The sequence below is a fragment of the Xyrauchen texanus genome, chromosome 11 (genome assembly GCF_025860055.1).
Source record: "Xyrauchen texanus isolate HMW12.3.18 chromosome 11, RBS_HiC_50CHRs, whole genome shotgun sequence".
Taxonomy (NCBI): domain Eukaryota; kingdom Metazoa; phylum Chordata; class Actinopteri; order Cypriniformes; family Catostomidae; genus Xyrauchen; species Xyrauchen texanus.
In genome coordinates, this window is record NC_068286.1 from 34,168,442 (window position 1) to 34,279,121 (window position 110,680).

The 110,680-nt window shown below is 39.9% G+C and overlaps 2 protein-coding genes across 5 annotated transcripts in view; both read right to left on the reverse strand.

Moving 5' to 3' along the window:
- The window catches only part of LOC127651714 (monocyte to macrophage differentiation factor 2-like), a 9,302-nt gene extending 7,368 nt beyond the window's left edge, over positions 1 to 1,934 (reverse strand). The window contains exon 1 of one of the 2 annotated variants that reach the window (XM_052137678.1): positions 1,814 to 1,934. Coding sequence is in view for 1 of the 2 variants with exons in the window: in XM_052137677.1 (XP_051993637.1) it covers positions 1,814 to 1,827 (14 nt within the window). In the remaining variant the exon portion in view is untranslated. The remainder of the gene's footprint in view (positions 1 to 1,813) is intronic. The other variant, XM_052137677.1, reaches the window with a different exon arrangement.
- A 15,374-nt stretch (positions 1,935 to 17,308) lies between these two features.
- Positions 17,309 to 105,592, reverse strand: LOC127652199 (caskin-1-like). 3 transcript variants are annotated; one of them, XM_052138275.1, is made up of 22 exons: positions 105,078 to 105,592; positions 72,464 to 72,515; positions 65,466 to 65,563; positions 65,043 to 65,188; positions 64,852 to 64,947; positions 57,896 to 58,017; positions 47,624 to 47,732; positions 46,548 to 46,656; positions 46,331 to 46,425; positions 45,692 to 45,806; positions 41,608 to 41,847; positions 40,485 to 40,586; positions 40,044 to 40,240; positions 39,855 to 39,936; positions 38,368 to 38,477; positions 37,275 to 37,385; positions 36,290 to 36,391; positions 36,050 to 36,188; positions 34,615 to 35,555; positions 30,880 to 31,438; positions 20,673 to 21,489; positions 17,309 to 19,180 (listed from the first exon to the last, which is right to left on the reverse strand). In XM_052138275.1, the coding sequence occupies exons 1-22, from the start codon at positions 105,169 to 105,171 to the stop codon at positions 19,084 to 19,086; spliced, it is 4,533 nt and encodes a 1,510-aa protein (XP_051994235.1). In that variant the 5' UTR covers positions 105,172 to 105,592; the 3' UTR covers positions 17,309 to 19,083. The 3 variants fall into 3 exon arrangements, with proteins under 3 accessions (XP_051994235.1, XP_051994233.1, XP_051994236.1); XM_052138273.1 differs by having other exon boundaries at positions 40,044 to 40,243; XM_052138276.1 differs by lacking the exon at positions 41,608 to 41,847 and having other exon boundaries at positions 40,044 to 40,243.
- Positions 105,593 to 110,680: the final 5,088 nt, after the last annotated feature.

Here is a 110,680-nt window from a genome sequence, read left to right on the forward strand (position 1 = left end):
GCAGGAGAACCGCTGCCAGGGGCGGGGGAGACCCCTTCTGTTCCCCAAGAACACAACGGGGCGTTGCCTCCGATCTGCCCGGAGAGGCGCGGATGTCGTCCATTAGAGGGTGGAGGAGTGGCCGAGAAACAAGCTACGGCGTATCGGAGAACTGGTAAGTGTTTTTTTTTTTTTTTCCATCTCTCTCTCCTCTCTCTCTCACTGCCGCTCCGCATTGGCCTTTTCCCTCTCGTTTCAATTTTACAGTCTTTTTTGGGGGGGTACTACACTGTTACAGGAAGTACCCCCCCATTTTTATTATTTTTGTTTCCCTCCCCTTCCTCATCCAGGTGGACAGGGATGACCTGCCTGCAGATGGGGCTTCGGGCACACCCTCCCCCAGGGAAAGGGTGGGGGGGGGGGGGTGTACGTCATGCCAGGGGCTACCCTGCCTGAGAGAACGAGGGAGGAATGTGGCAGGGTGGAGGGCGGGGCCGGGTCGTGATTCTTATCAGGCCAATTTAGCCTCCGAGAAGGATAAAGATCGACTGAGGAGGATTGTGCGGGAGAGAGAGATCGTTTACGGACATGTTCATCATGTGTGTTTTTGTCTTTTAAGTTTCTCATTAAAATATTATTTATATCGTCAAGCCGGTTCTCGCCTCCTCCTTTCCATCTAAATTATGTTACATTGTAGCTTTGCAATAGAGGAACTAAAGACGAATAAACCACCTAGTGATTCAGAAAATTATTACTACTTTAGTGAATACGTTTCCAACTGTTAACTATAAATAAGAAAATGGTGTCCAAATAATTATGCATAATGTTAGTCAAATTTAAAACCATGACAGTGTTAGCAACATTCAATCAGTGCTCAGAAAAAACAGCATCTAGGTCAAACAAAATCGATTTTACTTTTTGATGTGCTTTTTATTGATCACATCCAGTTATAACCTGCATTTGTCTTAATTTCTACTGTTAGTAACCCAGATGAAATGGCCTATATTTGATGTAGTGCTGATCAAAATGATCACTGACTCAACCAACACACAATAGCTAAAACTCACACAATCAGAAACAAATTAATAATCCTGTTTACTTTGATGTTCCACAAATTCTTTACAAATTTAAGGTCATAATCATGAAATAAAAAATATTCTGACATTTGCCAAATAGTTTCACATTTATTGTTTATCACATTAAAATCACATTGTGTCTATAAAATATAAAAAATATAAATAAAACAAAAAAGGTCGGTACAGCATCACTCAAATGAGTACGTTATAGTTGCATCCACCATGCACATCCTCACGATGCCATAAAAGACGGACGTGATCCAGATGTTAACTTGCATCATAAAACGGCTTGCCATACTCGTTCACTGCAACCCATGCGTTTTAAACCCTCAGATTGGTTTTAAATTGTCCGAGTTTACGTTTACAACTGAATACAAACACCGTGACTATTCTCCGACACTAAGAGTAAAAAAACACCACCCCTTTCTACCACCACTCCCATGCGCATCAGTCAATGCTTACGCAAACCTGTTCAGTGCACATCTTGTTTTGATTAAACAATAGTAATATAATAAAACACGCGTTTGCAGCAACGGTCTTAATTTGAAACATTAAACGCGCCATTCATGAGTCGATATTGTTACATCCATGACACACGACAGCGTTCGGATTTTCTTTTGTGGTGTGACACCCACGCAACAAAGCTAGATTTTAGACGAATAAAATAAACGAGTTTTGAATGCTACAATATACAAAACTATGATAGCGACTTTAGTTCTCAATTCTTTTGACTGTCCAAGTGAGGCACATTTACTCACCTTACAAGTTTCATTTAAAACGCGTCAAATCCAACAATAGCGCGCTTTACGTAAGAAATGTTGTTTTCAAACCAAAGCGTACGTACAGCTCGCCTTCCCCGAAACAAGCATCGATAAAAACACACCCTCTGAACGAAAAATTTGAGAGGGGAAAAATAGGACGCTTCACTCAAGGCGGGCAATAATCCGGAAGTACAGAGCGTGTAACGGTCTCAGAGGAACCGAGACATATCCAGCTGCAGACCCGCAGCACCACCAGTTTCAGAACCCCAGCGCCAGAACCTGAAGTGAGGGGCGGAGTTATTGACAATGAGACAAGCATGGAGGAGAGCATGGTGAGTTGTGTAACGTTTTTGACATCATTTTGTGAAAAATTATCGCATATATTAAGTTGTAAACGAGCCTTGCGGTGACGTTTTGAAGACATCTTGTGAAGGTGTTAAAGTGTTTGTTCCACGTTCCTCTGTTATATGCATTGTTTGTGAGTTAATGTTACCTTATAGTTGAGTTTTTTTTACGTTGAGATTATTGTGTGGCGCTTTCATCTCTTATAGAGACATTTCGAATGAATGAAGACCACAAGGAAAAGGCCCGCAACAATCTCCTGGAACAGTCAGAAGCTTCCAGAGAGCCCTTTCTATTTCATTTTGTGTTCAGGGATGACATGGAGTTATTTTAGCAAGAATGTAAGGACAAAATGGGCCTGAGAGTGAATTCCTCATTTGATACATTTTAAGTTTAATTTATACAGGATTGTCATGATAAAATGGGCCTAGGGGTGAATTGGTCATTTGTTGTATATATTTGTATTGTTTCTTTTAAAATTATGCTGAACTTTCTCTCTTTTTTAGTTTTTTGACATGTTTTATTTTACATAAAGAAAAATGCATGCTGCACATGTTCTTGTGAAATAAAGTATATTTTATATAAAATGCCCATAAGTTTGAAGCATTTTTTTTCACCATCATGATCAGGAAGTAACTCTCATAATACAATGTAACGGATAACTATATACAATGATATTACACAAGATCAATGTTTTAAAATGCTTATTGTACTGTACCTTAAAGAATCATTATAACATATGTATAAAGTATGATGTTTTGTTTGTAATAAAAGCAAAGTACTCTCCAAAACGTTTGGTGGCGCTACTCGGTTTCGAACGTAAGCTCCGCCCCTCACTTCAGGTTCTGGCGCTGGGGTTCTGAAACTGGTGGTGTAGCCTACTCTCCAAAACGTTAGGTGGCGCTACTCGGTTTAGAATGTAAGCTCCGCCCCTCAATTCAGGTTCTGGCGCTGGGGTTCTGAAACTGGTGGTGCTGCGGGTCTGCAGCTGGATACTATTGGAGGAACCCGGTCTTCCTGCGTTAGACGCGGCCAGAGCGGATCATTTGAGATGCACGCGCAATTGCATGGTCATTTCTTGACTAGGCAGCCCTCACTCAAATGTTAGTCACACAAAAGTACATTTATGCTTTGGTTTTGTGTGACAGGAAGGTTTGTATATAGACAGCTTTAAATTAGAACATGATATATTGATGGTACAGTCCGATTGGTTTAAAAGAGCTATAGGTGCAGGTTTCATTGAAGATGTTTTAAGCAAGCTTATTCCTGCAAACAAATTAAAGTATGCTAGAACCCTTTACTGCATTGTTACTAGCTCCATGACCTGATAATAATTTTCAGAAACATGCGTCCATTGTAATAAGACTGCATCACTTCAAATCCACAGGGCATTAAATGACACAGAAAACAGCGTATATACACATTTTATTGGAACGGCACAAGACATTCAAACAGACCATTTTCATTAGAAGTGTATACATAACTTGGTAACAGCAGTCATGGTTGCATTAAATTGCAGCATATTAAAATGGAAAATTGGCTACATATACGCATAAAAAACCCCTCTACAAAACAAAAAGTAATGAGGCTCAGACGTAATTTTATAATGAGCTGCTGCAAGGCAGCGTTCATTGGACAAGCCAATATTATTTGTATAGTGCCTTTCACAACACACATCGTTTCAAAGCAGCTTTACAGAAGATCAGGCATTAACAGAAAATAAAACTAATGTCTATAATGTCGATGAATCATCATTGCGTAATTAGATAAAATGAGATTGTTTATCGTGTTTGAAAATAAGTATTTAAATAGTAATTGTATTAATAACCCCAGTGAGCAAGCTGAAAGCAACTGTTGCAAGGAACACAAAACTCCATAAGTTGTTGATTAATGGAGAAAAATAACCTTGGGAGAAACCAGACTCACTGTGGGGGCCAGTTCCCCTCTGGTTAACATCATGAATATAATGTAAATATTACTTATTTATAGTTAAAGTCATGGTTTAAAATTATTAAACTAAGTAAGTGTTAATGTAAATCATCGATTTTGTTTGAACTGTAAGATTCAAACAAATCTTGTAAGATGTCAGAAAAGTATTTATTGGAAATCATCTGCAGCTGAATGGGAGGCTAATCACTATTAAAGTGTGACAAGACTCACGCTGCATTTACAAGCCATTCGCGCATCACAAGCCGATCAACTATTTAGCCCTTTTCAGTAAATTGCACCTGCAAAATCCTAAAACTTTATTTCCAGGTTTAATTTATATTTTGAATAGATTTTATCAGATTATCTCCATCCGTCCATCTTCAACCACTTATCCGATGTCGGGTCGCGGGGGTAGCAGCTCCAGCAGGGGGCCACAAACTTCCCTATCCCGAGCCACATTAACCAGCTCTGACTGGGGGACCCCGAGGCGTTCCCAGGCCAGTGTGGAGATGTAATCTCTTCACCTAGTCCTGGATCTTCCCCGAGGCCTCCTCCCTGCTGGATGTGCCTGAAACCCACTCCCTAGGGAGGCAGCCAGGGGGCATCCTTACCAGATGCCCAAACCACCTCAACAGACTCCTTTCAAGACAAAGAAGCAGCGGCTCTACTCCAAGCTCCTCACGGATGACTGAGCTCCTCATCCTATCTCTAAGGGAGAAGCCCGCCACCCTTCTGAGGAAGCCCATTTCGGCCGCTTGTACTCACGACCTAGTTCTTTCGGTCATGACTCAGCCTTCATGACCATAGGTGAGGGTAGGAACAAAAATTGACCGGTAGATCGAGAGCTTTGCCTTCCGGCTCAGCTCTCTTTTCGTGACAACGGTGCGATAGAGCGGGTGCAAATACCACCCCCGCTGCCCCAATTCTCCGGCCAACCTCCCGCTCCATTGTCCCCTCACTCGTGAACAAGACCCCGAGGTACTTGAACTCCTTCACTTGGGGCAATACCTCCTTCCCTTCAGATTATGTTTTCTCTTTTAATCTTTTAATGTAATTTTGAGTGTGACCATGGTTGAAGGAGGGTGTACCTGTATGCTGGGTTGGAAATCTCAAGGATTAATAGTGCGATTAAACGAAAGTGAAGCGCTGCTGGCTCATGATGCATGAATAGCATTCACGTGCTGCACGAGTCACATTTTCACTTTTTGTTTAGCCTCCCATTCAGCACATGAAACCACGCTGCGTGATCATGAAGTAGATACCAGTAGGTGGCAGTAGTACCAGAATACCAGTAGGTGGCAGTAGTCTCGTTACTCAAAATGGGAAACCGGAAGAACTAGTGACTGCTGGGATACAAAACATAAAGAAAGCAGTGCTTGCTTACCATTTTCGTACAAATCTTGCTCACCACAGACGGATTCGGGATCTATCGGAAATGTCTGATTAGTTGCAAATGGCACTGCCGTTGTCAGCCCTTTGTCTTTTGATTGTGGAAGAAGAAAGGAAGAAGCGGTGATGTGAAAAATATGGAGAAACTGCAGTAAATGGGTGACAAAGTCAAACTCCATGCATCTTCAATGAGCTCCTCCAGTGCCTCTATCAAACTCTCTGCAGTATGATCAGTGTTTAGCCTAGCACAGCTTAAGCACCAGGCTTGCATATCACATGAATCCGCGATAAACTGAAGAGTTACAGCCATAAATATGTCTGCTGCTCTGCTGGTCCATAGATCTGTTGTGCATGAATAAAATGTTTTTTCTGCCATTTGCTGACTTGATACATGTCTTGTCTCTCTATACAATTTAGGGATTTCAGTGTACATGAAATCATTTCGACTTGGAAGCTCATATTTACAGTTAAACTGCTCAAGCAGTTGCCTGAAACCATGCTTTTCAACTGTATATACAGGGACCTGTTCCATACAGATGAACTCTGCCACTGCCCTGTTCAATCTCTTTGCCTCATTTGAAGTGCTTTCATATTTTCTTTGCTGCTCAAAAACTGCTGCTATGGTAGGTTGTCTCCCTCTCAGCTGGTTGCTGATGCTATGAGAGAACAAATCCATAATGGGGTTTTATGGTGGAAAATTTGAACGAAATAATACTATAAACTGCACCAATACTAGAGAACAACATTGTAACATACACATTAGCTCTAAGTTAGCTAGCTCGTTCTCTTAATTTCACTTTAATACGTATGTTTTATTGAGGAATTGTACTGTACTTATACGCAAGACATTCATTAAATAACCTACGCTGTTGCAAACCTGTCAGAATTCTTTGAAGAGGTCTTGGTGTCTGTCAGACAAATGCTTCCCTACATTTGAGGTGTTTCCTCTTTTGCTTTGTACTGTCTATAAGCACCGTTTGCAAATGGGCTTGTTTGTATCTTTGGCTTTGCCCTGCTCATTCGTTTCATAAGCTAAGTATTTCCATACTGCACTCCTGCTGTTCTCTTTTCCTAACAGCGCAGGACTCTGAGCTTGTGTGCCTTCCATTGTAACCACTGCTGTCTGAATCCCGGCCTTCTCGTTGTTTCCAACTAGAGTGTATAGTTGGAAACTCACTTTTCACACTTTTTTTATGCAAAAATACACAATTTTTATTATAGAGTACAGAGTGCTCAGATATTGCAGTTTTTCTGTATTACCGAATGCTAACTTAATTAAGCTCAGAACCATTTTTGAAATTTGGTATCACGGTAGTATCAAAGTATCTGTATTTTTGACAACCCTTGTACAGAGTGCTGTGAACTTTATACATGGTGGGAATCGACCAGGAAGGACCAGATCCCGACATTGTCCCAGGAAGATGGAGACAAGACCCTGACCTACAGCAGGCCTCCCTGCCACACACAACCAACAGTACAACACAAGCCAAACAGCTCAGGGATAAACTATGCCAGTACTTTAATTCAGACAATGGTGCAGTGCCCTTTCAGTGGGGCAAAATATATGTGTATGCAAAGTATAGGAAAAGTGTGAATATAATACACTGACAAACTTGTTTGTTTCCAGTACTTGGCCTTGGTTTCAGCTTAATGACAATGGTCTTAAGTTGCAAAATAAAGTTTTTAATTTTCCATCATACTATTTTGTGATCCTTTTTGAAAAAGAAATGTGAGTGCAAGTATCTTTTACACAAAGTCAAAGCGTTTTATTTTCCAATGTGCAGAAAAATGGGCAATACAATTTGTATAAGGCAAATATATATATATATATATATATATATATATATATATATACTAAAATACAAAAATATAATTGTGCAGGAAATAATATATAAATAATATATTTTAATAATATAAAATAAAAGTGGTCATGAAATATTTACAATACAATTTACAATATACACATTGGTTTACTTTTGTTTTGCCATAAAACATTACTGGTGTGTAAACTGTCTGTCAGAGGCTTCTAATGCATGGTTCTGGCCCTATGAATACTTGAAAATGATGTTGTCAACCTCATGCTGGAAATGTGGCAGTAAATGTGGAGGCAACTTCCGCATTCTGTGCTTAAGGTTTTTGCAATAGGCAGAGATGGCATCATTGGTGGATCATCAATCATTGGGGCATCAACATTCACTTTATTTAGTTGACCAGCAACTGGAAGAATGCTTCTAAAACACCTTGGCCAATTTAACTGTTACACTTCTGTAAAATCACCATGAAACAACTGCTTTATGCAGTACAATGAGCTAGTAGCTAACAGCTAGCGGTTGTGTTATTGTTTTGGTCAGTTTGATGTCACGGCAGTAGAGGCGGCACAACTATCATCCTATAATCCCACCCACGTTGAGGGGCACTAAACTGCAGTGGAAAAGCAAGCTCAGAAAAGTAAAGCGAGTAGAGTTGAGGAGAGTCGAACCATAACGTGCAGTGGAAAAGTGCCATTAGGTGTGTGAGAAGTGCCCGACAAGACAGCCACATCTATGGCAAGTGCTACAGGAAGTGTGGGGGGAAATGTCACCTGAATCTCTGGACAGCTAGAATGCCAAGGATCTGCAAAGCTGTCATTGCTGCACATGGAAGATTTATTGAAGAGAACTCTTTTTTCAAATTGTAATAGTAATTTTTCACATTATTAATGTCCTGAATATACATTGTGATCAGTTGAATGCCATTTTGAAGAATAAAAGTACCAATTTCTTTCTATAAGAGTAACATCTGTACATTATTCCAAACTTTTGGCTGCCCGTGTGTGTGTGTGTGTGTGTGTGTGTGTGTGTGTATATATATATATATATATATATATATATATATATATATATATATATATATATATATATATATATATATATATATATATAAAAGATTTGGCTTTGGACAATATTTTTTAAGCCATGATGTGTCAGCTCTTTTTAAATTTTGTTTTGGGGCCAGTGAAAATTTTGGCAGGGCCAGTAAAAGTCTGAAGCACTGGCCTGACCGGGCTAGTAGACAAAATCCTTTTTTTTTTTTATCTCTCTCACTTGGATTAGAGGGGCTCAGAGCTGCACGGTATAAATGGGTAGTGGCGTTTCATCATACTTATTGAGTGTTTGGTGTTTTCCATTCACAGCAATGAATGGAAAACACCAAAGTACTGCTAATAAATAAGAGTGGGGCAACTGACCTGCCCAATGCTTGACCGGCCGACTGGGAAAATGCTGGGGGCAATATCAGCAAATGTTGCAGAGTTAAGGAGTCAAAAAAAATCTATACATTTCAAGTCACTAAATCTCTGTCATCTGACAGGTGATTGCATCCATAATTTCACAGAACATTGATCGGTAAGAGTCAATGATGCTTGGATCTTTGCCATGCTCACTGTTGTATAGCTTCCAAATCTGTACTATCTTACAGTGTTTCGGTCAATGAACTTCTTCAGGCAGTCTATCAATTTCTTTGGAGATTTTTCCTCCATTAGTCCTGATATACCTGCAACAGAACATAAACTAGCATGGCTGCGGTTTCAGAAAGTCTCATTGGACCCAAGAAATGAAGGAAAATATAGTGGAACATTGGCAGGAGCACCAGTGCCTATTTGATGTTTCATCTGAACTGTACCACAACCGTGTGGAGAAAGAGAATAGTTGGAGAGAAATTGCCAATTCTCTTGGTAAGCAAATAGGTAGATTTTTCTGTAGGAGGCACTTTTTCATATTGTAACCAATAAAAGATATGATGCCTTTAGGCTATTAAAAACATGCACATCATATTCCGAAATGCAAAACATATGATCATGCATTTGTTTTCATATCTCGTATCACTTCTTGTGTGTAGTCTGTTGTGAAACACTGGGGATTCGTCAATAGTGAAATGTCTGTGTGTAATGTGTTCACCCCTGACGCTGATTCCTCATGTAATTTGAAAACGCTACAACTTCCATGAAAAGTCAGACAGTTGTGCAATATGAATGGTACCACGATCCGACGTCTAACGATCTGAGGCATAAGTTCCTAATTTTCTTTTTAAAACGAGCATGCAAGTTTTTTCTAAATCAATATTTTACAATTTTGCAAAAAACAAAGTATTTCTGTTCGCATAGATGTTCACAATTACTAGAGAGTCTGAAGCCTTCCTTTTATGGCATTTTCATGGCCATGGAATGGATTATAATAATTTGGGATAATGGGTTAAAGGGTTCAAAACAGTGTTACTATGAATGCAAACTTTAATACAGTGAAAAAAACACTCTATTAGCATAACATATGCACTCGCCTAAAGGATTATTAGGAACACCATACTAATACTGTGTTTGACCCCCTTTCGCCTTCAGAACTGCCTTAATTCTACGTGGCATTGATTCAACAAGGTGCTGAAAGCATTCTTTAGAAATGTTGGCCCATATTGATAGGATAGCATCTTGCAGTTGATGGAGATTTGTGGGATGCACATCCAGGGCACGAAGCTCCCGTTCCACCACATCCCAAAGATGCTCTATTGGGTTGAGATCTGGTGACTGTGGGGGACATTTTAGTACAGTGAACTCATTGTCATGTTCAAGAAACCAATTTGAAATGATTCGAGCTTTGTGACATGGTGCATTATCCTGCTGGAAGTAGCCATCAGAGGATGGTTACATGGTGGCAATAAAGGGATGGACATGGTCAGAAACAATGCTCAGGTAGGCCGTGGCATTTAAACGCTGCCCAATTGGCACTAAGGGGCCTAAAGTGTGCCAAGAAAACATCCCCCACACCATTACACCACCACCACCAGCCTGCACAGTGGTAACAAGGCATGATGCATCCATGTTCTCATTCTGTTTACACCAAATTATGACTGTACCATCTGAATATCTCAACAGAAATCGAGACTCATCAGACCAGGCAACATTTTTCCAGTCTTCAACTGTCCAATTTTGGTGAGCTCTTGCAAATTGTAGCCTCTTTTTCCTATTTGTAGTGGAGATGAGTGGTACCCGGTGGGGTCTTCTGCTGTTGTAGCCCATCCGCCTCAAGGTTGTGCGTGTTGTGGCTTCACAAATGCTTTGCTGCATACCTCGGTTGTGACGAGTGGTTATTTCAGGCAAAGTTGCTCTTCTATCAGCTTGAATCAGTCGGCCCATTCTTCTCTGACCTCTAGCATCAACAAGGCATTTTCGCCCACAGGACTGCCGCATACTGGATGTTTTTCCCTTTTCACACCATTCTTTGTAAACCCTAGAAATGGTTGTGCGTGAAAATCCCAGTAACTGAGCAGATTGTGAAATACTCAGACTGGCCTGTCTGGCACCAACAACCATGCCACGCTCAAAATTGCTTAAATCACCTTTCTTTCCCATTCTGACATTCAGTTTGGAGTTCAGGAGATTGTCTTGACCAGGACCACACCCCTAAATGCATTGAAGCAACTGCCATGTGATTGGTTGATTAGATAATTGCATTAATGAGAAATTGAATAGGTGTTCCTAATAATCCTTTAGGTGAGTGTATATAAATATAGTTTGTGTTCAGCTGATGAAAGAGAGTCTTACACATCTGGGATGGTGAGTAAAAGAGAATTTTCATTTTTGGGTGAACTTTAAGCATGCTTAGCAGGAAACAATAGATGAGCATCCCTCCTCAGCTCCTTTTATCCTTCTTCACTTTCTGTTTGTTTGCCTTGGTCAAAAAGTCCCAAATGACTTGTGTCCTTGATTAGTGCCCCAATATTCTGTTATTTTAGCCTTATAAGAGTTTTCCGTTTCATCCTCTGCATCCTGCGCTTCTTCGTATCCTGGTTTTCAGGTTGACTTGATGTATGATAGTATTTCATTACTCACAACCACAATGTCCACTCTCTTAATCTCTTACACAGGTTACTTTCAAGCGTACACCTAAACACTTTTTAACACATCTGCTATCTCAAACATTATACACCTAACCCACAACTCTTCTATTTGTCTCTGTACTGCATAATGTCATTATGTCAAGCATCCTGCTCTAATGCATCCAAGTCGCCTAGTCTAATACATGGTTAGAATATATGTATTTCAAATCTTACATTTTCAAAGCTTAGCTGTAAATTTAAACAGGATATTGGCATATAAAACAGGATAATGGCATATAAAAGTATTCTTCATGTCATGTTTGAAACATGGGACTTTTGTTTGGACTTTTATTTTGAAGTAGGCCTATAGTTTTAGTTTCTTGTCTTGTCTCTGTGCTCCCCATGATCATTTCCATGTGTTTCTTGTTAATAAAGGCCCAAACATACTCTACGCAAGTATGTGAACACAGACACACCTTGCTATTCAAGCTCTTTTTCATGCGTCTTTACGTTGTGAAATGTGTCAGCGCTCAATTCATAACCCATCGCAAGTGTGCGATGCATTCTCAGTGTTGCCGCAAGGGGTGCTAGAGAGGATTTTTTCAATTTGAAATTAATCTTTTCAAAAAATATATACAACTTTTTGTCTCAAGTCCATTCAAACAAACTTGTTTTTTCTCTGTCTCACCCCACTCCTCAACTATGTACTCATCTACCACATCCTGAAAACGTAGGCAGCTGATTTCCTTCCAAATCAGTTAATGTCATATCTGACAACTGTTTTGAATGAATGGAAATCTTAAGGAAACTGGTCTCTGAACAGTTTCAAAAGCACCTTATTTTCATTCTGCCTCTGTATACAGCCATCGAAGGCAGCATTTTCCTGGTTTCAGATGCAGCACCGGTTTCGTGGGCCCGTCTAAAAAAAATCTATTTCCCTCTTGTGGTCTGAGGTTTGTAACCACCAGAGCAATTCAAGAATGCAAGTAATGTATGTGCAACAGCACCACATGTTGGCCATGCATTGGCCAAGCTCTCGCATCTTGTTTGTGTGAAGTATGTTTCGGCCTTTAGTCTTGTTAACCTCATCTGTTTTTGTTTTGTGTGTTCTCATGACTTGGTTCTTGTTTTACTTTTTCATTAAAAGTAGCTGCGTTTACATCCTGCTCTCTTGCCTTATCTCTCCTCCAACATAACAATTATAATATTTAATCAGCTCTGTACAGTAAGTTTCATGTTTTTGGTTACATTTGTATATTCCACAATCTATTGTTGTCTTTTTGGCAACAATTTTTTTCTCTCTTGTTACAATGCTTTGTATTTAGTCACTTTAGGGCCAAGTTGTAGCACTCTGCTTTATAATGGTAATATTCTGCCCAAATTTAGACCTAATTAATAGACCATTTGATACCTCATGCTGGCATGCAGCTCTATAACCCTGGCCCGAATCCTCAAAGATGACCGTTTGGTCTCTTATATTTTTCAGAGTGTTGCGACTTCCGTCTCATTAAGGACCTTGTCCGTTGTCTTCTTGTGCAGTTTTGGGCTCTTGCTTATCATCATCTTCACCAGCTCTGCGGTCTTTGAGGTAAAATGTGTTATTATCCTTCAACACCCACTCAACACTTCAACTAATAATTTCGGCAACACCTCTACCATTCAAAGTTGGCATCCTTTTCACAACAATTTATGTGCATCTAAATCCATGTGCTTTTCCCTGACTTTTCGATGGAGTGTAATCTAATAATTGAGTATAATCTTCATCAACACTTTTGTGAATACAACCACAAATTTTAAGAGCCCTATTTTAAGAGCTCTAGGGCTAAGTGCAGCACTATGCCATAAGTCATAAGCACAAAGTCAATGGGCATGTCCATGAAATTTTGGTATTTTCTTGCATCAGTACGCACATAGTCTTCGCACAAGTGGGTTTGGGGTAAAAGTTTGTGCGCAAATCACTAATGGGTTGAGTCAAGTGCAATTTAATTCAGAGGTTTTTCTCTGTTTAGTGCTGCATCTGCATCCTCTTATATAGTCCACTCCCTGTCAAGCACCAGCAATATAAACAGAGACTGCACATTCATAATGTAACGTGGCGGAATCATCATGAGATTGTGAATCCATATGCAGAGGTTTATTAACAGAACTAGTAAAATAAGCAAATTCAGTCCTAATACAGAAATCAGAGTCAAAGTCCAGGCAATATTCAGATATACTTTGAAGGCAATAGATCAGGCAGGGAAAACAAATACAATGCAAACTGTAGTAGAAATGAACAGTAAGGCAGCAAGGGTAGACTGGCAATACTTCGCAAAGTTTCAATGACCAAACACCACTTATATACGTGGTACAGGAAGTAGAGACCATTCAGTATTTGGGAGATGGCTCCCTTTGGCAGCTGGGAATAGGGTTATTAGACAGAGATGCAACACATAAGAAGTTGGTAGCGTAAATGGACTGTGTGCAATGAATTAAAAAAATAGAAATATGGACTTAGATGCTTCTGTGCATTAACTGCATCCTTTTTAAATGTCAGGCATATTCCTATGACAGTGACACGTTCCTTTTATTCCCATGGTAAATGTGGTTCAGAATTTGGATATAGGCTCTGTAAAATTAAAGATAATGTAAATCTTTTCAATAATTTTCATCTACTGACACACAAATCATGGCTAGTATTAACAGTGATTTTATTTGTACGCACTTCACTTCTACCAGTCGATTTTGAAAAATTACACAATAAATTTAAACCAAAAATATTTTCACATTCAAATCATACTTAAAACAAAACAAACATTTTACTCTCTCCAACTTCTTCCACCAGCCCCTTTTGCAGTGACTTAAAAATCACTCTATGACAGCAGGTGGTAAAATACCAAAACAAATTAGATCATAAATATAATTGTAAATACTGTTTAAACACAGTGATGGGCATTAGCTTCGCTACAAATAGCGAAGCTATTTGCTTAACTACATTTCTGAGTAGCGAGGTGGTAGCTTCGCTAATGGTAAGTCGTTTTTCAGTAGCAAAGCTATATTTTTGACTAGGTAGTGGCATAGCGTTGAGAAAAGTTACACCGCTACATCATGCCTTGTACCAGGTGTTTACTATCGCCAGTTTTGAATCAAAACTAAAGATGTTCGATCACAAATTAATTGCTCATCTGAGTTGGTTCTTTAAAATGAATTTGTCACATATTCTAGGAAAGCAGTCTGAATCGGTTCCCGAATCATTCTGAATGCCTCAGAAAGCTTGCATGTGCTCTGCCGAATCATTTGTCAATAAGCTCACAGAGTATTTTATAAAACGTAAAATAAAAATAATGCTGGTTGCCGTGGATCTACAATCAATGGAAATTAAGCCTGCAAATGTGTCCTATCGTTTGCCAGTGATGAAGAAAGTCTTTATTAAGTTCAACACATTTGCAGCTTGTAAACTACTTCTGCAGGTAAATATATTTTCCAACCAAAAGAGTATTAAATCATGTATTAGCCTACACGAAAACACATTATAAAGTATCACCATGTTTTTTGGACATGTACCATTACCTGGACGCACTGTTAATACAGTGGTAGGCGGGGGTGGAATAGCTCAGTGAGTATTGATGCTGACTACCACCCCTGGAGTCACAAGTTAGAATCCAGGGCATGCTGTGTGACTCCAGCCAGGTCTCCTAGGCAACCAAATTGGCCTGGTTGCTAGGGAGGGTAGAGTCACATGGGGAAACCTCCTCGTGGTCACAATTGGGGATTTTCACTCTCAATGGGGTGCATGGTAAGTTGTGCGTGGATGGTGGAGAGTAGCATGAGCCTCCACATGCAGGGATTGTCTGCGGTGTCATGCATGACGAGCCACGTAAGAAGATGCATAGATTGATGGTCTCTGAAGAGGAGGCAACTGGGACTTTCCACCACCAAGATTGAGGTGAGTAACTGCACCACCACGGGGACCCACTAAGTAGTGGGAATTGGGCATTCCAAATAGCGAAAAAGGGGATAAAATAAAATACAGTGGTAGGCTATATGAATATGGTAATCATATAGCGAAGTACCATGGTATTTTTTTAATTGCCTTGAAGCACCTTGTAAATACAATCAGAGGCGCAAAACCCAATTATGCAAGGTATGCAATGCATAGGGGCACCATGTAAAGGGGTGCACCAGCAGCTCACTAAAGGTGGTGCAATCGGTCTCCTCATCTCCAACATCAACTCCATCCCCCCTCGCTTGATAGATACGTGGGGCACAAAATTTAGTTTTGCATACCCACTCGGAAATGTGTAGTTGCACCCCAGAATACAAAAGTATATGAATATGGTAATGATATATCAATTTACCATGTTAGTACCATGGTATTCTTTGAAGTACTTTGAAGCACCATGCAAATACAGAATGGTACATCAATATGGTAATTGTATATCAAATTACCTTGGTATTACCAACTGATACCATCAGTAATCGCATCGTTATTGCACAGATTCGCTCTCTCTCTCTCTCTCTCTCTCTCTCTCTCTCTCTCTCTGTCTCTCTCTCACACACACACACACACATACAATTTAGCCTCTGATGATATATCCTGTAATTCTATGTCTAGCTGCTGTATTTCGGTATTGTATAGATAAATATATAGATTAATAGATGAATCATGGAGCACATAGCTGGTAATCAGAAGGTTGCTGGTTCAATCCCCACAGCCACCACAATTGTGTCCTTGAGCAAGGCACTTAACTCAAGGCTGCTCCAGGGGGATTGTCCCTGTAATAAGTGCTTTTAAGTCACTTTGGATAAAAGCATCTGCCAAATGCATAAATGTAAATGAAAAGTATACTGTATGTACACAGATATTTATACAGTATATACAATGTGCAAATTAAATTGTTTAAATGGCTATTGGTTTGTAGAGGTAGTAGTCTAAATCTAAAACATTTAATGTAAAAATAGTGATTTTTCATGTTGAACATGTTTGTAGAAGTAGTAGTATAAATATGAAAAATAAAATGTAAAAATAGTGACTATAAATGTTGAACACATGGGTTTGTAGAAGTAACATGTCTGAATTCACATGTTTTTAGTCATTTCAACAGAACTATTATATGGTTTTCTATTGTATGCTAACGAGAGAAAAAAAAAATTAAAACCTGTTTGAAATGTTACATTTTAGCCCACTACATTTTACATTAGTGGAAACAGCAATTTACTCAAATAACTTAATATACAGTATGTAGCCTATCCAGTAGTGGTGTTGATTTTGTTTCATCTCAGTGACTCGAATCTTCTGAATCTGTTCACCAAAAAGATTAGTTCATTGACCATTTCTGCAAATTACACTTTTGCGCTAGTAGGTTTTGCCAAATTATGTTTTTTTAATACTTTGAGTAAATTGCACAGCTATTCATGATTTCAACAAGTCTAAGAGCCCTTTTATTAAAAAGTGTGTCACAACAAATTCCACCAGGAGACTTCTACACTGCAGAATGCTTAAGCGTCATAAGCGTTTCCCCACATATGACAACAAAGCATATCTATCATATCATATTGCGCAACCTCTTCTGAGCATGACTTTTTATCAAGCTATTAAAACAACAACAACAATAATACTATCCAAAAAAAAACAATTATGAGTTTCTGTATGTCATTGTAAAAAATTGCCTGGGTTAGTGTCTTTAACTTTCTTTCTTGACCAATAGGTTAAGACATTTCTACCTAAGTGATTTTCCTCTCATACTGAATTGTGGTACTTTTATCAACCTGTGTATTTTAAAATATACCTGTATAGCATTTTAAAAAAAATTTAATGAACCAGAGCAAATAAGAAAACAATGCCACTAGGGTGACACCAGACTTTTTGCATATGATCAGATAAATGTATTGTATTCATATATGCAAATAAAGCAGACCAATAAAGATTATTTCTTAAACAATTCCTTCAAATGAGTAAAGAAAAAAGTGCTTGAAAAAACTCTCAACTGCCACTGAGATTGTATTCATAACAATTTATTTATATTAATTCCACATTTCTCAATGCATTTTACATGGAAGAGGTCTTTGATGATATCACCAGGGTCAGACATTAGCCAGCTGATGGTTCACACAAACTAACAACTGGATTATTACAGTTTTTTGATTGTTTTTTACATTGTAAAAGAGTTTATACTCCAAAACGTATTCCATTGACTGTGCATGGTCAGAATCAAAGACAACATTGTCATGATTGTTGGAAATGTTCTCTTCTGCTGTATTCCAGATGGCTGGTTTTAAAGTAACACTTATTAAGCTAAATAAATAACATGATGCATGGATCTTGCTATGACATAATCTTAAATGATCAAATTATAGCCACTTACAGAAAATGCAACTTCTGTAAGTAGTCTTTTTTGTTTGCAATTACCTGAATAATTGTACTGTCCAATAGGTCAACACACACTCAGCCCTTACAAAATGTATTGTGGTAGTACCATGGTTATCTTTGATATAAAACATGGTACTGTTTGATTGCCATGGAATTTTCATGGTACTCTACGCTATAAAAACCATGATATTACCACGGTACCATGTTCATAAAAACGGTAATGGTACTAACATGGTACATTTTTGTAAGAGAAAACAAACATACTGACTCCAGAACAGAACACACACACACACACACACACACACACACACACACACACACACACACACACACACACACACACACACACACACACAATTACTATTAGAGCACATTGTTTGGTAATGAGCAAGTGTCTGAAGCATTCCATACTCTACCAATACTCTATCAATGATAACTATAACCTACTGTATATGTCATATACACTAATCTTTCCAGCATCTTAAAACTACACTACACAGTCAAACATCCTCTCTCTCTCTCTCTCTCTCTCTCTCTCTCTCTCTCTCTCTCTCTCTCTCTCTCTCTCACACACACACACACACACACACAACAACAACAACAACAGTAATAACATAAAAAAAAGATTACAATATACCTCTTTAAGTTCAAAGCTTTTCTTCATTATATTTCAAGGGTCCAAAAAGGTGAGAATATTTTCAGGGTCATACTGTAAATGGGGTTTGCTCTAGATTTATTCAGTCCAAAATAACACGTTTTTCAGTAACTTGGTCAGCAGAAGACCATGAGATAAAATGTAAAGTCCCCTTTTACATTTAGACTCCAGTTCCAAAAATAATAAAAACATCTTTAAGCTTCTTAACATCATAAACGGACACATGATGTGCTTTTCGGTGCTTTTAGCAGAACCATCAAAAGTAATATTTATCATATCAATATTCAACTCTCAAACCACATTTGGTACATACATATACACACATTCACACATATTTATCTTCTTAAATTACATTTAGAAAGTTTGTCTTACAGGCTCCCTTTAAATTGTGCTTATTTTTGGAAGCAGCATGGTAGCAGTCTGTATCTGCAGGTTTGATATATACCAGCAAAATATACCTGCAGTACCTATTCTAAAATGGAAGGCTGGTGAAGAATGAAGGGGGTTCCAGTACTATGAGTGATTTTCGTTCAAATTTAGATCTCTGGCTTTAGGACATCCGAATTTAGATATCCATGCTTTAATTCGATTTTTTTTATGTTGTTAAGGTTCCATTGACTGCATTCAAACCACACTTTAGTTCTTGCCGAGGTGGCATAATCATCCAGTTAAGTAGTTTGTACTGATCCTCGCTGAGAAACTTGAAGCTTTAATTCTTTCCAATCCCCATGGAATTTCTGATGTATCATGTGATTTTTAATCTAACATGGCCTCTAACTGGTCAGCAAGATCATCGAACATGCTTCCAATGTCATCCAGGATACTGACTGTGCTCTTTTTGTCCACAGCAGAGCTAAAGAGAGAGAAAATAGAGTAGACATAAAGGGAGAGGTTAAAGGAATCAGTTCTTTAATTAATTATTGCATTATTAAAATAATGAAAATCCTGTCATTATTGTATTACCCTAATATCCATCCAAACCATACTTTCTTTTTTTTTCACATTTAACAATGTAATTAATATATTTTAATAATTGGCAATATTTTTAGGAATATATTTCTTTCATATCGCCCAGGCCTACTGCGCACTTGTAGCCTGACTGAAAATATGCAGCATGCAATTTGTGACTGCCAAGTAAACATACTAGAACTATTTAAATCATCCATTGGAGGGAGGAAGAAGAGGTGGAAGAGGGAGAATTAATCACTCATTACACACTCTCACCCTCCTTTGTTAACCATATTTTAATTATTTATTTTGGCCTATTTAAGTTTTAAAGTGCACACTACTCACTTATGTTTTCTAAGCAAATCTGTTAAATAAGAACCTATCTTTCTGTTGCCATTACAATTATGCTTCTCAAAGAAGCCCAATAAAATGTTATACTGTGTTATGTGTCATGTAAATTTAGATCTGTGTTTAGACCTAATTTACACCTACCGATCACATTGCATGCAGAGACTGTGGAGACTGGCTATTGATTTCAATGCAATTTTTTTCAACACTTTTTTTATCCTCTAAAACCATGTGCAGAATGATCAAAATATAATATACTTTATTAATGTCCCTTTGTATCTTATAATCTGTAAAAGATGCAAGAACAATACATGTAGTTGCACTTAATGGGTTTAAGAGCAGTTCTTAGCTCTAGTTAGCATTTTTACCTGCTACTTAGATAATGATGCTTTTGGGAAACTTGCTGTGCAAGTACAATTTAAGTGCTACTAATGTTTAACTTAGAGCTTCGGGAAACACAGACCAAGCATCACCCACGTTGAGTGGGACTGCGCGAGCGTCTGTCTGGTTCTTTCTCCAGAATAAATTACATTCATAACCGCTGCAGTGTCCGGATCCCAATAATAACTTTGTGCTGATTTACCAAAATATTTCTTTGATGCTAAATACTAAAGTATGATTTAACTAAATCATCTACATCCATTTCTTGCACTGATGAAGCTGCTGGCTCTCTGTTCTATTGTTATGATAATGATGCACCGTTTCTGGTGCTTTCGACTTTCTCAAAATATTCTGACTGAATATTTTCAACTGATAGTATGTTGCACTTTTGATGCAAAGGACCAGGGTCCTGAAGAGCACACAAGTTGACATAGAAGCACCACAAAATTATGTCGTTATTTCAGCATTTCCTCTCATGTTTGCTCTATGACACTATTGGTCAGGTTTAGGTAGAAGGTTTAGTGTAGGTTGGTTTTGTTGACCACATACAAGCCACATACTGTAAATTTGCTAAAATAATGCCTTTGTCACATAATTTTCTTGAGATCAGGCTAGTTTAGTACTAAGGAGGAAGAATGGCATTAGTCTTTAAACATCTACACATGTACCTGTCCTCCTTTTTAATCTTCTCTTCCACTACTTCCAGAGCAGCAGCTAGGGAGGCGCTGGTCTCCTCCAGTCTGAGCTGTGCTACTTCCCCTGAAGCACTGCCTCCTGTTTCAGCAATCTTCAATAACCCTTGGCTTTCCAACTCTGTCTTTTCTTCTCCATCTTGTGGCTCTCCCTCTACTTGTGTTTGCCTGGCCACACCTACCTTCCTCCTCCTCATATCTATAGGCCCCACCCCGTCCCCTATCTCTGTGACATGACTTCCTCGTGAGAACCCTGAAATCACATCTTGTTCTCCTTCAAATGCTGGATCCACCTGAATCAGACCCTTCTTGTCCATCTTGTCTTGATTCCTCATTTCCTCTTCCTCTCTCTGCTTCTCTACTTCTTTCAGTCTCTTTTGCACAACCTCCACTCCAGGAAGCTCGAATTCAAGAGGACCCGGGATGTCCACTGAAAGACCAGCCATGGATGATCTTGGGGGCTTCACTGGAGCTGAACCTGACCCTGGCGTAGAGGGTGTTTGTGGGGTCTGGGGCGTCTGAGGGCTCTGGGCTGGAGAAGTTGCTGCTCGCAGGGCAAGTGTGTTCCCTTCTTGTGGTTTTGGGGTAACTGGACTCAAAGTCGGTGGTGGATACTCCACTTGGAGTTCAGTTCGAGCAGGGCTGAAGGAGGCACTGGATGGGCTGAGCGCATCTGCTTGAGGGGAGCTGGGAGTTCCGATGGTAAGGATCGGCTTGATTTTTACTGGTTTAGGCATTGTGGGAGGCGGACTTGGCTTGGGAGATACTGGAGGAGGGATTTTTTTAAACTCCACTATTAAAAGAAAAAGAAAGCCATGTAATGTACGACTTGCTGAAAATCTCAATTTATCAACCAGGAAATACAACCAAGTCATATTGGAGAATCATAAAAATATGATAAGACATATTACTGTATATCTTACAGTGAATTACCATTGTCAAAATATACAAGGCAAGGCATGACAAGTTTATTTATATAGCACATTTCATCCACAGTGGTCAAAGTTTACATTAAGAAAATACATGATACATGAAAATTAATTTTAAAACCAATTAAGAAAAAGAAATGAGAATAAAAAGTTATAATAAAATAAATTAAAATAAATATTTTAATTATTTAAATGAAGTTTAACATAATTTAATAATAATCACAAAATAATTTTAAATAAATGGTAAATGGTCTGCACTTATATTTGCCTTTTTAACCTTAACGGTATTCAAAGCACTTTACACTGTGACTCGTTCACCCATTCACACACCCATTCACACACCAATGACGGCAGAGCTGCCATGCAAGGCGCTAGCCTGCAATTGGGAATAACTTGGGGTTCAGTGTCTTGCCCAAGGACACTTCGGCATGTGGAGTCGTGTGGGCCAGGAATCAAACCACCAACCATGCGATTAGTGGCTTTAGAAGTTAATACATTTGGATTTATTCCCATTTCATGGAGCATAGGCCTATCATTGGCCTACTGTCCACAGCAATCCATTTTGCAATTTAGTTTGTCAATCTGCCTTGTTCTCACAGGAGCCGGGCTTGTGTTCTGTCTGCACTTTAATTTTCGTGCATATACATCAGCTTATTTTAGACACTTTTTCAGAATCTCACTGGTTTTCGGCATCATAAACATCATGTTTTTAAGACACTAAATGAAGTTAAACGTAGTTGAAACTGTGAATATAGTGTCTCGTGATCCCTGCATTCTGTTTTGCTTCACCGAGCTGTCAAGAATATGAGCTGAGTGAACGACACAGTTACTGTTGTAACCTCCATTCCCTGAAGGAGGGAACAAGACGTTGTGTCGAATTAAGTGACACAAGGGGTCTTCCTTGGGAGCCTCGCGTACCTCTGAACTTGAGAAAAGGCCAATGAGAAATTGGCAGACAGAATTTGCATGTACCGCCTCCGGACATACGGGTATAAAGGGAAGTGGGCATGTGTCTGTCAGTCAGGTTTTTGCACTGAGGAGCCGATAATAAGGAACGGCCGTTTACAATGGTAGGTCTAGTGTTGCAACGGTTACAACAGTAACAGTGACATTCCCCTTCTGTCACTCACTCGATGTTGTGTCGAATGAAGTGACACAAGGGGTCCCTTTCAAAAGCTCAATGCACTAGACCGTGTTACGTGAACTGCTGACACAGGTGCAAGCAGGCTGCTGCGTGCTAGAAGCAACTGTATCGGCTGTACGTAACCCTCCCCAACGCCCCCAGAAAAGGTGTCATATACAGAACTTAGGTTCCCAGTACCCCTGAGGGGGGAACAGGTGCTACATGACTAGCATGGGAGCAAGCCCGGCAGCCGCAGCCTTTTCTCTCTATGTCTCCCTTAACGCTATGAAATGCGTCGGGGAAGGCGGCCTTTCCCGATCCTATTCTTTTAGTTGTAAAAGACCCTGTGGAGACCACATCCTGCCCAGACATCCGGCAAATACACCACATAGGTTGTGAAGCCGCACGTGGGAATGGCTGCCTGATGAGGGAGGAGCTCTACAAACATGGCAATCAGGGGCAGTGGGACTGTGGCTCATAGTGGGTCTGGTTGCAAATTACTCCACTGAATTCACAGGCCAGAAGCCTAGGGAGGAAGAACATCCAGGAAGCGACACTTGGTGGCTAACCTGGGAGAGAAAGCGCACTGGATCAACTTGGTGAAGGGCGCTGGGTGCAAGCGGAACACCCGGTCGGTTGTTCTGCATTATCAAGTTCTACCTGCTCGGACCTGACAAAACACAGGACGAGACCGATTCAACCCTGAGATTGTAAAATCTTGCAAAGGTATTGGGTGTTGCCCAGCCCGCTGCTCTGCAGATTTCTGCTAGGGAGGGGCCGTTGGCCAGTGCCCACGAGGATGCCACACTGCTCGTCGAGTGTGCTCGAACTCGCAAGGGGGCGAGCATGGCCTGAGTTTGGAGACGGCATTCCCATCTCTGCGGGTCTTCAGCTTGGGAAGAACACCAATTCGCGAACAAACGCCACTTCAGGCTGTAAAGTTGCCTTGTGGAGGGAGCTCTGGCTTGGTTGATCGTGTCTAAGACTGCAAGTGGTAGGTCATTCAGATCTTCCGCTTCCCATCCAGGGGCCAGACGTGGAGGTTCCAGAGGTCTGGGCACGGATGCAGATCCTTTTGCGAGGTCACAAGTAGCGTGAGATCCGAGAACCAAGTCCGGGTGGGCCAATAAGGAGTCACCAAGTTGACGTGTTCCTCGTCCTCCCTGATCTTGCACAGCACAAGTGGAAGAAGGCTCAATGGGGGAAATGCGTACTTGCGCAGCACCCGGGGCCAGTTGTGTGCCAATGCATCTGTCCCAAGAGGGGCTTCTGTAAGGAAGTACCAGAGCGGGCAGTGAGTGTTGTCCTGGGAGAAAAAGTGATCTACCTGTGCCATGCCAAATCGACCCCAAATCAGCTGGACCTGCTAGGGGTGGAGCCTCCACTCTCTGCTAAGCGAAACCTGTGACAGCGCGTCGGCTGTCGTGTTGCGGTTGCCAGGTATATGAGCGGCGCGCATCGACCTGAGTCACTGCTGACTCCAAAGGAGGAGATGAGTTGTGCGGGCGAGTTGTGACAAGACGATAGCGCATGCAGCCTTGGTCATTTATGTACGCAGTGCTGTCTGTTGTCTGAACGGATCAAGATGTGCTTTCCCCGAATCAGCGGGAGAAACCTCCACAGGGCAAGGAATACTGCCAGCATCTCTAGGCAGTTGATGTGCCAACGCAGCCGGGGCCCTATATAGGAGCCAGGGGCAGCGTGCCCGTTGCACACGGCACCCCGACCCTGTTGAGAGGCATCTGTGGTGACCACAACACATCTGGACACGTGCTGTAGGGGGACTCCGGTCCGCAGAAAACAGAGGTCTGTCCAAGGGTTGAAAGTCTGACGGCAGGAGGGGGTGATTACGTCACCCCCTACGTCAAATGCGTCGGGGAAGGCGGCCTTTCCCGATCCTATTCTTTTAGTTGTAAAAGACCCTGTGGAGACCACATCCTGCCCAGACATCCGGCAAATACACCACATAGGTTGTGAAGCCGCACGTGGGAATGGCTGCCTGATGAGGGAGGAGCTCTACAAACATGGCAATCAGGGGCAGTGGGACTGTGGCTCATAGTGGGTCTGGTTGCAAATTACTCCACTGAATTCACAGGCCAGAAGCCTAGGGAGGAAGAACATCCAGGAAGCGACACTTGGTGGCTAACCTGGGAGAGAAAGCGCACTGGATCAACTTGGTGAAGGGCGCTGGGTGCAAGCGGAACACCGGTCGGTTGTTCTGCATTATCAAGTTCTACCTGCTCGGACCTGACAAAACACAGGACGAGACCGATTCAACCCTGAGATTGTAAAATCTTGCAAAGGTATTGGGTGTTGCCCAGCCCGCTGCTCTGCAGATTTCTGCTAGGGAGGGGCCGTTGGCCAGTGCCCACGAGGATGCCACACTGCTCGTCGAGTGTGCTCGAACTCGCAAGGGGGCGAGCATGGCCTGAGTTTGGAGACGGCATTCCCATCTCTGCGGGTCTTCAGCTTGGGAAGAACACCAATTCGCGAACAAGCGCCACTTCAGGCTGTAAAGTTGCCTTGTGGAGGGAGCTCTGGCTTGGTTGATCGTGTCTAAGACTGCAAGTGGTAGGTCATTCAGATCTTCCGCTTCCCATCCAGGGGCCAGACGTGGAGGTTCCAGAGGTCTGGGCACGGATGCAGATCCTTTTGCGAGATCACAAGTAGCGTGAGATCCGAGAACCAAGTCCGGGTGGGCCAATAAGGAGTCACCAAGTTGACGTGTTCCTCGTCCTCCCTGATCTTGCACAGCACAAGTGGAAGAAGGCTCAATGGGGGAAATGCGTACTTGCGCAGCACCCGGGGCCAGTTGTGTGCCAATGCATCTGTCCCAAGAGGGGCTTCTGTAAGGAAGTACCAGAGCGGGCAGTGAGTGTTGTCCTGGGAGAAAAAGTGATCTACCTGTGCCATGCCAAATCGACCCCAAATCAGCTGGACCTGCTAGGGGTGGAGCCTCCACTCTCTGCTAAGCGAAACCTGTGACAGCGCGTCGGCCGTCGTGTTGCGGTTGCCAGGTATATGAGCGGCGCGCATCGACCTGAGTCACTGCTGACTCCAAAGGAGGAGATGAGTTGTGCGGGCGAGTTGTGACAAGACGATAGCGCATGCAGCCTTGGTCATTTATGTACGCAGTGCTGTCTGTTGTCTGAACGGATCCAGATGTGCTTTCCCCGAATCAGCGGGAGAAACCTCCACAGGGCAAGGAATACTGCCAGCAACTCTAGGCAGTTGATGTGCCAATGCAGCCGGGGCCCTATATAGGAGCCAGGGGCAGCGTGCCCGTTGCACACGGCACCCCGACCCTGTTGAGAGGCATCTGTGGTGACCACAACACATCTGGACACGTGCTGTAGGGGGACTCCGGTCCGCAGAAAACAGAGGTCTGTCCAAGGGTTGAAAGTCTGACGGCAGGAGGGGGTGATTACGACACGGTATGTGCCGCGGCGCCATGCCCATCTCGGGACTTGAGTCTGAAGCCAGTGCTGAAGCTGTCTCATTTGCATCAACCCAAGTACAATGAAGTAAGGGCTGTAGAAACCCTGCTTCATCTTGGCTGGAGGGAAGGGATCTATCGCATCCTTGAGAGAAGCAGAGTCGTGATCTCTGCCCGTAAAGCGCTGGCTTTTTTCACCGCGTACAGAGGTGTGAGAAAATACCACTGAAACGAGATGGGAGCCGAGCAAATTTAATCGTGAAGCTGAGTTGGATGGTCCTGGTCAACCAACGCAACGGGAGCAGGTAATAGCGAGTCGGTGTGCAAAAACGCGTCCTGAGGCGCTTGGGTGCTGAGAAAAGATTCTGCGCACCCGGCAGGGGACGGGATAGAGACTGAGGAAGAGGTCCTAGGAAGGCATCTTCAGAACTTATCAGCACTGGAGCTGAGTAGTTGTGAGTCCGGAGGCGAGGTGACTGCGTCCGGGGAGCCGGGACTGTAGGATTTTGGAGCCGGGGCACCGTGAGAACAGCACGCACCGGCTGGATGACCCAGGAAGTGGGAAAATCAGTTTTTTATTAACAGTGTGGAAAACAAGGATTTTCCTGCCGGCCCTCCACCGGGGAACGGAGTGGTCTTGGTACCAGCTACAGAGCGAAAGTCTGACTTCCTTGGTCTTCCGTCTCAGGAGTGCTTAGGAGCCTTCTTGGTCCTAGAGGAATTCCTGGAAATGGAGGGAATGCGCCGCCTGCGAGGTTGACACTGGGGCTGAGAGCTGGGCCCGGGTTGAGTGGAGCTGCCTGTTGCTTGGACGCAGGGGGATGCCCTTGGCGGGCAGAGGCGTGGCGGCTGCGGCGGCACTGTGGCATGATGTGTGAGATCATTTCCGTCTGCCTCCTTACTGCTGAAGACTGCTGGGCAGATTCGTTGATGGAGTCACCGAAGAGGCCAAGCTGGGAGATGGGTGCGTTGGGAAAACAAGCCTTGTCAACGTCATGCATCTCTACCACATTCAGCCGTAGGTGACGTTCCTGGACCACGAGGGTGGCCATCACCTGCCCGTGTGCCAGCTGTGACCTTCATGGACGATACCACCAGGTGGCGGCATTCTCGGGGAGCAGGTGGAACGCAACCGCCCTATCCACCTGGGGAACCTCCGTGTACCCGCCCCACCATCAAGGGTAGCGAGAGCGGATTAGTGAGGAGGTCGGATCTGGGTAGTAAAATGTGCCCTCCACGACCTCGTCAGCACGTCATGCACTTCCGGGAAGAAAAAAACTGGGGGGGGGGGAGCAGAGCCCTGATCCCAGGAACCGATCGACTGGCTGTGAGGGGGGATAGAAGTTTCCAGTCCAGCCTCGTGCTCACGCCGGCCCGGGAAAGCATAGCGGACATCCGCGTATCAGCCTCAGACTGGGCGAGCAGGCCTGAAGGTGGCAGCCCAGACGAGTCATCAGCATCAGATGCCACTGTGATGCTCTCTGATGCAGCGGCTCAAGGGAGAATGCCGGCTGGCCATGAGACTGCCAATTTCTCACTGGACTTTTCTCAAGTTCAGAGGTACGCGAGGCTCCAAAGGAAGACCACTTGTGTCACTTAATTCGACACAACGAGTGAGTGACAGAAGGGGAACAGCCCTTATTCTGTGGTTGCACTGATTGTGACACAAGCAGACAGCCCCCTGCTGATGTGGTTTATATATGTACATGCAAAGTAACATGTACTTCAAGCTTGAAATGCTCCAATGGTAAAAACAAAATGCATACTTCCATACTTTGTATGGAAGAATGTACTGTACGAGTTTGAAGGCAAGATTTCTTGCGTTGTTTTTAATGCATTATTTTTGCAATAATTAATCACACTAAATGAACGCGTTAAATTGACACCCCAAAACTGTGTGCATTTGTGAGTGATTTACACACATTGTAGAGGGTTGCGTAAAGTGAATGAGCGATTTTGGGATTATAAGAATCGTTATTGGGATCATTCAAAAGAAAATCTATATCTTTACCCAGCAATAACAGTGAACCTGCAATCCTTCAGAAACATATTGAACATATTCATTTAATTATTACTTAATCTTTAAGGCCGAAACATACACTACACATGTGAGTGCAGACACGTCTAGCTACACAAGCTAGATTTTGTTTCTGTAGTATTATACATGCAGAAGAATTGCAGCCACATGATTTGAATCTAGGAAAACCTAACCTTTGCAATCCTGGAATTATTCAACGTTATAAATTAAATGCCCAGGCATCAACAGTCCGAGCAAGGCCCCCTCAGCATGACCTTCTGAACTTCCACGCAGAGTTAAAGCAGACTTTTCTTTTAAATGTTTCCAAAAGACCATAAGATTTGCACGAATCGAATACTAAAACATTTAATCTGTATCGAGGAACATTCTACACAAAGTCACAGCACTTTACCGATTTAACCTTCTAAAATGAACAGAATGCATTTAAATCCTCTATTTATACAATACCTAGTCTTGCTAGCTAATTCTGGCAATTTCTTTGAACTGTGCTCTTGTATAACTGACAAATTAATGATTATAGCCTTGATGTACCTCTTTAAATGTGTGTAATGTTTTATCCATGTTGTATAACCAAGGAATTAACCAATATGATTTGTAACCAGGGATTTTCACGTTTTGTTACCTACACATAATAATATTCATGTCAAGTTTAGTATGCAAATGCTCACTTGGTTACATAGAGGAAGCTGATAACAGCGAATATCATGTCTCTTGTACCATTCTCAAGATATAAACGTTCATGATTAAATATGCACTATTTTTGAGCAGGAGATTTGTAAGAATACGAAACGAACAACCATAAAATCAACTGACGGAAAAGACAGTCCAGTTGACCACGTGACTCTGAAAAGTCACTTCTGATTGGAGCAGGATGCGGCCAATTTCAGTTCAAATTTTTCCAAACAGGAAGAACACGCTCTCTTCTCGTCTCTTCTTCTTCTGCTGTTCTGACTGCTCAGACTTCACTCTGACTCTTCCGTCGTGGTCTTCTCTGGATCTCGTCGGAAACAGATCCATGCCATGTGAGGTCCAAAGAAGCTTGGGACTCAATATCCCGAGGAAGCTTCTCACTCTCTAAGGTTCACACATCCATGAGAAGGCCTCGCTTCAAAGCCAACATCATCATTCATCCAGACAATAACTATCTGATCTTACAGAGGTCCAAAACATCGATGGAACAAACTTTCGACCAAGAGCCAAGAACCAAGCAACACAAAGAATACAAGGAAACACCCTACAATACGCAAGTACATCTCCGATATTGTGCTTAAAGTGCTGGTGTATTAGTTAAATACTTTTGGTAATCCGATAGCAAATCGATGTAGACTCAAATAAGGATAAATGGTTCTTAAGGCATTGTCAATAGACTCCATAAAGTTCATTTTCACTGTATTGATCATTTATTTCACATTCTGTCACATTCTTTTACCAACCTGTCTCGTGTTAGATTAGATTTATGTTTAGAATAGCAGTAATGTTTGTCTGTATTCAAAGATGATTTGACTGGTATATTTTGATAGATAATCTCACCCCTGTTTCTAAAAGATTTTGCTTCAAAGGTGTAACTAAATACGTGTGATATTATTTTCAATATTATAATATTACTCCAATAAGAGAATTAATCATAATTAAATTATTAAAGCAAATTCCTTATAGTAGAAATTGTGAGTGGATACAATGAGATTTTAATGATGGAGAATTTTATTCAGAAAAATAATCTAGTTATTTGTCATTTATCTCATTTATAATAGTTGTCGAACATGACTAATTCCATTATATATTTCATTACATAATAATGTAGAATAAGGACAGTTTAATTTAGTTCTTAGCACATTTTGAGACCTTAAATTCCCTTACATATAATGGTGTGAAAATGAGGGCACTTTAACGGTTCCCTTGTTAATTTAGCATACCAAATAACCCTACATTTCAAACTATCAAACCATAATCCATAACACAAAGCAAGTATGCACTGCATTCTCAACACTGCCGCAAGCGGTGCTATAGTGGACATTAGGCCAGAAACTTACTTTACAGGGTAAAAACTTCTATGGTATTTTTTCTCAACTATTGTCATGGAGCAACAGTTTGAAGAGATTCTGCTGACAAGTAAGATAATGTATATACATTTTAATGTAGTTTAATGGCACTGACTTTTGAGGGCAAGTATATTGCCCGTTGAGAACTGAGGTTTGTTGCCACAGCAGTATCGTGAGAATGCACATTAAGCATGTTAAACCAAACCATGCGTTTGCCATGCATTCAAATCTGCATAGGTGTAGTTGGGTAATGTTTCCGGCCTTACTATATTTTTACTGGCTTCTTTAAGTAATAGCCTAAGACAACCTTTTAGACATTAAGTTTTACTGTAAATACAGCACATAATCATTAACCCAGCTGAAAAGGCCAACTTAGACTAGCATGAATTTCCATGCTTGTCCAGGCTGGTTTTGTGCTGTTCTAGCAGATGGACCAGTATGGCAATGCAAAACTTTACTTATACAACTTGTCGACCAGCATGGTCTTTCTTGAGAAGCGGTTTGAACAAGGATTTCTGGCTAGTTAAGAAACCTGTTGGGGACATCAGCATTTAAAATCCAACAACATGCTAGTGTTTTCATTGAATTGCTCTTTGAATTGCAAGGAAAAGGTGTTACCTGGGCTATGTTGACCTTCTGGTCCTGGTAAGGGAACCCTCCTTGTAGGAGTTGGGGGGTCTGGTTTTCGAAGGGCCATTGCTGGTTTGGGTGAAACTGGGGGTTTCAGTATTTGTCTGGGAAAAGTGCCAAAACCATCAGGTTGTTCTCTACCACCATCACCAACACAAGCTTCTGAGACAGGCCTTCTCCGAGCATTCTCTGTCCCACCTCCATCTGTTCCATTACTCTGCGGTGGAGCTAATGCTTTGGGCCTTCGCTTTATCGTACCGCTTTCTGTCAGGTTAAAATTTTCACTGTCAGAGTGATGTGATGGCCGTGGTCTTCTCAAAGTTGCTGTGGCATCCATCCGGGACCACTCCACCTGCGGCAGAGAAGTAATGCCCCCATTGAGATGACTGATCATGGAACGTGGCCGTGGCTCAGGGGCCTGTATAATTGAGGGCGTTTCACAAGGTGCTGTCCCATGATGCGGTGGAATCTCAGCATCTTCAGAAAATCCTGATACTGGTCCACTGATTGTACAGCGACGATTGACCTCATCTGAACTTTGGTTCGCCTGTAGAACATCAAAATGCACTAATTGGTCACCCAAATCACAAGACAGACTTTTTTTTGATTGTCCAGCCAAATGTGGATTAGAAATAATTCCCACATTTTCTCAGTTCTGTCCTTTGACAGAGGGGTTTAGCTCATATATGCTCGGATTCAAAGTCTGAGACCCCTTTTTCGGTTATAACTCGATGTTGGAGTGATGGCTGCTGGAAATGGGGCCTGTCTAGGTTTGATCATAAATTACTTTTCAAATAGTGATGGGGCTGTTTTTTTACATCAGTAATGTCCTGACTATACTTTGTTATCAGTTGAATAACACTTTGGAGAATTAAAGTACCAATTTCCTTCCGAAAAAGCTAAACATTATTCCAAACTTTTGGCTGCCAGTGTAATAAAAGTAGTTTTTTTTTTAGCTCCATTGTGTTATTGTTGGATAAATTGTTAAGTGTGCCTATTATAATATACTTTTAAAATAAAATTCTGTGCAATTATTGATGCTAATACAAGGTTATGACTACAGAATCTTTTTCATGTCTGTTTTATATTGGGATGTTGTCATTCAAAAAATATTTGTCTATTTTTTTTTATTTAAACATTTAACTTGTAGCACAAATTTCCACAAAATTAATTGAGTAATACACTGCCTGGCCAAAAAAAAAGTTGAGGTTTGGATTTAAATAAGCAGATACTTAAGAGCCAATGATTTTAATCATTATTGCAGTGATTAATATGTTTCAGCTAGTAATAATTCTTTTAACCGTATCTGATGCAGTGTGTAGCTTCTCATTTCTTAAAGGGCACCTATTATGGAATTTTGAAAATTACCTTTCATGTAGTGTGTAACATAGATTTAAGTGAACAAAAACATCCTGCAAAGTTTTATATATGAAAGTTCACCGTAAAAAAAGTTATTGTCTCTCAAAAGTAGGAGTCGACTCTGAGTCAATTTAATGAATCGTTTTTCCAATGAGTCATTTTCCTTTTCGTTGTGACATCAAGACGAAAAATTATCAAATTGGCCGCACCCTCTCATTGCGCGCGCAGACATCAGGGAAAACTTGAAAACATCATGTCGACAACAAGACGCTGTGTTCTGAAGTGCATATCAAAAGCGACCTTTTTTTCACTGCCCAGGGACGAGCATGTGAAGAATCAGTGGCTAGAGTTTACATTTACAACTATACCACACAAGTATAGCCCGAACCTTGTGCTGTGTTCGCATCATTTTAATGACTATTGCTTTACGAACATGAATGCTTTCAAGTGTGGATTCAGTGAGCGGTTGATACTGAAGGAAGGTTCAGTACCAAGTTTATTTGGATCAGCTTCCTCCTCCGAATCACAACCTGTAAGTATTATTAATAATTGTTGCTTTTATGTGTTTTTTAGCATGCCTAATAAGTATTTGTGTGTGTTGTGTAAGTTACACTCAGCGCAGCTTCTAGGTCTCCAATGTCAAATTTTTTGAAATATGTGAAATGTTTGTCGATGTTATTGGAGTTGTCATAAAGAATAGAGCAATAACTTGTAGTAATGCAGTGCTTTACCAATATGTTTATGCGTTGGGCTAACGCAAACAATAACTGATTGGGTGTTTACCACCGAACTTTGGGCTATGATCGCTAACATAAATCAACTCAAATTCCTTCTCTGATTTTGATTTTTTTTACTACAAAGCGGTGATGGGCGTTCCGGTTCTGACAATCACTGCACAGAGTATACCAATCACAACTGACTGGGTCATCTGACCAATCACCGCAGATTAGCGTCACGCAAAGGAGGGGTTTGGAAAAATGAGTAGTTGAACGAATAATTTGGGAGTCAGTGAGCAAATCAGGTAAACATAAATGCATATTATAAGACAACAAAAGTGTTTTTTGTCATTGCATGCATGTAAAACTGTTGTTGGGGACTCCCAAAACAATATTAGGAACATTTTAAATGCCATAATAGGTGCCCTTTAAACGACCATGTCGAAAGATGTATCTCGTGGTCATGGAAAAGATGCTACTGTGTTTCAGAAGGGGCAAATTATTGGCCTGCATCAATCAAAGAAAACATCTAAGAGGATTGCTGAAATCACTGGAATTGGGTTAAGAACTGTCCAAAGCATTATTAAAACCTGGAAGGATAGTGGTGAACCATCAGCTTTGCAGAAGAAATGTGATTGAATGATCATGATCAGAGATCACTAAAACGCTTGAAGTCACATTGTAAAAAATCGACAGCAGAACTCATGGCTATGTTTAATAGTGAAAGTAAGAGCATTTCCACATGCACAATGTAATGAGAACTTACAGCATTGGGACTAAACAGCTGTGTGGCCACAAGAAAGCCACTTGTTAGTGAGGCTAATCGGTAAAAAACTACTTAAATTTGCTAGGGAACATTAAGATTGAACTGTGGAGCAATGGATAAATGTCATGTGGTCTGATGAGTCCAGATTTACCCTACACTAAAGTGATGGGCGCATCAGGGTAAGAAGGGAAGCACATGAAGCGACGCACCCGCCATGCATAGTGTCCACTGGTCAATTGGTCAGGTCTAGGCTCAGCAATGTTATGCAGGAATAAAAATGAAGTCAGCTGACTACCTGAATGTACTGAATGACCAGGTTATCCCATCAATGGATTTTTTTCTTCCCCGACGGCATGGGCATATTCCAGAACGACAATGCCAAGATTTATCGGGCTCAAATTGTGAAAGAGTTGTTCAGGATGCACAAGGAATCATTTTCACACATGAATTAGCCACCACAGAGTCCTGACCTTAATGCCATTGAAAGTCTTTTGGATGTGCTGGAGAAGACTTTACTGAGTGGTTCGACTCTCCCCTAGTCAATACAAGTTCTCGGCCGAAAATGAATGCAACTCTGGACAGAAATAAATGTTGTGATGTTGCATAAGGTTGCTGAAACAATGCCATGATGAATGCGTGCCGTAATCAAAGCTAAAGGCAGTCCAACATAATATTAGTGTATGTGACTTTTTTTGGGGCCAGGCAGTGTATTTAGCAAAATGTTTTTATTAAACTTAAATTCACATTTATGCATGATGTATAATAATGTAGATTAGTTAAAGATTCAGTTTTGTAGAAATGTGCTACACAATTAAAATACTTAAAAATAAAAATAGAATAAAATAATTTTTGAGAGCATTTTTCAGCATTCTGCTGAATTACCTGCAAATAACCACTGCCACTTCCTTTACCACTGCTCCCAAGATTGGACATTTCAAGCATGGCTGCAATGTCTCTAACGCTGCCTCCCGATGAGGTTTTTTCAGAGGCAATGCCACAGTCGCTTCGCCTTCGCTCCCTGTATGTCACATTGAGTAGCAAACTGTTAACCCTGTTTTCACTTGAACCTAAATCATCTGCTGCAGCCTCGTCAGCCAGGTTATCCGTGGATATGGAAGAGCAGGAACGTTTGGGCGGAGTTGGTGGACGAGTCCTCCTACGAGGCCGAGCTGTAGCAAAGGACTGATTGCGATTGACACTGTTGATGTCAAGGTTTTCGCCAGTGGTTTTTGCAGAGCAACTGGGAGTAACTCTATGTCCACCTAGTGTGGCGTATTTCACAGAGGAATCTGGCAAGGGTGACTCGTGATCAGCATCGATGGGCTGTCCATGCCTTGGCTGTGTCAAAGTTCGGCCGTTGCTATTTTCGGTTTCTCCTTCAGGTGGTAGACAAAGTAATGGGACGGAACGGGCGTGAGAGTGTGAGTTGCAAGGCCCTCTGGCCCTGCTCTGTGTTTTCAGTTGGGAGGAAGGGGTGTGTGAAGGAGAACTTGAAGCAGAAGAGGAGATTCTGCCTTTTGTAGGGGTATGAGGAGGTGTTTGGGTGGGGCTGTCAATTGAGCTTGGCTTTTTCAGAGGGGGAGGGGCATTGGCTCTTTGTATGCCATGCCCATGGGCGCTGTGCCGGGGTGAGCCACGCCGGGGGGGACAGAGTTTGACAGAGGGGACAGAGTTTGCATCTGGTTCTGTGCAGGTCACATTAGTTGCTAATGATTGTTTTGAGTCTGTGCCCTCTTCAAATTTTCTCTCCTTGCTTAGAATTTCTGCTTCTGGTGGAAGTTCACTCAGTCGTCTGACAGCTAACATTAACTTTTTCAGGTGTCCTGAAAAAGAGGTGAACAGTTACTTGATTTTGAGGTTTTACCAAACAGAAATCTTATGTACAGTATGGCCATAATTGTAAAACTGAAATATAATATGTATGTTAATACAGTATATCATTTTTAGTGATATAAAAAATTATATCTTTGTACTTATGCAACATATGCTGTATTCAGTTTGGGTGTAATCTGATTAAAAAGTAATAAAGTACTGTAGTATAATTACTTTTTAGTCAAAGTAGTGTGAGGGATTACATTTAAAACACTTGCAATCAGATTACAGTTACTGGACTGCTCAGGACAGCTTAGGACAGCAATGTTGTTCATCAGCAAAAATGGGGCCGCATTGTCTTTTTGGAGAAGCTAGTTGACTAGGGAAGTCTTGTTAAGCTTGGTAGTGACACCAGCAGCCAGAATATGTAGTGACATGCTGGTCTTTATTAATCATGAAAAAACATGTTTTTAAATATTCTGTGTTGTAAGTGTAATATACATGCCTAGTTTAGTGATTCCAATCTCCTTTAGGTCCTCCAGGGTAATATCACTAATAAAGTCCATATTATCGTAGCCGTTCTGAACCAGAGTCTGGTAGTATTGATTCAGACCAATCGCAGACAGCCACTCTGCCAAACTGGCCTATCAGGTTACAAAGATATTAAGTAACCGAATTGAGTAATGTGGTTGCAATGGTATTGTGGTAGTTATAATGTTATTGTGTATGTACATCTTTCTCTTACAGGTTTCTCTTGAGGGATCCATTCTGGGATGTTCATTTTGCTGATTTCTGATAACATTTTCTTCCGGTGCCCTGGTTTTATCACTCCAATTGCAGTGAGGTCCTGTAGATTACACACAAATAGCTCAAGAGTTTCCTAGCTGATATAACAATTTGGTCAAATTAGAGTAATTAGAATGTTAGAATGAGCTGACAAAAAAACAATTACAAGAGCATTAGAATTTTAGACTGTGTTGACTATCACCACATTGTACAGTGCCCCCCAAACCAATCAGGACACTTAATCCACACTTTGATATTTTATCTAATGCAATGACATTTAAACCTTTTAAACCAAATGGTATCTGCAAACAATAGTTGCTAGACCTCTTCTCAGAACTAACTTCACTTTTCTAAGCCATTTTATAGTTACTTTACATCAAAATGTTCCACTAAGTTGAACAACCAGAATTTATTTTTTTAATTTTATGCTTGAAATGCGTGCTTGTGTATTACTTTCAAATAAATGTCACCTGATTTTATATTTTGTATCTATTGCAAAAAACATTCAGAAATGTTAAGTGTAGCTTAAGTATACACAATATAATGGACCAAATAAAATAAACTATATAAAGAAATATAGAACAAAAATATTAAAACCTATCATAAAAAAATTTCAGGATAGATTTATAAGATTTATGCAAGCATAAATAAACGAGCAACCGTATTTACTGATAGAAACATTTAATTTTATATATATATATATAAAGTGTATTTAGTTATTTGTTTAATTATTTTTTCCCATTGTATCCATAGCTGTTTTTTGGTAATTTAATAAGTATAACATTTTTTGAAAATACTGCATATTTTAATAAAAACAAGACCACGCAAACAATAGCAAACAAACTGAATTACTTTGATACCTCAAGACATTTTGTTGGCATATGTTCACCTGGAAATTTTTGACAAATGATGTTCAACAATGTTTACATTTTTGTGTATGTTACCTCTGGTGTTATTCTACTTATGGTTTGTAGGTCATAACCAGCAGTGAGAAAGTTTGTTGAGTAGAACTGCAGCTGAGCACTAGTGAGCCATTCAACAACAGCCTCTGAGGTCTACAACACACAACACACATACAGTAAGACAGAGAAAGAGAGGAATACATATGTAATTCAGACCTTCCTTTGACATAGTCATGATTCCCTGTCCTGGTACGGTATGAAAGTGTGTCAGTCATATACACTTCAGCCACTGTGTGGCAGCAAATGACATTCTTGCTTAAAAATACACAAAGGAAACATACTTTTCTAACAAAAATGTACCATTACCATGTGTTTTGGACATGTACTGTACCAATGGTTTTGCCATGCTATAGATACGTTGAAGTACCATGTAAACACCATGATAACTTAATATAGTAATAATAATGTACCATGATGTATATCAAAGTACCATGTGATACTATGGCTACTATGGTAGTACCAGTGTTTTTATTTCTCAACAAACACTAATAGACAAATATATACATGTATTTTATACTATTTGTTATATATATATATTTTTTATTGCATGTTACATGTAAAATAAACCTAGAAACATGCAATAAATCATAGGCTTTGAATATTGTAAAACAAAAACATTCTCATTCTAAAAAAGATCTACTGACCAACCTTAAGGCTGTTCAAGCAACAAATATAGACACATGGATGCATTATGATTCACATACACAAATCTGGGCCACCAGACACACACACACACACACACACACACACACACACACACACACACACACGTTGGTGCAGCTATCATTATGAGGACTCGCCAAAGACATAATAATTTCTATACTGTACAAACTATAGATTCTATCCCCTAAACCTAACCCTCACAAAAAAAATTCTTAATTTTTACATTTTCAATAAAACATAGTTTAGTATGTTTTTAAGTGATTTAAATTATGAGAACACTAGAAATGTCCTCATAAATCCCATTTATAGCATAATACCCTTGAAATTACCAGTTTTTAACCTAAATAAAAAGTCCTCGTAAACCACTTTAACCTGCCCACATACACACAAACAAACAAAAACACACACTTGCCTTGGTTTCAGCTGAAGCTTCATCTTTCCTCTGTAGCAAAGGATCCACAAAGGGCTTTTTCCTCTGCTGATGTGGGACAAAAGATTCACTCTGAGTGTGCTGAGAAGAGCCTAAGGCAAAAAAAAACAATACAAAAAAAGGTCAAAATTTCAAAACGGAACAAAACTTTACTATTTTTACATATGAGGACTTATAGTGCAGGTATAAGCTATTAAAGTGGGTCATATCTTAAGGAATCATTTTTTTATTGATCTTTTGAGATAAAACAAACTGTAACTTTTTCAGAGCTCTTAAAAAACGAACCGGCCACATTTTCATGTAAACAACGCTCATTCCATATACATAACTTAGTTCGCTCATTGACTGTGAAATAATGAAGATAAAGTAGGATAGATTCTATTCTTCCCAAACACCAGAAGAACTTACAAGAGTTAAAAGTGTAGAAAGTGAACTAAACTCGTGTGCTGTTCCTGGCTGTGTGGTGTAACACCAGCCATTCTGCATATATTTCTTACTCATTTCATGAGCAAATAGGGATTTTCTGCACAAGCAAAAAACAGCCTATTTAATTCAACTGTGACTGGAAAGCCTGATCTCCTGAAAATTACTTGTGGCAACATTTTTGCTAAATTATACTATGAGCTTCAAGGTAAAATGTCCACTGTGGTGCTAAATGCGAATAAAATGTTCCAAATAAAGGTGCATTTTTACACCAACAAAGTGTTTTAAATCAACAAAACCTACCTCCCTACCCTAAACCTAACTGATAGTGTCATAAAAAGCAAATGTAACACACACAAAAAATATTTTGATGCTTCTATGACACTTTCGGCTCAGATGAGCTACTGCGAACAAGCCAATATATGTAGTTGGTTATATAATGCAAACGTTAATGTATCACCTTACAAGAGATGCATTATAGTAAAAGTGTTTAGATGTCATAAGGCAGCAATGTGTTAGGAGGAACAGGGCGAAAAGTACGTGTTTATGAACTGATAATATGAAGTTTACTCGTGATTTGTGTGAAAGTGAATGTCGTTGTTGTAGCGCCTCTAGTGTTCATTTCACAAGGAGCCACGTAAAAATTATGATATAATGTATGTCATTCTGTAAGACCAGGTTGGTTTTGGCTTTATTTACCTCAAGGAGGAAAAAATTATAATATCAAATGACCACTTTATAATATCTGGAGGCATAGCAACATTGACATATGAGACATACAAATGAGACATATGAGACAAACCAATTAATTTGCCATTTTTGTAAAGCTATTTGGTTGTTTTCTAACATCAGTGTAAGAATAAGGGCTTTGATGCATTACAGGAAAATATATATCATTTTAATTTCAAGCAACATAAAGTAAATTTCACTGCAGAGACTGTCCTGGGAGGGTATAGCACATGTTCAGTTAGAATAATGTTTTATTTAATATCTTTTAAGAGTGAAAAATACCAATTAAATAATGGGTATACAGTATATTGAAGTACCTGAAATAGGATCTAAAGATTGTAATTGGTCCATAAGATGTTCTTTTGCTTTGGCTGATTGGGACAGCACTGTAGCCAACAGCTAAAAACACATACAATCAATATGAAAAAATGTGAGAAAGACAGACAAAGGAAATAAGACAGAATTTATTTGTCCTTATGTATGAGTGTGAATGGGTTATGTCCCACCTTCACGCCCTCGGCCTGTGCGTGCAGTCCCGGTACATTGAGGCTTTGTGCGTTAATACAAGGTGAGTGTGTCAGGGTGGTCGGCACAGGCATGGGTAAGTTGGTGAGGTGAGCATTGGCATTACTGCTTTGAATGCTAGTAGAAGAACGTCCACTGTTTAGACTGCCTGTGCTGCCCATGCTGCCGACACTGCCCCCTGCTGATGGACAAAAAGAATAAATAAATAAATAACATTAAAAAGAAAAATAAGATCATGTTGAGTCAGTTTGTGTGCATCAATTGATTAACTGATCAGATAAAAGGAAAAACTGAACTTACATAAGAGATACATTTTGAGTAGTTCCATGTGTGTATTTGGGTTGTTGACAAAAAACATGAATGTGTTTTTTTGTTTTTTTTGAAAATCAAGATTTTTAGCTTCTGAGATGTATGTACTGTACCTGCTAAAGGTTTCCTCAGCACCCAAATCTCCTCGTTAGCACCGCTCTGCTGGCCGCTAAGGGTCGGAGAATCAAGAGGGCTGGAAACCGATCCTCTTGAGCCTGAAATATATCATACAGTGCATGTGCACAAAAAAGGGAGAGAAAAAAATAACTTTGTACACTCCTAATTGGCAACCATAGATGCACACCAAAGGGAGCAGATAGCAAAGGAGTTATTTGGGGCAGTTCAAATGGACTGTAGCAAATTTGGCAGTCATCTGGGAGCCTTGCTGATGAAAATGTACTGTATGTTTGAAAATGTATGAAATTACACTTATTATTATTATTATTATTACATTGTAACATTGTCATGACAATTACTTTTTTTTTTAAATTTGTGTTATATATTGTTTGTTACATTCTTTTTAAATACAGTACAATATATCAAAAATGCATTTTTGGATATAAGAATTGGGGTGGGGGCTTAATCATCATGAAAATAATGTCATAATGCAATTAAATAGGCTTAATTATTTAAAGCATAATATAATTTTTGTTTCTTTAGATTTTTCAGAGTGAACTATTACTTTTTCCATTTTTTGCTTCTTAAAGTAATAGTTCACCCAAAAATGTAAATTCAGTCATAATTTACTAAGTCTCATGTTGCCATTCACATGTTCAAGTAAGAACTTGCAGTATATTTGTTTTTAGCGCTAAACACTTCAAATTCTCGCATAAACATGCATGCCACTGTGAACAAGCTTCAACATTTTCACTGACAAACATTACTTAAATTCAGGTTTTTTCTACTGTATGCTTTGAGAAGATGTAATATGAGGCACAAGTCGCATAGACTACTTTTAAGATACTTTGTGGGTCCTTTTTTTAAGTGGAAATAAGGGAATCGCAACATTCACAACATTCTTTAAAATATCACTTTCTGTGTTCTGCAAAAGAAAGAAAGTCAAACAGGATTGTAACAACATGAGGTTAAGTCCTGAAAGAAATTACATTTTTGGGTGAGCTATACCTTTAACTGTGGTCAAGAAGTTAAAAAAGGCAGTTATACATATGATATGATATGATACGTTTATGATGGGTGAACGTGTGTGATTCTGACTGTGTACGTGTGTGTTTATACCTGTCTCGTTTTGCGGCTCCTCTATGCGGGAGGAGGCTGGTTCATACCCAAATGTGCTGCAGGTAGGCATATTATAGCCAAATGAGGTGAAGAGGGGCTGATGGGAAAGGGGCTGGGTAGGAGGGTGAGGGGGGGTGAGGGGGAGAGAAAAAATGTGGGAGGAGTCACCGTTCACCATGACAACTGAACCAATTGCTGGCTGACGGATCTGTATCTTAAGATACTGTTGGGTTGAGGGACCTGGGCACAATAGAACGGCAACACCCAAAACACAAACAACAACAACGGAAAAAAAAACAGGAAAGGAAACACAAAACAAAACATGTTCAAGCAAAAATATCTAACACTATCTTAGAGCTTTACTTTACAGAACGCTGTAAGTTAACATGCAGGGTGAAAATGAACATAAGTATATTTGAATTTAGGACAACTAAATTAAAAGGTTATCGTCATGCATGCTATTCCACAAACATATACTTGCAAAGCATTGCCAAAAACACCAAATGTATAAACAATCTATGTGCTATGCATGCAGACTATGAAAAGGGAGATTAAGGGGTTTTGTAGTGTGTTGGAGTGTTATTTACAGTCGTGGCCAAAGCTATTGGCAGTGACATAAATTTTGTGTTTTGCAAAGTTTGCTGCTTCAGTATTTTTAGATTATTTTTTCAAATGTTTCTAATGTATACTGGAAAACAATGATAAACATTTCATAAGTTTGAACGGCTTTTATTGGCAAAAAAACATTCAATATATGCAGAGTGTCAATATTTACGGTGTTGACCCTTGTTCTTCATAACCTCTGCAATTCGCTCTGGCATGCTGGATATCAGCTTCTGGGCCAAATCCTGACTGATGGTGAACCATTCTTGCCTTATTAGTGCTCGGAGTTGATCACAATTTGTGGGCTTCTACTTGTCCACTCGCCTTTTGAGGATTGACCACAGGTTCCCAATGGGATTAAGATCTAGGGATTTGCCTGGCCACGGACCCAAAATTTCAAATGTAATGATCTCCAAGCCACTTCATTATTACTCTTGCCTTGTGACATGGTGCTCCATCATGCTGGAAAATACACGGATCATCACCAAATTGTTCCTGGATCATTGCTCTTGCAGGACGTTTTGATACCATTCTTTATTCATGGCAGAATTGTGAGGGAGCCCAGTCCCTTGGATGAAAAGAAACCCCACTCCTGGTCTTTGGATGCTTCACTCTTGGCACGACACAGGACTCATGGTAGCGTTCACCTTTTCTTCTCCAAACTATCGATTTTCCAGATTTCCCAAACAGTTGGAAGGGAGCTTCATCAGAGAAAATAACTTTGCACCAGTCTTCTGCTGTCCAATCCTTGTACTTCCTGCAGATTTTCAAGTCAAGTGGTTTTTATTGTTGTTTTAACCATATACAGTTAGTACAGTACACAGCTAAACGAGACAACGTTCCTCCAGGACCATGGTGCTACATAAAAACAACATAGGACAAACACAGGACCACATGAGACTACACAACTAAATAAAATACCTATATAAAATACATATATACCTATATAAAGTGCACGTGCAAACATGTGCAAAAAGTACGGGACAGTACAAGACATTTCTGACAATGAACAGGACAAGCGCAGTGAGAGACAGTGCAGCGCCGACCAGTACACAGTAGTGCAAAAAGATGACAGTTTCTAAAAACGTAAACATAACATACTATGAGATAGTGTTCTATGCAAATAGCAGTTATTGAGGTAGCAGATAGTTATAAAGTGACAGTAATTAAAGTGCAACTCAGGACAAGTGTGTGTGTGTGTGTCAAACCAGTCTAATGGCTTGGGGGAAGAAGCGGTTACACAGTCTGGCCGTGAGGGCCGGAATGCGTCGGTACCTCTTGCCAGACGGCAGGAGGGTAAAGAGTTTGTGTGAGGGGTGTGTGGGGTCATGCACAATGCTGGTTGCTTTGCGGATACAGTGTTTTTGTAAATGTCTTTGATGGAGGGAAGAGAGACCCTGATGATCTTCTCAGCTGTCCTCACTATCCTCTGCAGGGCTTTGCGGTCTGAAACGGTGCAAGGCCCAAACCAGGCAGTGATGCAGCTGCTCAGGATGTCTCAATAGTCCCTCTATAGAATGTAGTGAGTATGGGGGGTGGGAGACCCATTAAGGACAACATTAAGGACAGATTTTCAGTCTGTCCTTAATGTTTTTCATGGAGAGACGTGGCTTCTTTGCTGCCCTTCTTGACACCAGGCCATTGTCCAAAAGTCTTTGCCTCACTGTGCATACATGTGCACTCACACCAACCTGCTGCCAATATTGAGCAAGCTCTGCACTGGTGGTGACACGATTCTGTAATTGACTCCTCAGGAGGAGACGGTCCTGGCACTTGCTGGACACTCTGGGATGTCCTGAATCCTCCTTCACTGCAGTTGAACCTCTCTCCTTGAAGTTCTTGATAATCCGGTAAATGTTTTTTTCAGGTGCAATATTCTTTGCAGCATTTTCCTTGCATGTGAGGCCATTTTGATGCAAATTGATGATGGCTGCACGTCTTTCTATAGAGGTAACCATTGATTGGAAGCACTCATTTTATAGCAATCAGTCTGCTCTTATAATCCAATCAGAATGATAGAGTGATTTCACCTGACTAGTACTCATTCACACTTTCCCAGGTGCTGCTGATATGATTAGTGAAATTATGTTAGCTGGTAATTTTGTGCCATGGCCAAAAAAACAGTGAAATTTGGTTTTTGTGATCAAGTTAATTTATTTGGCCAATGAAGCTTTTTGCAATTATTTAAAATACATCTGATCACTCCGGACAATAATCTAGAAACAATGTGAATCAACACCACAACAACTGAAGCACAACACTTAAGTCACTAAAAATATTATGTCACTGCCAATACTTTTGGCCACGGCTGTATGTCGATAAATAATCTATATATATTATCATTATTTTGCAATTAAAAAGTGACATCTGTGCTTCAACATTCTAGAGAAGCACCAGTCGCCACTGATTTGCATGTACTGAAGATGTGTGTAAGCATTTCTCACTAGAAGTGAGAATTCACTGATGTGAAAATAAAAAGTGCATGGAAACAAATGCACAGGTCGAAGGAGAGATGACTGAACAGTGACAGATAGATGCACCACTCTCATCTGTCCTATTTTTTGCTCTATTCATCTTTCACTCCCTCACTTTCTTCCCTTCAAGCTGACGGCTCTAATTAAAATCACTTGACTGGTGATAAAGGGCAGGACAGTTGGATGTAGAGCGAATGAACAACCACCCATGCTTCCACACACACACACTGGAACTGAAGTGATTCATGTAAAGAACCACCTAATATAATTTTGCAAAACTGTCATCAAAATGTTTATGAGATCAGGCTGTCAACTTCACAACCAATCGAATTCCATTAGAATTCCAGCAACAACAAACAACCATAAAGTGCCCTTATTTTTTATTTTGTGATTGATAATGTTGTGGAGTAACTAACTAAAAGAAGTGATGCTCCTAAACTCATTGTTTAAGAAGTGTGCTAGTTACAGTTCAGCTACTGGCAAAACAGAGTATCTTTTCCAGAAACACTTTCTCTCTCTTATGTGAAGCATTTAAGGCATCCGATTCATTTTAGTGAATCGTTTTGGATGGTTCATAAGTCAGAACTCAGAAAACAGGGGTTTTGAAATGGGTTAGTAAAAGTAAAATTATATTTAACTTGACACATAAAGTAATCTTAAAAGGTGACACTCATAACGTGAGACACTGAAAAACAGCTAGACGAAAATCAGTGGCCAAACAAGTCCATCTGATACACAGGTAGATAGACCAACAATTTACAATAGTGCATATGTATATCCTTCTGAGTATTTGGCTTATTTGTATCTGTACAAGAGCACACAAAATTACTATTCCGCACGCACACACGCGCGCGCGCACACACACACACACACACACACACACACACACACAAAATGCATTACTCTAGATGACTTTAAGATTGACCTTGAAATACATTGTGTTAAAATATACTGAAAATGGGTCACATGACACCATAGATGGCTCTTGTGTTGATGCAATGGCACACCTGCCCTTTTAATGACTTCTACCATGTTGGACGGAAAATACCCAACACGGTCATTTCCTGTATGGTTTTCATGGATACAGCCCTTCCATCGGCCATCAGAATGCTGCTCCAAGACCTGAGGACCAAAAATACATTTTGTAATTGTTTTGTGTAGTTTTTTTTTAAGTTATGAAGTCTGTAATGTAACGTGTCCTAACTAGGCACAACCTGACAGGTCTCCAGCATCAAGTAATTTTGTACCCTGGGAAATGCTGTGCAATAATAACAAGCTCTTTTTTTTTTTTTAAATGGAAAGTTCCATCTGATTGGCTGGATTTCCTTAGATATTGCAAGACAGGGTTTGCAAGTTTCTATCAGTTCTCTGGGAAACAAAGTTGTGTTCAGGGCCATTTCTAGGCATAGACGCACTAGGTGGTCACATAGGGTGCAACCAGCTAGGATGACCCACACCCCACCCCACCTTGATAGCGGCGCAAATCGGCAACTCACCAAAGATGGAGGGGTGGTGGTGCACCAATGAGGAGGTCACTGCCATGCACATTATAAATCCAATTGAGCTTCAGAATTAAATTGATCTTCTTCTTTCTACACATTGCTATGTTGTCAGAAATATTGTAACGGAAATAATTTTTTATTTACCGTGATGATATCACCTGCTTTAATGTTGAGGCTTGTAAGGTCATAATTGTTGCAATAATCCTTAAGAGCCCTCACTTGCATGGCAGCCGATGCATCTGTATGCAGACCAACACACAGAGAAACCAAAAAAAAAGAGTTCAAGAAGCCTTTGACCACATTTCTATGTGAGTTTGAGTTAAAAGTTTTGTGTTTTCAAATACTTTCTCTCCCATTGTACCTCTCAGCATCTGTTTTATTTCTTTGCTTGCTTGGGTCGTGGTGAACTGATTCACAATGTCCAGTGCTGTCTGACAGAATGTGTTCCTCACCCCTGCACTGATACCACTCTGAAGAGAGAAACCAAAAATGTACTGTATATTAATATTTATTAATTTAGCAGATGCTTTTATCCAAAGCGACTTACAAAATGAGGAAGGATAGAACATAAGCAATTCATCTTAAAGAGACAGTAACATGAAATGTGCTGCATTATAAAGTTTCAATTGCATTGGAAAGTACTAGAGTTGACAGAAATTAGAGTGCAATGGGGTTTTTTTTTACTCTTGACTGGTACACAGATTAAACAATGTTTGGGTCACATTTAACCCCAAAATCAACAGAAAATACCACAAATTAAATACATAAAGAAATCAAAGCTTATTTTAAAATCACTAGGATTTTTCTTTCCATTGTGACATTATTCTCATGACAATTAAGCAGTAAAAATAACATAATTATTGTAAAATGTATTATTATTTGTGACAGGGTGGAGGGCGAGGCCGGGTTGTGATTATTCACACCCGACCCCTTGTCAGGCTAATTAAGCATCCAAGAGGGATAAAGGCTGACTGCGGAAGGTGGTGCGATGAAAGAGAGATTGTTTACAGTCAGCTGACCATCATGTGTGTGTTTCTGTCTTTTGTTTAAGTTTCACATTAAAGTATTATTTATATTGCCAAGTCGGTCCTCGCCTCCTCCTTGCCCGTTTATATCCGTTTACATTATTATTTAAATTATCTTTTTTTGCAACACAGTAATTAATTGTATTTAAAAGTTAAATGATCTTCTTGCATTACAGTCCTGAGGATTTTGGGAGAAAATGTCCTTGATTGTCATTAAAATAATGTCACAATGCGAAACAATCAAAATAATCTTAAGAAAATTTGTATTTTATTTTAATCTTTCTGTGAAATATGTCCCGGACATGTTTTGACAAGTTTTGTGAGATTTACAGTGTGTATTACACTGTATACCTGTCAACATAATGCAGCTTCATACACACAAGTTCAGTAGATGGTAAAACAGAATACTCACATCCAGCAGCAGTCGCACTGCCTCTGTTTTCCCACAGAGAGCAGCTTCATGCAGCGCTGTGCCCGATTTAGTCTGTCTGTTTATATCTATACCAGCCTGGATCAGAAACCTGAATACACACACATCAAACACTTTTTTAACAAATTCAAAGAAAACTTTATAAACATATCTATATATCTAAACATGGTAAAACACTATATTTCACAATCCTATATGGAACAGAACAAAGTCTGAAGTGTCAGTCTGAAAACATACAGTAAACAAGCAAGGTTCATATCACAAAAGGTATACTAGTTGGAATGTAAATGGATATTTATTTATTTTTCTATTCACAAAAACTGTCAAGAATTGCAATTTTTAACCCCAAAATGAAAAGAAATGACATGTTAGCTACAGGAAATGTAAGCATTCAATGCCATATGTGTTTTTACACTGAATCATATTTTTCATGACAGTTACTGCTCAAAAGCGATATCAATGGCATATATTGAGTAATCTTTAAAAAGTGTACATAATATAAGTTCAAAATGAATGGGAAATATTTAATTCAAATTCTTTAGGAGTATAAATTTAACAATAGAGTTTGCAAGGTTAAAGGAATAGTTCACCCCAAACTGAACTGTTTATGTACTTTTTCAAGCTTTACATTTATAGACTTGTATTGATTTTGCATTCAGTAGTTTGCAAATTAATGTAATCCTGCTTGGAGGATAGTCTAAACATGGATAGATAGGAAAATAGATAGAAAGGGGAGGTGGAAGGATGCCGGAAGCCTCAACGGCATGTAGAGGTAAGTGGCTGTTTATATACGGTTACTCTGGTGATGTGATTGGTCCGAATAAATGACCTTGCTCCTCCCGAACCTAGTTTATAAAACTCCATTTCAGTAGTTTGCAAGTTAATGTAATCCTGCTTAGAGGATAGTGTAAATGTGTGCAGCTTGCTGTCCTGGGCAAAGGGCTCGAGGCTTGACCTGAGCTCGAATACCCCCCAAAAGATATCAGCGAAACGGGACAGCAAGCTGTTGTCTACGCATCCTTGTGTTTGAGATTAAATTAAATATGCAAAGTCTCTTGTGCCCCCCCAAATGAATGTAAAAAAACACCCAGATTGACCTTAAGTCTCCCAGAAAGGTTGTTTGATGGGTGGGCTCATGCAGCGAACGGTGCAAGCCCCTTAGGAGAAGCACTGGTGGAGTCAGGCCCGCCCAAGCGGAGGCGTGAATCCTTGCCACTAGGGAAGGTGCTCAGGACAACCTAAGCCTCTCCTCCTGGCAATGGGGGGCCCTCACGGCATTCTAACGGGGAAGTAATTGCTGCGCTATGAATGGGGGAACCCATGAAACAAATAAACTTTGTTTATATAAAATAAAATTAGCTTGCACGGTATTCGAGCAGGAGAACCCCCACAGCCATTCAAATGGGAGAGCCCCTGAGTGCTTTAGGTGGGGCAGGGGGCTTCCGAACTGGCCGGGGTAGACCCCTGCTGCATCCGAACAGTGGAGCCAGCCTGGGGGGTCTGACAAGGATAAGGCATGTGTCACCCTGACCCTGATCATGAATTATTTGTGGTTAGCTAATGAGGACTTTTTGAGCATGTTCGAATGGATTTGATTGATGCGGAGACGCAGGCTTATGGTGAACTGTTTAGGGAAGACCTGAAACAGCCTGAATGTTGTCAGTTGCTAGGTGGGTGATGGTTCATTTCGTAAGGGTGGGATAATATGGGATACAGAGCCATAGAGGCTGAGACGAATGGTCTGAATGACGTGACGCGGTTGTGGCATGTGAATGTTAACGGCGCATGGACGGCACGTTTGCGCTATTTGCCATGTAGTGGGAGCTTGTTGTATGGCCCTGAATACGCTGTGGTTGAGGCATTTGAACAGCGTATTTGCAATGTTTGCAGTACAGTAGGAGGATTGGTTGAACAGCTGGAAAATAACCGCAGTTGCAGCACCTGGACAGCACGTTTGTGCTACTTAGGGATGTGTTGAGCTAATAAGAAACATGGTAACATGGTAAACGTAGTGTCTGCGGACATAATAGTTTACTAGGTTAAATGTCGGGAACATATGTGAAACGATGTCAGGAAACATGCTTTCATGTGTATACGGACGACGTCATATAAAGTTGGTTTGTCTTCAAATTAGAAGGCACCTGAAACTGAGTGCCCAGGTGAATACCTCAGATTGATGTTTATTAACTTAAGCATATGGATTAGAGCTTTGTAGATTTTTTTTCCAACGTAATGCAAGTCATTTCATAAGACTATATTATTGGCACAGGGTGACTCGTCTTGTGTTGATGAGGACGTATGAAATCGTAGGAATGTGCTTGGGAGTTGGATTTAATAGATACTATAAGAGTATCGTTTGCAGTATTATGGTGAATACAACGAATTGTTTGCATTGATGACTTCTACAGAAAAACTGAAATATTGGAGTATCAAGCAAGCTATCAAGCTGAATCTTTTGGCGACGATTTAAACCTTACTTTATACTTGGGTGGAGCGTAAAATTATGACAGATAGTTGAATGCTTTTTTCAATCATGCAGCCATTAAAGTTGTATGGTAAAGCTTGTAATCCCATGATTTAGGCAAAAGTAGAGAAGACTGTTTGTAAAATAATATAATAGATTGATTTGAGCTGCGTGAAGTGTTTGTCCTGACGGGAGGAGGGAAAATTATGTTATAGTGTAGAGATGAGGGTAAGTTTGTAGCAGCGCTTGCTTCACGTTATCAGGGCTGCACGCCGAAGCAAGCTCGAATGTTGAGAGGAGGCGAGTTTGCAGAATGATGATGAATGAGTCGGGATGCAGCAAGTGATCCACCTCTTGCAGAGCCAAATTCGGCTCGTATCTGCTTGGACAGAGACTGTGTATAACTGCAGTGTGCTGTGGAATGTCAGAGTGATTGATTGTGATGTGATTGGTCAGATTAAATGACCTTGCTCCTCTCAAACCTAGTTTATAAAACTACATTTGTATGAATATAAACACGTCATATCTTCTTCCAAAAAAAAAAAATATACAAATTTGTATTCTGCAGAAGAAAGAATATACTTGAGATGGCATAAGAGTGAGTAAATGATAAAACAATTATAATTTTTGGGTGAACTATTCACTTAAGAAAATTTTAATAAATCTAATTAATATAATTTGTTTGCATCATTGCACCCCGTGGTTAAATGTCTAGCTCAAGAGTACAATGGTTGATAGTTCCAGGATCGATCCATGTTGGATTTGAACCTAAAACCTTTTGGTTACCAGCTCAAAGCTTTAGCTTTAAGTCCAGGTGGGTTGATATTACTGTGGGGCATTTGAGAAGGTGTCTTTCACAACTGTCCACCCAAAAACACACATTCATACTCATTAACAACCTAAAAATGTGCTATGAGTGATGACACCACTAATTAACTTAGTGGTTCTCAAAGTGAGGGGCCCGCGGAAGACTTCACGTTACACATTCAACCAAAAAATTGTAAAAAATACACATAAGAACCATTAAGCGCAATTTATTTTCCTCTGCCTTTTCTCCTGACTTGTTTAAACGTTCGCCTGGCACCGCAGTGCGTCCTGCTTGCGCAGCTCTTGACAGCCCACAGCGTTGATGTCAGGTGCGCTCATGTAAACAAGGTCATTCTTGTATGCACGCCAGTTTCAAATGAGTGATGAGGTGAATTAACACTTACATTTCGGTCTGTTCCTCACACTACACTATCATATGGCTTCAGAAGAATTGAAATCTAAGGCAGTGTTATGGATTACTTTAATGGTGCTTTTATGTGTGTTTTCGGAGTTTGGACAGCTACAAACACGATCCTCTAGTCATTCTTGTGTTTCACGGATGAATACTGATTTTGAACGATGAGGGTGAGTAAATGATGGCGGAAAGGTCCGTTTTTATTAAAGTTGATCAGTATCATTAATCAGGTGCAATTGATTGTCCAGAGGTCCTGGCCGCTATCCGAATCAGCGCGTAGACGGTGCTGTCACGTGATACTTATTACTATTTTCAGCGCTGGCAAGGATGCGACAATCACAGTTATTATTACTTGATCAGGATTTTAAGCTTATTTCCATTCATAGATATGAATCCTTGCAATTATCAGTTTTTTTATTATTAAAAAACTGTTCTCCAAGTACTTTCTGATAGTTAAATGAATGGAGGATTCGGTTTTCTGAGCCAAGCGCCCCCCTGGAGTGAAGTGTAACTTTTCGTTAGTTTACATTGCATTTCAAATAAAACCTTTTTTGTCAAATTAAGATGAAATAAAATGTAGTTTAATCATTTAAAAGCATTTTTTTTTTCTTCAGTAAAAACACAAATATTTCTGATTAGATTTTAGGGGGGCGTGTCCCCAAAAATTGAGAACCACTGAATTAACGATTTGCATCAGTGGGCACGGCAGTGACAGCACCATCCATCAAAGGGTAGAAATGAGAGCAATTTGAATATGTGCATGTGAATCTAATGAAAGGAGCCTCCAGGGACTGATCAGACTGCCCACATAGTGCCTTTCGTTTTCCATGGGACAATTTCTCCCATCATGCCTGATCCCTGTGCTCCAGACCTGTCTCATTACATCAGTCATGCAAGGGAGACAGTTTTATGTCAGTGAGCTAAATGCTGTATCAGGATTTTGTGCTGTCAGTGTCTGCCTACTTGTAAAGAATTTATCACAGCTAAATGAAAGCAATAATAAAACAAGTAAAATGCCTTGTAAACAATTTTATAACATTCTAACATAACCTCTGCTAGAGCAGATATTTCCTCAAAGATATTTTATTTAGCAAGTTATGTGATTTAAAATTTAAATAGATGAATCTCACTAAACCTGTCAGTATATCACCCCAAAATAAAAAGAAAGGGGAAAAAGAGAAACTGGGCTCTGTTTTTGTGAGTGAGCATGGTGCAGCGCTACGTGCAACGTCTTATCCAATTTTCATGAGTGCGATAATTCTAAGTGCAATTTTCATGCCAGCACAAAATGCAAGAAGGCATGGGTGGGAGTGTTTGTGCTATTGTGTGTGTATACAGGCAAACTGTGTATTGTATGCTAAAGAAGTGCCGTAAAATGCAATTTAATATTTTCCTGAGAAATAGGTCGCAGTACTAAGACGTTTGAAAACCACCAGTTCCTAAATTTGCAGTTCGGAGATTCCACCAGTAGGTGGAAATAAAGTTTATATCCAAACTTTGAAAATATAGTGGAACATCAAATGATGTCCCTGACGATCAGCGTTGTATAGCCGTCTTATGAAAAGAAAATGTGTTAGATTAAAGTTAAACTATCTATAGGTCATGGTTTATTTTCAATTATTATTATTAGATTCCTCCGGTAGGAGGAAATATTTTGTTATTATTAGATTCCTATAGTAGGAGGAAATCTACTGTTATTGACGGTTTTATTATTATTATTATAAAAAAAAAATTTATTCCTCTTCTCCTTGCGCTCCAATATCTCAAAAAGAGTCCATGTTTTTATTCTTCTAATTTATTGTATAGAGTCCATTTACACTACCAACTTCTTATAAATGTGCAGTCTTTGTTTATATTGCTGGTGCTTGACAGGAAATGGACTCCAATAGGACGCAGATGCTGCAATAACCAGAGAAAGACCTCTGAATTAAATTGCACTAGACCCAGCCCATCAGAGCGTTGCACTGGCAAGTTCGCCATACCCACTTTTGACTAGAATTAGCACGTTTGCATGAAAATACCAAAACTTTATGGCCATGCTCATTGACTATATGCTTATGACTTATGGCAAAGTGCTGCGCTTAGCGCTGGTGCTCTTAAAACAGGGTAAATGAAGAATTTTCATACATTGTGACATTATTTATTATTAAAGTAGGGCCTGGGTAGCTCAGTGAGTATCGACACTGACTAACACCCCTGGAGTCGTGAGTTCAAATCCAGGGCATGCTGATTGACTCGACTCCTAAGCAACCAAATTGGCCCGGTTACTAGGGAGGGTAGAGTCACGTGGGGTAACCTCCTTGTAGTCGCGATTAAGGGTTCTTGCTCTCAATGGGGCACGTGGTAAGTTGTGCGTGGATCGTGGAGAGTAGCATGAGCCTTCACATGCTGGGAGTCTCTGTGGTGTCATGCACAATGAGCCACGTGATAAGATGCACGGACTGACAGTCTCAGAAGCGGAGGCAACTGAGACTTGTCCTCTGCCACCCAGATTGATGTGAGTAACTGCACCACCACAAGGACCTACTAAGTAGTAGGAACTGGGCATTCCAAATTGGAAGAAAAAAGGGGATAAAAAAAGTAAACCATCTGTACGTATGTTGGTAATGGGAACTTTGAACTGTTTGCTAGTAATGCAAAAACACAATGCAACAAAAACTTAATGGAACAAAAATAGGCTTCATTTTCTTTTCATTTCTGGGTTTAGGAAGAGCCATTATTTTTTAGCTGAAATTCAGGGGCAAAGTCTTATTTTGGCTAATATTTATGCACCTAATGTTGATGATCAGAGCTTTTTTAGAGATCTTGAAGGGATGCTGCACCAAGAGCGAGAACCACACATTATAGAGACTACGAGGAGGTCACCCCATGCAACTCAACCCTCCTTAGCAACCGGGCCAATTTGGTTGCTAAGGAGACCTGGCTGGAATCACTCAACACGCCCTGGATTCGAACTCGTGACTCCAGGGGTGGTAGTCAGCGTCAATACTCTGTGAGCTACCCAGGCCCGTGGGATGAGACTTTTCTCTTTTGATGGATTCAGTCCTGGATCATAGTGAAGCAAATGTGTGCATACCCCCTAGAGCAACTTTGACGCTTCACAGGATGTGTAAAAATCTTGGTCTTACAATATTTGGAGACTTTTGACCCCATCTGGGAGGGACTATACATTTTTTTCATCAGTCCAGAATAGATTTTTTGAAATATATATCCCTCATTCCATCTGTTGTTGATTGCTCAATTGGAAATCATTTAGATGGCACTTTAATGTATCCCTTTTGCAAAATCCAGAATTCCAACAAATACTAAAGGCTGAAATCAATGTCTGAATGGAGACCAACTGGTCCTCATTATACTCTGTGAGTGTGGCTTGGGAGGCACTTCGTCTACTGAAGAGGATATTAGAAAATTTGAGGAACCATCAGAACTTCCTAAACTGTCAGCTGAGCAAAAGAATTCTCTTGATTCTGAGATAACCTTGGAGGTGCTTGGCGAGGTAATTAAGTGAATTACAGGCAAGGTTCCGGGGCCAGACAGCTGTGCTGCTGAATTTTTTAGATCTTATGCTACAGATCTGGCTCCACTTTTGCTAGAAGTTTATACAGAATCATTAAAGAATGGAAAGCTTCCACCAACCATGACACAAGCCCGGATGAGTCTGATACTTAAAACTGACAAAGATCCAATTGAGTGTAAGCTCGATTTCCCTGAACCAGCTAGATGTTAATATATTGTCAAAAACTGATTGATTGAAATTATGACATCTCTTATACATATAGATCAGGTGGGGTTTATTCGGGGCCGTAATTCTTCTGATAACATTAGGCTTTTCATTAATGTCATGTGGACAGTGGCGAACAATCAGGCTTCGGTCGTTGCCATCTCGCTTGTTGCCGAAAACACATTTGAAACACATAGAATGGGATTAACTTTTTAAACTTTTGGAAAAATACAGAATTAGGAATACTTTTATTGTGTAGATTATTTTACTTTATAGACACCCGGTAGCAGTGGTACAAACAAATTGATTAATTTTTTATTATATTACTCTGGATAGGGGCACCCGGCAGGGTTTCCCCATTATTGGTCTGTCTTGCCCTGGAACCATTAGCAGCCACGATAAGAAAGGAGGATGATTTTCCAGGGGTGATGGCGCGAGGTGTGGTGCATAAGCTTTTTCTTTACGCAGTTTATATTATATTATTTGTCTCCGACCCAACTAGATCTATTCCTTGCCTCCACAGAATTATGAACTCCTTTTATAAGTTCTCAGGATACAGAGTTAACTGGTCTAAATCCGAAGCTTTGGCTCTGACAGCATACTGCCCAGTAACAGCTTTTCAGCTGGGTGCCTTCCTGTGGCCCAAACAGGGCATTAAGTATTTGGGTATTTTATTCCCAGCAAATTTTTGGTTAATTTTGAAATTTTTAATAAAAAGGTTTTCAAGCGATGTGGGCAAGTGGGCTACATTAAATGTATCTATGATTGGGAAAGTTCATGTTATTAAAATGAATTGTATTCCAAAATTAATCTACCTGCTACAATCTCTCCCTATAGATGTCCCCCACTCTTATTTCAAGCAATTTGATAGCATAGCGAAGTCCTTAATTTGGAATGGTAAATGTCCCATATTACATTTTAGTAAGTTGCATAGGCCGATTGACAAAGTTGGGCTAGGCCTACCCAAGAATTTGTTTTATTATTATGCATTCTGTCTCAGACATTTGGCTCATTGGTCACTTCCACCTGAGAGAGCCCCTTCCATATGGCTGAACCCAATTGTATGTATTAATAAGTCCCCTTTCTGCTGGACAGAGTGGATTGTGAGGGGGGTTAATACACTCGGTGACCTATATGAGAGCGGAATGTTGAGATCCTTTGAAAATATGGTTCAAAATTTTGGGATTCCCACATCTCAATTATTTTGGTATTTACAACTGTGCCACCTGCTTTGTACTATTTTTGTAGCGTACACCCCACTAAAGCGGCAGATCCTCTTAAAGTGGTGATTCCTGCTTTTGGAAAAGGACATGATGCATCAGTGTATTACTCCCTGCTAATTCGGAGTGTGGGGGATGGAGCTTCAACTTCTCTCAAGAAATTAAGGGAGAAAGATTCAAACTTGGTATTGGAGGAGGGAGTGTGGGCTAGGATTCTAAAAAACATTAAGTCTACATCTAGAGATGCAAGTGTGCGCCTTATGCAATTTAAAATTTTACATCGATTCTGTTGGACCCCCTCTAGATTGTATAGGCTTGGACTTAAAGACACACTGCTGGCGATTACAATCAGAAGATGGGGGACACAAACCATTTTTAAAGCCAAATTTTAATTCTCTCATTATTTACTCACCCTCATGCCAGATGACTTTCATCTGTTGGACACAAATTAAGATTTTTAGAAGACTTTCTCAGCTCTTTTGGTCAATACAATGTAAGTAAATGGGTGCCAACATTTTAAAGGTAAAAAAAAAAGGGAGTAAGACACCATAAAAGTAATCCATAAGACCATAAGATCAATATCTTCAGAAGCAATGTGATAGGTGTGGATGAGAACAGATCATTTTCACATTCTTCTTCTAATGTTTTTAGTGATTCACATTCTTCTCTGCATATTGCCCCCTGCTGGGTAAGGAGGAGAATTTTTAGCAAGAAATTACTTAAATATTGATCTGTTTCTCACCCACACCTATCATATCACTTCTGAAGATATGGATTTAACTACTGGAGTCATATAGATTACTTTTATGATTCCATTATTTGCTTTTTGGGGCATCAAAATGTTGGCACCCATTCACTTGCATTGTACTGACCTACAGAGTTGAAATATTCCTCTAAATATCATAGTTTGCATTCTGCAGAAGAAAAGAAGTCATACACATATGGAATGGCGTGAGGGTGAGAGAATTTTCACTTTTGGGTGAACTATTCCATTAAAGTGATAGCTCAGCCACAATTTAATATTCTGTCATTTCCCAACCCTCATTCCCCCCTTGCTCCAAACCTGTGTGACCTTCAATATTCTGTGGAACACAAAAGGTGTTAGACAGAATGTTAGGGACTGACATTCTCGGCCACCATTCACTTAAAAAATTTGAAAATTTGAAAAAAAAACATTTACTGAAAGTAAATGGTGACTCAGGCTAACATTCTGTCTAAAATATCCTTATTGTGTTGCATGGAAGAAAGTCATACGGGTTTAGAACAACATGATGGTGAATGATGACATAATTTCCATTAATAATTATTATTTTGTAATACATGTTAAATGTGTATTATGCAATGGAATAAAGGGGTGTTAACGTCCATTATGTCATTTGTGAAAGTAATGACTTACTCACTACTTGAGTACTATATTATTTGGATACTTTCTTACTCAAGTAATTATTCATGTTATTACTTTTACTTCTACTTGAGTAATTACTTTTTTAAATAATTGTACTTTTACTTGAGTACAGTTTTACTTGATCTACTGAGAAGTATTGAGCTTTTTTGTTATATTTTGAAATAAAGTCACAAGATACAAGTTATCATGGTTGCATTGCCAAGAAAGCATGTGAGCACTTACTTAATGATCTCGATATGTCCATTTTTGGCAGCTAAGTGGAGTGGGCTGATGCCATTAGGATCAGAGGGTTTTGGTTCTAACATAGCAGAACACATGTTACTGCTGAGGAGCAACTGCACCACCTGTGGAACACACACACATAAAATAGTCATTCATACACACTTACATATGTGAGTAGGTTCGTAATTTCAGCTGTTTTAAATTAATGTCCGAGAACAAAAGGCAAATTAATGAAAAAGAAGGAATGTAGTAGTTTTAACCATTAGTCTTCCTAACAAAGTAACTTTGGCTGTGTGTAATGTAACTTTGGTACATTTATGGTGTTAGATTGATATCTTTATACTGTATATGCATTTTTATTATATTTTTGTATGAATGATACCCACATTCACATATCATGGTATTTACATGGTACTCTGAGGTACTTCAAAGAATATTATGGTATATGGTATATGTTAGAAGAAAAAGAACATGGTATTACCACAATACCATGTCCAAGATTGTGTCAAATTGAAGGAAATTATAAAGGTTTTGACCTAAACTACTGTGCAGGAAAAGGTAGGATTTGATTAAATGTAGGCACTGCAGCTCTGGCCACAAAACCAAACCTGTAAATCACTCAGAATGCAACTATAAATTTCTGCAGAACCATAGGTTTAGAGTTACCTTAAATATAAAAAATGGTATAGATTAAGATTCTAAACATATGTAATATCCTAAAATTAACACACAAAAGTAATCAATTAATTTTAAGCCTACACACACACACATATATATATATATGTTATGAATTGTGGAAGTAGGAGAAGGCAGACGGGAGTGTGGATCCAAATGCAGGCTTTATTGAAACAAAAGAACAGAATAAACAAAACACAGGAACAAAAGAAAGTCCTCGATGGGAAAAAGGCAAACTAAATACAAGAGGAAACGGAGGGCGGAGAACGACAGGGTAACCTTGGACGGACAGATATAGGGGTTAACCATGAACGGGCTGACAGACAGGCAGGGAACACGAAGAGAGAGTCAAACAATACATAAGCGGAGACATGGAACATCACCGAACGACAACGGGAAGGGGAGAAAGCAGGGTTTAAATAAACAGACAAGGTAATGACAAAATAACAGACAGGTGCAGACAATAACACAGAGATCAGAGCTGGGAGCGTGATCCGGGAATTGTGGGAAGTGCAGTTTCACACACGGACAATTAGACTCAGGGCGGACAACAGGGAAAACGTGACATGGAACGGGATCGGTGACGGGTGAAAAGGAAAACACGGAGCGGACAACAAGGAAACGTGACATAAACGTGATTAGTGAAACAGAGAACATAGGGCAGACAACACAGGAATGTGACATAGTCCCCCTCAAAAGGACCGGATTCCAGACGGTCCTAAAAAGAATAGAAAAAATAAGCAAATGTTCAAGGAGAGAGGGGCTAGAAAAGGGGGAAAACAGACAGACCAAAGGGGCCACAAGGGACACAAAGACAGACTAAGGAGGCACAAGGGACACAAAGACAGACTAAGGAGGCACAAGGGACACAGAGACAGACCAAGGAGGCACAAGGGACAATTAGGCAATCCATGGGGGCAATTAGGCAGTCCACGGGGGCACAAGGGGCAGTTAGGCAGTCCACGGGGGCATACAGGGCAGACAGGAAGTCTGGGGGGCACAGAGGGCAAGAGGGTAGTCCAAGGGGTAGGGACAGGTTCAGGAGGCCTGGGAGGCGGCCACAAGACAGGGACAGGTCTAGGAGGCCTGGGAGGCGGCCACAAGACAGGGACGGGTCTAGGAGGTCTGGGAGGCGGCCACCGGACAGGGACGGGTCTAGGAGGTCTGGGAGGCGGCCACCGGACAGGGATAGGTCCAGGAGGCGGAGCTGAGAGGGCCTCTGGAAACGAAGCTGAGGGAGGCTCTGAAGGCTCAGGAGGCGGAGCTGAGGGGGGCTCTGGAGGCTCCGGAGGCGGAGCTGAGGAAGGCGGAGCCGAGGATGGCTCGGGAGGCCCAGGAGGCGGAGCCGAGAGAGACCCAGGAGGCGGAGCCAAGGGAGGCGGAACCATGGAAAGCTCTGGGGGCTCAGGAGGCGGAGTGGAGGGAGGCTCAGGAGGTGGAGCCGAGGGAGGCTCAAGAGACGGAGCCGAGGGAGGCACCGGAGGCCGGGCCGAGGCAGGCTCAGGAGGCGGAGCCGAGGAAGGCTCAGGAGGTGGAGCTGAGGAAGGCTCAAGCGGCGGAGCCGAGGAAGGTGGCGCCGTAGGAGGCTCTAGAGCAGGGGTCACCAACCTTTTTGATACTGAGAGCTACTTCATGGGTACTGAGTCATACGAAGGGCTACCAGTTTGATACACTCTTCTGAAATAACAAATTTGCTTAGTTTGCCTTATACATTATTAATAATGTGAAGACTCTGATCACGTTAATGATTTCTCACAATAATTACCAACAATGACAAGGTGGGAAACAGATATCAATATTCAGCACTTTATTTCTATTTATCTCAGTAATTGTTAAATTTTCAGATGATCACTTACATTACATTTCTTAGGAAAAATGTCCCATTTTCACTAGCCACTGACAAACCTTTTAAAAAAATCATGAACTATGTTGCACCATGTTCAAAAAGTTATCAATTATGTACATTGTAATGTCTGTAATGTAGTGAAAAAATATTTTTAAATAAATCTTGTCACATTTTGAACTAATGACCAAATCTGCTGTTTTTTTTAATAAAATAATAAGTTATATGTCATGAACACACATTTTAAATTGAACAATTCTTCAATATTTTAATTAAACTTTGCCATGGCACTGACATGTTGCCACTGACATCTGGTATAATTTTCTTTGTTAGTGGGAAGACTGGCATTGCATGCTGTTTACCATTGTATTGTAATCTGGTGTTTAACTTGACACTGCAACTGTGAGTAACTCATGTGCATCAGTGAAGCGTGTTCTGTGTTTGTTCTTGATGAAGTTCATGTCAGAAAATGCTGATTCACATAGATAGGTAGAACCAAACAGGCTGGCAACCTTCATAGCTGCTGTACACACACCACTGTACTTCTCTGTGTCAACAAGGCACCAAAAGTTTGGTGCAGCCTGGTAGGCTTTGAGGTGGAGGTCATTTTGCATTGTTATGATTTCAATCTCCACCTGTCCAGCATCCAAGTTGAACATTGTACTTAGTTGCTCAGCAAAGCTTGTTGTGTCCACATTCATGAAAGGATTGGAAATGAATGATACACATGGCTCAAGCTTCTCCGACTGAAAATGCCTTCTTCTTCTTGATCAGGAAATGCGTAGCTCTAAAAGAGGCTTCGATTGCTTTTTGTGACTTTTTCGCCGGCCTTGTGAAAAAAGCTTGTTGTTTACCCAAAGCTGTCTTTAGCTCAAGGGCTTTTTCTGCCCGTAGTGCGCTTCCCGGTGGGTAGTTATTGTAGTTTTTGTGATTCGGGTATAAAGTGTCTCTCCACATTGTGCCGCTTTGCCGTTGCCACAGTCGCTCCGCATATAAGACACACGCAGGTTTCTTTCAGCCGTAAAAAAGAATTCCGACTCCCATTCGTTGTGAAAGTGATACGTTTTCTTTTTTCTGCCATGTTTTTGGGGTAAGAAACTGTGTTCAGCGCCAATCTTCGCTGCGCCCGCTAGCTTACTCTCCACGAGCACTGTATTGTCACACGCACAATACTGACCTTCGAACTGGAGTACGTCAGAGTTCACCTAAACTTATCTAAACTTCATGTATAAGAAACATTTTTAAGATATTGTCATTTTTTAAATCTATATAAATGCAAGTGTGATTAAAAAAAGAATAGCAACAGAATAAAATTCAATTTTATACGCAGCTGTGTTGTGCTATTTTTAGAACAGGCCTGCGGGCGACTCATGTGGTCTTTGGGGGCGACCTGGTGCCCGCGGGCACCGTGTTGGTGACCCCTGCTCTAGAGGCTGAGACCTGGAAGGTTCTGGAGGTGGAGCCGAGGGAGGCTCAGGGGACGGAGCCGAGGGAGGCCCTGGAAGCTGGGCCGTGGCAGGCCCAGGAGGCGGAGCCGAGGAAGGCTCAGAAGGTCGAGCCGAGGAAGTCTCAGGAGGCAGAGCCGAGGAAGGTGGCGCCATAGGAGGCTTTAGAGGCGGAGCTCTAGAAGGCTCTAGAGTCTCTGGGAGCAGAGCCGTAGGAGGCTCTGGGGGCGGAGCCGAAGGAGGCTCGGGAGGCAGAGCCGTAGGAGGCTTGGGAGGCGGAGCCGAAGGAAGCTCTGGAGTCTCTAGGGGCAGAGCCGTAGGAGGCTCGGTAGGTGGAGCCGTGGAATGCTCTAGAGGAGGAGCCCTAGAAGGCTCTGGGGTCTCTGGGAGCAGAGCCGTAGGAGGCTCTGGGGGCGGAGCCGAAGGAGGCTCGGGAGGCAGAGCCGTAGGAGGCTCGGGAGGTGGAGCCGTAGGACGCTCTAGAGGCAGAGCCCTAGAAGGTACTGGGGTCTCTGAGAGCAGAGCCGTAGGTGGCTCTGGAGACGGAGACGTAGGAGGCTCGGGGGCGGAGCCCTGGGCGGCTCGAGAGGCAGAGTCCTGGAAGGCTCGAGAGGCTGAGCCCTGGGTGGCTCAAGAGGCCTGGGAGGCGGAGCCCAGGAAGGCTTGAGAGGCTTGAGAGGCGGAGCCCTGGAAGGCTCGAGAGGCTTGAGAGGCGGGGCCCTGGAAGGCTCGAGAGACTTGAGGGGCAGAGCCCTGAGAGGCTCGGGAGGAGGAGCCCTGGAAGACTCAAGAGACTGGAGAGGCGGAGTCCTAGGAGGCTCGGGAGGAGGAGCCCTGGAAGACTCAAGAGACTGGAGAGGTGGAGCCCTAGGAGGCTCGGGAGGAGGAGCCCTGGAAGACTCGAGAGACTTGAGAGGCGGAGCCCTAGGAGGCTCGAGAGACTTGAGAGACGGAGCCCTGGAAGGCTCGGGAGGAGGAGCCCTGGAAGACTCGAGAGACTTGAGAGGCGGAGCCCTGGGAGGCTCGAGAGGAGGAGCCCTGGAAGGCTCCAGAGACTTGAGAGGCGGAGCCCTGGAAGACTCGGGAGGAGGAGCCCTGGAAGACTCGAGAGACTTGAGAGGCAGAGCCCTGGGAGGCTCGAGAGGATGGTCATGGCTACTGGCGCTGGCTCTTGGACGGTCATGGCTACTGGCGCTGGCTCTTGGACGGTCATGGCTACAGGCGCTGGCTCAGGGACGGTCGAGGCTACAGGCGCTGGCTCAGGGACGGTCGAGGCTACAGGCGCTGGCTCACTGACATCGGGGGCTAAGGGCTCTGGCTGGTTGACCGTGGCTGACGAGGGCTCAGGCTCGCTGACCATGGCTGACAAGGGCTCAGGCTCGCAGACCGGAGCTGGCGTGGGCTCTGGCTCGCAGACCGAGGCTGGCGTGGGCTCTGGCTCGCAGACCGGGGCTGGCGTGGGCTCTGGCTTGCAGACCGGGGCTGGCGTGGGCTCTGGCTCGCAGACCGGGACAGGCGTGGACCGGGAGGCGGAAGCCCGTCTTCTCTTCCTCCTCCGGGCAGACGAAGTGGACCGTGCAGGCTCAAGGGAATCGACTGGCGTGGGGGTTTGTTCGCTGACTGGTGGGGCAGGCGTGATGGGAAGAGCTATGGGCGTGTGGAAGGTCGCCACCGCGGGGGGTGAGGTAGGGTCCTCCTCTGCCACGGCCACAGTGAGTGGTTAGCTGCTGACCAACAGAGTCTCTTCCACAATCTCCTGCAACGTCCAGCCGTGCGTCGCTGGTGGCAACCGCTCCCTCAGTGACGCGTCCAAATTGCCCCTGAAGAAAACCACCAGGACAGACTCCGGGAAGTCCGAAATGTGAGCCAGCTCCAGGAAGTCCCGGATGTGGTCTTCAACTGGTCGATCCCCTTGCTTTAGACCAAGCAGCTGGTAGTTGGCCTGCTGGACCGCTGGATCCATTGTTTTTGGTCGTTCGTTCTGTTATGAATTGTGGAAGTAGGAGAAGGCAGACGGGAGTGTGGATCCAAATGTGGGCTTTATTGAAACAAAAGAACAGAATAAACAAAACACAGGAACAAAAGAAAGTCCTCGATGGGAAAAAGGCAAACTAAATACCAGAGGAAACGGAGGGCGGAGAACGACAGGGTAACCTTGGACGGACAGATAATGGGGTAACCATGAACGGGCTGACAGACAGGCAGGGAACACGAAGAGAGAGTCAAACAATACATAAGCGGGGACATGGAACATCAACGAACGACAACGGGAAGGGGAGAAAGCGGGGTTTAAAAAAACAGACAAGGTAATGACAAAATAACAGACAGGTGCGGACAATAACACAGTGATCATTGTGGGAAGTGCAGTTTCACACACGGACAGTGAAACTCAGGGCGGACAACAGGGAAAACGTGACATGGAATGGGATCGGTGACGGGTGAAACGGAAAACACGGAGCGGACAACAAGGAAACGTGACATAAACGTGATTAGTGAAACAGAGAACATAGGGCAGACAACACAGGAACGTGACAATATATATATATAATAAATTAGCTTGGCTTGAGCCATGGGTCGTAAGTGATTTTATCACACTAAAATCATGTACAACAGAGATTTTATCACCCCAAAAAATCATGTTAACATGTTTAATATTTACGTCTTGTGGCTATACTTTTGAAACAATGCATATTTCAATGATAATTGACTGGCTCTATTCACTTCAATTGTAAGCGAATTACAGTAACCATGATTTAACCATAATCATGCTACAAATGTTAATGATTTAGCTTAACTTGTTTTTAAACTGGAACATTACTTTAAGCTCATTTGGAAGCAGAGGAAACCAGAGTGTGAGTGCATATGGGAACTTCCAGTATTGTGTGAAGAGGTGTAGATTCCCACAAACCCACAGGAGAGCATCACCTCACATCCATCTATCTTAAACACCCGCATACACACAGACAGACAAACACAGACACAGCGTAACTGACCGTGACACGTCCAAATTCACAGGCCAAGTCTAGAGGGGTTTTCCAAGCATTGTCTCTGAGGCATGGGTTTGACTGATGTTGGAGCAGCATCTCACTCTACAAACAGACATACAGTACAGTAGATTGAGTCTAAGTGTGTGTGTACAGTATGGATGCACATGCATCTAAGTCTGATTGTTTTGTGTACTCACTCCTTCATAATGGCCGTGTTGTGACGAGAGGTGTAAAGGGATCTTTCCCTCATCTGATTGGCTGTTGACTGATGATCCCGACTTAAGCAGCATTTTCATTGGCTCACACTTGCCCTGCCAAGCAGCATAGTGTAATGGCCGCATCCCTAGAAAAGACAGGTGGAAAAAACGAATCAAAAAGAAGAAAAGTTTGAGAAATATAGTCCAAGGTGTAGAGCAGAGACAATTTCATGGTTGTTGCATTTAGTTTCAAAACATACTTTGTCACGCAATGCAATGTGTACGCATTGCATTCTCAGTGTTGCGACAAGGGGGCTAGCAGGAAACAGTGTAAACTTCATGAAAACTTCAAAATGTTCATAGTGAAGGAACAGGATCTGTTAGTGCATATGCATGTGTAAATGGGACTGTGTGTGCTTGCACCTTTCAGGTCTTTGATGTCAACAACGGCTTGCGACTCCAGCAACAGTGTGATGAGCTCAACGTTTCCATTAAGAGCAGCATGATGCAGGGCAGATAACCTATAAAACACAACAACCAAACAAAAAATGTGTTAATTATTTCTAAGGCAGTGGATGTGACAGGTATTATAATTCTGCAGAAATTCTCAGGCTATTAATTTCTAAATATCTTATTCATAATAGCCTATACACACACACACACACACACACACACACACACACACACACACACACACACACACACACACACACACACACACACACACACACACTCATTTCAAATCAGATGACTGCAACACTCCAAAATAGTTGGGAATCTCAAATGTTTAACCACTCACGATTTCTTCTAATAAAACTTATTAAGCATTTGGGCACTGAAGACACAAGTTTGTAAAGTTTAACAAGCAGAATTTTCCCCCATTCATCCATTGTGCAGGTCTTCATCTGCACAATTGTACGGGGCCTTCAATGCCATATTGTGTGCTTCAAAATGTGCCACATTCTCAACTGTAGACAGGCAAATCTAGCACCTGCACTCTCTGCTTATGGAGCCATGCACTTGTAGTATGTGGTTGTCCTGCTATAAAATGCAGGGATGTCCCTGGAAACAATGGTACTAGATGGCAGCGTATGTTGCTCTAAAGTGTGTTTATATATTTCTGCATTTATGGTGCCCATAAAGTTACCCATGCCATGGGTATTGACACACCCCCATACCAGGACAGACACTGGCTTTTGGAACTGATACGACAGCTTGAAAGGTCCTTTTCTTCTTTGGCTCGGAAAACACAATAGCCGTTTTTTTTTTCTTTCCAAAAACGATTTAAAATGTGGACTCGTCAGATCACAAAAACACAATTCCACTGTTCTACTTTCCATCTCGGATGAGACCGAGCCCAGAGAAGACGGTGTCGCTTCTGGACAGTGTTGATGTAGGGCTTCTGCTTTTCATAGTAAAGCCTTAACTTGCATCTGTTGATACAGCGGCGAATGGTGTTGACTGACAAAAGTTTAACAAAGTATTCCAGAGCCCATGTCATGATATCCATTACAGACAAATTACATTTTTTAAGACTGTGACATCTGTGGGATTGACGATTATGCAAATTCAGAAGAGGTTTTCCAAGCAGGACAACGTCAAACCACATACTGCCCTGGATACAAGTGCATGGCTGTGTAAGCAGAGAAAGCGGGTGCTAGATTGGCCTGACTGCAGTCCTGACCTGTCTCCAATTGAGAATGTTTGGCACATTTTGAATATGACAATGAAGGCCCCCTACAATTGCACAGTTGAACACCTGCATTATGGATGAATGGGGGAAAGTTCTGCTTGCTAAACGTAATAATCTTGTGTCTTCAGTGCCCAAATGCTTCATAAGTGTAATTTAAATGGATGGTGATTTTACAGAGTGGTAAACACTAGACTGTCCCAACATTTTGGAGCATGTTGCAATTATCTGATTTGAAATGAGTGTCTTTTAAAAAAATATCTATTCAATTCACAAGGTAAAACATCAAATAATGTGTTGTTCCCTTTACAAAAAGCTTCACTATGTTACTGCGCTGCTAAGCGCTACGGGGAACAACCCTAGTTGTGACCGAGCTGAATAATGTGTGCAACACGTCAATGAACATTGACCAGAATTTATAGCCTCGGCTGATGTAATCATTAGATGCACCTGCGGCCAGGCTATAAATGGATACGTCACCAGGTGTCGTCAGAAACTCTTTTTTCAGAGCGATTCTGTTTTACAAACCCTGTCAAAACTTTCTTTCCTCTGTTAGGAGTTAGAATTGGTTAGACAGTGCGCAGTGAATATTTTCCTCTTTTCTCTTCTGTTTAGAAAATATAATATATATATGCATAGGGCAAGACTGAAAGCCGCAAACACTGCATACGTTTTTGCTGTTTGTTTGGGGGTAAGAGCACGCTGCTCTCGTGTTGCAGCAGGGTGGGTGTGAGCACTACGATTTGCTTTAACAGGCAAAGTGCTTCGTGCTCCCCTCGCTTGCTTCCGGGAGTCAGCACTCACGAAAAAAAAAAAAAAAAAGATTGTTCCTGGGGCTCTTGCATGGATTTGGCTGAGGAGCAAGAGACTCCTCAAACCCAGCTGGTCCTTCACAAGATCTCGAAGCGCGTTCCGACGCTTCTTCGGATCATGAGGAGGATCGCGATTCTCTTCCCGCCTCCGAGCTTTCCGTCCGCGATAAAAAAATCTACGGAGGAATTGCTCGATGTTGTTACTCGTGCGGTTGCCAGATTGGACTGGCCATGCGAAAAAGAGACCCCCAAACGCTCCAAATTAGGGGATAGATTTTATCTTCCAGAACGCCTCATGGGTCCCTTCCCTTCTTTGATAACCTCCATGAAGAGCTTTTTCGCTCATGGAGAACCCCTAAAAAATGTTAAAAAAAAATAATATATATATTTTCTTCCCGTGTTCACATACCCTCAACGTCATTATATTCAACTATCGTGGGTGCTGAGGCACGGGGGTATTCAGTGAAGCCGCCGGTCGAAGAGACGCTTGCGAGCTATCTCTCGCCGGGCTCGGCATAATCACTTAAGAAGCCCTCTCTCCCCTCAAAGCCTTGTAGGACAACCTCCACTTTAGTGGGAAGGGCTTATCAAGCAGCAGGTCAGGCTGGTGCTGCTCTGCACACTATGCTGTTTTACAGGCGTACCAGGCTGACCTCCTGGACGACCTGAGTGTGGGTTCTGAGCTTGACGAACAAGCCTCAGACCCGCCTCGGTCCTGACTGAAGGGAGGCTCAAAAGCAAAGCATGGCGAGTCGTGCTCCTCCTCCCAGGGATTGGGGACAGTCTCGCCGCCCTCGCCAGCCCCCGAAGCAAGACCTCAGGACTATAAATTCTAGTAAGAGAAAACCCTGATTGTCTTGCGCCTAGATTAGGGGGTAGCTCCCCTCGGGACGGGGCCCATGCTTCACTTCACCCCTCCCGGTACCCCCTTCGAAGTCCCTCCATTCCCGCCACCTCTTGGTGTATCAGGTTGCAGAGGCTTCCGTCAAAATTGGGTGTTTTCGCTGTTCCTGTATTTTATGCAGGACGCAAAACACTCGACAACCCCTCAACAGGACGTGTTAAAATATAATACCCATCTCAGAGATCCTGGCAGCATGGAAACTTCTGCCAGATATATTCTTTTCTGTGGGTCTTATAAGGGCGTCAGGATTTAATTCACTCGCCGCTTTTCCGTGTTTCAACGGCGTGTTCTCACTACCGTAAACCGGATTTCTTTTTATGTAAAAACAAAAAACTCAATCTCCTGGTTAAAGGGGCCATGGTATGTGTTCCCCTTCCAGAGAGAGAGTTAGGTTATTAAACTAAATACTTCCCGTTTCCCATGGAGGGTGAGGGGTGGCGTCTGGCTTAGATCTTAAAGCTTGAACTACCCGTGGGTGTCTCAAGCCCTACAACTCGTTTGGCTGGTCACCATCGATCTTATGATGCACTTCTATACTTCATTTAGAAGTTCTGCCACAACATGGAAAGTTCCTGAGGTTCGCTTCCGGGGGCGAAGTCTTCCAGGGTCAGGTTCTTTCACTCAGCCTAGCCCTTTTTACCCACACAATCACAATGCATGATGTAGCGCTGGCACCTTGCGACTCCGGGGCATCTGCATTCTGAATTATGTAGACGACTGGCTGATCCTAGCGCAGTTCGAGGAACTGGCAGTTCAGCACAGGGACATCGTCTTAGCTCATCTGTTTCTCTGGGGTTGAGGCTCAGCGCCAACAAAAGTGTCCTCTCTCCCACTCAGAACACTGTCTATCGGGGCATCATATGGAGTTCAATCACAGTGTGGGCACAACTGTCTCCCACTAGGATTGAGTCCATTCAGATCACACTGAGCAAAGTCAGGCTAGGTCAAGGTTGCACTGTTATCAGTATCAACGATTTCCAGGTCTCAGGGCGACAGCTCGGTTGTCACAGTCACTGTCTCGGGTTGATGGCTGTATTTCTGGCCCTGAAATACCTCCTCCTGAGGCTGCCATGTCTTGGTGCGGGTGGACAATACAGCGGTAGCCTCTTACATAAATCATCAAGGAGACCCACATTCTTGTCAGCTGTATTTCTGACACGTCAGGTTCTCCTTAGGGCCCAGGGCAAGCTCCTGTCACTCAGGTCAGTTATATCCCTGGATGCCCGTATATGGGAGCAGATTTACGGTCCAGACAGAAAATACCAACGGGGGAGTTAAGAACTCCACCCTAAGGTAGTAGTTGCCCAGAGTTCGCCAGCAAGGGTTTTTGCCTCTTACTGATAGCACCGTGCTGACAGAACAGGGCTTGGTTCTCGGAGCTAATCTCTTCCCTTGACGGCTCGCCTTGGGCGATTCCGAACAGGAAGGATCTTCTATCTCAGGCACAGGGCAATATTTCATATTTTCACATCTTTCATGTTTGGCCCCTAAGGGTACCAACTGAGGGACACAGGGCTCTCTCCTGAGGTTATAGAGACCTTTTTAGAAGCCGGGCTTTTTCCACTTGGAACAAGTTTGGGTGAGATCTTAGGGCAGAAGAGGACCTCTTCACCTCTATGAATAGCGCAATTTCTCCTCTACTTCTCCCTGAAATCACCCAGCCCCCTTGGGTCTGGACATTCGCCTTGGGCGACCCAGAATGCATCTGTATGCGTTTCTTTCCCCGGTTTCTCTGCTCCCGGGAGTCTTGGCAATGTTCACCAGCAAGGGTCTTGCCTCCTATTAATGGCGCTGCCCTGGCCGAACAGGATATGTTTCTCGGAGTTAATTCCTCTCCTCGACGGCTCGCCTTGGGCGATTCTCATCCTTGGCCCGAATTGTGAAACCTTTCATGTCTGGCCCCTAAGGGTACCAAATGAGGTTCACAGGGTTTTCTCTTGAGGTTATCGAGACCATTTCAAGTGCTAGGGCTCCCTCCACTTGGAACTGATCTGGGTAGATTTTACAGGGCAGAAGAGGACCTCTTCGCTTCTGTTGACAGCGCAATGTCTCCTTACTTCTCCCTGAGTCGCCCAGTAACCCCCCACCTTCGGGAGGTGCTGATCATAGTAACGCATTCATATCACATATGCACCTGCATGCATTTCCTTCTACTGGTCCTCAGGCTGGTCCTCTCCGCTCACATTCATCAGTTTTTATGACAAGTTTGTGTTGTGATAGGGTTCTCTTCGCACACATTCATCGAACTTTATGGGTTAGATGCTTTGCTACTCCGGGCTCTTATGCCCTTGAGTTGACATCTCAGCCCATGCCTAAAAAAGTTTGTGATGCGGCAGGCTGGTCCTCTCCGCACACATTCATCAAAATGTAACGGTTTAGATGTTTATGCTACTCCGGGCTCTTATGCCCTTGAGTCGACATCTCAAGCTCATGTCTGAGACCTCTCGCGTTTTTGTGAGTACACTGCACAACTGTAGGGGTCCGGACAGCCCCAAGTGCGGCGGCGTGGGTATTGCGTTCCCCGTAGCGCTTAGCAGCGCAACATCATAGTGAAGCTTTTTGTAAAGGGAACGTCTCGGGTTACATGTGTAACCCTTGTTCCCTGAAAAAAGCGGAACGAGATGCTGCACTGCTTTGCCGCACTGGGACGTCCCAGGACTGCTCTTCAAAAAGAAGTATCTGACAACACCTGGTGACGTATCCATTTATAGCCTGGTCGCAGGTGCATCTAATGATTACATCAGCCGAGGCTATAAATTCTGGTCAATGTTCATTGACATGTTGCACACATTATTCAGCTCGGTCACAACTAGGGTTGTTCCCCGTAGCGCTTATCAGCGCAGCATCTCGTTACGCTTTTTTCAGGGAACAAGGGTTACACATGTAACCCGAGACGTTATGGTGCATTTAATATAGCACAGGTTCACTCTTTTTTGTTTGTATTACCATTTTACATATACTGTCCAATCTTTTCAGAATTGGGCTTGTATTTCTTCACAATAATAACCCTAAAAAATTATATATTGTTGCTTAGTTCCAGCCCCAGTGCTTAAAGCCTTATTTGTACCTTTTTAGAAAGTCCCTATTTGGACCTCATTTCAGCTCAACTCTGCCTCTTCATTCCGATCCCTAACTGTCTAAATGAGCAGGAGGCTATGACCTACTTCCATGAGTAAGAGCTTTTTCTCTGTCAGAGCCCTAAACTACATGCACATGCACATGCACACGCACACACACACACACACACACACACACACACACACACACACACACACACACACACACACACACACACACATCTCTCTCTCTCTCTCTCTCTCTCTCTCTCTCTCTCTCTCTCTCTCTCTCTCTCTCACTCTATTGCTCCACACTCATTCTCTGGTACACTGCAGCATTCTAACAACTACACACGTATGCCTTAGCAGTATATTTGGTGACACTATATCAAAACATATTATATTCTTAACTAGAAATCAACATTATAACTGACTGGCCAGTATATCTTTTAATTCTGGGTGTATGTGCTTATAAATTCTATTGCTTAATGTATATATTGTATAAATGTACTAAATAGACATGAAAGCATCATTTAAATGTATCTATTTCTTAGCAGTGATGACTGAAGAGGTGGGCATACTGTAAATTTATTCAAACCTATATATTAAGAATGTATTAACTATTGCATAAAATGTGTAAGAAACATTAATTTAGCATAACAAATATTTGTATGTTCTTTTATCATATTCCTATATGTTAAAATATAAAATAAAAAATTATAATATTGCATATTTCACATATTTCTGAGTTTCTGTAAATATTGTCTAAACTAACTGTTAATTACATCATGTAAATATCAGCATCATATCAGATATCACCCACCCTGCTTTCTAGATATATATGTTTGTCTAGTCCATTGAAAACCCCATAACACTTGACCACTACTAATAATAATGATAACTGGATTGATTCACATCATAAGTGAGTATGTGTTATCAGTATATTATATGAAACTCACCCGTCTGTGTCCTGGAAGTTCACATTCACCTTCTTAGCAGCCCCCAGGAGCTCTGCAAGAGAAAATAAAAGATTGTAATTCAACAATGAGTAATAAATAGGGCTGTAAATTGATGTTATCAAATTAATTACACAAGTCGTTGAATTAATCTAATGAATCACAATTAATCGCATTTATAAATATTTGCTGAGAAAGCATCTCAAATAAAAATAATTCAATATATAATGATGAAATATTTATAAATAGTTATATTTATTCACAGTAATTTATAAATATACAGTATATATTTTAAAAATTATAATTCAGATCATTTAAATGCATTAAATTATTGTGGTAGATGTTTCAAGTATTGATAAGACAATACAAAAAGTAGATTAAAAAGTGGCTTTAGAAGGCATTATATTCTATATTCTATAGTCTACTGTATCATTGTGTCATAAACACAACGTTTTAGGTCACTCTTTTGAATTAAATGTAGTTTGAAACACAGAGCAACACATCTCAAGATCCCTGCAGACCAGAATATTACAGAGACTTGTGTGTGGGCTCTATTGACCTGGGCCACTAGAGTGATATGGGCCAGCAGATATTAAAATTCACTTGTCCCTATATACAGTATATATATATATATATATATATATATATATATAGTTTTTTATTATTATTCTTTTATTTCCCCAATATACACCTCCTTATTCAATTCAGGGTTGGGCAAAATTCTGAATTTAAGAATGAACTCCCATTTAATTGGAATCTGACTTAAAATGGCCACACCCCAAGTTGATGTTGAAATGGAATTTGAATGGGAATAACAGGAAAAGGAATTTATTGAATTTAAATTTAAAACAAATTCAACACTGGTAATGGCATTATGGAAAACATTCTCTGAAAAAAGTTCATCCACCCAAGGCAACAAAATGAAAGTTCATTTCTGAAATATAAAGAAATATTTACATTTTAAATATTCATTTAAATATGTTTAAATATAATGACATTTAAGTATTGATTATTTATTATCTAGAAAATACACCATATGCTGTGCGTATGATTACATATTTATGGGTCAAATAAAAAAACAAATATTAAAAACAATTACACTTATATTACTGTATATGATTATTTTGAATTTCATATGTTCACTCACTACCTTGAAGGAATATTCAAGGTTCAATGCAAGTTGACAGCATTTGTGGTATAATGTTGATTACCATAAAATGTTGATTTGTCCCTCCTTTTCTTGAAAATTTATTTTTTCAGATTACAGATATACAGTGAGGCACTTACAATGAAAGTGAATGTGGCCAATTTTTGAGGGTTTAAAAGCAGAAATATTTATTTTTATTATTTTTATTTAACTTTATTAAAAGCAATTATATCAATTCTTCTGTTAAAACTTCCATTGTTCAATTTTTTTTTAAATCTATTTGTGTGTTTGTGTGGTTTACGAGGATTTTATTTTAGGTTACAAACTGGTAATTATAGGTATAGGTAATAATGATATAAATGTGGTTTATGAGGATATTTCTAGTGTCCCCATAAAAACAATGTTTTTTTTTTAGAATCTTTATTTCATACCGTATAAAAATCATTATATCTATGGAGAATCCTGGAGAGCTGCACCAACGTGTGTGTGTGTGTGTGTGTGTGTGTGTGTGTGTGTGTGTGTGTGTGTGTGTGTGTGTGTGTGTGTGAGTATGTATTTATCACTTTGCGGGGACCAAATGACCCCATTAGGATAGTAAAACCCGAAATGTTTGACTTTGTTGGGACATTTGGTCGGTCCCCATGAGGAAAACAGCTTATAAATCATACTAAATTATGTTTTTTGAAACTGTAAAAATGGGGTAGGGTTAGGGGATAGAATATAAAATTTGTACAGTATAAAAACCATTATGTCTATGAAAAGTCCCCATAAAACATGGAAACCCAACTTGACCAAAGCCAGCAGGTAGGAGTTTTGCAACTCCTAGAAAAAGTTTTTAATAAGCCACCCAGGCACACAATAATATATTAAAATCCTAATCAAAAACATCACACTTCATTTTGTATATTATATTGTGGTTATACTAACATCTAAATGTCTATACCTTGATATATTAATCAACAGATGTATAAGCTCTCTCTCTCTCTGTGTGTGTGTGTGTGTGTGTGTGTGTGTGTGTGTGTGTGTGTGTGTGTGTGTGTGTGTGTGTGTGTGCGTGTGTGTGCGTGTGTGTGCTAAATAAAAGTGGTCCAGATGGAAGAATTCTCTGAGAGTGAGACAGACAAATAGAAAGAATGAGAGATGGGGGAAAAGAGACAGAGCGAGAGAGAGACATTTAGAATTCAGGAAAATTACACTTAATGGTGAAGTGAACAATGTGTTTGTGTGTGCAGTTCATTTGACCTTAATAATAAGTTTAATTTAGTAAACATGCTTTAGAAGCAATTTAATATGTGTAAATTATTATTCAGACTCGTATTCACATTCTAATCAATTATGCTTATGCCTCGGTGATGATTAATTACTCAATTAACTTGCCTAATCATCTTTATCTATTGAAACGGTAAATTAACAGATATGTAATTAATACACGTTTACTATACAACAATGAATTAACAATACAGACATAAAACCCAGTCATCATCAAACACACTAGGAAAAGACATAAAAAACACAAATGAGCATTTCCATGACGACTCCAGTGATGCTAATTAGAGATTGTGACAAAAATACCATGGCATTGTCTCTCTGGTAACTCTGGTGATGTTATCATGCTAAATAAGGAAGTTTATACATTGTGTATACATTCACAAACAAGTGCACAAACAGTAGCACACCATGAGGTGTTTTGGAACTCAAGTCATAATCCTTCCATGTGATAAATTATTCATACTATTATCACTGCAGCCTCAATGGTGCCTGTTGCTATGGAAACTTTGACCTTAACCATGACAATAACAATCAATGTTACCCAGTATCTGCTACACTCACACACAAAATCTCATGTGTTTGAAACATTGTTGAAAGGACTATTCCAGGCTCAATACAAGTTAAGTACAATCAACAGCATTTGTGACTCATCCCTCCTTTTCTTAAAAAAACAAAAACAAAACCTGGGTTTCAATGAGATCTCATAATATGGAAGTGAATGGGGACAATGAAAGTAAATGTGGACAATTATTAGAGGGTTTAAAGAGCAATATTATTATAAAAGAACATGCAATAATTCTTCTGATAAAAATTGTGTTTTATTTGAGCTGTTAATTTCAAAGGTTAGTAAGAAAAGGTAAGTGATTTCTTCACACTAAAAATTGGCCCAATCTGTAAACTATTCACTGTTTTAATAGTATAGGGATTTTTGTGAAATTGCTTACAAACCTTGTCTGTGTAAAATTATATCCAATTTTAAAACATAGTCATGATGACATAACAGCGTAAAACCCTAAATGACCGTTAAAAAATGTACAGCTCAATTAATACACCAGTTTTAACAGTGCTTTAATAAAATTATAAGCTTCAATTAATGCCTTTAAATAAACATTATGCCACAAATGCTGTCGACTGAGCTTAACTTGTATTGAACCCTGAAAATTCCTTTAAGTACAGTCTAACATAAGACTTCAAAAAAACATGTTTGATATTATATTGGCAAACAGTTTATGGAAGTGAAATCTAAATTAGAGTTTTGTGGTTCTTAGTTCATGTCTATTAGCTTTAAGGTAATGTACTGTATATGTGTTCTCGTTAATGTTGATAAAATTAACTTTTAGCAGATATAAACAAATTTGTTGTATTTCTCTTATAGGAAAAAATAACAGAAAGACTCATCTTGCACTACACAGATTTTTGTGCAATCAAATGGTCTCTAGAATAAAAATGTCATCTTCTATTTATACCATGAGACCTATACGCTCGTCAAGGAATTTCAAGGGTCTTCAATTTTGAGCTATTTTAAAATAAACCATATAATTACTTACATTACTATCTTACAATTGTACATATTTCAAGCAAAAAGCAATCCTCACAAATATCAATGATCTAACCTCTGCACTTTGTAGTTTCTCCCGAAATATTCTGCCTTTACAACTTAAACCTTAAATTCATGGAAGGAGCCAAACTAAAGCAAACAAAATACCCAAGATGAATGAAGCTAACAACTATACTACACACAGCGTATCAGTAGGTAAGGTGTACTTTTGAACAAAATCAGTGAGACAGGTTTCAAAGTTAGCTAGCTACTAAGATTGGAAACCATTTTACCCAGGACGTCCCGTACTTTGGCCCGAAATGAAGATCCATACCGAACACCGGTTGTCCCATATTTAAGCGGCAAAACAGATGGACAGCGAGACACAGGGAGGCACCCACCTCCCATATACAGTCAGATGGTGAAACGTCCCATGTCGAAGAAGTAGTGTCCCATATTGAAGTACTCAAAATGCTCAATAGTCCCGTTTTCGCATGGCCGAAAAGTTTGCTATCCTACAAGCTACAATTTCCTCAGCTGGCACGTGCAATTGTAAATAATGAACGTGACGTTTCACGTTATTTACAATTATGAACAATGTTCAAACCACACCCACGATTTTGCTATGACCAATCATCAATGGTCTTTAACTAGCCAAGATCTTTAAGGTCAGGATATTTCATGGATGTGAGCGAAGAGAACAAATACATCAGCGGAACAAAAACTTCAGTGTATTTCGTCACAATTTCCAAGCGAACAAAAGGAAGCCTGTTCACACAAGTATAGCAGATCAGCCACAACATTAAAAACAACTAATATTGTGTAGGTCCCCATCGTGCTGCCAAAACAGCACCAACCTGCATCTCAGAATAGCATTCTGAGATTATATTCTTCTCACCACAATTTTACATAGCGGTTTTCTAAGTTACCATAGGCTTTGTCAGTTCGAACCAGTCTGGCCATAATCTGTTGACCTCTCTCATTGTTAGGGTTACCTCGTCTTGTTCTCACTGTCACCCCTTGGTTGTCATTTTTGTCTCTTTTGTATTCCGTAGTTTTCACTTTTGTCCCTTGTTTAGTTCCACAGTCTCCCTGTTAGCGTTCGTGTTCTCTGTCATTGTTTTCACCTGTCCTCATTAGTCTACCATTGGTTTCTGTTTATTCACCTTGTTATCTTGTTTTGCGTTCTGTTGTTCCTGTCTTCCCTTGTCAGTGTATTTAAACCCTGTCTGTTTGTTCAATCGGTGTCTATCGTTGAATGTTGTTAGCCTGGTGTGTGTTCCCTGCCCGTTTTCCTCAGTCTTGTGTTTATTTCCCCATTGAGGGTTTTCCTTTGTGTTTGTTGATTGACTAAGTTAATAAAAGTAAGTTTTGCATTTAGATCCGCTCTCCTCGTCTGCCTCTATTCGTAACACTCATCAACAAGGCATTTCCATTCGCAGAACTGCCCCTCACTAGATGTTTTGGTTTTGGCACCATTCTGAGTAAACTCTACAGACTGTTGTGTGTGAAAATCCAAGGAGATTAGCAGTTACAGAAATACTCAAACCAGCCCATTTGGCACCAACAATCATGCCATGCTCCAAATCACTGAGATCAAATTTTTTCCCTATTCTAATGGTTGATGTGAACATTAACTGAAGCTCCTGACCCGTACCTGCATTATTTTATGCACTGCACTGCTGCCATATGGTTGGCTGATTAGATAATCGCATGGATGATTGCTGGTGCCAGATGGGCTGGTTTGAGTATTTCTGTAACTGCTGACAACAGTCTCTGAGATGTACCCAGAATGTTGCTAAAAACAAAAAAACATCCAGTGAGTGGCAGCTCTGCAGATGGAAACACCTTATTGATGAGAGCGGTCAACAGAGAATGGTCAGACTGGTTCAAACTGAGAAAGACTCAGATAACTGCGGATTGGCGCTGTTTTGGTGGTATGAGGGGGGACCTACACAATATTAGGCAGGTGGTTTTAATGTTGTGGCTGATAGGTGTAAATTGGCCTTTAAGATTTTGAGACTTTTTCAGTCCTCTGTTTCTCTTCATTTCTCCAAAATTATTACCTGCTTCTTTACTATTTCTTCTAAAGGTGCTTTACTGTTAAAATGTGCCATAGGGCGTTGGCATAGGAGTACTGTCAGTTGGTGCTGTTTCACTTTAAAATTCCACTGTGGTTTCTTCTGTGGATCAGCTGTCTTGAGTTACTATTTGCACCTGTATTCAGCCTTATTTAACTTCCACCCTGTTTGTGTATTTTGCACTGTCATGACTTGGCATCATCTCAGTGAGTGTGGTTCACTGAAGTAAAGGCCTACATTTAAAGGTGCTCTCAGTCATTTGTAGGCCTACTTCTGACAGATGTGCTTACAATGAGATAAAGACTCCAGTCATAACAACAAACAAAACAAACATTTAAAAGACACAACATTTCAATGGAGCCTGAGTCAATAGCATAATCTACAGTGATGGAATGGATCAGAATGTGCATGATCCACTACTTCTAACAGAATGAATGAGTGGAAAAATAAAATTCACAAGCAGTCCCTTGTGGAGAGTTGAAACAAAAAGCACCATGATGCAGACAAACAACAGGACCCCAAGCAGCAAACATGCACACATGACATGTTGGTCACAGTGACCACACCACAAAATACTTCAGTGACCGTATACGACACAGCCGCAAACATTGAACTGATGAAGAGAAAGTGTGTAGATGAATAGAAAGAAAACAAATTATAAATGAAAATCTCTAGTGTAAAATAGCAGCAGGTAATAAATAACATTCATGCTACAGAAAACCTGAGTCCGTCTAACACCAATGAGATGAATTTCAGTAAGCTCAGACCGATTTTAACTGAAGACCTTTTGACCTATCCTGTTGCAAAATTCATAGTGAGAGCAGTCAAAATCTGAACAGGTGCCTACACTGCATTCTGAATTTTATTGCATCACAAGTTTACTAGCATACTTTAAATGAGCATACTACTGTCTTCTGCCTTAAGTTCCAACTGAGTTTTAATACTTTGCTCAACAATCCCGTAGTCCTCCAAGTATTTAATTGAAGCTTGTTAAAGCATCATGTTTTTGTATCTATCCTGCTCTGCAAATGGAGCCACCAAATCGAGTCAAGCCTGAAAGCCTAGAGGTTCATTATCAAGAAACAAACCCCATATTCACATTTAGGAGCCTCTGTGTTTTGTATGTCACAGTACTTGATCTACAAGCCTTAATCATTACATTACATGCAGCATATGTATAAAATCATGAGCACTCACATGAGATGAGGACTCTAGTCATATCAGTAACCTTATAAAAGCTGTTTTATTAAACATGAGGTAGGGGAACTCTCGTGGGGGCTGCCATTTTAGAATCACATGACCAGCTGAATAATACTCACTTAATCTCAGTAACCGTCTTTTTATTGGACACCTTAACACTTGGATAAAATGAATCATGGCTGATTGTGAATAGTGAATTTCTACAATGGCGCCTGTAACTGAAAATTATAAATTTTGAATGATGCTGCATCCACACCACTAGATGTCATTGTAAGTACAAGATGACACGAACAGAAAATTAATAGGTGAACCTTTAATTCCCCTATATTGTACTTCATTCTCTTCATAAGCAATTCATTGACAGCCTATGACACAAACGCCTAGTCAAGCATGTGACTGTCATCAGCTCCACAATCATAGATCAATACTAGAGCAAATAAAGAGCACCACAGACTCTAACTCAATCCATATGACAATAATGTATCGGTTTATCAATACTGCACTGTAATTCACCCGCTAAGGTTTACACTAGGAACATATCTATAAATACTCATTCATAGAGTACAAGGACGTCAAACAGATGGTTTACTGAGGATAGGACTGAAAGAGAAGGTCTGTCACATGAATAGCTTTAAGGTACGGTAAATCACTTTTAAAACAATAGTCACATTTCAAGAAAGTTAAAATACCATACTTAATGTAAATTCATAAAGAAAATCATGTTTGTATTTTCTTAATCAAGGAAACCTAAACCCTTAATATTATAGAGGTTAGATTACTGATTAATTTAGGTGTTTAGCTTTAAATTTAAAACTTTCAGGATATCTTAATATCAGCAATAATTTAAATTGAGCACATTAATATTGAGTGGTGGTGGTGTAGTGGAGTAGTTGTGGCATTGTGGGCTAAAGCACAGAACTGTTAAGCAGAAAGTTGCCAGTTCAATCCTCACAGCCATGCACCACCATTGTGTCCTTGAGCAAGGCATTTAACTCCAGGCTGCTCCAGGGGGATTGTGCCTGTATTAATGCATTGTAAGATAAAAATGTCTGCCAAATGCATAAATACAATGTGCAAAAGGTAATCTATCATATATGTGTTCTCGTTAACGTTGAAAAAATTTACTTTTAGCAGATATCCTCAAATTTGTTGTATTTCTCTTACAGGAAACATTAACAGAAAAGTTGAAGACTTGTTGTCTTGCACTACACAGATTTTTGTGCAATCAAATGGTCTGTAGAATAAAAATGTCCCCATCCGTTAATATCATGAGACGTAGTATACGCTCGTCAAGCGATTTCAAGGGTCTTCAATTTTGAGCTATTTTAAAATATTGTAAACCATATAATTACTTACATTACTATCTTACTATTGTACATATTTCAAGCAAAACACAATCCTCACAAATATCAATGATCTAATCTCTGCACTTTGTCATTTCTATGAATGCAAATTATGCTTAATACACTGACGATGCATGAAGTCATGTAAATCAGTGTTCCTCTATCGAGGTAAGGTCCAAAATGGTTTAAGCAGAAAGAGGTTACATATATTTTGCACTGCATGCTAACTAATCCAGTGTGCACAAGTGTTTGTGCGCATCACTGTGGCCGCTTTGATGTCAAAAGCAGAGAATAGCCCGATGATTTTAAAAGTCATGCACTGTCAATTTTTTGAATAAGCTGCTTTTTGGTAGTTATCAGAATATTGGTGTGCATGTGAACACACTCAATATCGTTGATAATTAACTAAACCATTAGCCTACAGTTAGGCTAAATGTTACTTGGGAGAAGAATTGTTTACACCCATTGTTAATATGAATATTGAATACATGTGAATTTGTGAAACATGGGTGTCTTTAATTATATTACTGTTGCCGTCATTTTATAAAAGCTGTGAATTACAATGATTTTACCAAAAGTTGGCATGTGGCATCCGAGAGTTCCAGTACCCTAGGATCAGCCACATTATACCGACTCACTGACAAGCGGCATCTCCTGTCAGACATATTTGCTCAAGTGTTTATACCTTCTCTTGTAGCCCAATCAGAAGCATGTTGCATCAACAGTGTGGGAGACCCAGGTTCAGACCAGCCACTTAAACCAGGAAGTAATCATGTTTGCACTATCAGTGTCAAGTGTGATTCAGAGGTTGCATTTTTCGATTTTAGCTAAAGAAACGTCAACCTACTAGATTTCACCTGTGAGATCAGTCTGGATTTTACGATGAATTTACTTTGGTTGAGGGGGTTTTCTTATTGCTTTTAGCTTTAATAGGAGCACAATTATCTTCTTGATTCAAATCTCAAATCTGTCAACCTTACTGATACTGATGCAGGACTATGGTATGCGACGAGCACATACATGACTTACTGAGCGTCAAATACCCTGCAGGGTCTGGCTAAGATTTATCCAGCCTTATCATTGCTTGTAGTGAAGGATACAACACAAGCTATATCTAAAAGCTATTCTTCACATCTCTGATGAACCATGAAGCTGAAAACCACTCATGGAAGTGACATTGAAGTTAACACTCCCAATCCAGGATTCAGATTAAGGTTACTCAAGTATAATCCCCCAGAGGGAAATGAAAAGTGTGTTGAAATGTATACAGAAGATAAGGTTAACTGTTGAGACATGATATGTTTTATAAACATTATGAAGGGCAGATGGAAAGCGGATGCTGTTTTTTTTTTTTGTTCTAAAGTAATTTAAAAATGGTTACAAATCGAGCATGTTCAAGTCTGTGGAAAATACACAACCTCATCTATACAGTCAATAACAAAAACTGTATTCGAATGGCATATACTGCATATTTAAGTTGTGTGGAATGTGTGTTTTACGATGGTAAAATTATTTCTTGTATCTCAGCTTACAGTAACATGCAGAGTCAACTATAAGGAGGTCATTTGTAGGTTAATTTCACCTAAAAGTGTAACACTGTGGCTCTGTTGCACAGAACATTGTTTAGGGGTGCGTTTCCTAAAACAAATGTTAGCCAACAATGATTGCAAGTTCCATCATTATCAACATAGTTCAGTGATTTGGTGTTCCCCGAAACCATACTGTATATCCAAGGAACATTCGCAAACAGCATTGCAATGATGTATATTTAGAACTACAGCCCTTTACCTGAGTAAGAAGCATAGTTCATCGTTAGTTTGCTATGTGGATATAATTTCACTTCGCTGAGGCTTATATATTTTTCATTCCATATATATATATCTTTCATTCTTTCAAGAGTTTTTGCCATTCTTATAGGTTTTTGAATGGAAACCCACTATTGCAGCGCTATGTACAAAGAAACAGCTTTCTGATGTACGTGTAAATGAGCTATAATAATTTGATATTCGCACAAATTATTACTCCACCCCCTGCATAATGTCATTAACAACAGCTCTATTTTGTTGAACAAATATGGTTCGAACGACGGATGAGCGACATTGTTACTACCGATTTGGGAAACAGTAGTGACTGACAAGCTAGTTAAAGGGATAGTTCACCCAAAAATGGAAATTATATCATTATTTACCCTCATCATATCCCAGGTGTGTGTGACTTTCTTTATTCACCAGAACACATTTGAAGAGAAATAGAAAAATATCTAAAATAAAATGCAAGTGAATGGAGATTTCTCTTTTCCCAAAATCACTGACAGTCAGCATGTATACAACTCCAGCAGTTTAATTAATGTCTTGTAAAGCGACACGTTCGCTTTTGGTGCAAAAAATATCAACATTTAAAGTACTATTTAACTATAAAATATCTCTTTCATTAAGCTTCACAAGATGGTGGAGTCTCTCGTGTAACTTATTTGCATTGTCATGATACAGACGTAATCTCACGTTCTCCACTCGGTTGAGACATCAAGGATGAGCACATAAATGCACCATTCTCAGTAAAGAAACAAATAAATACAGATTTAAAACAAAACCAACCAAGATACTGTACAGTGTTCCTCCTTCTCACTTTAAAACAGCACTGCTCTTCTGGCATCTTTCTGCATGATTTAGAGTTTAAAAAAGTATGTAAATATTTATCTTTTTCCCACCAAAAGCAGTCGTGTCACTTTACAAGACATTAATTTAACAGCTGGTGTCATATGATGACATTTATTCTGACTATCTGTGATTTTTGGAGCTTCAAATGAGAAATCTCCATTCATTTGCATTTAAGGATTAAGGACCAACATAGCTAGGATATTTTTCTTCAAATGTGTTCTGGTGAAGAAAGTCATACACACCGAGATATCATGAGGGTGAGTAAATAATGAGAGAATTAAAATTTTTAGGGTGAACTGTCCCTTTAATTTCTCCAACGATGCATCATACTATGGTGGTTAAGTAGAGAGTTATATTGTTGTTGTATGGGAAATGCACCCCAGTTTGTTTAAGGGTGTGTTCATACTTGTAGTTCGGTTCTCTTGGTCCGGACCAAAAATTTTTATTATACATTTAGTCCTGGTTCGCTTAGCGTTCACACTGGTATTTTTAACACTGCACATAACGATACAAAACCAAAGGCATCAGGAAAAAGTCACAATCTGATTGGACAGCTTTTGTGAAGTATGTTTTTTGACGGAACTTGACGATCATTCAAAACAATGCTTGCTGATGGACAAAATGTGCTCGTTATATTTATATATGTATTTGTGGTGGTATTTTTACCAGCTGAGAACAAAAAAAGAGGCAATCAAATGTGTAAAGGTGTCAACAGCGCCAGGAATTCCTCCGTTGCACACACACACAAAGATATACTGCAAGGACAGCTGACGGTGGTTCCAACGCCTGTACTGAACTGTAATGGGAAACTTAGCTCCTATGATGAGAAGAACCAGGTATGCTTGAGGTCAATATTAGGCAAATTACTTCCTGTTTTTGGTCTGTTTAGACATCTTTGGTCCATGTTGCGTTCATATATCAATCGAAACACACCAGAGTTCATTTGGAAGGGGACCGAGACCCACTTTTCAGGCGGTCTCGGTCTGCTTGTTTGGTGCGCACCAAGGTTCGTGTGACAGCATTCACACTTGTTCAAATGAACCGCACTAACAGAGCAATCGCACCAGAGTTCATTTTAATCTAACCAAACCTGCCAAGTGTGAACACACCCTAAGTATCCCAACCAGCTCAACACACCAATGGCACAAGTTAGGGGCAGGCAGGTCTGGGACTTTCCGTTTCAATGGCAGATGTAGGGAGTTTTTGAGAAAAAACTCAACTTTTTATTTTAGCAATTCCATTTGGTGACACTGGTGGTGCAGAAATTACACTCTTCAACTTTAAGAGTAAATTAATGAGTATCCAAACAAATAATTCAGGAAGCACACATACAGTACTGATAGAATTCTGCCATGCTTTTTTTTTTATTAATTTAATCCCTTTGCTCAAGAGCATAATCTAGGACGAGCACAGTAATCTGAACAACACACATACACAAACATTCATCATCTCCCTCCCCCATTCTCAGTCCCTTACAAACAGCTATTATTATAGATATTCAATATAATTTAAGATGACCCGAAATCGACACGCTGTAAATTGTTCAAATTGTAAAGCGCTAAAGACATACAGCCACACGCTATGCTCTCTCTGAATTCTGAGTTATATTTGTGTTCTTTGTGTCAAAATAAATGTATCACAGTCCCTTCAATACCACCAAAAAAGAAGCAGTGTGCACTCCATATTAACACACACACTCTCGCTTAACACACACACAAACCCTCACCATCCCTTACCATCATCTAACTTTGTGCAGTTTAAAGCAGTCATGGCCTTAAGCTTGAACAAGCTGAATGTGAAAAGAAAATGAGAGAGAGGGAGAAAGAAAGAGAGAGAGACTAGTGCAGAACAAACATTTTCTTCCAGTAGTTTAGCCTCACATGCATTACACGTGTTTCTGTTGCACACTATACTCTAGAAACTACGTGAGAGGGAACACATAGGAAAGAATTATCACAAATGAGATCTCTTTTATAACTCAATTGTTTCTACTAGACAGCAATTAATTTAAATGGAGAGAAAATTGGGACTTTCTCCTGCTTCACAGATTTCTTTTTCCTGAGCAAAAGACTTCCGTAATCTTTCAAGTCTCCACTAGAGTTCCAGAAGAGATCTCAACAATGAATCGAACTGTGCTCAGAATTGACAAAATACCTTTGTTTGCAATCAAAATTCAGAGTTTTGAACTCAAAGTCTCAGAAGTATATGAACTGAAACACTTCTGTCAAATTCTACTAAGGCCAAATGATCTGAGCTATGATATATGTTGGTTTATCCTTATGAGACAAAACAACATAGCGCAGATCACAGCAGAGTTTGTCTTTGGGAGAAACGCCAACAAAACTACATCTGATAAGTAAACAAAGAAATTTTTTACATTGAAACCTGTTTGAACCAAAAGATTTGCTAGTTTCAACTGATGATTTGTGAAACTGGTGATTTATTGTGAAATTCCACAATGTTTAATACAATGACCACTATAGTGGACAATAGCGGTATAGTTTTTAATTAGAAATCTTATATCAGTATTTTTCTTGGGTCAAAAATGGTCTTAGGTGGTGGCCGACATAAACGTTCGTCACGATACAGGGTTGTTGTTTTTTTTCATAAATGCAAATAATATTTTACAGAACTTGTTGCATTTCAAGTAATGCATTGTAATGAATATTATTTAATTTTGTTCATCTGAGCATCTAAAAAGATTGTAGCCTACTCGCCCTTGTGTTTATCATAGTTAAGACCATGGATTGCTCCTATGTTGTTAGGTAGTTAGTCTTTCTTAAAATAAATAAACTGTTTATTTGTCCTAAAAAAATAATATCCTAGCACATCGAAAACTTAACTTTAATAAAACTTTAATAAATTACAGTTGTTAATGAAAATATATATTAAAGTTTACTGTGATAAATTTTAGAAAGGGTGTGTAGAAGTGATGCTGGTGCACATTTCTTCTCCTACCCTCAACAGTGCTATTCAGAATGTCAGTGCTGTGGCTGTTTGAAACGGCTGAATTGCTCCACAGCACTTTAAAATAGAAAATTCTCATATAGTATTCAGATGGGTCGCATGAGGTTTGTTATGCGCCATGATATCGAGGGAAGCCCAGTTTAATCACGCATGTGATCTGCTCTGCGCTACCCTGTCACTAGAACTCGCATCGAGCACGTGCTCCAGTATACAGTAGTAGGACAGCAGTAGGTCGTGCAACACGCCAGTCTTCAATCTCCCGTGCACATCCATGTACCACATGAGAAGCATATTTAGCTCTAATTCATCTTGCTTTCGCCGCTTTACAGTATGTCATAAAATTTGCTTCGGCTGCCCAAAATTTTACTTCAGCAGCCACGGAAAAAGAAGTATTAGTATGAAGTATATAGTTATAATAAAATTTAAGGTCCCACTTTGTATTAAGTATCTTTAACTACTATACACTAACATTAAAATACATACAATACAGTGGATTTATTGTGTGACTCATTTCAAGATTCACATGCATTTGCTGCTACTTAGGTTGAGGTATCGGTAGGTTTATGAGTAGGGGCAGGGGTTAGGGTTAGGTTTGGGGTTAAAAGGCCAATGTATACTTTGCATGGCGGTGTTGCAGATTGCTCCACGCACAAAATGCGTGACGTAAATTTCGTCATAATCCAGTCCACGCGGCCTGACCACATGCTGGACAGATTTTCTCGACTCATGGATGCGGTCATCGTCTGTGCACATCATTGGCCATTGACTCTACTAAAACAGTATCACAAAGAAGTTGTAGTGGGCATGCGTCAAACACAATTGTATTCACTCAGTGTCAGATGAGTATACTCACAAAGGCAACGTGGTCGAACAGGCACGACCCTATCCAGAACAAAGTATATAAGTATATATACGAAGTATACCTGGGCCTTAACAGTGTAACTACAGATGTAATTGAAATGTATGCAAAAATTATTCCTACTCCCTTAAAGATATTAATGAATACCACAGGAACAAATAATGCTGCTCTTTTGCTCTGTTTTGGTCTCAAAATTATCTTTGAAGGACGGGGTTTTGGAATTAGGGGGCAGAGTTAATTCAATAGCTCAGTCATGAGAAAGCTTCAGAAAGCTAAAATCGCTTAAGTGCACAAAACTGCAGAGTTGAGAAAGAATTGTCAAGGTGTGTTTGTCTTGTATATAAACAATTAATAAATAAAAATTGCACATTAACCTAAAAAACTTAAAACAACATATTTTAAATATGGGAACTCAGAGCTGCTTGTGACCTGTTTCCCATTGCTATTATTTTAGCAGGAACAGTGTTGTCATGGTCCTCTGGTCATTTCCCCCCTATCAAACATACACACAGACACATAGAAGACACACACAGTCTTTGGTGTGTTAAGATGATGCACTAACAAAGATATACAGCACTGCCAGAGCCGATACAGATGTTCAGCACTGTCATGGTCCTAGAGTGACAATTTCTGTGCATAATAGTATTTAAGCATAAAGCGTCTCCACAGACACAAACAACAGATCAGATCAGCTTGACCCACAAATGGGTGAGATAAACAACATAAACAGTTAAGTGAAACACAGTCTACATATTATTCCCCCTAGCATTAGTCCTCAAATCCCAAATAATATCAGAAATATCAAACAATATCACAATATATGAATTAAGGTCTGGTTGCGGGTGCCAGATGGTGCCCCAAACCTTGAGAAAGAAGGTCCTTCCTCAGGGGAATTCGCCATGGGGCTGATGCGAGGAGCATCTTAATTTCTTAATAATTACATTGTTGCAAGAGTGAAGTGGTTGTTTATTCCATTTAAATTCAATTGAACTGAATCAATTTGAATGTGAACTGATTTCTTTAGCTGTTATTGAAGTAAAAAATGTGATATCATTGGCTTTTCTTTGGGCTATAATCACTGCTGTGAAGTCCACATTAATTGCTGATAAAGCAGTAAACCTCCAAACATCTCCATAACAAGCCCATCGCAACTACAGGTGCACTGAAATATCACAGGGAATATTTAACAGTTTGCTAAATAATTGTTATTTTTCCTAAATCCTTCTTTTTTGAATCCTGTAAAATTCACAAATTAATTTAAGAATATAATAACATACAATTTCAGATTTTCTTTCCCAGTTAAAGCAAAAAATATCCCAATAGTAGGCCTATATTAGATCTAATAAATCACAAATCTCAAATTAATCGACAGGTAAAAGCTCGCAATGTGCTTAACTGCATGTACAAAAACCCTCAACAGCTTTATAAAATGACATGGGAAAAATCAGCACCTGTCATCGTACTGAAAGCCTGCCTTGATCTGTCTTCATCTCCAAGACGAGACCTGACAAGCAAAACACAATGCTGCAAAACCTTAGACTCCAGCTGACCAGCCGTGACTCTTGAAATAACTTACTACACATCAAAAGCAATTGGCTTCAGATTCAGGTGCTAGACTAGACACACAAACTATGTAGGTATTTTTGTTGCTGCCTGTTGTGCACAAAATGCAGCCTCTGCGTGGTGTTTTTTTGTATAAACATAGCCTATACTATGCAGTACTTCTATGCTATTATTATCCCAATGACACTATTTTTAATTGCCAATAAACTTATCCATAGCAACCTTTATGTGTACTCTCAATAGGTGAAAATGAAGGTAAAAACAAATTGGTTTATGTGTGTATTTGTTGCATACATTGTAATGTTCGCATTACATAACTAACTACATTTAAAGGTTTGCGAAGCAAAGGGTTCTTTTTATGACACTATCTGTTAGGTTTAGATTTGGGAGGTAGGATTAGTTAATTAAAAAATTGATAGAGCATTAACCCTTAAAACCTCATCTGTTTTGGTGAAAATTTTACTCGCCTTTAGCGCCACACAGTGGACAGTTCCCCAAACAATGATGCATGTCCTGAACCAAGTGATATCATTTGCAAAAAAGGAGCCACATTAATGTAATTTTTTATCAGATCAGGCTGGAATTACTCATACAAATTGCGTTCAGCACAATTTTTTCATATTTTATTAATTCCTTTATTTTACTTTGCATGTTATATTGTTTTCTTGGCTAAGTGAGTATCAACTTACTAGCAGACTAACACATGTCACAAGATGGCCTTGACCTTGACCCCTTCAAACCAAATTATTTTATTCACATCAATCTACACTCCATACCCCATAATGAACAAAAAACTGATTTTTGATAACTTTGCAAATTTATTAAAAAGAAAAAACTGAAATATCACATTGACATAAGTATTTAGACCCTTAACTCAGTACTTAGTTGAAGCAACTTTGGTAATGATAAGGATGAACGGGTATGATGCAACAAGGTTTGCACACCTGGATTTGGGGATTTTCTGCCATTCTTCTCCTCACAAACTCTGTCAAGTTGGATGGGGACCATCGGTGGACAGCCATTTTCAGGTCTCTCCAGATATGTTCGATCAGGTTCAAGTCTGGGCTCTGGCTGGGCCACTCAAGAACATTCACAGAGTTGTCCTTAAACTACTCTTGTGTTGTCTTGGCTGTGTGCTTAGAGTAATTGTCCTGTTGAAAGGTGAACTTTTGGCCCAGACTGAGGTCCCGAGCGCTCTGGACCAGGTTTTCATTAAGGATATCTCTGTAATTTGCCTCATTCAGCTTTCCTTCAACTCTGACCAGTCCCCAAATCCCTGCCATTGAAAAACGCCCCCACAGCATGATTGTACCACAACCATGCTTCACCATTGGGATGGTATTGCGCAGGTGATGAGCGGTGCCTGGTTTCCTCCAAACATGATGCTTGGAATTGAGGCCAAACAGTTAAATCTTCGTTTCATCAGACCAGAGAACCTTGTTTCTCACTGTCTGAGTCCATTGGGTGCTTTTTTGCAAATTCCAAGCAGGCTTTCATGTGTCTTGCACTGAGGAGAGGTTTTCTGTCTGGCCACTCTGCCATAAAGCCCAGATCAGTGGAGTGTTGCAGTGATGGTTGTCCGTCTGCAAGTTTCTCCCATCAAAACACATGATTTCTGGAGCTCAACCAGAGTGACCATCGAGTTCTTGGTCACTTCTCTTACCAAGGCACTTCTCAATCAAATGCTCAGTTTGGCAGGGCAGCCAGCTCTAGGAAAACTCCTGGTCCTTCCAAAATTCTTCCATTTAAGAATTATGAGGCCACTGTGCTCTTGGGAACCTTTGAAGCCTTCCCCAGATCTGTGCCTCGACACAGTCCTGTCTTTGAACTCCATTGGCCTCATCGCTTGGTTTTTGCTCTGATACGCATTTTCAGCTGTGAGACATTATATCAGCTGTGAGAACCATAATCATGTCAAATCAATGGAATTTTCTACAGGTGAACACCAATCAAAATGTAGAAACATTTAAAAGATGATCCAGAGAAATGGGATACACCTGAGCTAAATTTCAAATGTCATAGTAAAGGGTCTGAATACTTATGTCAATATGATATTTCAGTTTTTTCTTCTTAATAAGTTTTAAAAGTTATCAAAAATCTTTTTTGCTTTATCATTATGGGGTATGGGGTGTAGATTGATGTGAAAAAAGAATAACAAAGCATTTTAGCTGGCTGCAACATAACAAAATGTGAAAAAATGAAGGGGTCTGAATACTTTCTGAATTCACAAATTATTACAAAAAATGAAATACAAATTTAAATATGGTTCAACGAAATATGGTAGAGGCTTGTGTAAAAAAAAAAAATACAAACAGGGCATTAGCCTACCCAAATGCTTTAGCATACATCACCTTAATACATGCTTATAACATGCACAGTATTTTATACATTCAATTACTTGCTTTAATTACTCAAACACTTACAGCACTTAAAGCATTCAACACATGCCCAAATCACTCAAAGCACTTCATGCATCTCCAACCATGTTTCAAGGACATATACAGCTCAAACAATAAAACTCTCATTACACACACATCTTAACATATAAATCGCATCACACTTTTTAACTAAAAAACACTCTAGGCTATAAATCATCAAACAAGACATGATCAACAGCAAATTCACATACCCAGTCCTCACTTGTATGCAAAAACGTATGTAATGCAATCCATATGCATCCCCAAAAAATAACCCACAACAAACACTCAATCCCAGCATATGACTCCTTTGAACATATATTTAATGCAATTTAACAACATTTTGTGAAGAATTCCATATCCACCCAAAGAATTCTCAACCGACAAACAAAACCAGGAGCTATAGTGCCCAATGCATATTACCATGTCTCTAACACCAGCAAGTGTAAGAAAGTGTGAGTTGCAAAACTCTTAAAGGGGCCACGTCAATTTCATGACCAGAATTAAACCACATGAAATCTCTCCACCTGGCTACACTAATATTAGGCACAAAAAAGAATAGAAAAATATTACACCATATGTTTCTCAACCATGAAAATGGCCAGCCACCACATGTAAATGAAAAGCCTGCACTCTTTGATGAGAGTATGGAAGATGTAAAACTCTTTTATTGGCTTTAAGTTGAGCCGTTTTTCAATATTATGTGCAATAATATATAGGTAGGGTTGTGCCGATGGACGATATCAGCATCCATCGTGATGGCTGACCAACATCACGATGTAGAGCCACCATCGTGATGCCACGCCCCCTTTTGCGAGTCTTGCTAGTGTGACAGTGACTCACTAATCCTAGTCTCTTCTAACCTAAAAACTTTGCAGGGATTGCTCTGTAAATTAAATTGAGAATATAACTAATGCATATATGCTATTTTAAATACTGTAGTATATGCCAGAGACGTGACGTGTTAGTCTGTGAAAATACCGTGTCAGGCAGGCTTCACAAATATTGATCTTGACATTGTTAGCTTCTTGTCTTTTTTTTACATGTCTTACTTACACTGTACATTTAGATTAAAATATTTTATGTTGTAGGCTACAAGAAAATAGCCTTTATGAATTAATTATTAGTAGTTGTAGTGTCTCAGAAAATCTTGCTCATTGTCACATAGCTCTTGTATACACTGGCGGCAGTTTAAGATAAACCCAGACCAGCGAGCGTCAAATAACTTTTGTCTGGTTAATACTTTTAAAGAAAAATTTCCTTGGCCATAAATCCATAATGTCAAATCAAATGAAAGAAACAAGTTGAATATGAATAACACACATTTATTAAAACATAGAAGAACAACAAATAAAGAACAAGAAAGCGGGAACAACACTCAGACCGAAACTTCGGCATTAACATTTCACTTATAATTAGCAGCACAATTAACTTCAGCACAGGCTACAAAATAAATTATGTTATTGAAATATTGTAAAGTGGTCATATGAACTACACAAATGAGCGTTTAAAAATAATAACGTTCAATACAAAATCGAATAGCTCCATAGCGGATGGCGAAAAATGCGTAAAGAAGTCTACTATCTTTCACCATAGACCATGTTTAAATTTCGATGTTTCTGGCCAGAAATACCAACATATTCACTTTATCTGGTTTTAATAAGCTGCGGATTGGAGTAACTACACTACCGGCTGTGCTGAAGACCAGCTCTGATGGAGTACTGGTAGCACATATGCAGATATTTCCGTGCTAATCTTGCCATGAGCGGAAACCTTTTGTCGATTCGTTTTCCACCAAGTCAGTGGATCCTCTTCCCCATCAATGGCCATTTCCTGCAGGTACATGGTCATTTCTGCCTCGACCTTTTGCTCATCAGTGGCGTGGCTGTGGCTGCTCTCTTAGCAAGAAGGCTGCCCAAAGACGACTTTTTTTCTTAGAGCAATATATTAAAAAGCCGGATGAGTAGGCTACTAATTAGTTGGGCTAGTAAAATAACGAAATTATAGTTTTCAGTAGAAAAAAATATCTATGTAAAGAGATATATTAAAATAAAAAGTGCTTAAAAGTGCACAACTCTTCTTAAGTGGAAGAAATATTTTTCCCCTTACGTGCAACCTATTGGAAGCGCGGATGAGTCAGTTGGGATAGTAAAATAACGAAATTATAGTTTTTAAGTGGAAAATAGTATTTATGTAAAGAGATATATTAAAATAAAAAGTGCACAACTCTTCTTAAGTGAAAGCTAAAAAAAAATGCTTCACGTGTGAGTGCAACCTACTGATAAAGCGCCCGACGAGTCATTAGTTGGGTTAGTAAAATAACGAAATTATAATTTGTCATATAATTTTTGAAAATTATATGAAATTATATAACCCCCCCCACCGGCGATATCATAGATCCATCGCGATGTTTTACTGTCAACATCGTCAACTGCCAATTTAGGGGACATCGCCCAACCCTATATATAGGAATTCTTTATTTTAAAAATCACAGACTTTACTAAACACATACACACACAAAGAGGGGCTGGAGCACAAGAACAACCAATCTGATGAAATGTTCAAGAGACTCATTGAGTTTAAGCACCTTTCTCAAGGACACAAGTGCTGTGGTAAAAGGAATCTATGTCACCCTGTTCATATTCTGTAGTTCTAACCACTGCACTGCACACACACTTGTCCTTGTATATACAGATGAATCTTGAGATTTCCATTCCTCAGCTCCACGTTTGGCCTCAAGTACAATGAAATCTCCTTGTCTGGATAAATTACAGCCCAGCCAATCAGTGTCAACTTCAACTGGGGAAAAATCGGTTCGTGTTTACAACGTGAAGTGCTGACACTGACAACGACAAAACCACAGCCAAGGAAGCAATCACAAACCCCATAGCACCAGGTTTTAAATATCTGACAGATAAAAAAATATTGAAAGGAGATCAATTACAACTCTACATCTTAAATTTCATCATGCACCATTTTGGTTATGGATATGAAATATACCTATGACTGGACTCGAGTTTTTTCAACTTGTGGACAATAAACCATGCAAAAAACATCCATTACATTTACAATAAGGAGACACATGAGTCCTTTTTAGGGATCAGAATATCATAGAGACTTGGCGATGGGCTCTTAGGTCTAGGGCCAGTATGCAACCACCCAGCAACCATGAAGCACTGCATTGACACACTCAGAACACCTTAGCAACTGCATAGCAACACCCTGGCAACCAAACAAAACAACCTGGCATCATGGTGGCAAATAATGTTTAATCTAAAAATGCTAAATAGTTTCAATTGGGATAAATAACTGAAGTGCATTTTTTAACATATCCCATGGACATGGTCTAAAAAAAGTCCTGTCTAAAAAGTCCAGCATGATCTCATTCATTCTCCTTCAGGGTTATACTAAGTGGTGTTTCCTTCTCTCCTTCTCCCTCTTCCTTTTTCAGTGAATGCATCGATGGTCATGGCTTGTTGAGCTGATGTGTTCTGGCATTTCCTCTTCACTGGTTGAGGAATTTCCAGCTTACACCAAACACAGTGGCTACAAAACACAAAATTTTTGGACCGATAAGGCCCCAAGAGGATGCATAGGGAGATAAATGGATACATACGAATGAAATATGTTAATGTTAAGAATTCTAACAGTAGTCAAAAAATATCACTGAAGTTTATGTTGTGGTACAAATCTTTAACACAATGCTAATTGTAAAAGCTTTCCAGTAATACACACTTCAAAACAACTAATCGGCCAAAGAAAACAAGTTATACAGGGTATGTACCAGGGTATGTCAAAAATCTTTATGTGTATTTTTTGCATATATGTTAATGTTTGCATTATATAACTAACTACATTTAAAGGCTTGTGATGCAAAGGGTCATTTTTATGACATTATCGGTTAGGTTTAGATTTGGGAGGTATGGTTAGTTTATTTAAAACTCGATAGAGCATTAACCTTTAAAACCTCATCTGTACATTTAACTCGCTTTTACCGCCACACAGTGGACATTTCGCCTAACCGTGATGCTTGTCCTGAACCAAGTAATATAATTTTACAAAAAAGTAGCCACATGAATGTAATTTTTTATCAGATCAGGATTAGGGTTAGGCAATAGGTTTGTATTACACATACAAATTGCCATCCATCCATCTCCAACCGCTTATCCGAAGTCGGGTCACAGGGGCAGCAGCTCCAGCAGGGGGCCCCAAACTTCCCTATCCTGAGCCACATTAACCAGCTCTGACTGGGGGACCCCGAGGCGTTCCCAGGCCAGTGTGGAGATGTAATCTCTCCACCTAGTCCTGGGTCTTCCCCCGAGGCCTCCTCCCAGCTGGACGTGCCTGAAACACCTCCCTAGGGAGGCACCTAGGGGGGCATCCTTACCAGATGCCCAAACCACCTCAACTGGCTCCTTTCGACGTAAAGGAGCAGCGGCTCTACTCCGAGCTCCTCACGGATAACTGAGCTCCTCACCCTATCTTTAGAGGTGACCTGCCACCCTTCTGAGGAAACCCATTTTGGCCGCTTGTACTCGTGACCTAGTTCTTTCGCTCATGACCCAACCTTCCTGACCATAGGTGAGGGTAGGAACGAAAATGTACCAGTAGATCGAGAGCTTTGCCTTCCAAATACAACATACAAATTGCGTTCAGCACAAATTTGTATGATTTTATTAATTCCTTTATACTGTTATTATAACTTTGCATGTTATATCGTTTTCTTGGCTAAGTGAGAACTAGCTGACTAATACATGTCACAAGATGGCCTTGGCCTTGACCCCCATCAAACCAACATTTCCAGAGAGAACTTTAGACAAAACAATCCATCATCTCTGCTCTCACAACCATCACTCACATTCTGTAAAATATGGTACTTTGTCAAATCAAATCAAATCACTTTATTGTCACACTACCATGTACACAAGTGCAACAGTAGGTGAAATTCTTGTGTGCAGTTCCAAGCAACATAGCAGTCATGACAGTGACGAGACATATACCAATTACAATAAACAACATACTTACACAACACAATTTACATATCAAATGTACACATACTTACACAACACGATAATTATATACAATACACACAATATAGAATACACAATATACAATACAATAAGTAAGGAGTATATGAAATATGTATATATATATATGAAGTAGTATATTGAGGAGAATATGTTGACAGTCCAGTGTGAGATTATAGCTGAATAAAGTGCAGTGCTAATTATTGATCCTGATAGATCAAGTGTTCAACAGTCTGATTGCTTGGGGGAAAAAGTTATCATGTAGTCGGCAGGTGCGGGTCCTGATACTGCGATACCGCCTGCCTGATGGTAGCAGTGAGAACAGACCATGACTCAGGTGGCTGGAGTCTCTGATGATCCTCCGAGCTTTTTTCACACACCGCCTGGTATATATGTCCTGGAGGGAGGGAAGCTCACCTCCGATGATGTTCCTGGCAGTTCGCACCACCCTTTGCAGGGCTTTGCAGTTGTGCGCAGTGCTATTGTCGTACCAGGCGGTGATGCAGCCAGTCAGGATGCTCTCTACAGTGCTGGTGTAGAACCGTGTGAGGATGTGGTGGTTCATTCCAAACTTCCTCAGCCGTCTCAGGAAGAAGAGGCGCTGGTGAGCCTTCTTCACAACGGCCTCAGTGTGGACGGACCATGTGAGTTCCTCAGTAATGTGGACACCGAGGAACTTGAAGCTGCTGACTCTCTCCACTGGTGCTCCATTGATGGTGATGGGGCTGTGTTCTCCGTCTTTCTTCCTGAAGTCCACAACAAGCTCCTTGGTTTTACTGACGTTGAGGGAGAGGTTGTGCTCTTGACACCAGTGTGTCAGAGTGTGCACCTCCTCTCTGTAGGCTCTTTCATTAGATTCTAATGTACAAAACAACTAACTAGCCAAAGAAAGTGAGTTATACAGTACTATATACCAGGGGAAGGCGGTATGTCCAAAATCTTATGTCACAAGTTATTTGTAGGGATGTCAATCGATTACAAAACATTTAATAAAATGAATTACATTATTATTCAAATAAATTGAATTGAAGTATTTACTATGAAAGGTCCCCAAATAAAGGTAATTTAGAAAATAATAATTAAAATAATTCTAAATATATTATATAATAGATTATTCAGGCAATGGACCGCTGTCACAGATTATGACACGTTTCCACCTTACTTAGCAGCGTAAATCTAGAAAACTTTTTATATGTGCACATTTAAAATGACTTATAGTAAATTTATAACATTAACCTTTGTATTATATTACTCATTTTTTTCTACATTTGAAAAGTTGTGAAAACGTAATAGTGGCTTTTCTGTTGCTGTTGGAGCAAATGGGTAAGCATAAATTATATTTGCCATGATCTCCCATGTGCTCCCATTGACCACTATCAAAGTTTACCCTGCAGTAATTTACTCATGCATTACAAAACCCAAAAGTATGAAAAGGGTCCATTCAATTACATTACCTCATAAACATTTATTTTGGCAACAGACAAGTATAGCATTTAGACAATACAAAAAGTGTCTTTGAAAGTCAAAATATTGTTTGTTTTATTTACAGATGGATGCAAAAGAAAATATAAGATTATTCATTACAAATAATAGCCTGGGCATAAGTGCACACCAGCTTCACATTATGTAACATGAGTTAAAAACAAAGTAGTAAAATTAATAATACAAACTGGACATTTTGGTTGAGCCACATTTAAAGTTGTTGTAAAATTGCTAAAATATACACACACATGACCACACATAACTTTAATTCTCTATTAATATGGCAAATTGCTTTTCACCATTGCTTGCTAATGTGTTTGCCCTACTCCTCTATATACAATACTCATTAGCCCTATTATATGTAATCAAAAAACATCTATTGTATACTATCTAAATAAATTCTAAATTTAAATGACCATGTAAAATCCTTACAACAGTTATTGCTCAAAATTCAAACATCTGGCACACTTAGATTTTTTTTTTTTTAATCTCCTAAAACCTTTGGGGATCATGTGGAAATGAAATTAGTGTCATAAACACTAAAAATAGGTCAGATATGCCAACTCAATATGTAAACCAAGCTGTTCCAGTCTTGGATTTTTGAGAATCATTAATGCAATGAACAAACATTTCTGAAATACTTTCATTTTCCCATATTTTCCATCTGTTAAGATGCTTGAATGAATATATTGCATGTCATTCATAAAAGATTAGCTAACATATAAAGCAATGAATTATTTCACATTCTCAACATCAAGTCGGCACAAGCCAGAGAGTCCAGTCCATTATACATGCACAAGTGAAGTAGTTACCCAAATGAGCCATTTCAACTTGATCTGACCTTTAAAAATGACTTTCAATCGTGAAACCTCATGTATTGAGTTTGATTCAATAATTTGACTTTGCAGGAGAAGTCTCTAAAACTCTCAAAAGGCTGACCGACAGCTATTTACTTCCTCATTCTCTATGCTGATTCCATTAAGAGGTGTTTGAAGTGCCCTGGTGTCAACAATCAGAGGTTAACTGTCCTTGCAAGAACAATGTTTAATTGCTCTAGAACAGTTCATTGAAGAAGCAATGTCTTCTCAACTGACAAATACACATGCTTCAGCTAAGCTCTATTTAAAGACTCTTATAATCCTTTATCTTTATAGGTAGATGTATTAAATGTAATGCATAATGATTACATTTAATTAGGCTACAAGACTACTGGTAATTCAAATAGTTCAGATATTGGTGTGGAAAATTAGAAAAGTAATTCAGGAAAGAATAGTTTCAGATGTAATCAAACAAAAATCAAGGGAGACAAAGTTTGTGGTATTAATATAATATTAATAATTTTGAATCGAATTAATTACATGGTGTCCCAATTAATTAATCGCTATTAATCGCATATACAAATATTTGCTGAGAAAGCCCCTGATATAACAATAATTCAATATATAAAGATTATACATATTTATATAAATGTATAATTATACATAGTTATCTTTAAATATTTAAAATTATATATATATATATATATATATATATATATATATATATATATATATATAATAAAAAATATTCAGATAATGCGTTACATTCTTGTAGCAGAAGAGTTAATCATTGATAAGACAATACAAAAAGCGGCTTTAGAATTCAATGTATTGTTTAATACCATATTATTGATCATAAGTCAATCATTGGCATACAGTTAACAGAAATCCATTTCACAAGTGAATTTGTCAATCAGTTGGATATATTATGAGGGCTTATTTATTTAAGAGCCCGTCAATTTACACCAGCGTCAGACATGCTTGTGTAGCGTCTTGGGTTCACTGTTTCAAGTTAAATATAGTTTAATACTCAATATTTAAAAACATCTTGAGATCCCTTAGTTCACATTTGTGCTCCTTCAAGTGTTTTGAATGCAAGAATGTAACGTATGTTTGCATTGATCTGCCTACTGAAGTGTTTTCTTCACTGTATAAACTGTGCATTGCTCATACAGCTGAAATTTCACTTACTGCCCTCTGGAGTAAACAGGTGGTACTACAAGCTTGCATTTCTCTGGAATTTTCCTTATTATGGTGCGATTAATTGCATTATTTTTTTTTACGCATTTTGTTTTTGTGTCAAATTATTAACACTGAATTAACACATTAAATCGACAGCCCTAAAAATTAATATTTAGAAAACATAGCTTTCATTTATAAGTCTCTTGAGGGATGATATAAGGAAAGTGTTGAGACAAGAGCTACCTGAACATCAACAGCACTACACTGACCTAAATACACAAGAACAGGACATATTGAGCATTGGTGTAAAAGCGTTTGCAATGGTTTAGCAAGAATCACATTAAAGATGTACGGTAAAAAGTCTGGCATATTGACATTTATATTGATCCTCATTTTTACAATGCCTTTAGAGATAAAGTAAATAGTCTCTTTTAAAGTTAAAGATGGTTACTGTATATGTACTGTAAATGGTGAATTACATGTCCCTACTGCTTTTGGCATTTGCCAATTTTAAAATAATATTCGTCTTCTAAGTGTCTAATGCAGAAGAAACATCTCTAGTTCTTTAGTAGGAGTACCCATTTTGTTTGTGTGTTATTTACATTTTGTGTTATATGCTTTTATCCAAAGCAACTTACATTGCACTTATTACAGGGACAATCCCCCGGAGCAACCTGGAGTTAAGTGCCTTGCTCAAGGACACAATGGTGGTGGTCTGCTTAGCAATTATGTTCTTTAGCCCACTTTGCCACCATAACTCCACGTTTTATGTGGCAATCTAGTGCAGGAGTTTATTTTTAATGTTATAATGAGCGATTGTTAAAGCTGTTATCTGGGGCATTGAGTGACAATGGGTGGCGATGTTCTCTCATGCATCCAGATGTATGCTCTGGAAAAAAAAACTGTCACCACCATGTTTTAAATTACAGTGATGAATTATTTTCTAAAAAATTCTAAAAATAGTTTTGTCTAAAGTTCTTTTATGTACTGCACAAAGAAAAAACTATACAGAAAAAAAAAAATTTTAGCCTATTTTAGGCATTTTAATTTCACAACAAAATTCCATCAAATTGAATTGATGGAATAACACCATGTAACAAATTATTATTTTTTGAAACATTCCAGATAGATTCTTTGCTGAGTAAACTTGGAGTAACTTCTAGAACTTTCTAGAATGTTCCAGGAATAGCAATAGTAGTATAAATACAGGGGCCTTAAGCCCACCAGTTCAGTTTAGTTCCAGCTACCTAAGTGGATACATATCTGCATTTTTCTGAGATGGCATCAATAGGCTGCAATCATCCGGCTGACACATTTTGCTATGTCTGTGGCCAATTTATCAAGACAAGAGCAAAAATGTACTTTGTGGAAGCATCTACTAAGATGTGTGGGGCCTACAAGGCATATTTCGGCATGCCTGTTGGGGCTCAAGACAAACCCTGGGCACCTCATTTCACCTGCAAGCACTGCAAAAAAAACTCTGGAAGGAAAGATGGACAATTGTTGCTTGGAAATTTTTTAAATTGTAAAAGTTAATTTTTTTTTACAATTTTCAATGTTATTGAAAAAATATATAATATATGAAAAATGTTGTGAGAATCTCTTACACATTAGTCATGGGTGAAATAAATGTATTTTTTGTAGCATGGTAGAGAGGGGAAAAGAGAGCCATGAAGTTGCTATACCAAGAATTTGGCAGGAACCCACTGACCACTCAAGAAACTGCTACTTCTGCATGGTGGACCCTTCCAAACGTTGAACTGGCAAGAATGCACCTGCTATCACCTTCCTTCATCCATCACCCTGGTGCCACACGGCCATGAGCTCACCGTACCCACTCCTCCAGAGAGAGAGAGCACCCATCTTTAGAAGAGAGCAGCAAGTCGGAGAGCGAGGAAGACGTTGTAGATCCAAATGACAATTTCAGAGGTGGAGCTGAGCAGAGAAACACAAACTACCCCAACCAAAAAAAACTCATGACTTGATTAGAGATCTTGGTCTCACCAAGTCCAATGCCGAGCTTTTGACATCTAGGCTCAAGCAGTGGAACCTGCTGGATGAAAGTGTGCAAATTGCAGGCCAGAGGAAGCATAACCAACATTTTTCCAGCTTCTTCACCCATCAAAATGGGCTCTGCTTCTGCCACAATGTGACCAGTCTGTTCGAGGCAATCGTAATCGCCTGTAACCAGAATGAGTGGCGCCTTTTATAGAGAGCTCATCCAAGATTCTCAAAGCCGTGCTGCTCCATAATGGTAACAAGTACCCGTCTCATCCCCTGGCTCACTCGGTGCACCTCAAAGAGTATTACAACAGCTTCAAGACCTTGCTGGATGCTTTGAAGTATGGTGAGTACGGCTGGGAGGTCATACTTCAAAATGGTGGCATTCCTGATGGGTCTCCAATGCGGTTTTACCAAGTTTCCCTGCTATCTTTGCTTTTGGGATAGCAGGGACACCAAGGCGCTCTACCACAGGCAGGACTGGCAACAGGGGACCGAATTCTCTGTGGGGAGGAACAACGTCAATTGGGAGCCACTGGTCGACCCCCGGAAGGTGCTGATGTCACCATTGCACATCAAATTGGGCCTTATGAAACAATTTGTCAGCAGCCTTCAAGTACCTTCAAGACTTCTTCCATAAGGTGTTTTCATCGGACCACAGATAAATAAGATCCTGGAGTGCAATGAATTCCCCAAGAAGCTCTCTCATCATCAAGGCATTTCCGCCCACAGAGCTGCCGCTCACTGGATGTTTTTTGTTTTTGGTACCATTCTGAGTAAATTCTACTGTAGAGACTGTTGTGTGTGAAAAGCCCAGGAGATCAGAAGTTACAGAAATACTCAATCCAGCCCACCTGGCACCAGAAGCCTTTATTTTATTTTATTTTATTTTATTTTTTGTCACACATTATGCATTTTGAACTTTTACAGTGAAAATATTTTTTCACATAGCCCAGCTAAGCTGGGGTCAGAGCGCAGGGTCAGCTATGATACAGCACCCCTAGAGTCAAGGGCCTTGCTCAAGGGCCCAACAGTGGCATCTTGGCAATCTTAGTGATTTGATGGGCTGGTTTGAGTATAACTGCTGATCTCCTGGGATTTTCACACACAACAATCTCAAGAATTTACTATTAACGGTGCCAAAAACATAAAACATCCAGTGAGGGGCAGTTCTGTGGACTCGTTGATGAGAGAGGTCAACAGAGAATGGCCAGACTGGTTCAAACTGACAAAGTCAATGGTATCTCAGATAACTGCTCTGTACAATTTTGGTGAGAAGAATAGCACCTCAGAATGCTATTCAAACTGCATTTTGAATATATATATATTACAAGTGCATGGTTAATTGCTAATGGAAAATATGTTTTTGGCCATTTTTTGAAGACAGAGAGTGAGTCTGCTTAACGAATGGAGTTGGGAATGTCATTCCACCAATGTGTTTTGTTGCCTCTTTGTGTTGGTACAACAAGGCGCCACTCATTAGCAGACTGCAGAAAAAGTGGATGTTTTTTAACAACACAGAAAAGAAGGGCATTTTAAGTATAGTATAGCTATTATTTTAAGACACACACACAGTGCCCTGCTTCCATTTCAGGCCACCCTATAGCAGGAGATGCTTCTCTCACCACCTGGGATGTTACCCAGCACTGGAAGTGGTAATTGCATTTCAATTATAGACATGTGCATGTATACTTAATCTTGTGCAACCATCTCAGTATGTTTTGATGATTTGGATGATTCGTTGTAACTGAGAGAGAAAAAAAAACAAGCACATTTTTTTTATCCAAATAACACCAGATCATCCCAGCATGCATTTTGACCTACCTAAACAGTCACACACTGTATGCATCCATATCCTGAGTTGAGACGTCAAAAAACAGACTGATTCGTGGGTCGCGTAAATTCTAACACGTACTCACACAGAAAGCGTACGTTTTAGACACGGTACATGCAACAATGTGCCCTGTGTGAACGCCCCTTTAAACGTCATTATGGACACACACGACCAAACAGCTGAGTGGCGCCTCTCTCTCGCGCTCTCTCTCTCTCTAGAATTCTCACATACTTTATTAAGCTGACATCTGGCGCTTTTCACAAACATAATCCCTCTTCTCTTTCCTCAACCTAGCGCTTTCGCTACCCAATTGAAAAAAAAAAAAAAAAAAAAGATCTATGTAGCCTATATCTAGCATCAAACGTCTCTAACACTGTAGGCTGTAACATGACGAACAGTAACTAGAAATTAAATACTGTAACAAAGTAATGTTTTAACCACAAAAAGGACGAGCAATGTTTCCATCACCACGATCTCTTTAATCTTTGGCGATCTTGAGCCACCTGCCATATCGGCGCGCGCTCATCTGGACATCAAAGCGGATTTGGCGCTGGCTGCGGCTTTCATACCAGCAGGGAGCTTCATTCTTGACATCCCGTCTACACGGAACAAATCGGCAAAACTAGAACGCTCCCGTCATAATTAACGAAACTGTCCGCATTTACATGGGAAAACGACAAAAAAAAAATTGCGGAAAGACGCAAAAAACAAGTTCGGTGTGAACAGCCCCTAAGTTGATTACAATGTATCTACGTTGTTTTCGCGTTGCGCGCTTGTGGTGTAGTTGCTGGAATGTGAGATTTATCGGTAGAGCTTTTAGGGAGGGGCAAGTGGCAGCTTTACTGTTATTTTACTGTAATAGCTATCAATATTAATGTAAAGATAAATATTAATAATAAAATAAACGCGTACTTATCGACGTAAACATCACGTAGAAGGCATGCGAATAATTTATCTGCATGCTCCAAAGAGGAAATTGAAAAATGTTCCGACATTTTTCACGACATATTTATTTATTTAGCCTAATCTACTGTATAACTGTTTTTCCAAATAATATTGCGAAACCTATAGCACCAATTGAGTTCCACAAGGGGCATCACCGGTGAAATGCCAGTCCAATATATAGGCATGGGTGTGTGTGTGTGTGTGTGTGTGTGTGTGTGTGTGTGTGTGTGTTCAAACTCAGTGTGATGCGTAAAAGCATTTTAAAAAATCGGTGGGAAGGATACTCACTCGCTTTGCCCTGTTTCGGTCTCTGCAGGAGCCGCTGGACGGTAACCAGGTCCTCCGTCTTCACCGCTTGTAAGAGTTCCTGTTCTTTTCCCATCCTGTTCAATCACACACTCTCACTACACTCATACACACTCTCTCAGGCATGCAGTCATGGCTTTACTTCTACATCCAGCGCATCTTCAAGGGGCCAGGCGACCTAAACGGTGCCGTAAACGCCAGCGCACCCTCGCCTCTCATCGTGTAAGCTTGAGTGCACAGAGACTCGCGCCCAGTTGAGTGACCAGCGGCGTCCACGCAGCCTTGTTTCGTACTTGATGTGACGAACGAGCGTGACAGAGTCCAGTTTTCAGGTTAAAGGGACAGCACCGAAACACTGTGCGTATTTACGTACAGTAGCGAGCAAATGCAACAAAAATAGCAGATGTTGTGTACGTACCAACGGAAGTCGTCTCTTTGACCCGAAGCTGGAAGAGAGACATGCATTACTTAAACATCCAGGCAGATGTGTGCTATGATGTGCGCGCGGGCGCTGGAGGTTGTAATCCGCTGTCGCTTTTTCATGTGTGCGCGTGCGTGTGTGTGTGAGAGAGCGATAGCATCAATCAGGGGGCGTGACTAAGTAGACCCTTTTCCCATGAGATTGACAGATTATAAGGGAGGAAAGCAACGTGTGTTGTGTTTGTGTATGTGTTTGTGTGTGTGTGAGAGAGAGAGATGTTTATGAGGACGAGACGTAAGAAAAAAAAGGTCATAGGACAGATTTTAGTGGGATAGTCGCTGGCAGTGTTCACTGAGGCAGACTCACACAGCATCAGCCTTCTAAGAGGAAAAAAATAACACTAATAAAGGAGCAGTTCACTCAAAATGGTCATTTTGCCATCATTTAGGCTACTCACTCTCTAATTTTGTTCTAAACCCTTGATTTCCTCTCATAGAATGCAAAATGAGATAATTTGCAGAATGTTTGCACTGATATTTTCCCATACATCAGAAGTATAAAGTGACCAGCATTGTAAACCCTAATGTCTTAATTAAGCATGACTTGAAATGTCAAGGTTTGGGTTCATAACTTAAATATATAAGTTCCTTGAACTTATTTATATTAACAAATATATATGCATGATATTTTATATCTATTACAGGATATACTATTGGGAAGAAAATTTGAGGCCATGGGGAATATCCACAATACCTTGAATTATTTAACTATGCTTCCTTGGTCAAAGGGAAGTTATGGTGACATTTAAGTAGTTGTTATCAAGAATTAATAGATGTTTTAGCTCTTTTGTAGTATTTTTATTTATGTAGTTTTGTTGCAAATAATTGCTTTGTGTGATGTCACATTAGGGTGATTTGGTCAAGTTGGACCCTGTTAACTGAATTACAGTTCTCTTTCTACATTTGCAAATGAAGTACAGGTATATGGGCATTTCTGTGGAGAAATACTGTGTTTATTTAATGATTGACCTAGAATCAGTTATAATCTTCATTATTTAAGCAGTGTTACTGAATGACCTGAATTTGAGTCCATTCAATTCAAATTATTAACTTGAAACAAGAACATTTAAATAGAAAATCTGAGTTCAAACCTACAGTACTTGCATCTAGTTACCTTAACTAAAGTAGTTGCTGACTGTCTGTGATTTTTGGAGCTTCAAAGATCTAATTACATCCACTTGCATTTTAAGGACCTACTGTGCTGAGATATATTTATATTTTTCTTCAAATGTGATCTGCTGCAAAAAATGAAGTCATCCACACCTGAGATGGAATGTGAGTGAGTAAATGATGAGAACATTTTAGATTTGGGGTGAACTATCCCTTTAAGTTCATTCTACATGAGCACCATGTTAAGTGAACTTAATTACACAAGTGTTGGAGATGCCATTACTCAGTTCAGTTGAGAGAACGAGTTTACTCAGTCAACTGAGTAAAGTCGACTTATTAGGGCTTTCAATGTGTAGGCTACCATAAAAGTATTACTCTATACTGCTTGTTTACTATATTCAAAGCCTTTTCAATCCCTACATTGACTTTACTGAGTGAAGAACAATCTGGAATCATGTGTAACAGTGTATCAGTCACACAAGGTTGTATTTGCAACCTGAACTTCTTTATGTTCTTCATCTTCAATAATAAAAACAATAAAAATGACACAGACACATGCAAAAACATGTATGATGTGAACAGCCCCTAACTAGTCTGTTTTCATGCATCGTTTTTCATTCATTACAAATCTAGTCCCGACTTTACACTTAAAAACAGAACCAAATCTAGAGTGTAACCCAATGGTTTGTCAAGTCCAGTCGTGCTTGGGCCATGTGGCAGACTTCTACTTCTTATGTGCCTTGTGTCTTGATTATGGGGTGGCATGTATGCACATGTGCATGTGAAATCTGACAGTGAACAACAACTTAACATTCAGTCTGTTTCTCACACAAAGCTAAAGTATGGCTTCAGATGACTTGGGATGCACCTTTGCTGTACTCCTTTTTGGAGCTTGACAGCCCCTGTCATGCAGGGTTTGGACCGCAAAACAGAATTTTCATTTTTGGAGGAATTATCCTTTTAAATGTCATTGGTGGCACTCAGACATTGATAGGCATACTGCTCTGATTATTATCATATAATTTTGTTTCTATCTCTATCACATTATTTCCCTTTATCTGCCATTTCAGACATAATTTTGGTGATGTTCTTACAATTAAAAGTCTGTGATACGATACATTACTCCCTAAGGGTGTAATTGAAACCAGAGCAGATGTCTAATTTGGGCTCCTTTCTAACCCACTTCAGTCACTGGGTAATTGGCCATTCATATTTTGCACTGTCAATTTTAAAGGACTGCTCCAGTGGCTAAATTTATACTGGCGAATTACTTGTGAGGTGGCAGACATTTCATTCAAACTGACAAGTGAGAAATTTCCCACTGCCAGTTCTTGGGTCCTATCTATCTGTTTACCTAGATCTTAACCATTAGTTTACCACCAGATGCAGTAAAATTGGAGATCTTAAACAAATACACCTGAATCAGCAAATCAAGGTCTTTTTTGGATCCTCTAGGACATCACTGTCATCAGAAATATCTCTAACCATAATGACTGTGGCTGCTGAAGGGCTCTCTTCTCGATTGTATCAGCTTGGTATCTTAAGTTAAAAATTGTTCCAACTTTAAAATAAAATGCTATAAGGATTTTTAAAGAATATGATATTTCTCATCACAGATATACTGTACAGTCTACATTTATATTTATTCATTTAGCAGAACTTTTTTATTGTTATACGTAAGGGATGTTGTTTTTATCTTTTTCTTTCATCTCTAATATAATGCACATTTTTAAGTTGCTTCAGAATGATTTGTATCGATAAAAGTGCTACAAATAACTGTATTTAAGTTTAATTTGATCCAAAGTGACTTACAAATTAATAAAAACAAGTCTAGCACTACAACATTTCAATAATGAATATAAGAATTTTTTATGAATTTAGAAATACTACTAAATACTATAAAATAAGAATTTTAAATTAATAAATAACAGCAGGTTTATAAAATATTTTATATAAATTCTAAAAACGGACCAATTTAACCAGACAGTTTATGTTATTTGCATTTCTTAAATAAAATAAAACATATATAGATATGTAAATATATATGTTTTTAGCTGGCGGCCAAAAGTTTTGAATAATGTCCAGATTTTGCTGTTTCGGAAGGAACTGGTACTATAATTCAATAAAGTGGCATTCAACGGATCACAAAGTATAGTCAGGACATTACTGATGTAAAAAAAACCAGCACAATCACTATTTGGAAAAAAAGTCATTTTTATCAAATCTAGACAGGCCCCCATTTCCAGCAGCCATCAATCCAAAACCTTATCCTTGAGTAATCATGCTAAATTGCTAGAAATTAATTTGGTACTAGAAAATCACTTGCCATTATATCAAACACAGTAGAAAGCTATTTGTTTTGTTAAATGAAACTTAACATTGTCTTTGTGTTTGAGATGCCACAGTATGCAATAGCCTGGCATGTCTTAATGTCAATACTAGGTCAAAAATGCTTTCCCTAAAAACTCTTCAGTCATTCATTGTTTTGAGGAACGAAGGCTCTACAATTCTTGAAAATGCCAAATCACAGAAGATATCATACAAAGGTGTACACTAGTCTTCAAAGACAAAGGGCAACTGGCTCTGACAAGGACAGAAAGAGATATAGAAGGCCCAGATGTACAACTAAACAAGAGGATAAGTACATCAGAGTCTCTAGTTTCAGAAATAGACGCCTCACATGTCCTCAGCTGACAGCTTCATTGAATTCTACCCGCTCAACATCAGTTTCATGTACATGTAAAGAGAAGACTCAGGGGTGCAGGCCGTATGGGAAGAACTGCAAAGAAAAAGCCATTTTTGAAACAGAAAAAGAAAAAGAAAAGGTTAGAGTGTGCAAAGAAACAGACATTGGACAACAGATAATTGGAAAAGAGTGTTATGGATCTTAACCCCACTGAGCTTTTGTGGGATCAGATAGACTGTAAGGTGCGTGAGAAGTGCCTGACAAGACAGCCACATATATGGCAAGTGTTACAGGAAGCATGGGGTGAAATGTCACCTGATTATCTGGACAAACTGACAGCTAGAATGCTTTGATCTAGATATGATCAAAAATGACTTTTTTCAAGTAGTGATGGTGCTGTTTTTTTATATCAGTAATGTCCTGACTATACTTTGTGATCAGTTGAATACCACTTTGGTGAATTAAAGTACCAATTTCCTTCCGAAACAGCAAAATCTGTAGATTATTCCAAACTTTTAGCTGCCAGTGTATATATATATTCTGTATATAGTATATATAGGATTTACCCATTTCAATTTAATAACAACTTTCCATCAAACTGAGTCATCTTAAACAAATATTTATGGAAATTTTATGTGAATTTAAAATGAGAAAATCTTAAAAATAGGATAAAATATAAACAGATTTTTCATCTGTTTTTGAATGTGTAGATAAACTGTTAATTTCACATGCATTAAGCTGGATAGATAACAGACATTTATTCTGTCATTTATTCTAAGTGTATTGATGAGTGAGTCCGACATGGTAAGTCTGTCAAGACCAAAATGAAACAATATATTTAAAAAAAGAAAAATATTCTATAATATAGAACAGGATCTGTGTGACAGAGATCAAGTTGGCCCTGAAGATTATTTATTCATCAGACTGTATTTCTCAATACTGACTTTGAAGCCCTAGTTACTGGATAAGCAGTAGCACTTTTTGGAATCTCCTGTATTTATAACAATACGTGGTAAAATGAAATTATTTTGTAACAGCTTTCTTTACTAATTAACTCATTTACTAATAGATTTGTTGGCTTATTATGTATTTATATTTCCAAAGCTAGTAGGTTGCAAATACTTAAAGCATACTGTAAAATAAGGTACAACTGATGTGAACTGTGACCCCAGTTACACTAAAGGTATAGGTAGTGAGTATACTTATGTCCTGTGTAAGATTGATGCTAATGGTTAGTGCATGTGTTGTGTGCGTGTTAATGGGTAGCACCAGTGGGTTTTTAAGTAAATGATTCACTTTGTTAAGTGTA

Bases quoted from the DNA above. Each gene is read 5' to 3' on its own strand.
- LOC127652199 (XM_052138273.1), bottom strand. From the start codon at position 105,171: ATGGGAAAAGAACAGGAACTCTTACAAGCGGTGAAGACGGAGGACCTG. The intron at 38,478-39,854 runs GTACTTCAATAT...TTTTTGCCTTAG, and splicing joins ATCTTTAGATCCTATTTCAG to GCTCTTCTCAGCACACTCAG. The intron at 36,189-36,289 runs GTAAGAGAAAGA...GTAACCTGATAG, and splicing joins GGATCCCTCAAGAGAAACCT to GCCAGTTTGGCAGAGTGGCT.